The 120,608-nt window shown below is 44.4% G+C and overlaps 5 protein-coding genes and 2 long non-coding RNA genes across 18 annotated transcripts; 5 read left to right on the top strand and 2 right to left on the bottom strand.

Moving 5' to 3' along the window:
* The first annotated feature begins 10,407 nt into the window (after positions 1 to 10,407).
* On the top strand, positions 10,408 to 58,279 carry ABCC5 (ATP binding cassette subfamily C member 5). Of its 6 annotated transcripts, XM_065073660.1 has the most exons (31): positions 10,408 to 10,524; positions 11,890 to 12,064; positions 24,729 to 24,886; positions 25,983 to 26,138; positions 26,899 to 27,046; positions 31,530 to 31,763; positions 31,876 to 32,049; positions 33,289 to 33,436; positions 33,939 to 34,087; positions 34,731 to 34,838; positions 36,478 to 36,828; positions 38,292 to 38,363; positions 38,491 to 38,615; positions 39,190 to 39,262; positions 39,808 to 40,011; positions 40,678 to 40,821; positions 42,558 to 42,660; positions 43,367 to 43,551; positions 44,515 to 44,661; positions 45,008 to 45,137; positions 45,676 to 45,829; positions 45,975 to 46,103; positions 47,459 to 47,645; positions 48,828 to 48,917; positions 51,163 to 51,352; positions 51,976 to 52,135; positions 52,563 to 52,641; positions 53,516 to 53,629; positions 54,681 to 54,845; positions 55,554 to 55,637; positions 58,205 to 58,279. In XM_065073660.1, exons 2-31 carry the CDS (start codon positions 11,936 to 11,938, stop codon positions 58,262 to 58,264), a joined length of 4,350 nt encoding a protein of 1,449 aa, XP_064929732.1. In that variant the 5' UTR covers positions 10,408 to 10,524; positions 11,890 to 11,935; the 3' UTR covers positions 58,265 to 58,279. The 6 variants fall into 6 exon arrangements, with proteins under 6 accessions (XP_064929732.1, XP_064929729.1, XP_064929728.1 ...); XM_065073657.1 differs by lacking the exon at positions 58,205 to 58,279 and having other exon boundaries at positions 55,554 to 57,101; XM_065073656.1 differs by lacking the exon at positions 58,205 to 58,279 and having other exon boundaries at positions 54,630 to 54,845; positions 55,554 to 57,101.
* On the bottom strand, positions 57,535 to 62,096 carry LOC110361823 (uncharacterized). Its single transcript, XR_010474630.1, has 2 exons — positions 61,891 to 62,096; positions 57,535 to 59,481 (listed from the first exon to the last, which is right to left on the bottom strand). It is a non-coding gene; the product is annotated as an uncharacterized LOC110361823 (long non-coding RNA).
* Positions 61,079 to 79,292, top strand: RNPEPL1 (arginyl aminopeptidase like 1). Of its 3 annotated transcripts, none has more exons than XM_065073662.1 (11): positions 61,079 to 61,969; positions 68,490 to 68,630; positions 69,300 to 69,451; positions 69,892 to 70,008; positions 71,025 to 71,260; positions 73,574 to 73,687; positions 74,771 to 74,883; positions 75,828 to 75,936; positions 77,446 to 77,673; positions 77,976 to 78,118; positions 78,787 to 79,292. In XM_065073662.1, the coding sequence occupies exons 1-11, from the start codon at positions 61,247 to 61,249 to the stop codon at positions 79,057 to 79,059; spliced, it is 2,349 nt and encodes a 782-aa protein (XP_064929734.1). In that variant the 5' UTR covers positions 61,079 to 61,246; the 3' UTR covers positions 79,060 to 79,292. The 3 variants fall into 3 exon arrangements, 2 of the variants coding, with proteins under 2 accessions (XP_064929734.1, XP_064929733.1); XR_010474628.1 differs by having other exon boundaries at positions 61,116 to 61,969; positions 77,976 to 78,230; positions 78,787 to 79,022; XM_065073661.1 differs by having other exon boundaries at positions 61,116 to 61,969; positions 78,770 to 79,097.
* A 6,633-nt stretch (positions 79,293 to 85,925) lies between these two features.
* On the top strand, positions 85,926 to 99,602 carry CAPN10 (calpain 10). 4 transcript variants are annotated; one of them, XM_065073666.1, is made up of 14 exons: positions 85,926 to 86,061; positions 86,285 to 86,648; positions 87,626 to 87,757; positions 88,028 to 88,224; positions 89,459 to 89,676; positions 90,229 to 90,370; positions 91,936 to 92,102; positions 92,675 to 92,958; positions 93,451 to 93,653; positions 95,754 to 95,806; positions 95,924 to 96,009; positions 97,131 to 97,327; positions 97,931 to 97,976; positions 98,756 to 99,602. In XM_065073666.1, exons 2-14 carry the CDS (start codon positions 86,505 to 86,507, stop codon positions 98,783 to 98,785), a joined length of 1,899 nt encoding a protein of 632 aa, XP_064929738.1. In that variant the 5' UTR covers positions 85,926 to 86,061; positions 86,285 to 86,504; the 3' UTR covers positions 98,786 to 99,602. The 4 variants fall into 4 exon arrangements, with proteins under 4 accessions (XP_064929738.1, XP_064929737.1, XP_064929736.1 ...); XM_065073665.1 differs by having other exon boundaries at positions 86,285 to 86,660; XM_065073664.1 differs by having other exon boundaries at positions 95,754 to 96,009.
* Positions 99,603 to 100,926: 1,324 nt separating this feature from the next.
* Positions 100,927 to 111,441, top strand: LOC102091753 (cytochrome P450 2J4). 2 transcript variants are annotated; one of them, XM_005506615.3, is made up of 9 exons: positions 100,927 to 101,235; positions 102,272 to 102,434; positions 102,949 to 103,098; positions 104,572 to 104,732; positions 106,253 to 106,426; positions 106,657 to 106,798; positions 107,445 to 107,632; positions 108,723 to 108,864; positions 110,473 to 111,441. In XM_005506615.3, the coding sequence occupies exons 1-9, from the start codon at positions 101,065 to 101,067 to the stop codon at positions 110,682 to 110,684; spliced, it is 1,503 nt and encodes a 500-aa protein (XP_005506672.2). In that variant the 5' UTR covers positions 100,927 to 101,064; the 3' UTR covers positions 110,685 to 111,441. The 2 variants fall into 2 exon arrangements, with proteins under 2 accessions (XP_005506672.2, XP_064929739.1); XM_065073667.1 differs by having other exon boundaries at positions 104,533 to 104,732; positions 110,473 to 110,684.
* LOC110356760 (uncharacterized) lies at positions 109,740 to 113,708 on the bottom strand. The gene is made up of 3 exons (XR_010474629.1): positions 113,602 to 113,708; positions 113,015 to 113,378; positions 109,740 to 112,246 (listed from the first exon to the last, which is right to left on the bottom strand). It is a non-coding gene; the product is annotated as an uncharacterized LOC110356760 (long non-coding RNA).
* Positions 113,709 to 115,139: 1,431 nt separating this feature from the next.
* Positions 115,140 to 120,317, top strand: LOC102095575 (platelet glycoprotein Ib alpha chain). Its single transcript, XM_021293160.2, has 2 exons — positions 115,140 to 115,403; positions 116,942 to 120,317. Exons 1-2 carry the CDS (start codon positions 115,321 to 115,323, stop codon positions 119,670 to 119,672), a joined length of 2,814 nt encoding a protein of 937 aa, XP_021148835.2. The 5' UTR covers positions 115,140 to 115,320; the 3' UTR covers positions 119,673 to 120,317.
* The last annotated feature ends 291 nt before the right edge of the window (positions 120,318 to 120,608 follow it).

Here is a 120,608-nt window from a genome sequence, read left to right as displayed (position 1 = left end):
AGCTGTAGTAGATAACAAAGAAAAGGTAATACACTGGAAACCACAGGAAAAAAAATCAAAGTTTTTTGGGTCAGAGGCTCCTCTTCTGTTTCTTTGAAGCCAAAACAATTAATAATGCTATAATGTAATGTGCTAAGCCAGGGGATGAGGGTCCACACCTGAGACACGCTGAAGTGTTCATCACGGTGCTCCCACCACTGTTCTATCACATCAGTGGGGGTATTCGGCAAAGGCAGCTCAGACACCTTGGCTCTGGAGGCACCTTCCCCATCCCCACTTGGAGTGCTTGGGTGCCCTAAACAGATATATTATTTCTATTTCTTTTTATCCTTTTGCCATCAACCACAGTCTGAAGCACCGGTGAAACCACCAGTCACAAGGGTTGATGCCTGCCACCTTGTAGTTAGCAAACTTGTTTCTTGCTTGATGCAGTCACCTGCAATTAAATGAAATTATCAGCTCCATGGGGCAGGAATGCGCCCCCTCCTCGGCACTCGGGCAGCTCCTGACCCAGCCAGGCTGCTGGAGCTGGGCTGGAGCGCCTCTGGGGCTGTCTGTCCACATCACAGGGCCTCCGAAGAAGGACTCCAGGCATGGCTGCAGTGCCAATGCTATATATGGGAGTAAACACTCTTAGCAGGATGGTAATACTTCGCTTTGATCCTCGGCCCTTAGAGATAACCCAGCAGCTCTGATCCCTGCGCAGTGCAGATGCACAACCAACCTCTTGGGCAGAGGCACGTGTAAAGACCTGGCTTGGAATTTGAAGGGGTGTCTGCAACGACGTGAAGTGCAAAACAGGGTAAAAGTGAGCCCAGAGACACCATGGCTGTACTAACTCGGTGCTGATGCAAGAATAGAGTCCAGAGCGTGCAGCTGTAAACACGCAGCAGAGCTCAACGCTCCCCCCAGGGCTGGATGGTGGAGGAAACATCACAGAGACATCACCCAGAACTACTCTTACTTATAGGTGACCCAGGTGTTCAGCTAGAAACTTGATCTCAATTGTCTCTCTGCCTGCAATCACAGGACATCAGAGAGTGACCTGATAAACGCTGGCAGAAAAATGTGTTTTAAACCACCTCTGTGCATTCCACTGTGCAAACCACTGCAAACACACTGAGGAAATAGAAAAGTGATAAAACAACATCGAAAGTTGGGCTTAATTCACGTCAGACTGTAGCCACATTAAGTGCTCTGCAGAGAGCAGGCCCTGGCTTTTTTAAAGACAGAGGAGGCAGCAATAGGTCTCACAAAAGCTGTGCAATGCTGGAGCCCATTTTTCCCACCCACATGAAGAGCTGCTGTATTTTCAAAGCAGGAGCAGCTGGTGATTGATGCTACGTGCACCTCACTCTGACAAGGAGCTGGGTCCGAACAGGGTATTTTCCATTAGTTCAAACTGGTTCAATCCTCTGTCTCTAAGGGGAAGCCAGATGCTGCTCACTGATGGGGAGGATCTTTTGCACAGCAGTGGTTTGAGACCTTGCTCTGCTTTCCTCCAGCAACTCTCCTTTGCCTCTGTCACAGTTTCCAGCAGTCACGCATTTTTCAGGAGGAGGAACTGAGCCACGAGTTGGAGATGTGATATGGTCACAGAACAAGCTGGTGACCACCCCAGGAACTGAGCACCATCACACTGCTCCTATCACGTAACCTCATGCTGGAGGAGGTGGTCCTGGTGCTTTGAGTCTTTACATCCCCCAGATCCCACGTGCTGCACTCTCGGTCCTGGGGAGGGGGCACGGGTGGTCTGGAGGTCGGGCTGTTCTTTGGCTATCAGTATTAGGCTGGGTTTGTTATTCTAAGCATTGTGGGGCTGTGATGCCTGTTAACCAGGCTGCAGACCCTAGAGCTGCTTCCCGCTCCTCGAACATCATCCTCGTTGCTGCAGCCGCGGCTGGGGAGGTTCCTGTCCGCCCACGTTGCGATGGAGAACAGCAGCAGCAGCAGCAGCTGCAACGCTTTGTTTCCAGTTGACCTGACTAAGCCAAGATTACCACGGGGCTTTTCCTATTAGTGGCTCAGAAACAGCTGGGGGACTCCCCCCAATCTGCAGAGTGTGGGACAGGCACGTGACACGGCTCTGTTGGGCAAAGCAAATCTGCTCCAGCCATACACATTCCTGTTCGGGGATTTCTGTAGCCTTAACAAACAGCCTCAAAGATTCAGACTGATCAGTGTTTCCCTTTGGGGTACACCTTCACTGCAAGCTCTGCCTTGGCTAACCCAGGCTGTTGCCTAGCCTTTGTCCCAAACTTTTCAGTGTCCCACAACAGTGATCCCCATGGTCCCACTGGTTGATGCAATGAGAGGAGATATGAGCAAGTGCTGTGGCCACCCAGGCTGAGACCCATCCTCCTTGTACTGTGGCTCTAGTCCATCACTTGCGGGCCAACAGTCCCCCAGGACACCTGTGCTTGTTGGCTATTAACTGTGCCAGTCCCCCAGAGAGCCCGGGGGGCCTGGGGTCAGCGATGCAGAGGGGGAATGTGGGGCTCCTGAGGATATGGGCACCTGGGTGTTGCGGTGGCATTGCAGCATGGCTGCTGGTGCTCAGGCAGAACTTCCCCAAGTAGTAAAAACAATTAACTCACCAAAACAAGATGCGCACGGGGGTGGTTGTCTCAGGAGCCCCCAGGGAACCAGTCCTTCTCTTCCTTGGGGGAGAAACCAGGAGACAGCTGTATCTGCTGCTTTCTCCCCCAGCAACAGAGCAGACCAAGTCTCCCCAAGCCCTGAAAAATTACTCAGTGCTGCCTTGAGTTCCCATCCCCTCATTGTCTGGACACAGAGCTGCTTGCCTTCCCCTGCGACCCCAAGCAGGAGTCTCCAAAACCCAGTTGCTTGCCCCCATCACCCCGGCGTGCAGCACGGCTGTCCCCTGGGACCTGGCCACTCGGGGACCTGGCAGAGCCCCAGCACCAGCTGCAGCAGCAAGGACAGAGCCGTGTTTGACTTGCAGCTTCCCTTTTTTCCCAGTTTTCAGCTGCACAGCGACAGTCCCAGAGGCCCAGCACTCTCTGACCTTGCTGTCCTCGTTTGCTTCTAAAACTGGCTGATCACACTGGCAGACTCTAAAATTGGCATCCCAGCTGGCCTTTTCTCCACCACATGGGATTCCAGGAACCACCAGGGGCTCTCAGCATTTTTAATTATTTTTCTCCTTTTTTTGAAGCCCTTTTCGTTCATTCTGGTTGTGGTGTTTCCAATGGGACAGAAAGCTCCTCTCCCTACAGGCTGCTCGCTGTGTCCTCGCTGAGGCTGATGAATCCTTCCCACACACCTTGGGGGGACAAATGCAGGCTGGCAGTTCCCTGGTAGCATGTGCCAGGCTGGAGGGCAGAGGATGCACTGTGGAAAAGCTCAAGGGCTTGAGGACACGTGGGGAAATAGAGACCTTGACTCCAGCAGCAGTGGCAGTCCCTGCAGTGTTGCTTTCCTTACGGACCCGCTGCCAGGCACCAGGGAAACATCCCGTCTTCCCAGCAGTGCAGCTGGCGCAGATGTGAAGTACCTAATAACCAGCTGAGCTGTCAACAAGCATCTCCAAGGAGGATGAGAGCAGGTGGTGAGAGAGCTAATGGCACCCACAAACAGTGTCCTGGGGGAGGAGAGTGCAGCAGAGGAAGGTGATGGCCATCACTGCTACCCAGCACCACTGACACCTGGTGGGATGGATGCTGACAACCTCACAGTGGATTTAGGAAATGGGGAGGGTTTGGGGCAATGACAGGGAAGACAGGACTACTGGCAAGTTCACCATCTGCAGGATGGTCCAGGAGGTGATGCTGGTCCCTGCCTGATGTGCACCCAGAGCTGCTCGGAGGAGCTGCAGCGGCGTGGGTGCTGGCAGGGAGAGCAGCAGGAGGGAGCACTTTGCGCGCTCACCTGTGGCCCTCAGGGCTGCATGCACACACCGTTTTCCCACAGTACATCCTGATGGTGCCCATCAAGCAGGCCCTGCGCAGCCACATAAGCATCTGGGTAAGAAAAACACATCGTAACCCAGGTCAGCCGTGGGACCTTGTCACCGTGTCCAGCTCTGCTGTTTCCACACAGCTGGGAGCAGTGCCACCTTCACCTTGGTGAGCCTTCAGCTCTGTTTTTACAGCGGCAGAAGAGCAGTGGACTGAGCGTGTCCTGCCCTGGCGTGGGCTGTGACCGTGTCCCTTGGAGCGTGTGGGGGGGTTGTGCTGTGCCATGCCCCAGCCACCACCTCTGGGTTTTGTGTGGTTTAAACCAGTTCCCCCGCCACTGTGTCCAGCACAGTGCCACCTCTGACACACCGCTCTGACGTGGCCGTTGTCCTCTCCTCGTGCTCTGGCTTGGGGACAATCCTGAACTGCTCTCAGAAAGCGGGTAGAGGAGTTTCTCCCCACACGCTTAGTACAGCAGAGTAACCGGAGCCACCGCTGCACATCTGCAGACTGTGGCCAATAGTCAGCTGGGGGGATGTAACAGCCAAGGCCAGACTGGTATAGCTGGGCGCATCCCAGTCTGTTAACATTCATCCAAACACATCTCCTGCTTTTTTTATTTTACCATTTTTGAGCTTTCCATTAACTTCATCAAATAAACAGCCACACAACACAGCCAAGGCTCAAGCGTGCTGTGCCTGCTGTGCCTGTGAGAGCCGGCAGGCTCCAGTTTGACCCGTGCTGCAGATTTCTATCCATTACTCATTAACTATGGCTGTGGTGCAAGCCGTAGGAAGCACGTAACTTGCTACTGTGCCTAACTCTGCACCAGCTTCTGGTTTCTGGGCAGCGCTTTGCCCTTGAATCGATCTTGTCCTCTGAATAATCAGGTTTATAGAAGAAAGGTTGAACGATCAGTCTGGAGATGGACTGCCTTGAACTGATTTTGTGAGCTGGATTACACTTTAAAAGTTGCAACAGCTTTATGAGCTTCTGGCTTCTTCCTGTAAGAAAAAAAACAGTTTTGAATTAGTTGCTGCTAATTGTGTTGGAAGGGTTTTATTTGTATTCCACTCTCCCAGAGCCCAAAAAAGTAGCATATGAAATGAGATAGTGCACTTTTCCCATGCTCTGTCCTCCTGACCTGAATGGTGAATTACAAACCAAATTTAAACTGTGTGATGCAGTGCAGTATTGCACCTTTTACTTCTACACTCTGACAAGCATAAATGCTGCAGAAATAGGGCAGGATGATCAAAACCTACAAAAAATATAACGCTGAAAGGCATTTGGTGCAAAAGCATGGCTATTTGTAGAAGGTTTCGATAGCAAGAGTAAAACACCGTTAGCTTGGCTAGGAAGGTTCATCCTCGCACATGAACTGAAGGCGATGGGTGGTACTGTTCTGGAGCAGCATCTCTGCCTGGATCAGCCCAGGGGCCTTATCCTCTGAAACAGAATCACTGTGAACGCCCACACCGTTAACCGTTTTGCGCAAACATCAAGCAAGTGCAGTTCATTTCCAGGAAAGACAAATGTGCAGGTGTATTAATGTATTAATTAACTCCTCCCAGCTAAAACAGGTCAGGAGGAAAGGGAAAGATTCATCTTTTCTCTTGGTCCAAACGCATCACATCTCTCTTCTGTATTTTCCCAGGGGAGGGGTGGGAAAATCACTGCTTCCCACCGCGTGAGCTGGCTCTCTGCAATTTCTGATCGGCAACACAGATTGTTCAGCACTGAAGCAACATAAAGCACACAGATTTGAATGTCTGAATGAGTCATTTGCAGAGCTGCAAGCACCACGAGACTGCGGTGATGACAAGGTGTGAGCTTGGAGAGGGTCCGTGCTGCAAAGCGAGTGGTCCCTGTGGTGTTACTTGGGTCTTGAGCATCCCGCAAGGCCCTGTGCCCCACGTGCCATTAAAATCAGAGCTGCCACATGGAAAGCGCTGAGTTCCAGGACATGGTGACTCATGGCACTGGGTCTTCCGTGCTCTGACCCTGCTGACCCATTTCTGTGTGGCTATGGCTGGGATGGGGGAGAGGATTTTGGTACCAGCTCCATATGGGGAGATAATTAGCTCCATGCTGTGGGTGGGGATGGAGCCAGACGGGCATGAAACATGTATGGTGGCGTGTGCATAGTCTTGTAGACAAGCATCAGCATCCAGCAGGCAGAGAGATGCCTGGCATGGCATGGACAGGCCTGTCTATCCAGGTGTTGCTGCAGGCAGTTTGGAGGGGAGCAGTCACGAGCCTCCCCAGACCCCGCACGCAGCAGCAGGGTTATTGGGAAGACACAGGCGCTAGCAGCACTAAATGTGTGCAGGGAACATTTGTGACTCTTCTTGTTCTTCAATGCAAACCAGGTCCAAATCCATTAGATACCATAACTTTTCTTAAATTAAAGGCAGCCGTACCCATTTCTTGCTGTAACAAGTAACGACTTGTTATGCAATAACATTATGGCTGATTATTAACGTATTTGTTTGCAGGAAACTGGACTGTGGTTTTCATGTGACAAACCCAGCCCACTGGTGTCCCAAAATAGATTTTATGCTGGTGAGATGATGGTGAGAAGGGAATGGCCGAGCAAGTCGCAGCAGTCTGACAGTGCTGCTACACGTACCACATTGGCTCCTGCCCCCACCACCTCCTCAATGGGATGTTAACTCTGGAGCCTAAGGATGGTGGACTAAAAATTACTGTTCTCAGTGATCTTCTTGTTATTGTTTTTGCCACAAATATTTTCCTCTTCCTCTTAAGTTACGAAAGTGGATATAAGATACGAAAGAAAGTGAGTAGCAATGTCTTTCCACTCTCCAAGTGTAGGCAGTACACAGGTATTTCAGCAGCCCTAGATCTCTGAGGCTTGTTTCAATCTGCTAAGCTGCCCACATGGGTTGGCACCTCCTAGGAAAGAGAAATATGGCCCAGGGGAGGCTAAATTATTGCTTTCCAGAAGAGTGACTTGCAGTAGCAGTATCTTTCAGTCTGCTCTGAGAATCCAAAGTCCAAAACTAATAGGCTGTGTGTGGGAGAGAGGCCTGAAAATGATGGACAATAAAAGATCAGGCACTGCACAGGGATAGAGAATCAGGAACAAACTGATGAATGCAGTCTCTCCTGACCTCCCTATTTCTGGACTTGTTATGGTTTGCAGCGCTGCAGGCTAAATTTGAGGTCATGGGACTTTTCCTTCAGCCGTCCAATTAATTTCCGAGTTCTGCACTTCATGGCTGAGAGCTCTGATCAGCGAGAGAGTAAAAAAGCACCAGCAAGCGTAACAACTGTCAGCGTGTTCATCAGGAAGGGCTGAACCCAGGAAATCCATGCCAAAGAATGCACGCCTCAGCAGCTGGGACCTGGCATCCCAGCGGGGAAGGGTAAGGAGATGTCCTCTGTGCATGAGGCACATAGGAAAGGAGATTCAGGAGAGAGGGAAGGACAGCTCTCCACAGGGGTGTCCAGATTGGTGTCAGAGGAAGACGCCTCCTCAAGCACCATCTGGCCTCACCAAAGCATGTTGTGTTCCCTGGCCATCCTTGCACAGCCCACGGGTCTGGAAGGAGGCACTGGGCTGGTGGCAAGGCTGCCATGATAGCCCTCAGCTCCCGCCAGCCCAAAGCCTCTCCTGGCATTCCATATGTCTCCTATGGGGAAAGATGCGGCAGGAGAGTTGGATAAATAAAGACCATCACTCCCACAAACTGAGCCTTGGTTTTCGTGGTCCACCCAAACATGCTCCATTATCAGCTCCAACGGCTCAAATTGCTTTGTTTCAAGTATAACTTTCAATTGTTTGCTGATGTTTTTTTTTGGGGTGGAGGGGAGCAGATTCTGGACACCTCTAAGAAAGCTAATTGTCAGGTGTTGTTTCCTCCCCCATGGTCTGCAGGTGTTGGCTTTGAAGCTGCCGTGTGCTCTTTGGTCTGGCTGCGCTTTTCTTGCTGCAGCCAGGGCTGGTTATGATAAATCCCAGATCTTGAATCAGGGCAAGTTTTAATACTGTATAGACCTTGTTTATGTAACAGCTGCCATCCCGCAGGGATGAATCCAGGACTCACAGCAATAAAAGCATTAGCTGCTGCCACTGGAGCTAAAGACGTAGCTCCTCTGGCTGGTAGCACCAGCACATTTATATCCTTTAGAATAAATGCTGGAGGAAACTCGTGACACACTTATAAATGGGTTATGCCTACACAAGCATTTTCTTCCCACCATCAGACTAAGAGAGTATGTGCACTCGCAGGACCACAGGTTTGAAAACACAGCTGATGTTGCCGCTCACCCATCACCCAGAGCTGGCGTGAGCAGAGTCTGCGCATCATTATTTACCAGCACAGTTTTGTACTGGCACTCACACCTCCCTTTTACTCTCAGGTCTGCTCCAGCACTGGAGAAACCAAGGACAGAACAAGTGTAGGCAGAGCCTTGGCTCCTTGGCTTAAACAACACCCCCTGTTCATCTTTCCTAACACATTTTGCAAACACTTTGGCATAACTGAGGTTCATGTTCTTCTTTCCCTCTAGGCACACAATACAGAGCTTTTGGGTTTCAACATCTCATCAGCTCAAAAACTGCCAGCCACCTCTGAAAAGCAGCTCTGGCTGCTGCCACAGCCCAGGGGCCAAAGACACGCTCATGCTCAGAACAATTTCAGGTCAAGACTAAAATACAAGTAATTCACCTTGAAGCTTTAACACAGTTTAATTCTTGCCATCATTCACACCTTATCCTTTCTGTTTATGCTGTTTAACTACATTGCTCAGTAACTGCGCATCTATTTACCCCAACACACCAGCGTGTATGATGCAGACAAAGGTCTCTTCAGTGACTGTTCGAAGACTTACTCTAAATTGTCTCCTGCCTTAAAATCCACCTTTTGCTGGGAGTTGGCACTTATAAAGCATGAAGTGTACCTTGCAGCTTCCTTCCCAATAAAATCTCAGCCAAATCAATCTGGAATTGCATGATTGCGAGTCCTGGGGAACAGATTGCAGGAAAATGCAGTGGCCACGTGTGCTTTCAGCTGCCACACCATGGAAAGGGCCTTGCTTCTGTGTGTCTGTCTGTCAGTTCTGTCCCAAAGTGTTAGAGCACTTGCAATGCAGCTGGTTCTCATTTTTGCCAGAAATTGAGTTGAAGCGCTGCAGGATGTATAATCGTATGTGTCACAGAGCTCTGAGGGGATCCTCTTGTACCTTAAGGGTGTCCTTGAATCGTTGCTTGCATGGTGACACCTGTTACCTGTATTGTTGGCTTGTGGGCTTGGAAGGAATATTCTGGGGTGAGTTTTACTTCCAGATTCCATCTCCCATTTTTACTTATTTCAGCTTTTCTATCAAATTCATTCTCACAAACATTCCTAACAGGAGATCAAGGACTGCGGTGCAAACAGGCACTTGTTATATAAACCACTTAAATGAGACATTGGTCAAATTTGGCTGCTGGAAAGATGTTAGATGAGGACAAGGTATTTAAACACAGCAGGGGAGGAGCTGCAGCTCCAGATATTTACAGCCCCGAGAGGAAATACAGCTGTGTCCATCTCCTCCTCCAGTGACTTCCCTGAGGCAGGGGCTGGATACCCTGTCACACTGTGCTGGGGAGTGGGGCCATTGCGGCCCCTCAGCCACCGCCACACAGGGACGCAGGGCCCCGCTGCATCCCCTTCAGCTCACAGCCCGTTCAGCTGGTCTGAATCCCCACAGCAGTGGCTTCCCCTGCCTCCCGCGGGTGCTGCTCCAAGCCCGGCTGGCTGCAGGGCTGCAGGGCTGCGGCTGACGGGTGCACACAGAAGCCGGCGCTCCCCCAGCTGTGCTCCAGGTTAAGCCCTAGATAAGAACACGGTCCCACTTTCCCCGGCCCAAAGGCTGTAAATAACCGGCAGCAAGTGACGGGCTGGTGCAAACCACCGACCGGCAGAGCAGGCGGGTGCAACCGAGGCTGAAGCTGGAGACACCGCTGCTCCTGCTCCGGCCGCCCCCGCCCCCGCTCTGCCTCCGCAAACCAGGCAGCGCCCTGCGGCAGTGCCTGCGGCGGGACGGGCGGGGAACCGAGAGCACTCGCGCCCTCCCCGCAGCTCGGCAGCAGGTCCCTCGGCTCTGCGTGCGGCTGCCCGCGCAGAGCGGGTGCTCCGGCCCGTGCCGCATTCGCTGCGCGGGGTGCTCGGTGCCGCACCGCACCGCACTACGCTGCGTTTGCATTGCATTGCGCTGCGTGACGCTGCGTTGCACTGCGCTGCTGCCGTAACCTGCGGCTCGCGCCGGCCGGTGGCGAACGTTCCAGACCCCCCACGCTGCGGCAGGAGCGGCGGGAAGGGACCGGGCGGGGCACGGCCGGGAGGGGTGGCCAGACGGCTGTGGCCCCCGCGCGGGGCCTTCTGGGAAACGTAGTTCTCAGCCGCTAGAAGTGCGCGGCCGGCACGGCGGCCTGGACTACATTTCCCGTGGGGCGCCGCGCGGGAGCTGCCACCGCAGTCCCCGCCCTCCTCCCCGCGCAGGCGCACTGGGCACGCCGGAACCGCTATAAGGGATGTTGTTTGGCGTCCCAGCCGCTGAGTGGGGAAGCTGCAGCGGGGCCAGTCGCCGGGCGGAGGTGAGCGGGGCCGTCCGGTCCGCCCGTTACCGGGGGCCGGTGCTGAGGTGGGGGCGGGAGGCCACCCAGTGCGTGGGTGAGGGGGCCGCCGCGCGGCTGAGGAGGCGGCTTTGCCGCCCCCTTTCCTGTGAGGAGGCCGGTCGAGCAGCCCTGTTCCCCCCTCCCGCTCCGTCGGTGAAGAGCGCTGCGCTGTGCCCCCCTCCCGCCGAGAGCTCGGGGCATCGCTGTCACACAGAATCACAGAATGTCAGGGGACCTCGAAAGGGAAGGGACCTCAAAAGATCATCTAGTCCAATCCCCCTGCTGGAGCAGGCGGAGGATCTGTCGCTGAGCAGGCAGGGCCTCTCTTGTTTACGCCGGTGCGGCGGGGGAGGGAACCGGGAACACCAGCCCCGAGCTGCCCCCTGTGGCGGGAGGGGTGCGGAGTCAGGGGTGCTGCAGCCCCCGGGCCCGCCGCCCTGCGGCATCCTCGCCCGGAGTTGACACGGGGGCCGGGCGGGCGGGAGCAGCGCCGAGCTGTGCCGGGCGGGGGGCGGCGTGGGAGGCGGCCGGTGCCAGCGGGCGGGGAAGGAGCGGTCTGTGCAGCCCGGTGCACCGAGCCGAGCCTGCGGATGCAGATTCTGACTGATGCAACTTAATGAGGCTTCTTCCATCGTGCTAGTTTAAGGCAAGGGACAGAATGTAATAAAGCAGAGTTATAAAACAAAGGCTTATAGTGGGAGGTGATTTTTCTCCTTGGGACTCTGATTCTCCTTCTGACCTTCTAGGGCAGTTTTGTAGGTTAAGGGAAACCCTGCAGCGCTGAAGATGTGGTTCTGTCCAATGTGTGTTCATACTTCATGATAGCCCAAGCTTATAGAGTAAGTGAATAAGGCTATAGAGAAGGAATATATATTTCTTTATTGGCGTGGAATGATTAATTTTATGTGGTATCTCTAGAGGGATCAGTTTTGCAAAACTTCGTACTGGTAAGTTATTGCATATGTGCAACTAACAAAACAGTTAAAGGATTTGATCTTCCAAGTAGTGTTGCTCAAGGTTTCAATTAAGTACTGTAGGTATTACTTAAATCTGTGAGGTTGCATAATGGTATTTCGGAGTTCTAAAGGAGGAAGTGTAACAGCACTCTAGTGCATTGAGAATCGCTGTACTATTTGGTTACCTCAGGGTATGTTTAAACTAGTTCAGGAGAAGTTAGTCTTGTGTGTGTTTCCAAAGTCATGTTAATACAGTTTGTAATAAACCCCTTATATGCTTGCTTTTTGATTCTTTTTGCTTAAGAAAAGAACTCCAAAAATAGATGACTAAAAGTAACTGGTGTGTTGGGCATTGCATGTAATTAAGTGGAATTTAATTATTTTTCAGATACTTGAGGTGAAAATACACGTGTAAACCCTGGCGTTTACAGAAGATGAAAGACATCGACATAGGAAAAGAGTACATTATACCCAGTCCTGGGTATAGAAGTGTGAGGGAGAGAGCTAACTCAGTGCAGCATGAAGAGCAGGAAGGGTCAAAATTTCAGCATGCTAAATATAAGGTCAGTTTATATTTTTCATTGTTTGTTTTGCAGTCTATGCTTATTAAATTACATGCAGCAGCCGCCTTCTTGCTGTGCCAGCTCTACATAGATTCACTGCATTGAAGGTCAATAACGAATATTCCCTGTTGTGTGAAAAAGGTCATTCCAAGGGGTACTGTAGCTAGCTTAGTAACATGTATGAACACTTATTAAGACTTTTTAAACTTTTAAATGCCTTTTTAGTAACATTTAAACAAAATGCACCTTTTTCAAATGTTCAGATCTTGATGTGAATTCAGGAAATGTTTTTAGCTTTTGTATTTGAGAATCATTACAACAAAGTAACAACAGTGAAGAACTCGGCACAAATTATGAACTGTTCAGTGTTGGCAGCTGAAAAAACTCTTAATCATGCGGTGTCTTTATCAAGGATTAATTTTCTAAAGCAGATGTCTAGCTTGTTCTGGTAGCAAGACTTTTTCCCTCAGAAGTAATATGTATTGAATACTGTTTCTTCTGTTGTCTATGTATTTGACATGGTGAGGTTCTGTTGTAATTAATTCTAGTTTAATTTGAGAGCTGGGTTTTGAAATAATCTCTGGCTTAGACCTTGGATGTCGTTGTTCTGAGCTTCTAATTTTTAGAGCTTGTTCCCGGTGAAAAGAGTGGATATACCAAGTGCTATGGGGGGTTGGGGGAAAGCGCTCAGATAAATGGGAACTCCCACACTGGTGAAAGGTGTGGTCTGAAAGTAATAGCCTGTGCCAGTTGATGAAGGTTAAAATATTAGCTGCTCTGAATGCTAGTACTGAAATATTTTCTTGTGTGTCTTGTTCATAGCATTTCCTAAAATACTAATGTAGAACTTTCTGAAGTGAGACAAAGTCAATACTGCTTATGTTTGATTTTTTACAATGACAAGGGTCTTGCAACTTTTTGCTGGGCATTCCATGTTGATGGCCTGTGACAGACCTGGTGTGAGAGGGTTGGAAATGGGGGTTGTCACTGTAATTGTATGTAAGACTTGTGAAGATTTTTAAAAGGCTTGAGTTTTGCTGCATTATACTACACACTGGGATGCTATGTACTTCAGATAAGCCTTACCTTGTTTCAGTGGGGCTTAAAGGGTTTTGCCAGCTGTTTATGTGGGGTGACAATGCTGCACTGCTGTTTTTTGAGATGGGAGTGCTCTGCTCTGCAGCAGGCTGAGTGCAGTTGGTACCTGCAGCTCCGTGTCCCTACAGGCTCTATGACTCAGCAGAGCATTGCTGACGGTGTTTGGAGGAAGGTGGAGTGTCTGATTGCATTAGAGCAGGCTCTGATGCAGAACTAAGAGCTCTCTGGAGTCACAGTACAGCTTCTTGCCATCCACTGCACATCATCCAGTAGCAAATGTGCTCTGTCACATTAGTGGTGACAACAGGGATGCCATTGGCGGACAGCTTTGTTTCCTGACCACTGGCAGTGTAGTTAGCAGTAATCATAGCATGTTGTCTCTGCCCGTTGTTCTGCATCATCTAATCATGTTCATGCCTGTTTTTAATGTTTCAGGGCAAAATCCTTACTTCTAAACCTTTTAAATGAATTAAATAAAACCAGCATATTTGTTGTTTTTGAAAGCTGGAAGGAAGCTAAATCCTGCATATTTGTACAGTGTGGCATGGAAGTCTATAACTTTGAGGCAACTTCAGATCAGCTTAACTATTGCTGTAGTCTTGTTTACCCTTCTCACCCTACCTTACCCTTCTACCCCTATTACTTGATTTGCTTATGCCGTATGACTACAGGGTAGTAGGTGTAGATAACTGATTGCAAATCAAGGATTTTGTAAAACTTGCGATTATTGATGCAAGGAAGTGGCTCACCCTAGTTCTTACGTAGAACTTTATCTGTTTTGGTTTCTTTGAGTTGAAGAATCAACTCATCTTGCCAATGGAATCGGCTAGTTCTGACATGTTACACATTTTACTTGATAGTTGTCTTGTTCAGTATGCCAGGGTTCAGTTATTTCTAGCTCAAACACTAGTACCCTTTCTGTTTGCTAGCCTTATAGCTTGTATATATACAATGCATAAACACAAACAGCTCAGAATTTGTTGCTGCATATTGGTGAGATTAAATCCTACTTACTTGCAAAATATTGAGGTTAAGTGAAAAGAGCTGTATTTATAACACTTTATCTAAGTTACATGTTCATGTTTGTGTACCAGTTTTCTTCCTTTCTAGTTGCAACAAGCTCTGGTTTCAGCAGCATTCTTGGCTTTATCACTTGTTGGGATGTTATCCTGTTGGTAACGGGGATGTCCCAAGACTTCTTTCGTAAGGCTGAGCTGTAACTGTTTGGTCAAGCATTTCTTCTCTGCCTCTAACAAAAGAGGTAGAAGCTGTAGCTCAGCAGTTAAAAAATGGTATTTCACGGGCAGAAAAGGTACTGTGTCCTTTGCTACTTTGCCCTTTATGAAAGCTGGGACTGGGTCAGATGCCCAAGTTGGTGTATAGAGAAAATGTTGGCACAGCTGGTGACAGAACACAATGGAGGGCTGATGTGGTGAAGAAGGGTAGGACCACAGCACTTCAGGTAAGCTGTAGTGGAACTCTGTCATTTGGACAGAGTCCAGTGTGCCAGTAATAGAGATTTTGGGACTCAGATTTCTTGCAGAAGACCTAGTTTAGGATTTGAACTAGCTTGACCAGCAGATGACAAAGCTGTAAGCATCATCTGCGTTGCAAGTAACAAGGTGCAAGCAGATTAAGGCTGTTACTTCACCACTAACTTGGGATCTTTGTGGAATGCAGGTTTGAGACTGTTTTGCAGCAGAATTACACTGCATGAGGTAGATTTCTTGCTAATATGTTGCATAGGTACCTCATAAAGCATAGTGTGAGGCAGAACTGGGTAGTTCCCTCTGAGGAGGGTACAGGAATGTGCTGCCTCTGGGTAATGGCCAGTGGCTGCTTCTGGCAGGGCTACAGGTACATTTGACTGATCAATAACATGACTCATGGGTTTTCCTGTTGCCTGTATTGCTGCATTTTTATACATCCTTCTTAACCTGAAGCAGACTAGACTAGCTGATTGCCTGACCAAGATCTTTACAGGTGAAAGACTGATCTTACTACTGAGCCAAGATCCCAGAGCCTTCTTTTATGTCTCTCTTCCTTGCCTTGCATAGAGGTTGTATTTGACTTTGCTTTTTTTGTCCTGAAACTCCCATACTGGTGCTCAGGTTTCCTGCTGAAAGGATGCTGTAATGGGTGTTCATCACAATAATGAAAAAGAACTTGCAATTGTTTCCTTAGAAGATTAAACACTGTTTGGTCACAGCCTGAAAGGTCACTTGTTTGAAAGACAGGAGCTTTTCAAATAAGCTTCCTGGAATCATAATTGAAATCGTGCTGCAATATAAGTAGGTCTAATCCAGAATTTCCTGGTGCTTAATGGGGATGTTGCTATAGAAATTTGGACCTCTTAAATAGGCACTCTGGGACTGAAATTCAAGAAACAATTTTTATTCAACTTGTGAATGCACATAATTACGAATAAGCTTCTGCACTGTGTTCTTATAACAATTGATTTTAAAGTTTTTGTTGGAGGCCTTAATATAGCTTACAAAATAGGGAGTTAACTACCTATTCCTGATGTATAATACCATACTAATTGGATTGGGGGGTCATGGCTGTTTTGAATGAAGATGACTTGTAGGCATACTTGCTGCCTAGCACTATAGTTGGTAGTCTTCATCTGTAAGAAGCTGTTATATTACTAGTAAATAAAATTAAGTGATGTTTTGAAATATTGATTTATATTTACACCTTTAGAAATTTCTGTTCTTGGAATGGCTGTGTGCTTCAAGTTGTATCTGAAATAATTGTATTTAGTTATTCTCAGGAAAGCAGTGTGTCCTGAGGAGGACAGATCCCATTGTGCCCATGAAATATATGTAAAATGACAGATAAGGAAGAGAAATAACTTGTTCTAGAAATGGTTTTGGAATAGGCTCTTCTCAAATGCAGATTTCATGTTCATTTGATGGAACAGCAGGTGAGTGAGCATTTTGTTCCCCTACCCCATTATGTTTGCAACAACAGAAGAGGTGGAAGCAGCTTGTTCTCATGATACACAAAGCTTGTGAGAATTCGATTCCTGAAATTTGAGTCTAAGTTAACAATGCTAGGGCACTACTTGACAATTTATACTCCAAGCTGTACATGGTTCTAACTGGAATGTAGTATTCAGGATTAGGCTCTTGCTGCTGAAGCATAATGGCTGAATCTACAGCATCTGTGGCAAGCTGCATGTGCACATTGCTGCATTTGAAGACATGGGGCAGTGTGGTACTGGAGAGATTGCTTCAAACATGCAGGGAAAAATGTGTTGTGAACTTTAGCTATCAGAAGCCCTACTAATACTTCTGTCTTTACCTTGATCTCTTATTTTTCAGGTGTGTCTCTGACAGCTTTTGCCAAAGAGGACAGAGAATGTGATCAGAACTTGGAGTTGATACAAATCCTTCAAGTACTGATAGCTTTGAAGTGATTTATCACTGTCTGACTGTCCAACAGTCAGATAACTCTGCCTGTCAACCTCTCTGGAGCATCTCAAGTATCTGAACCGGCAGTGCTGAACTACATGTTCAAAAATAAGAATGTGAATGTAGCCTGGGTACTAAGTACCTTGGCACTGCATGCTCAGAGCAGCCCTTCTATACAGCTTGACTATAGGATTTTAGTTGTAGCTGAAGCTGCTGGATGTCTCTGCGTTTTTCCAGAAGACCTCATTTTCATAATCAAGTAAACACAGGAGTTTAAGGAATCGCAGCCTGAGTAGGCTCTTAAGAGGCTGTAGGTGTTGTGAGTCAGTCTCCACCCAGAAAGGTATTGCTGTATGGCTGGAGCAGATTACAATGAGAAGTTGCAGTAGTTTGATCTGGTGCCAGTGCTCACTGCATAAGGTAAAACTGCAGTTGACTGCTTTGTCAAGATAACTGCCGAAGTGCTAGATTCATTTCAGTTGCCCCCCAGCTGAGCATCTTGTTGGTGTTTGGCTGTGCTAGGAGAGATGTGCAAGAGTAGAGCAAATCTGGATATATATTCATGTTCTGAAACTTGTAACTGCTGCCATCATACTCTTTGTGGCTGTACTTAGCATATATGCAAGTGAAGTCTCAGAGACCTTATTTTCTCAGATTATAGCTTCATAGAAGGTGAGGTATGACTCAGTTTAGGTTGTGCTGTCATAAAAGATGTAAAATTGACACAGAGATGGGTATATAACAATAAATCTGATTGTAATTAAAACCTAGAATTAGAGTTTCAGCTCTTGCAGTGTAGTGCATTGATGTACTCTGCTGCAGCCTGACTGCGAGGAGATACTTCCCAGAACTGTTATGAAATTGCAAACTTATGCTATTAAACTTCATTGTTTATAATGTCAGTCGACTTTTCTACAAAGTAGGAAAGAAAACAGCGTTTGTCTGCTGATATTTGGAAACCTTACACAAAAGGCTATGGCCCTGCCTGTGAACAAACTGCTGCAGTGTAAGCCACTGGTGATACATTCTAAAATGAACCAATTCCTACCAACAGGGTCAGGTCTGTTACTTTATCTCTGACACCAGCTCTGAGGGCTAAAAGTGTAACATTGTAGTTGAATAGCTGCCGCACTGGGGAATTCAGGTGGATTGAGGACTAAACCAGTTCTGCAGATGGTGCCCTGAATGTTAATGCAGGACCTTACTCTCCTGATTGGTGAAGTTTTAACTAAACACTGGTGTATACCATCACAAGAACAAAATATGACAGTCTACAACTCCAGTACAACCTGTGTGGTGTCTATGGTGGATAGAAACATCTTGTGATAATAAATCTCTAAAATTGTGGGGATAGGGAATTTCTGTTTCAGAACAATGGTTTTCCTCTGCAGTTCATTATTCTAGAACAAGTGGCTGTAGGCTGGGCCTCTTAGACAAAGAGAAGCCACTGCAGGGGACTTTGGGGGGGAAAAGCAGCCACCATAATGTGTCATGCTGAGAGGATGGAGATGACAGGAAGGAGAGGGCAACTGGAACCAACACCTTAGATAAAAAGGGAGAGAGAAGTTAGGAGCACAGGCCCCAGTGCTGAAGGAGGCTAAGGTGAACAGTGTGTGAAACTGAAGCATAGCATCCCTCAAACCCAGTTTCAGTGACCTAACTACTGTGACAGGGCCTAGAATATCTATCAATGTACCCTTGTTAAAAGCTGTGGAGAATTTTCCTGTTGTCAACTTGATGATACTCAATGTTTCTAAGCAGTGCACAGGAGGGAAAGGAAGATGAAAACTTTTGCCTGCCTTAGCATTTCTACTTTGGTTTACTGTTATGCAATCTACAAGTATTTTAAGGGTTAAGTAGACAGTGCAGCTCTATCAGGAGCATGTAAAATGCTCTCAAGTTTACTCTCAAGCTGTTGTTCTGGTGGTTCTTTTAGAAACTTGTCTGAAGAATCTCAGTGTGATCAGCAGAGCTGAAACTCTGGGATAAGTTTGAATAATGAGCTCAAGAAGGCAAATCTAGGCAAGTGAAATGCCTACATACTGAAGGCATGTTTCTCTAAGTGTCAACTATTTCTAATTTTTCAAGTAAAATGAAAGTGGAACTTAAATCTGTCTCATCAGTATTTCTTTTCTCTTGGAAAACTTTGTATACAATTAGACTGTGTGGAAGCAAATAAGTGTTGCTTTCTGAAGATGCATTAATACCATGATATCATAGTACCATGACACCATTAATACCCAAAAACCTGAATGTATTATCTTGGTTATAATCATGTTCTGTCAAATTGTTCTACTATTGAACTTCTGCTACTAAAATACTTGCTGGCTTGACAAAAGATCCTTGACGTGCTTGTTGGTGAATGTTTTAAGATTATTCTCTAACCACTTTGAAGAAGTGATATCTCTACCTGTCATCCATATATATATATACACACATATTAACAACTGAGAAAGGAGTGTGTCTGTCAGATGGTCATGTATCAAAAGTTCACCTGAAAGCTGGAGGAGAGTTAACTGTATCTGAGGAGACTTACACTTAGTAATAGGAGGAGCAAGCCAAAATCCTTCACTGGGCAGAGATGTTCTCTAGAGGAATATGGTGATCTGGCTATTCGAGGCTTCCATTTAAAGTCAGCTGTCATCTTCAGTGCACTAACCCTCCTTTGTCTAAGTCTTAGCCACATGATAAAGCTTCAGATCAGACCACTTGCCAGTATTGTCTTTGGCTACTGTTGGTTGATGTTCCTTTGTCCAAAGCAGATTTGTAAATCAGCGTGCTCATGACTAAAAGTGTGTAAGGAACAGATGAACCATCAGTGAAGGGAAGTTTGCAGTCTCTCTTTCATTGTAGTGTTCCAAATTAGTGCTGGAGGCATTTTGCCCTATGACTCTCTCAGACTCAGTATACAGTTGCAAGAATTGCTGGAAGGATTTAGTGGATCTGTCTGAACTACTGGAGAACTTAACTTGAAATGAGTCAAAACTCGCATGCAGGGAATTTTGATACCTTGAGGCAGAGATGGTTGGTTTTAAATGTTCAGATCCTAGTTCTAAGGAACAATCAGTTGTGGTCTGAACTAAAAACTGTGAATGGGCTGTTCCACAAACAAAATCTTTATTTCAATCCTTTTGAGGACTAAGGTTAAAGTATTTCAGAGCCTACATGTTTGGAGCCCTGAGGTGTTTACTTTGAGTTTACTAGTTTGTTTTCCACTTGAGTGGGGTGCCCCTTGCTTTTGGAAACATGTGTTGGTACAGAAGGGTGGGCTGGATCAAAGGCTGTTGTATTAGGCTTGGTAAATGCTGTGATGTCAGGGTTTCTGCTGTTGTTCACTGCTGGTTCCCCTCCACAGAATTTTGCTTTTGAAGACTCCCTGGATACTCCTGGTGTTGTACTAAGTTGACCTATGTAGCTTCTGTTGTGTTACAGCTTAGGCATGGCCTGAGTAAAGGATATTACTGGAAGAACACCTCCAGCATACAGCAGGCTGATGGCATGTGGTTCAGGATCGCGCTGCCTACCTGAGCACGTCAGGAGCCAAATCTTCAGCCTGTGCTGTGCTAGTTTCATCTGCTTAGTGAGGAGTTAGTTTCCCAGCTTTGCGATCAGAACACATGTAGTGTGCTAATTCTATAGGGCAATTTATAGTTAAGGCTGATCCTTATTTCCAGTTCCACAGGGATCTGCTGTGGATCAGCGTACAACCTCAGCTCTGAATGAATCCTGTATCCTTCGATTACAAGATCATGAATACTAGATTTAGTGCAAAACAGAAGACAAGGATTCATGTATACCAAAATGCTAAGCAGGTGCACAGCTGTATTCAGATGCATACAAAGCAGCTACTGTTGCAAAATGAACACTACATGTCAAACTCTGCTTTTCTTGGATTGCAGAAATAAGTGGATTTGCTAGGGAAGAGTTTAGAACATCTCACCTCAACGCTAATGCTTACCAGAATTCAAGGGCAAGGTCAACTAAGCAATGTTCCTGAAGAAACTAATGTATCTGTCCTCAGCAAGGACTCCAGGTGCATCAAGTAAAATTGCTCTCTATATATACATTACTATAAAATATTCAGGCTCATCACAAAAATGCATAGCCTGACCTTGTTTAGCTACAGATCCCTGATATCTGTGCCAAGTGCTACTGGGAGACTTCTGCACTAGTCTGAGGATGCATAAACTCAGGCTAGCTTTGAAACCCTGACTCAAATGCTATTGATTTCTGCTAATCACAGCCTGGAAGAGCAATTGCCAAAGTCACATGTAACAGCGTGTTAGAATGATTGGACTTTGAGCTGTTGAATCTCTGAACTCTTGTGGAAGTCAGAGCACACCTCTGAACAGGCAGTTCTCTTTTCACTTAAGGGAAATAGGGCACAGCTGCACCTAGTCCTGTGTTTGGATATATAGCTGGTGCTGTAAAGAGCTGTTCTTCTCTGGGAAGGCAGCAGAGACATGAGCTTTCACTTTTTCCACTTATCAGGAGGTAGAAGCAAACGGAGGCCCTAGTTTCTTGACTTGGTTCATTGCAGCAATCCTGGAAGCTGTAATCATAATTTGTAGGTATCTAAAGCTGTCTGGTGGTCTCCTCTTGGTGCTGCGTGAATTCAGGTCTGCTGATAGTACTTCGCAGTCAATGCATTCAGGTGTTTAAAGGATCAGGGTGTCCTTCCTCATACCTGTTGTCTGCAATCTAGCCCTGTGCCTGCTCTTTGCTGCTCCTACTTCAGGGAGACAGCTGTTATGGATGGATGACACACCAAAACAGTTCTAATTATAGCTAAAATTCATTATAATACCCTGCCCAGAATAGTCTAGGAGTCAAATGCTGCAGATCCCCCTAGTAATACTTTTGTAGATCATATGCTGCATCAAATCCAGTGAAAGGAGAAAAGGAAGATTTCCTTAGTGGAATATAAAGTTCATAGAGTGCTCGCTGCTTCACCAAGCAATGACAGATTTGACAATGTTTGGACCCACAAACCTAATACCTCATTTTTAGATGCTCCTGTGTTTGGTGACTTCCAGAAGTCTGGACAACAGTGTCTTAGGGGTTGCTTATGCTACCTGCGAAAGCAGTGTATAAAACCTTAATTACTTTTAAATGGGGTTATGCTTGGAGAGACTGTAATTTTGGGGAGAAAACATGCAAGTAAAACTTCAGAGTATATTTTCCTAGAGTCTTGTTTTATTTTGGCTTAGCTATCCTTAAGCTAACTGGGATAGTTGTTCCTATCTTCCCCAGCCCATACAAACTAATAACTAATCTTGTTTTGAAACACCAGTCCTTTAATGAAGTCTCAAATATTTTAAAACTACTATTCAGCCTGGAGTTCTAATATGGAGAATGCTTTAAGCACTAAGCAGGACTGATGATCGTGTAATTCTACTTTTCCCCAAATTCCTCTGCTCCTGAGATGTACTGTGCTGTTAGTTTCCCATTTGCCTCTTGTGACAGATTGCAATTCCCCCTCCTTTGCAGCACGGCACTTCTCTCTCTTCCTCTGCTACTTGAGGCTAACAGCTTCTTTTGTCTGGCCCAGAGCACCCTGGCTCCTGGGACATTAGAAGAAGGGAGTGCCAAGGCACACTGGGCCGCGCCCAGTGTGGGGGATGTTTGAGGGCTTCAGGGGCACCCACACTCAGTGTGGGGGGTGCAGAGAAGCTTATACAATGCCTACAGTCAGGTCTGATCAGATAACAAAACGGGACTCTCGTCGAGACTCCGCCCATTGCCGCGGGTCTCTTGGAGCACGAGCTTAGCCACTGCCGCCACGAGAGCCCCCCTCCCCGGGATGGAGACTCCGCTTGCCTCGCCCCCACAGGTGTAAGTAAAACTTCTCGCAGGATTGCGAGTATATTTTCTTTCCGTGCACATTTGCACAAGTACTTTATTTCCTCGCACAATCGCGAGTGGCCGCCGAGAGCCCCTCGCACAATCGCGAGTATATTTTCCTCCCGTGCCTCCACATAAGCACGTGTAGGATTCCGTGCACATTTGCACGTGTAAAATAACTCTCGCAGGACTGCGAGCGTATTATAAATTTACTCTCGCGGAATCGCGAGTGCACACTTTCCGTACTCACTGCGAGTACGTGTATCTCTATAAAATAATCCCACACCGTGCTTAGGCAAGTGTGTACTCCTCCGGGACTCAGAGACGGCTCCGGCATTGTTTTGGTGAAGCCACGTGCATGCACTCTGTGGACCTCCTGTTGTATTAGTGGCTGCCCCTCTCAATAATTTCCTCCACTGATATCCGAACCTGTATTTAAGTCACATTTGGAGAGCTAAAACCCTGCGCCTTGCTGGTCTAATAAAAGTTGTTTTTGGACCTTGTGGTCCCTAAAATTGACCTGTGGGTTGCTTCTGTGACACCTCTCCTTACTGGGAACCTGAAAGGAGTGAGGAGTCCTGCTGAGCTCTGCCTTCCATGTGCAAGGGGTGGGAGGGCCTGTTCTGCAGCATTGCTGGCTCAGAGTTCTTTACTGCTTAAATAAAACAATTTTAACTTTCTGTAATAACAAATCAACCACAGTAGCTTTTCAGTCTGTATCAGCTCCAGGGATTAAGAACAAAATCCTTCATATGTCTGCTCAGGTTTCCTGTCAGGCAACAGCAGGACTAGGAGCGATTCAGCTTCTTTCCTGCAGTTTTATGAGCGCTGGAAGATGTTCTGCCTTGTGGAAGAGGAGAGAGTAGTTGTTTGGTGGGTGGGGTTTAGTTTGTATGTTGACTGCATACACATCAAACTGTTTGTCTGCAAGATGAGTAAGGGATGGAAATTGTTTTGCTTGGACTCCAGGCCTGTCTAATTTTGCTATTATCCTCTGATGTTACACTTATCAAACAAATAAATTGCTACGTCCTGTGTTAAATGTGAGATTGCCCCTGTGAAAGGCTGGGACCTCATTGTGTGTGGTGGTGTTTTGTTGTTTTTTGGTCCTCCTTTCTTTCATATACAACACAGCTGCGTCCTTTATCTTCACCTGCTCCCCATCTTCAGAGATAAATGCCCATGCTGGCTGCTTAGCATTTTTCTTCTGTTTCACATATTTGAGTTTGCCTGCCTTTCTGCATAATGTTCCTGATGCCCCTTTTCCTTCCTACAGAACTTCTGTCTTGCTTACCTCTGACATCCTCTGTATTTGACAGCTAATAAAGGTAAATGTGATATCTCTGAGACAGCCAGGAAGATTTTTTTACCTTGGAACTGAGTTGTTTTTTTTCTGCAAAGTAGCTCCATTAAAAAAAAAAAAATAAGTAACATGGCACTGCAATAAATGGTCTATTAAGTTAGGAAAACCAATAGCGAGACTTGTGTGGGTATAGGTGGCAGGCTCGTCCCCTCAGGTAGCTTTGCCGCATCCAACTTGTGATCAGAAGTTTTGTTTGAACTCTACATCATTTTGACTACTCCATATCATTGCTGTTTCCATTCTCCTCTTAATTAGCATTTAGGCCTGCCTTTCACTGGGGCTGTGGGAAAACTTTCTGAAGATAAGGCTTGCCCTCTAAATGGTTGGTAATAAAATTGTTGAGCAATTGAGCAGTGTGGCTGGGAGCAGAGAAAAACTGTTATCTTTGTTACCTTTAGTTTAATGATGAAGAGAAAAAGCAGGAAACATGGTAAAAGTACAATTCTGCTTAATGGATATTTGATTTGTGATCTAATCCAAGGTGCTTATGAAGAAGGGAGTTTAGTAGTATTCTGAAAATAATTTTATTTTTTTGTGTATAAGAATATCTAAATTATACTGAGAGGGTATAAATTAATCAAGAATGTTTGTCTTCATTTCACTGCGTAAGCCAGTCGTTTTCCTGAACCGATGTCATAGGTACTTAATTTTGTAATTTCCTTCTATTGTATTTCTTGTGGCAGGATGCAAGATGATTCCCATCTGTCCATTTATTCTTTGAATGCACAGGCACAATACTGGTATCAATTTATATTTTACAAATGCAACAATCTGATGCAGATCTAGGATGTGTGCTGAAGCCTGTCCTCTAAGACATTTAAATTATGGTGGTTGCTGTTGGTCAATAATTTTCAAAAGAAAGAGGTGCAAAGTTGCTGGAGTCAGGACTTGTAGATTTTAAACCTAGTTTTGAAGTCTGGCTCTATCTTTCTTGGGAAAGCAGATTGAATGCCAGGATGCCTTGGAAGCAGCTGCTCGGGCGGAGGGGCTGCCACTGGACACCTCTGTGCATTCCCAGCTGAGGATGCTGAACGAGGAGCATCACAAGGGCAAATACCACCATGGCCTGAATGCGCTGAAACCCATACGGACTACTTCCAAGTAAGTATATAGGCTATAAAAGAACGGATAAAGTATTTGCTTTTCAAACCAGTTGCAAAGCAAATGTTATGATTTAACCCCAGCTGGCAAAGGGCAGCCGCTCGCTGCCTTCCTCCCCTGTGGGGTGGGAGGGAGAATGGAAAAAAAAGAGTAAAACTCCTGGGTTGAGATAAAGACAGTTTAATAGGACAACAAAGGAAAAGAAAACTACAACAATAGTAATAATAATGGTGAAATCACAGAATGAAAGAATGGTTGGGGTTGGGAGGGACCTCTGGAGATCATCTAGTCTGACCCACCTGCTGAAGCAGGTTCACCCAGAGCAGATCACACAGGAAAGTGTCCAGATGGGTTTGAATGTCTCCAGAGGAGGAGACTCCACAGCCTCTCTGGGCAGCCTGTTCCAGGGCTCTGGCACCTCAAAGGAAAGAAGTTTCTCCTCATATTCAGATGGAACCTCCTGTGCTTCAGTCTGTGCCTGTTGCCCCTCATCCTGTTGTTGGGCACCACTGAAAGGAGTCTGGTCCATCTTCTTGACACCCGCCCTTGAGATTTTTGTAAACATTGATGAAATCTTCACTCAGCTTCTCTAGGCTGAACAGAAGAGAGAAAATGAGTGATGCACAATGTAGTTGCAGGGATCAATGTTCAGCATGTCCCAGAGCAGCGTTTTCCCTGACCAGCTTCCCACAAAAGATGTACTGAGCATGATGTTATATGGTATGGAATGTCCCTTTGGCCAATTTGGGTCAGCTGTCCTGTCTGTCTCTCCCAGCTTCTTGTGTACCTGGCACAGTGTGGGAAGCTGAGAAGTCCTGGACTACTTAATGAAAACTAAAACATCAGTATGTTGTCAACATTATTCTGATACTAAATCCAAATCACAACAGTATACCAGCTACTAGGAAGCAAATTAACTCTATCCCAGACAAAACCAGAACAGCAGGGCTGCAGCTGTAGGTCTGCTGACTGATACTGAGAACATTTGAATTTGTTTAGCAAGTATGACTGTCATGTGGTACTGAGTACTTTGAATGAGAGAAGGCTTTGTTTTTCTGTTTCCTTTTTCATTTGTTTGTGACTGTTTTTCTTTTAGACACCAGCACCCTATTGATAATGCTGGGCTCTTCTCCTGCATGACCTTCTCCTGGCTCACTCCTTTGGCCCACAGAGCGTACAAGAAAGGGGAGTTGTTTATGGGTGATGTGTGGTCTTTATCAAGGCATGAGTCTTCAGATGTCAATTGCAGAAGGTAGACCTATCTTGTTCCTTATTATTTTCTTGTTTGTATTTTTTTTGTACATTGATTGACAGGCAATTATATAGTATTGCCCTAGAATAACAGCACCCATATTTTATTCTGCCTGTCTCAGAATTGCAGAATTTAGTTTTATAGTTTTATCCTTCATATACTAATTCGTCCTGCTACGCTGTTTCTGTACGCTCACCGATTTCGGTGAACTTAGAGGATTCTATCTCCAGGAGTGTTTTGCAATTGTTTTTCTGATTTTATATGCATTTGTCTTTAAACTGTTTGTGTTAAATCAAAGTTATTTCTCAAGGCTACACTGAAAAGAATCTTGCACTAAAATAATAAAAAGTAATACTGACAGTAGCCAGGGGATTTGAATATTGGTCATATCTTGAAATCAAGCTTATGTTTTATGGCTAATGAGAATTTTTCTCAGGTTTTGACTCTGCAACTCTTCTGTCAGATCAGCAAGGCAAGATGGACAAGTCAGTATGTTGAGATTGACAGAGACTGCAGACAAAGCAAAAGGCATTATGTTTTTCATCCCTCCTTTCTAGAATTAGCACAACATAGGTATTTCAAGATGCAGATATTTCTCTTTACCTCATAGAACGTACCATGTATTTATTTCTCCTGGTGTCTAGTAATTTTTGTTGCTCTAAGCTAGGAAGTGCTTGGGATTTTCACAAAGAAGTGCCTGTGAGATTGTACATTCTCTTGTGGTGAAAAATGTATAACCTGAGGCTTCTCTTTTGGTCAGGCTGGAGAGACTGTGGCAGGAAGAACTGAAAGAAGTTGGGCCTGATGATGCTTCTCTCCGGAGGGTTGTGTGGATTTTCTGCCGCACCAGGCTCATCATTTCCATAGTGTGTCTGATGATCACGCAGCTCGCGGGTTTTAGTGGACCAGTAAGTAATATCCATCCTTTTTTTAACGACCCCAGGGGGCTCCATCTCATGGCCAACTGTAAAAATCTTAAGGTTTCATTACAGAATCACTTAAATGTTTTGACTAGCTAGATATTTTGGGGCAAAATTCCAGAGTGATACAATAATCAAAGATAGGTTTCCTACAGCTGATGGATCAGTTGCTGAATACCGAGGCCAAGGTCTTGGAGGAGGGTGGGGGAGTTTGGGTGTCTTGGAGGAAATGCACGCTTGGTTTTTCTCTCTGGTTCTGAGTATAGTTTAAAGTTATTCCTTAACTATTATGTGGTCTTTCTGCATAACATTCTGATGTGCAGCTCTTACAATGGTTTTCTTTTTCTTTTTGAAATTCTGTAAATTTACCTTGGAATAAAATTCAGTCTGATAAAACACTAATCTTAGATTATTGGCATTAATAGCACAGTCTTCAAGAAGTGGAACGAAACGATTTTATTAAACTAATGTGAGCAGGTCTCAAGAAGTCTGTGGGTATAGTCTTTATTGATCCTACAGGGAGTGGTCAGACAGGTTTCATGTAGAAGTGTTAGAGCATGTTATTGGCTCTAGGAACTGCTGCTGTTTGTTGCTATGGGTTGTAATGAAGATAACAACATATGGGACTTGACATTCACACCATTTTTGTCACCTGTTTGTTGCACATGCTGTGCAGATTTACAGTTGAAATTTTGACTAAATTTATTCTCTACACATTTCCCTTGAGGAGTAGGAGCAGTATTACTGCTAGTAGTACACGTTTCAGTGTGCTGGTAAGCTGAAGGTTCATTTCTTGGGTAAGTACACATGGGTGCACTGTTAGGTGAAATGTCTTTTTAAAATGTTTTCCTGCTTTTAAATGTGTTATCAAAATGATGTTCTGCTTTTTAAGCCTGTTTAAAGTTTGCCTTGTTTTGTGTAATATGAATAACGATAAATGTTTCTGTGGTACTGTTTTCTTGGTAAGAATTTGTAGTAGCTTGTATTATAAAACATACAAACATCCTTTGGTAATTAACAATAAATAATGACTAAGGTTTTAACAGCACTAGCTTTCCCCAAGAAGAGCTTCTGTCATTGTTTCACTACAGGGCTTTAGTAGCTGCTTTTATCTTTGGCAAAGAACTTGCACCAAGGTTGCCCCTAATTTCTGTGGTGTAGTTTCCTCAGTTGGTCTCAGCTGAACTGCTGAATGAGAGTGAGTGGGAGGGGAAGAAGAAAAACAAACCAACTTGATGAGGCCAGGGGCTACCACTGCAATTGATGCTTGATTTGGGTGATTTAAAATTATCTATCGACATTTGCGCATTTATAGGCAACCTTATTCATTTCTCTGAATAAGGGATGATTCCCTGTTGGTTCCATCATTTGGCATGTGAAATACATCTCTACCATCCCTCCTCCCTGTTTTTAAGACTGGCGTGCCCCATAGATATGCATATGCTGTCTCCTCAGAAGTATCAGTGCTTTCTTGTATTGTTACTCCCTTTCAGTCACCTGAGGGTGAAAAGGGATAGCAGGAAAAGCACTTGACCTCACGTATTGGTGAAAATTATAAAAAAGGAGTTAAACACTACAAGGGTCTTCCTTTGATAAATTCTGTGTCTGGCACTGTACCCAAACTCATAACCTGGTGAGACTGCTGCGTGTGTCGGACTGCCTTGTAATAACCATCAGAACGTACGAGTATAGACGAGATACTATTTATCAGCAGTGAATATTTGCTGCCATTTGATCAGCTACCAAAACTTTCACGTTCAGGTTGAGGAACAAAGTTGTTTTTGATTACTAAACACAACCAGTTTAACTCCAGGTCTGAACAATGTACCTGTTTGTAACTGTTCAGAGCTACTCCTCCTGTTTGGGAGATGGGGAAATTTGCTATGTTAGTGGAGTACAGCTTGACAGTTTGGTCAGTTATTGGAGGGGGGAGTGGTAAGCTCTTGGAGGTAAGTTTCCCAGTTTCCCAGTTGGCTCCAGTTGCAGCCTGTCCCGTGCTGTCGCACGCTGGCTGCAGCAGGGACGCCAGCGCTGCAGTGGGACCAGTGACAGAAGCTGTTCTTTAGAATTTTCAGGATGTGGCTGTTTTCTGCGTCAGAATGAGACAGTCCTGCTGGGCAGAGCCAACGCCAAGAGCAAAGGTAAGGTAATGTTTATTCCATGGGAATGCATAAGACAGCCAAGCAGCTAGTACCAACTACTATGGTAATAGTCACAGGAGTTCTTTTTTCCCCATTAGCTTGAGTTTGTTTTTGCACCATAACGTTCTTGTTTTGTAAATAACTTTATGCTGGGTTCCTTTTGTTAAGCTAGTTTGAATTCAAATAGTATGTGTTCGGATGTAAATGTTACTTGTGTGTGGCTTTTTTCCCCCTCCCTTTTCAAAATTCTTTAATCTGCTGTTTCCTCTTTTCTTTCTCCTGGAGAAAAAAAAAAAATGGGGTTATTATATATAAGCTGATCTCTATTTCATCACGGGAGATGCTGAATTTATAAAATAGTGCTGAAAATTGCACTAAAAAGTTTTGGGAGGAATGAGACCCCAGGAAACATCTGCTATCTTTATACATCCTCTGTTGGAGACTTTCAGCAATGCCGTGGTGTGCGAGGAAATGCTTGCAGTCTGCGACCATGCTGAGTTACAGCTCGTGAGGAAAAAGGGGAATTTTCACCCCGGTTGCTCAGTGACTCGGTTGCATATGTTGGATTGAATACGGGAAAAAGAAGTCAGTAATCTTCTTAGTAACTGCAAACCAACTGTATGCAGTTATGATCCAAACTGTTGATGTAAAACTCAATCGAAGTAAGGAGAAAGTTGGAATGCAATAGGTCTGTGAGTATGAGCTCCTCACATTTGTTCAGGGATCCGTATGTAAATTTTCTCAGTGGCCATTCTAGAACCTGATGGACATCTGGCTTTAATTCGCACCTGTGAAAAAGAGCAAAATTATTTACAGCATGTTTCCTTGGTTCTGATGTTCAGAATTATTTTCCTCAAAACAGATGAATTTGATCTCCATTTTTTTCTGTTATTTGGTGCTGTGCTATCGCTATTAATGCCTTTGCTGAAGTAGTGGGGTTTTGGTTTTTTCCTCTCTTCAAACTATACAGAACTCTTATTTGCAAAACCTGCTTTGGCCAAGAGGACTTCAAAGGACTGATGGGAAAGGCTTCTCAAATATTTTCTTTGCTTTCAGATTTTTTTTTTGTTGTTGCTTTTTCCTGTGGGCAAAGGTAATTCTCTGCTCTGTACTAGCGTATTGAAAGCACCAATATCTTAAAGCATCATTTGTTGAAAAGCTCGCTATGAAATCTTTTGTTGTCTGTGCAGCCTCACTGTAGGATACTTTTTAAACCAGATTTCAGAATCTGTGCAGCCTCAGAAGCCTCATCTGCTGGCACCTGCAAGTTTGACTTCTTTTGGACTTCATGAACAAATACCGCTCTGTTTTTGTATCTTTATGATTTTGTGTGCAGTTTCAAATCTAGTTTGTTAGAGGCCAAGACTGACTGTTCGATATTAGCCCTTCATAATTATTCTGTATTTGCAGATTGTATGTTTAAACAATGACCTACCTGTTGTACGGTGTTTTTGATATGTTACCGCTTAAAATGGCACTTTATTTCAAATAAAAGTCTGTTTCGCAGTCAATAATATTTAATACTGCTGGTGATTGTGAATTGTATGATGTTACCTTGTGCCGTTGGACCACAAAGAGCTGGAGGTGGGAGCTGGTGATTCTGGGGGCTGTTTTATTTCTGCAGGTGGTGTTTGAAATGTGATTCCCGAGGTAAAGTGTTGATGTTTTTTGGGGGGAGAGGGTATGGGGAGGGATCAAATGGTTAATTTCTTGTCTTTTTTTTTTTTCTCCCTCATCCCCAATGATTTGTGATATTGCGTACCTTGTGCTTTCTGCTTGTTTTTTTCTTTACTATTAAACTGCTGATGTTTATTTCCAGGAATGTTTTGCAAATGTCCTTCTCACTCTTCCCCTCTACAACTGTAGGTACACTGTTCCTTTTTATCAAATAAGCACGTTTGAAGCAAACCAAAGATAAAATAAAAAAGGTCTTAATGTCACATAAAGGAATGTTTCTTAATGTGCGCAGATGTATAAGTAGTGACTATATTTTAAAACTCTTCTATATGATAATGCATTGCTTTCAGCTAACTGACAGATTTATGTTAAGTTAGAAGACACGGAGGATTAGAAGCGTGCTGCGAGGAATATGGCTCCAAATTAAACTCTCTTTACCTGCTAAATTTGACTCAGTGCTTGGCTCTCAGCAGGGCTTTGTGTTACAGTACTCCTTCTATTGACACCTTTTACTTCTAGAAAGAAGATGCTTTCTATTTCAAATGGCTCTTTTAAAAGCAAAGTAGCCTACTTATTTCTAACTTAACATAAAGTTGTTGCGTGGTCTTCTGGAATGGTGGGGTGTTCATGCAAGCTTGCATTTCTTCCTGTAGGCGTTCGTTGTGAAACATCTTTTGGAGTATACCCAACAGAGTGAGTCCAACCTGCAGTACAGCTTGTTTTTAGTTTTTGGCATCTTTATGACGGAAGTAGTGCGATCTTGGTCCCTTGCGCTGACCTGGGCTTTGAATTACCGCACGGGGGTTAGACTGCGTGGAGCTATCTTGACAATGGCCTTTAAGAAAATTCTTAAGCTGAAGAACATCAAGGAGAAGTCTCTTGGAGAGGTAAGCTGCAGCATCATTTTAGAAATCGCAGCGTGAAAAGGGAACTGCAATCTATTCTTTCGAGAATGAGCTGTGCCGTCAATCTAAATAATCTATTATGTGTATTTTTCAGCTCATAAATGTGTGTTCCAATGATGGTCAAAGGATGTTTGAAGCTGCAGCGGTTGGCAGTTTGTTGGCTGGGGGCCCTATTGTGGCCATTTTAGGAATGGTTTATAATGTGATTATTCTGGGTCCAACAGGCTTCTTAGGCTCTGCTGTCTTCATCCTTTTCTACCCAGCAATGGTGAGTTGGAAAGAGTTAAGACTTACTTCATTTTATTAGGTCAGACATATATAGTTCTGAATAGGTGCTGAAATGTGCCAAGTTTAGCCCATTTATGGCATTGCATGTTATCAAAGGTGTTTCTAAAGACGGTGGGTGTATGAAGCAGAAATTTGGAATGGGAGTCTCAAAACGATGAAATTAGCAAGTGGAAATGGGAAAGCTGATAGATTTGACTGAGATAAATGTGCATAGCTAAATTAAACTGCAAAATGTTCAAGTGCTTGTGGTTGAGGTTGGAAAGACACAAGATCTCTAGTTTGTGTACAGGTGTTGCATGAGCATGTTGGTCTTGACTTCAACAACAGATGTTGAGAAGTACCACATCTGGGAGAGGGTGTTCTTGATTAGTTACTCCTGGCTCTACTTCTGCGTAGATGTGAAATAGGCTAATTCAAGCCAAAAATCTTCTTGCCTCTAAAACGTCCTGTAAGGCTGCTGAAGATTTGTCACTGTGTTCATAATATACATTAAAAAAAAAATGGAGGCTGAATACTGTGAGGTCCACTTTGGTGCAATTTATCTGGCCAACAGTAAGGATTAAAATAATGTGAATTATACTTTAGAATAATAGGGGATGAAGAGTGGAGTTTGATCATCTTTTCCAGTTCTTCTCAGCAATCCTTCTCTATTGATGGGGACATCAAAGGAGATCATGGGAGTATAAAGGAGGGAAAAGAGCTGAAAATTTCCTAAAGTAGTGTGTTGGTTTTGAATTTCAGACCAGGAATGGGATGAATATAAGAGCAGCAGATACTTAGAAACACATGAACAATTATGTATTTTTAGATTGGTTTAGTAAAAGTTTTAAAGCTCTTTGCCACCTTCATAGCACTGGCTTATGGTAGGAATTAATCTGGCTGTGCAAGGGCCAGCTTGCTCTTTTGCCTTATGGCACCAGGTTAAAAGTTCAGCTAACGTGGGTTCTTGTGTTCATTTGCCATGAGGGTCAACTTGATGTGTCTTTGGGTTAATGCGTTTGAAGTCTTTGTGCTTGACGGGTCCGGTACTATTCAATGTTGGTAAAAGCCCAAACTTATTTTCACAAATTTTACTTTTATTGAAACTTGTTATCATGAGCTAGTGCTCAGTGCAGACGGGGTGGGAGGAATTCAAAATTGGCTTCCTCTGCTAGTGAGGAGTGGAAAGTTCTTATTCTGAGTTGCCACTAATGTTGCACGGTGTTGCCTTTTGTTTCAGATGTTTGTATCGCGCCTCACAGCTTATTTCAGAAGAAAATGCGTAGCCACAACAGATGAGCGTGTGCAGAAGATGAACGAAGTTCTTAATTACATTAAGTTCATTAAAATGTATGCCTGGGTCAAACCATTTTCTCAGAATGTTCAAAGTGAGTTCACACGATCTATAAATGTTTCCTTTTGTGCCGATGCCCCATTGCTTAGTACCCTAGTGCGTCCTCCTAGCTGAGTGCCACAGATGTTGATGTGCGTGCCGTGTAATAACAATTTCATCCTTTGGGCTTCCCGTTTGTTATGCATTATGGGTTGGACAAACAGACCTGCTTCTAAAATTTTGCATTCTAGCATAATGATGTTTGTGGCTTGGCACTAATCATAATTTTTAAAATTTTATTCAATTTTTAAACATTTATTAAATGTGCTGGCTGCTCTGTTTTAAATTAAGTAAAAAGACCTCTTCTTGTGGAGATTTACAGACTATTGTAGCTTGTTCCTCTGTAGCTGCAATTTTTATAAGAAGGTATATAATGGGATAAATGCTAAAGCCATAAATAGTCCTTTTTTACTCAGTGTTTGTAGTGCTATGGTAGTGTCTGTCTATGTACCCACTGAATCATACTTCAAACATGGTGCCCCTATTTATATTTCTAGAAATTCGTGAGGAAGAACGTAAAATCTTAGAGCGCGCAGGCTACTTCCAGAGCATCACTGTGGGGGTGGCTCCCATAGTCGTGGTCATTGCCAGCGTGGTGACCTTTTCTGTCCATATGATCCTTGGCTATGATCTTACAGCAGCTCAGGTAACTTACTGCAATGTTGAAAATATTCTTTGAAATATTGCCACAGTCGTTTTTTTCTGCTAAGCCGTTTCTCTTCAGCGTATTCTGTGCTTTGTGGCGGTGCCTGTGTGGCCAGGCTGAGTCCTTGCTCACAGAAGGGACACCTGATGGCTGTGACAGCAGCACCTGTCGTCTTTTATTTTGCATAAAGAGCTCTCAGTGCTGTTTCAGCCCTGACCTTCCCCAGAACAGGTTTTGAGCTGAATGTAAACCAGCACTCCTGTTTGCTGTTCAGGTAGGAAATTTGGATTACTGGATGTTTTTAGTTTACGATGTGCTTGGATGCAAACAACACAAATCTGTCTTAAAACAGGATTTGAACATGTGTCTTCACAAATCGTAGGCTAAAGCAGAATATACTAATTGCTGCTTTCAGTAGACCTACAGGTGCTGAAGATGTCTGTCTTGGTCTGTTACAAAGCACTGGAGAAAGAGTTGGGTAGATCTGCTGTTTGAGAATATATTGAATATTTAAATGGTTATTCTTGGACTGTGGGCCTTTTCTATGGCTTTAAACTGCTGCTGTGACAATTCAGCTTTTAGGAGGCTGGAGCTGTTAGTGTGTTGCATCCAAGTGTGATCCTCTTTTGTGTTTCATTCTTAGGCATTCACAGTGGTCACTGTCTTTAATTCAATGACTTTTGCTCTAAAAGTGACACCTTTCTCAGTGAAGTCTCTATCTGAGGCGTCTGTTTCTGTTGACAGATTTAAGGTAAGCAGTCATTTGACCTTTCAGTTTTACGTGTGGAATTCTGCAAAAGAGATAAAAATCTAATGAAGGAATAGTAGAAGTTAAAGATAATACCGCTGTGAGAAGGAAAATATTCTTGTTTAACGATTGTAGGATTTTTGTGTTGGCCACTGAAAGAGATAGAAGACAGGACTGGTTGGCTCACAGTGTAATAATTCTTAAACTCCCTTTAAAGACCATCTGCATGAAAAGACAGTACAACGTGTCTGCAATGAAACTTCATGTTTTGCTAATGAAACTCTTTTTAGAAATGTCATGTATTAGGTAGGCAGCTTTGCAGAAACCGGTAGAGTTTTATTTGTAGTAATGAAAAACAGGTTTTGTATTTCCAGATCAGATTAAGTGGCTGAAACTCTACTACATGAATAAAATATGGTTGTGATCTGATGAAACAGAACCTATGTCAGGAAATTAAAACCCTTATAACAAACAATCCTATCTCATCCTTCAGTCCATGTGAAGTGAATGCTTTAGTATGAACTCGGAGGACAGGCCTTTATTTTGTCTCCTCTCCTGAAGACAATAGTTCACTGCACATTGTAGAAGTTTCCAGACAGGATTCCACAAACACAGACCAATGTACAGAATCTCTGTAATATATTCATGAAACAAACCTGGGTGTGGGAAGAATGGAATCTGCAGAATGGTTTTGAGATCCCATTGCTTTTGAGCATTTTTGTTTCTTCTGCTGGGTCACCCTAAGTCAGGCTTAAATCCAAATACGCTGAAGGGAGTTTTGGGAGGGAAGAGAAGGAGAAAGGGAGATTGTAATATCTCCCAGTTCCACTTTAAACAGTGTAACCTGCACAGGGACTGTAACACAGGTGGGGATACTCTAACAGCACAGTAAAAATGTAACTGACTTTGGCTCTCTAAAGGAGTGTGAGCTTCCTTATGAATGTATGATTCAGGCACAGCAATTGCAAGAGTAAATAAGGCTGAGAACTGGGAAGTCTTTAATTGCGTAAGGCTTCTTAGTTCAAACATAAATTATGTAAGTGGATAACATTTTGTCTTGTAATTAAACTGTGAAAAATCTCTTCCTAATCTGTTGTTTGTAAGTACTGATGGATGTGGTGGAAAACATGATACAGTGGACTTAATGGCTTCCTTCTTCCAGCCCCAGACAGGTCAGCTAAATTTGTGAGAGATTATTTTTCCCAACAGAGAAGTTGAGGGGTAAAGGCTGAAGTTAAAAGTCATTCCATCTCCTTTCCTAATGGTGTGCAGGACAAGTCGGTCACTTTCCTTCATGGTGACCTCTCTTTTCCAGCCCAGGTGTTCTACTCCTGTGTGCTGTGTCTGGAAATCAGAGAGCTGAGTTTGCAAACTGTTAAATGAACAAGCCTCTCTCATATTGCATGCAGAGTATTGCAGTTCTGTAAAAGTCTTGGTGTATCGAAGTGCTTCCACCACATCCAGGAATGCCCTGGCCACTTAGCAGGCCTGGAGTTAGTTTACACTAATGAGCTACCTTTTGCTCTTCAGCTTCCTCCTACTATATAGCCTGATGTGTTTTGCTGCGTGAGTGTGCCGTAGGCTTGTCTCCCAGTCTTGATCAGGTGTCTCATCTTTACACCTCTCTCACAACTCCTATCAGAGTTTATTTCTAATGGAAGAGGTTCATATGATAAAGAAAAAACCAGCCAATCCTCACACCGCGATAGAGGTGAAAAATGCTACCTTGGCTTGGGACTTCTCCCACGCCAGCGTCCAGAGCTCACCAAAGTTGACCCCCAAAGTGAAAAAAGACAAGAAAGTCAGCAAAGGCAAGAAAGAGAAAATGAAGCTACAGAATGAGGGACAGCAAGCTGTGCTGGCAGAGCAGAAGGGCCATCTTCTAGTGGACAGTGATGACCATCCTAGCCCTGAAGAGGAGAACAAAATCATCCACCTGGTTAACCTTCGGCTTCAGAGGACTCTCTACAACATTGACTTGGAGATAGAAAAGGTAAGAGAAGAAAGGAGGAAATCTGAGCTTTCAAAAGGCCTCATTTTTAGCTGTCCCTTGGACTAAGCGAGCTGTGTGTTTTTGCAGGAAATGGAGCAATATTGCTTTTGTGCACTCCTGTAATATCCATGGCAACTGCTGTACCCCGGATGCAGTGTCTGATCTTGGTGTAAACAGCTGTGCCATTTTAGCAAACTAGATCTTTGCAAACAGCCTATGAAACAGCTGCAGGTTGTAGAGCTTTCATATCTAATGGACAGTTTTGCTGTTTGTAGCTTTCAATACGGTATATGAGTCATTGAACTTAAAAAATCAGCAGGGCAACAGGGATATCAGTGGGGTATTGGTGGATGGTGCTTTCCTGCAGCCGTTGGACAGTTTTGCTGTGTTTCAGCTATATTCTGGGTAGACGTTCTAGGTGATTAGGTGTTCTAATGGAGTATAACAGTGCTTTTCATTGAAGAATGTGCAATTTTCTTCCCTGATAATTTTTGTACAGTACAAGGACACAGATTTTCAAGAATTTAGAAGCAGTTGGAGTCCTCATTCCAAGATGGGTAAAAGCATGTAAAATCTCAAAGAAAAAGCATTGGACTTCATACATGACATCTACAAATACAACAGTTTTGCAGTTTGGCACTTGGATGCTGTAGTAATGGGGATACATGGATTTATCAAGATATTTATGCTTAAATTGTCTCTTATAGTCATATGAGTAGAAGGATAGTTTAAGCTATTTTAAACTATAAATCCTATACGTGAATCTTTTGAAAAAGTTGCATGTACTTTAAGAAATAACCTTGAAGAAGGAGCACAGTCACTTGAAAATGTAAAGGCCAGTTTACTATCAGAAGTTTGTAAGTAAGAGAAGGACAACAGTGTGTTTCACAAGTGGCTATACCTTTTTTGTCTACTTTAGCTCTTTTTACAAAAAGGAACAAAAATAGTTTTGAATTCATTGTTTAATGCGGGTATCAACCTACCTGTTCCACTGCAGAGAAATGCTTCGAAGTGACTGGATTCTAGCTGCTTCTTGGTACGTGTTCCTTAGAAAGCTACATCTCATAGGCAAGCAGTTTTACTGGACATGCATATCCTAAACTGGTTTTTCTTTCCTTTGTATATTTCCTTATCACCCTGAGAAGCATCTTGGTGGATTCTGTTCAGGCAGACCCTGGTGCATTTTGCTGAGTGTAAAAGGCCCAATCAAAGGGCAACTTATCTTAAAGTACATTCTTTTTTCACCTGTGCAGCTGGTTCAGTTTTAGTCCACTGTGGAATAGCGTTCCCTCTTTATTATTTGACAGTTAAAGTATTGACTGTCTTGCTTTTTTGTCTGTTACGTCTCTCTTTCAGCTGTCATTAATGTCCAGCTATCCCCTCTGAGGTACTCAAGGTAGCCCCGATTCTGAAAGAGATAGAAACTATGATAAATGAGTACCATAATTTCTTTTTCTCTTTAGGGAAAACTTGTTGGAATTTGTGGCAGTGTGGGGAGTGGAAAAACTTCACTTATCTCAGCAATTTTAGGACAGGTGAGAAATACTGTTTTGACTACTACTGCTCTTCTCTTTCCTATCTTCTATTTCACTTGTTCGTACTCTTTAGAAAAAAGTCTGTGCTATGGGATAGCATAATTTCACAGTTTATCTTTAATTTCAGATGACCCTGTTGGAAGGTAGCATTGCAGTAAGTGGAACATTTGCATATGTGGCTCAGCAGGCCTGGATTCTCAATGCTACCCTTCGGGACAACATTCTTTTTGGCAAGGAATATGATGAAGAGAGGTTTGTCAGAACTGTTTGCTGCTTTTCGCAAAAGCTTAGTAATTCTTGGCTCAAATGCGGGAAAATTTAATGCAGAGTACGCTGCAGTTAAAGCCTACGTATCCCTTTAGAGCCTGTCTTTAAGACTCCTTTAAGTCTCGTTTAAGAGCCCGCACGTGGTTGCTGTGCTGACACTGTCAGTGCTGCCATCCTCGCTCTGCACAGCGAGGGCTGTTCCTCCTGCAGCCCTGGCTGAGCTCTGCGTTGAGCAGCACCCAAGGGGCATTTGTTCTTGCTGACCTGGCCCCGCCACCTTAAAACACAACAACTGCTGTTTGCAATGCACTGGCACCTCCTGTGGCCCTTCCCTCTGCCAGCCGTCCCGGGAAAGAAATTGCCTCCTTACCCTCATGGGACTTCAGAAGTAGGTGATTATTATCCTTGGTTTCCTCCTGGGAATCCAAGGCAGATCGTCTGTTTTAGGCTGCTGGAATGTCTGTCTGCTGTTAATGTAGAAAGTGAGATCATGCTGTGGTAGTTAGATACTTGGTGGGGAAAAAACCCTGTTCTTACTGCTTATCTAATTGTTCTTCAGATACAATACGGTGTTGAATGATTGCTGTCTAAGGCCTGACCTAGCCATCCTTCCAAATGGGGACCTGACAGAGGTATACATTTTACTTATAGTAAACTAACTAGTAGATGAAGAAAAGTATAGCTTTGGTTTGGCGGACTAGCCTGGAGTGAGGAGAACATTAGTGTGGTATGTGTGAGAGCCAGGCTGTGCAATGCACCTTCTTGTTTATCAGTGCAGGCCCTGGGCTGTTGAGAGCTGTGCAATGGTTTTCACTCAGATGTTGGCAGTTTGGGGCTTTTTCATTGTGTTTTAAATTAATAGAACCTATTTGAACTTGATTTAAAGCGGCTAAGAAAAGAGCATGTCTGTGTTACTACCAAAAAAAAGTAAAATAAGCAAAAAAAGTAGTGCCACATTTCAAGCATATTAAGCCTGAGTTTGTAAAATATATGTCACAAGGAAGTAGACACCTAAACTATAGAATTTATACATGTATTAAAATAATATACAACATTATCGGGTGTGTATATACATGTAAATAAAATATTATCTGCTTCATTCCGGTCAACTCTCGAGCTCTGAATATCTGTGTTGCATGGTGCTGTAGAATAAAAGAATGGGGGTGTGTCTGTGCAGATTGGTGAACGAGGGGCCAACCTGAGCGGAGGACAGCGTCAGAGAATCAGCCTGGCTCGAGCCCTGTACAGTGACAGGAGCATTTACATCCTCGACGATCCCCTTAGTGCCTTAGATGCTCATGTTGGAAATCACATTTTTAACAGTGCAATAAGGAAGCACCTGAAGTCAAAGACTGTCCTTTTCATCACTCATCAGCTTCAGGTACTTCATCTCTCATATTTTCTTAGACTTTCTTGAAATGCTGTTTAGTCAGTTGCCTTCATACTGGAAATTTTTATACCCTGACCTGTTACAGCACATCTGTCTGTCTATAAGATGAGTGGTTTACGTTTACAAACTAGTTTGCAAATATGCATTGAATACAATCTAGTTCTTTATTTGATACCAGTGCTGCTTGGTGTCTGATCAGGTCTATTAACACTTGGCTAAAGAAAATTTACCAGAGAAATAAATATCTTGTTCAAAACCACTTTTGCTAACTTGCTGTAAAGCTAGTTCATCACATCAGAAAATGCTTAGAATTGATGTCAGTAAATCAGAATGCATGTATTCTGAGATTATTTTTTTTCCATCTGTATATAGAAATATTGATAGTTAGTATATCAGTATTGGCAGTGCTTCAGTATCCTGAATTGTCTTCCATAAGGGATTGCTCTTTGATAGAACATAAAAACTGTTGATTTGTGTAAAGTAAGAGTAATCATGGTGCTCTAGTCAATGCAGAACCTTTAAAAATCAGATGTCTTTTATCTAGGAAGAGGTATATTTTGTGAAAATATCTATAAATTACTGAAAAGGATTGTGTGGGAGCGTGTGAGATTATCAGACATAATGATGGAGACTTGTTCTTACTGCCATTTTCTCCAGTATCTTGTTGACTGTGATGAAGTGATCTTCATGAAAGAAGGCTGCATCACTGAGCGAGGAAGTCATGAGGAACTGATGAATTTAAATGGGGACTATGCAACTATTTTCAACAACCTACAGCTGGGAGAGACACCACATATTGAGGTGCTTGTTTTGTTTTATTTTAAGGTGCTATGAATGTTGATTTTTCTGATGAGATGAACCAAATGACGAGGTTGGAAGGCTGGAAAATGGTTTCATGTGTTTGTATGGTGATCTGATCAATAGATTTCTTGGCTGTGCTTCATTAACACTTTGTATTTGCAGTCACAGTTCACATTCAGGGAATGTGTAGGGGAGAGGACTGCTGATAAGCTCATGAGTTGAATATGAAAGTAATGAACCATCTCCTCTGATGCTCAGAGCAGGAATCTCGTTGTGTATTGTACACCTCACTTCTTAATTTACCTCCAAATCAGCACAGGACCAACCTTTGAAAAAATTCTTGCTGATTTGTTACTTCTTTTACCTATAGGGTGTGAGTGAGGCACAGCAAAAGTGGCACAACTTGTTAAAAGTTAGATATGACAGTATTTTACAATTCTAACTGAAAATGTTTGGGGGGGTTTTGAGGAACTAATTGTTTCTTGACACTGCTTCTGTTATGAAACAATAGCTGTAAATGCAGATTTGGATTTGTGCTCTAGTATTTTAGTCAGTGGAAAAACTCTGAATCTTGAAAATAATAACAACAGTTCACTAGGACATGCATTTGAACTTTCAGCAGATGAATTTTTCCCACCTTTCTCCTCTTTGTTTCCTGAACTTATTCTTTGGAGTAGGCTGCTTTGCTCCTTTTTATTTCATGATGTTTTACTTCTCTAAGTTTTGTGTGCATTTTCTCTTAGAGAGATGAGATTTAAAAGCACATGAGCATTTATTGTTTTAGACATGAGAAGTTCCTTATTCACATGTTGCAGGCATTTGAAAAAATAAGTTTCTGAAAAGACAGCTTTGTGGTGAAATTTTCTCCTGTGAGATGTTAGTGAAAGGAGCAACAGACTATAACGCATTTCTCTGCATATCCTTTCTGAGGCATGAGGATTATAGTTCTGCCGTTTTAAGATTAATGTAATGACTGTTAACGTGAGATTCTCCAGTCCACGTGTGTGGCCAACCTTCACTGTCTCTCTGTAAACCCTTGTCATGGAAGGAGCATTCATTTGCATTCCCTATGGGACAAGAATAAATGAATGGTAAAGTTAGATCCGCTGTGGTTTGACACGTGTGAGATGTTTCTTCTCGTGTAAAGTGTGGGAAGATGAGCCTGAAGAAGGTGTGTAGGGGGTTTCAGTTAATGTAGGTTGTTTCTGAAGAGGTGGTGACTTCGTTTAGGGGAAGATGGCTGGGTTTAGAACAGTAATTCTGTGTGCAGTTTAGTTTTTGGACATTTGATTTCTGGGAGATCAAGTTAACCTGACTTCATCCTTAGATACATTTAATCAGAGCTTTCCTGAGTGAAGTACTAAGGTCGTTGGGGAAAAAGAGCCTCTTAATAAAACTGAGAGTTATTTTTACAAGGGACAGAGGGATTGAATCTTTATCTCAGTAGCAGGGGTGAAATTCCTCTGCCATGTACGCTCATAGTGTCACTGATTGTAGAAATTAACCTTGCACACTACCAGTACACACTGGTAGCAGTTCAGATTAATAAAGGAGGAGAATTTAATCCGCCAGAGCTGGCATCATCTGTAATAACAGCAAAGTTAAAATCCTCGGTGTGAATGCTAAGCATTGAAAGCCTTTGTCCTTAGGAGGCAGCTTATAAAAAGTTTGTGTTCAGATATGAAAATGTCAAAGCAAATTACTCTGGTATGTTTAGTGTTATTGTTTTTCTGCAGATTAATATAAAGAAGAACACAAACAGTTCGCTGAAAAGACCCCAGGATAAAAGTACCAAAACAGGGTCTGTGAAGAAGGAGAAAGTTGTAAAGAAGGAAGAGGGTAACTATTTAATCATATTTCTGGCTGTAATTATTTTATATACCAATAAGCTCAAAACATTTTCTTTTGGGGTGTATTGTGAATGTACCTCTCAGGTTTTAAAAGCTGTTTCAAGTTCTGGTCTCTCAGCATGGTTGGTAAGACACATGCAGTGGGCAAAGGACATCCATTAATTCATTAAATATTGGTGCCTGCACAGAGTTTCTAAGTTCCATGGGGCTGTTTCCATTCAGATGCCATCAGCTCGAAGGAGCTTGTAGAACCGTGTCTCATCCCCTCTCTGTCCTGTGCTGAGAGGGCAATGTAGATACCTTGATACTTGTAGAGTCCTAGGCAGGACATAGCATTTCTATAGGAAGAACTGAAATATCTGGCCTCTGTTTTGTGGTTCTCTCTGTTTAATGTTAACTTTGAACTTCAGCAGGGTTTAAAAAGCAACAATGAGGCTGATGCCAGCCTAGTGTTTAAGTCTGTGCTGATTACCCTGTTTCAGACATACCATGATGTGAATGATTCTGCAGGGGAAATGTGACTTTTTGAAAAATGTTTTGAACTGTTGAGTTCTACCTATTAAGTGATGTCCGTGTTTCTGAAAGTACTCTGTACTGTTTGAAAATGACCACAGTTTTGTGGATATTGACAATTTACACAAGTTTCATGGAACAGCTTTATTTTCCTCACTCCTTCCTGTTCTTTTGTTTCACAGGCCAGTTGGTGCAGTTGGAAGAGAAAGGGAAAGGTTCTGTGCCCTGGTCTGTTTATGGCATCTACATTCAGGCAGCTGGAGGCCCCTTTGCATTCCTCGTCATCATGGCACTCTTTGTGCTGAACGTGGGCAGTACGGCCTTTAGCAACTGGTGGCTGAGTTTCTGGATCAAGCAAGGCAGTGGAGTAAGATCAATAGCTTCTCTACTCTCCTATGTCTAACGGGCAGGGGAATTTCTCTCCTGGACTAATCCCAAGCAGTCCTATGAGACCAAACGGTGCTTCAGAATTTAAGTTGGGAGGCGATCTCACTAGAGAGTTCATTCCCAGGAATAAGAGAGCTCCACTAATAAGATATAATAGCTCATGTGGTTTTATACTGCCCTCTTGTTCCTTGTCTTGGTTAGTCTAAGAAAAGGTAGTGAAAATCTGAAAGAGGCCAAGAAGCTGAAGGAGGAATTACTCATTTTAGTGCTGCTTTTTTTGAATGTGACCTTACATCTAACAGGATAATCTTGTTAAAGTACATGACTTAAGTCAAATTACTTTTAGGAGTTGTTTTGAAGACTATGTTGAGCTGGAATAGTTGGGACTTCTACCACTAGGGGCTTTGATTGCAAGTTTTGTTGCATTTAAAGATTCAAATATAACTCCAAGAGTATTTTTTGGGTGGGGGGAGCAAACTACTGGCCTCAGAGAAGAAATAATGAAGTGCAGATGGCCAACTATATTAAACTAAGCAATGAGGTCAGTAAAGAATTTACTCCATACGGGCAGAAAATAACCATCATGTTTGGTAAGAAGACAATGTACAACCTATCCAAAGTGAATAACAGGAGTGGTGGTATGCAAGTATCTGGCATTGTTCAGAAGAAAAGAAATAATAAACATGTAATGAGAGATTAGGAATCAAAGTAGGTATTGTGGTAGTATTTTCAAAGATATTGTAGAGGAAAGGCCGAAGGCTACAAACCTGAATGTCAAGTATCTGCTAGGGAAAACTTTCCAAAGTATCCAAAGATCGTTGAAGTACTTCATTTAAAGAAGAAATATCAAATATGGTGGGAGGGGACAGAGGATGGTTAAATTCTACCATGTGTAATGTGTCCATGCTTAATCCTTTTTACTGAAACCTTGGTTTTTCTGCAGAACACCACTGTGACTTTGGGAAATCACACTGTCATAAGCAGCAGTATGAAAGACAACCCTCACATGCATTATTATGCTGGCATCTATGCGCTGTCAATGGCAGTTATGTTGATCCTGAAAGCTGTTCGTGGCGTTGTTTTTGTAAAGGTATGTGTCAACGCTGCTGTTTTTTCTTATATACTCATGCTGTCATCGTGGTTCTTTTGGTTGCCTCCCAAGAGAGACTTTTGAACCAGCAGAAGTCAGATTGTGGATTGTGAGGTTTTGATAAGTAATTTCCTGGGGCTGCATCATGCTTTCTGTTAAGCTTCCTCCTAAATTAATAGCTTCCTTCCACTGGTTGGAAGGGCAGAACACAAGAAAAACCAACTTATCGTTGGAGGGGGAAAATGAGCAGGGGAAAATGAGCAGAATGTTTTGGTGCCCAGGGGAGGAGCAGTGGCAGAAAGGCAAACGTCCTTTCATAACGCTGCCATGTTTTCTGTCTTGTCAGGGAACTCTCCGAGCATCCTCAAGGCTCCATGACGACCTCTTCCGACGGATTCTGCGTAGCCCCATGAAGTTCTTTGACACTACACCCACTGGGCGGATTCTCAACAGGTTTTCCAAAGACATGGATGAAGGTATCTCTCACTGTATGTGCTGTAGATCCCGCATTCAGACCTTGCAGTTCAGACTCTCCAGTCTCTTGCTGTTGGGGTGATCCTATCCTATACCATTGCCAAATGTGTACTTGTAGTAGACAAAGCAGGAATTGAGATGTGCCTGAGTTATGACTCTGGAAGGCAGCTGATATTTCACGTCTGTCCATTCACTTATAAAGAAGTGCAGCTGCTTTTGTATGTACAGACTGCATGTGGACTCGTAGCAGTTAATGCAGGGGGAACCTTGAGCATCAGGGTGAAGCTGATGTGCAGCAAAGGGTGATTAGATCAGAATTCCATCAGTGCTATTTCTGCAAATGGAAATAACTGGAAAAACTACTAGCAGCTCAGAAGATAAAAGCACCCCTAATGAAAATGTGCATTTTTAATTTGAATAAACTATGAGAAATCACTGTCCTTGTCAATGGTGATGTACAGCTGGACTGAATTGTTTTATATAGGTGGTTATAGCTTTCTGTACTCAAGATCTTCCTCTTTTCCCCTCCATTTTTTCCAGTTGATGTTCGTTTGCCATTTCAAGCAGAAATGTTCATCCAGAATGTCATCCTTGTGTTCTTCTGTGTGGGAGTGATTTCTGGGGTTTTCCCCTGGTTCCTGGTGGCAGTGGGGCCCCTCATTGTCCTGTTCACAGTTCTGCATGTTGTGTCTCGGTAAGTGCATCAGCTGCTTTCATAAAAGGAGAGATACTTTGACCTGTTATTAAGGACATACGGTTTTTCAGGTATATATGCATCAATGTAGTGGTTGGCATATAGTGCTTGTACATGTCACTTAAAAGTGCTTCTTTCCTCCCAGAGTCTTTATTCGAGAGCTCAAGCGTCTGGACAACATCACACAGTCTCCATTCCTGTCTCATATTACATCCAGCATACAGGGTCTCTCCACAATCCATGCCTACCACAAAGGACAGGAATTTCTGCACAGGTCAGTCTAGATATCTATCACGGAGTGGTGGAACACAAAGCAGGGGGCAACAGGCTTACAATCAAGAAGATTTATTAATGTGGTCTGTAGCTCATGGCATACATTGGCTCTAAGAGTGAATGTTACTTTTTGGGGAAAAAAAAAAGAGGAGAACAAGAAGAAGGGGAAGGGAAAACTCCCCAGTGGCCAGTGGAAGAACAGTGATGGGTTCCCAGGTGAATGCTTCCTGGAGCTCTCTGCAGTGCAGTAGGGGCAATGATAATGGTGAGGGCAACATTTTGGCCCTATTTTTTCCCCTAGTAGTATATGCTTTTTCATCAGGTGCTGCTCATACTTTATTAGTTGTTTCTCCTTGTGATGGCATTAGCGTTGGTTAAAACATACTGACAAAACCTCAGTGTGCATATTGATGAGCTACTAGTCTATATGCATGTGTGTAATTGGGTAGCATTTATCAAGTATTTAAGTGATTGTTAGCCACCTTGGGCACTATGTTTGGTTTTCTCTAGTATAAACTAAAATCTGCAGAATGGATATTATTGAGGGAAAGTGAAACACTTCTCATGTGGGGGGTAGTTGCTTCCCATGAGAACCTGCCATAACAATATCAGAGTTTTGCAGGTGCAAGGTCATGAGACCAACAGCACCGGGAGCACAGGGAAAACCACCACATCAGCCTAGATGAAAAGTTGTGGAGGTGCGAGTTGCAATCCCTTAGCATTGCTGCTGCTAGAGCACTAAGGCACTGCACAGTGTGTGACAGTGATTGGCGTAAAACTGAGTTGCACGATTGGAAAATCTAGTTACTGGCTTTATGAATCTCTCCAGTTTCTCCCTTTGAATATATTTTCTCAGGTCCGCAGTGTCAGGATTGTAAACTGAATGATTATGGATGTGTTTAAATTAGTGTCACCAGTCCTGTCAAAACTCAGTCTAACTTTACTTTGACACTTGTATAAAAATGTTGCCTATTTTGTCCATATTCTGAAATGTTGCTGCTGTTACCCATGGAGAAATTTGTAGCCATTGAGCGTCCTCTGGAAGATCTTGTGTAGGTGAAGTTGTGGTGAAAGTTTATGTAGTGTCCCTGAATTGTGATTCACCCCCACTATAATTCATTGTGGTACACAGAAACATGGCAATTTGACTTGTGAGAGTTCAAGCTAAATAGATATCTGATATTAATCAAGAACATTTGCAAACCCTGGTTTCATGGCCTAGTTTGAAACTTTGTCAGTGACATATGAGGTTTATGACCCTGAGTTCTGATACTGGAACAAGGTTTGAAGTAGCTCTGCTATTTGTAGAACATCAGGCCTGTGGAGGTCTACTAATGTTTCTTGTATTTGTTTCAGGTATCAGGAGCTCCTAGATGACAATCAGGCACCGTTTTACCTGTTCAGCTGTGCAATGCGCTGGCTAGCTGTACGGCTGGACATTATCAGCATTGCTCTTATCACAACCACTGGCCTTATGATTGTCTTAATGCATGGCCAGATTCCTCCTGCCTATGCTGGGCTGGCTATCTCATATGCTGTGCAGGTGAGTATGTCCACGTACTGTAATATTTCTTATTTAATGTGGTTATTGCCAGTAAGTAAAAGTAACACACCACTGAAAACTTTCCTCCATGCACCAGAATGGAATAAAATGCTGTTACCCCTTTTAGTAATGGAGGGGAAACCAATTCAGAGTCAGGACCTTGTGTGAGCAGGCAAATTACGAATTATGAGGAGCTCGGTGCTTTAAGGCTACTGTTTTGGGGAGCTGCTGCTTTTTAAATGGTAAAGAAGAATTGGTTTGAGGCTCTTCATATGTTGCGTATTGCAATTTTCCTGAATATTTCCAGAAATTTGATTGATGTTACATCAGACATCTGCCAAATTGGGGGCTTGGAATGCTTGTTATTAGAGCTGTTGTTTGGCCTTTTCTGCCCCCTGGTGGTACGAAGATGAAATTACAAAACTTGGCTAATACTTAAAGCTGTTGCTTGTGGGAAACCTTTCTAAACTGCTGGATTTCCAAGTGATTTCAAGAAAAGCTACTTTTAGATAATGAATAAATTATGGTTGCCTTGGGCACCTTAGCTGTGTGGTGCTCAATGGCAGGAGTACTTGTGTCGAGTCTAACTGTTAACCTAATGCTGCGAGATCAACCACTAAACCATGTCACTGAGTGCCACATCTACACATCTTTTAAAGATCTCCAGGGATGGTGACTCTACCACTTCCCTGGGCAGCCTGTTCCACTGCTTCTTCACAACCCTTTCTGGGAAGAATTTTTTCCTAATATCTGATCTAAACCGCCCCTGGCACAACTTGAGGCCACTTCTTGTCCTGTCACTTCTTACTTGGGAGAAGAGACCAACCCCCTCCATGCTCCAACCTCCCTTCAGGTAGTTGTAGACAGCCATAAGGTCTCCCCTCATCCTCCTCTTCTCCACGCTCAACAGCCCCAGCTCCCCCAACTGCTCCTCATCACACTTGTGCTCCAGACCCTTCACCAGCCTTGTTGCCCCCTCTGAACTCTCTCCAGTACCTCATTGTCCTTGTAGCGAGGGGCCCAAAACTGAACCCAGGATTCAGGGCGCAGCCTCACCAGTGCTGAGTACAGTGCGATGATCGCTGCCCTGGTCTTGCTGGCCGCACTATCCATTGGGTTCATCTCTTAATTCAATAATAAATTGTAGCTCTCTAAATGTGTCTTTTTCTCCCATCACTCCAGTTAACAGGGTTGTTCCAGTTTACAGTCAGGCTTGCTTCAGAGACGGAAGCTCGCTTCACCTCAGTGGAGAGGATCGATCACTATATCAAGGTAGGGCAATAATACATTCAGCTGCCTGGTGTAACGTTCCTTGTTGCTTGTAATGTTGCTGGCATATGAGAAGAGAAAGTCTGCCTTAGTACAGAATGTATGTTTCTGATCTTGTAAACACATTAATGCATGTACTGTGGTACAGCAGAGTAAATTTGGTTTATGAAGTGTGTATATAAGCACTGGCAGAATGAATGGCACAAGAGCTGGGAGGTAACTCAGCTTACAGACATCACTGAAGTTACCTAACGGTATTGAAAGTTCAGTGACATTCACAGTAAAGAGTGGACAGTGTGAAAGGGGCAACTGGGAATTCAATACAATATTTTACAGTAAAAGGGTGGTGTTCTGGCACCCTTCATTCCAAACCTAATGGAACTCCTTTATTTTAACACAGATAACTCTCTGTTACTTTATCTACATGTAATTCTGCATAATCTTAAGTCTACTTCTTTCTCCACAGCTATTTTATATAACATAGAAATATGCTTTAAAAGCCAAGGGATTGCTCTTATTGGAAACATGAGAAATGTGCCAGGCTACATTTTAGCAAGCTGCTCTGATTATTTGTAGCCCTTTCTTCACAATGAGAATTGTGTATGCAGAACTGGGTGTAGGTTGATGGGAAATCATAGCCAGCTGAAAGCCTTCTACTGGCTCTGGTCTTTGAGGTGGAAGGCTTTTTTACTTAATGCACATTCCCTCTGAACTTCGGAGGGAGGTGTGTATCTGTTTGGTAAATCTGGACTATGTAGTAGTTGATATTTACAGAACTTTTTTTAGCCTATGGATTTAATACTGAAAAGGAAAAAGAAAAACTACCTGCTCCCCTAATCCTTGTGGCATCTAATTAGAAAATTTCTGTATATGGAAGACTTGGTGACCACACAAGCTGAGAACTGTGCGACAAAAACTGCCTGGTATATCTCTCACTGTGCTGATGTGGCTCTATCACTGTCAGCCCTTCAGTGGCAAAACTGTTCTCTGTGTGTTTTGTGGGGTTTTTTTGTCGTTACTGCCTATCCTTTTATATAATTATTAAGCAACACTTTCTGTGATTTTATTTTTTTTAATTTGGATCTCTAGACAGCAGTTTTATTATGAAACTGTAGAACTAGTTTGAGTGAAGGGGTGGGTGAGCAGCAAAATACCATACAGGTTCTTGTCTTACCAAGTCCCAGGCTTGGCTTCCTTTAGTGCAGGCTCCAAGGTCACTGTTACCAGCACTAAGCTCAAAGAGCTGGAGCACTGTAGGAAATTGCTGTTTTTCTCAAACCCTTGGGACACAATTTGCTTCTAACTAGATATTGCAGATATCCAGAACTGACATAATCCCTGTGGGATCTCTCTATAGTCAGTGTAGGAAATGGCAGTCTCCAGAGGGCAATTTATTACCCATTCGAAGTGTTTATATTGGAATGAGATCAATCACGCTCCAGAAATGCTGGCTTCTTTGTAGTGACTATAAAGGAGTTGATGGGGCCTGGTTCAGTTGGAGGTTCTTACTTTGTATGTGTTTAAAGTTACATGAGAGGTATCCCGTGACAGGATTTCTGCCGTTCTCTGAGGCTGCTTGTGCCGAATACGGGACAGTGATCTTGGCTTCTTTCTAAACATGCCATAAAGGCGCATGTTTGGTTTGCAGAGGTTCTGCTTTTCTGTTCAATCTGTGAACTGCTTAATGAGGGACCTATTTGGGGGCAGAGTGAAATAGCAAAAGTGAGCAAGCTGGAAGGGGCCTGACTGATTCTGTGATCTAATAGAGCAGGGGAGGATGAGGAAGAGGAGGAGGAGGGGGCAGCATGTGTACAGTGTGTCCTGTGGGCATTCCCTTCTGTATCAGAATCAGCAGAAGCGACCTTGCTGTGGCATAGCCAAGGAAGCTTAGAAATACAGCAGATTTTGCATCCAGAAGCATCAAGTCTTTGAAGTGCCACAAAACTCAATATTATTGTGTTCATAAATAATAGGTCTAAAATATATTTTGATTTCTGTTGATGAGAAACTTTGTGTAGAGGACCGATGTCATTACTGAGGCAACAGGAGGCGAATAGCAGTGTGGTCAGTGTAACACGGCAAACTTCTGAATCACTGGGCCCACGTCCAGCCACACAGTTCATAAAACTGCCATAAACTGATATGGTCTGAGTACGCAGGGAAGAACTCCTGCTGAAAGCTGCAAGTGATGGTTTTTCTTTCTGGTGTTGTGTTTACTGGATACTGAACTTCTGCTTTTGTTTTAAAGACACTTTCCTTGGAAGCTCCTGCTCGAATTAAGAATAAAGCTCCTCCTCTGGACTGGCCACAGGAAGGTGAAGTTGTTTTTGAAAATGCAGAGATGCGGTACCGAGAGAACCTCCCTCTAGTACTTAAAAAAGTGTCCTTTACTATCAAACCGAAGGAAAAGATTGGCATTGTGGGAAGGACAGGCTCAGGTAAGGAAAATCACTAAGTAGAGTTAAATTACTACTTTTACAGAATGGAAATGGAATAGAGTGGGGTGGTCATATTGGTTCTCTCTCTCTTCTGCTTGAAAAAATTGTTAATTGCACAGGAGTGGTCCAGCAATCTGTCAGTGGTGGATTCATAAGTGCATACATAAGTAAGGATCCCTACAACATGCTCGTGGCGGCTAATTTGACTCTCTTGAAAGCTTTCTGTACCGATGCTGCAGTTGCATTTGGCTCTGAGCTATCTCAGAAGTCTGTAATTTGAAGAATCAAAACCCCTGTTTGTGAGGTGAATTAAACCAGTTCCAAAAATGTAGCTTTTAAGTAAGCAATTAATAATGTTTTATTTGGTTTATTTGGTTTGTGTGGCAAGGTTTTGGTAGCAGGGGTGAGAAGCCACTGTAGGGGTGGCATCTGTAAGAAAATTTTAGGACCTGCCTCTGTAAATGGTTAGAAGCTTAAACACTGAACCCCAGCATTGTTTGCCAGGACTTTATGGTATTTTAAACCGCTTTTCTTACACATGGGCAGCTTTTAAAATGCTTTCTCATCTCAAAGCTGCTGTGACTGTAGAAACACTAGTAGTGTTTTTCCTTTCTCATTTTTAGGGAAGTCTTCCCTTGGAATGGCACTCTTTCGTCTGGTTGAACTGTCTGGAGGCTGCATTAAAATCGATGGCTTGAAAATAAATGACATTGGTTTGGCAGATCTTCGCAGCAAACTCTCAATAATTCCTCAGGAACCTGTGCTGTTCAGTGGCACCGTGAGGTTAGTGACACCATATGAAGGCAAGAAGGAAAAAGAGGGCTACCAGCTTATACTTGAAGTCAAATAGGTGCCTGGTGAGATATTAGTTTTCAGGCATCCTAGCTTATGTTCTCTGGTTTTGAAACAAAAAAAAGCACAACTGAATTATTATACCTGGCCTGATGCATAACTGGATGCAATCATCCTCTACGAAAGTCTTGCTTTCTGTTTATATTTCCTTGAAGTTTTTGTATCTTTGTCTTTCATCTCTTTTGTTCTTTGGCTACTCTAACCCCAGTGTGCTGGGAGTATCTCATTTCCTTGGCAAGGAGATTCTGTCAGTGCAAGGCTAGATGGGAATCATCCATCCGGATGAATTAGCACACTGTGGCTTTGCTATTCATTGCTGAATAAAAATGCTAGCTGTGTTTTCTGCTTCCCCCTCCAGATCAAACCTGGATCCTTTCAATCAGTACAGTGAAGAACAAATCTGGGATGCTTTGGAACGGACTCACATGAAGGAGTGTGTAAGTATTATGTGCCCTATGAGATACGTTTGTGTTTCAGGTTTCAAACCTACATGTTCTGTTGATAGCTGCCTCAGAGATGTTTAAAGAAAGCTTTTCCTTTGCAAGTTTTTTCTCTTATTGGCTAAGCTTGATTTCTACTAATGAGACTGAATTTTTGTAGAACATGCCGTACTTTGGATGTTTACTTTTTTTGCTATATAGCATAGCACAGTGTTGCTTTATCACAGGGTCTCCTAGGGCTTTACAATATTCCATGTGATATTTTTCTATATGCGCCTTAGGTGTGCATTCTGCATTTACATTTGTGAGTGTGAATGCCATACAGGAACATTTATACTGCACTTAGAATCTGCTCTTACTGCCATGATGTTTCCAGTTCTTTTCTTGTCAGTCAGATGGCCTGGGGCTGCGTGTGTGGCTGTAGCTCATACACTGGAGTAGTTCCTGCAGGGACTAGATTCGCTCTTGGTGAAATCTTGGGGAGAAAGGCTGTCAGGAGATCTGTATTCATGGTGATATGATTTTGGATGGGGCACACTTTTTTCTAGAGATCTTATATTTTGTATTTAAGTAATTCTAAAGTTGTCTGCTGAGAGAATGTAGCTCTTCTAGCTTATCAACTAGTAATGTTCTCAGTAGCTGTCACTGAGTCACAGGCACTTCAACTGGACTGAGCAGATCTGATGTCATATTGTTGTTTTAGCATTAGTTGCTTGTTACTAGTTTCCCTAATGGAGAGATGGTCAGCAAAGTGTGATGGATGTTTTGGAACACAGGCAAAATGAGATTTGCAGGAGGAGCAACTGTCTTGTGCCCTGAAGATACAAAAGGGCTGCAATGCTAAGATTTTTGCCTCTCCTTTCCCACACAGGTTGCCCAGCTGCCTATGAAACTTGACTCAGAAGTGATGGAAAATGGGGAAAACTTCTCAGTTGGAGAGAGACAGTTACTGTGCATAGCTAGAGCTCTGCTGCGTCGTTGCAAGGTGAGCATAGTGATGAGAGAAATAGCTGAGGATAGTAAACCGATAGCATTGAGCAAGCTGGTTTTGTGCCAGATTCATTCTGTCTGTCAGGAATCACACCAGCAGTTATTGAAACCCACAGATGGTGTAGGGTTAGGGCAGTAGAAAGGCATCTGTAACCAGCTGCAGAAAGGTATTGCATGTTAGTGTTAATAATAGTGTGTCAGATTGGTTTAATCTTTTATTCAGAGTGTCCTGTTACTGGTGACATCAGATTCTTTCCTTCTTCCACCTTTTTGTAAATGTCAGCCAAGTACTTTTGTTCTACATTGTCTTCCACTAAAATGTAGTTTCCAAATGGAATTTAGGACCATGCTGTGCCAGTGAAGTTAAGGGTTTTGCAGGAATGGAAGATGAATAATAATTACAGTGAGAAAGGACATTTGGATTGAGATTGACCAGGATTCTGATTTAAAATCCTTTTTTCTTAAACGTTGTACACCACATTTGAAGGTTCTCCCTGTATCTGTTTTAAAGCCAAGACTGCTCAGCAGAAGTTACTGCTGTACCTGCACAAACCAAGTCTAGTTTAGTGTTGACAAGACACCACTCCAGATTGGTTTACATCTGAGTCTGAAAGGAAGGGTAATTCTTTCCAGCATAGGAAAGCTTAATAAGCCTAGTCAGTATTGACTCATTCCAGAAAGAATTGTCACAACTAAGGATGTGTCAGAGTAGTTTACCAGTAAAATTTGTATTTGAGACTCAGCTGCTGAATGTAAAACTTACAGAGTAGTGGAAACACGAGGCCCCGGTCAGAACCCAGTCAGCTTGTGGCTCTAAGATGTGGCCATGAAATGCAGGTGTGATCCATGAGGTAGCTTTGAAGGCATTACATAAGGAAAACTGAAAGGCTGCTTGTAACAAACCACATTTGTGACCACAGCTCCATAATAATTGCCAGTTGTGACAACTCTTGGTCGTGGTAATTCCGCCCACTCTACATATTTTTTATGTCCAGGGAGGGAAAGCGTTACTATGGGTGACAGCCAGGATTGTGTGCTGTTTTCAGATTTTGATACTGGATGAAGCAACAGCTGCTATGGACACAGAGACAGACTTACTGATTCAGGAGACTATCAGAGAGGCGTTTGCAGACTGCACTATGTTAACAATTGCTCATCGCCTGCATACGGTTCTAGGCTCTGATCGGATCATGGTGCTGACACAAGGACAGGTGAGCACAAAGACTTTTGTGGCTGCAGTTCCTGTTGCAGTCCGGTGGTGCCATGTGTGCAGACTGAAGTGAAGGAACAGCTAGGATTGCAGGGTGGAGAACCCTCTGTGATCATTCACATCCTTGGTAATAATGCCCCAATAGAATTAGTTATTGCCCAAGTGTGACAGGATCAAAGAGAGCAAAATTCCCTTTACAATCCAAGAAAGTACCATAGGGTAATATTCTCTCTTTTAATAGTGTTTTAAAAACTCCCTTTGTAGGTTAATTCTGAGATGGGCAATAAGGGAAGTGTCTCTGGGGGTCAGTGGCAGTTTCCCATTACTTTCATGAAGCCCTGTGTTGTCAAACAGGCATTTGGGAGACCCTTGAACCACTTTTCAGGCTTCTGTATGGGAGCCATAAACAGTAAATCTGAGAACATCTGGCAAGGCTCTTAAATGTAGAGAAGGTAAACCCCCATAACATCTGCCTCTTTACCAGAGCCACCAGAGGTTGCTTCCTGATGGGTGTTTGTCTGAGCTACTTTAAAGCATCCCACTTTACAGTATTTATGCATAAATGCACATACTTTCACTGCCTGTTGTCTCGTCTAAAGATCGCTGCCATATTCTGGATTCTTTACTGCTGTGTCACAAGTCCAAGGGGTGGGAATCCATTTTCTGCTGGATTTTACTGACATGTTTTACCTGCCTTGTTTGCTTTTAGGTAGTGGAATTCGACACACCATCTGCCCTTCTGGCCAACGAGAACTCGCGCTTCTATGCTATGTTTGCTGCTGCGGAGAACAAGGTTGCTGTCAAGGGCTAAAATTCAGGGCAAAGTCACTTATATTTTAGAGAGCTGCACTCCCTGCCTGTGGCAGGCCAGCTCTTCTTCCTCCTCCTCCTTAAAGCAGATTATTGCCTTCTCATCTTTTAATTTTTAGCACAATGTGTCCAGTCAGAGTTTTTAAAACTGTGTCAGAAAAATTATTCGGTTTTATTATTGTATTTATTCCATAATCATATTACTAATTTTTTGTTATTAAATGCACTCTACAAATGGCTCAGGGAGCCATAGTTATAAATGTATCAGAGGCCTATAATGAAGCTTTATACATGTAGCTATATCTATACATAATTCTGTATATAGCCTATATTTACAGTGGAAATGTAAGCTGTTTATTTTATATTAAAATGAGCACTGTATTAATAACAGTGCATATTCTTTTCTATCATTTTTGTACAGTTTACAGTACCAGAGATCTGGCTTTGTTATCGAACTGTATTGGACACAGTTTTGTCTTTTACAGTTGGTCTTTTCCTAGTGCTGGATTGTCTGCGTGGAAGTGAAGCTTTGCAATAGTGTCCTTTATTGTCACATCTTTGTTGTCTAGCGCAGGGGAGAAGAGCTCTGTGGTGTAACTCTATTGCATTGTAATTTATCAAAGCTATTTGGAGCATCGCTAATGTTCACCACGGCAGCGACTGCTGCTTCCTATGATGCTTTCCCAAAGCAAGGTTTTTAGTGATCTCCTCAAGCGGAGAACCACTTCTGGGTCACATTAAGGCCTCGTATTTTCTCAGTGTCCTGATATGGTATTTCTTACTGTGTCAGCAGGGTTTGTTTTAATGCAAGCACGCCCAAGCTCTTCCTGCTTCGCTGATCTAACACAACCAAAATCTAACTGTTCGTGAAATGATCTGTAACAAATTAATCATAGGGTTCAAATCACAGCCTGTATGCTAGCAGGAAAGCCTTTCAGAGCTGCATCAGCTGACCGACTCCTTTATCTTGAAGCTGCTAACACTCCTCAGAGGTTTAGGTTGGCTTTCACTGGCATGGGGAACACTAATTTTATTCTGCTCACTTATACTAAGGTTAAACAACATTTATATTTCGTGTTTCTTTATTGCACACTTGTTAAGGGAACAGTCCCCCCCGCCCCACGTCTTCTGGAACTTTAAACAGGTTCCTGTTGATCAGGACGTAACACTGGTGTAGGACATAGTTTTCTTACTGTAAAGAGACCTACCTCAGGTTACTAGGTCCTGCGTAGTACGTTGCCATGATCACTGTACACCAACCATCCGTGTGTGACGGGACCTGTGGCCCGGGTGGGCACGGTCGCTCCTATAATAGCTGTGACTTATTGAATGGTCAGCGTTGCATGTCTTTGTCAACTTGGACATTTTGTAGCCTTAGCATGTTTGCAAAATGTCTCATTGAGGCAGAAATCTGAAAAGTAAATAAAACTATTTTGGGTTTTGTAAATTTTATTGGCTTAAGTGGTTTGTTTTGGGTACGTAAATTATTTCTCACCTTTTTGAGCCCTGGGGACAGTTGTTGCAGGCTGCTATTTTTTTTCCTTGTCTAAGCACCATGGCCTGATCTTTCTTCTTTCAGAGCAGAAGTGTTTCTTTAAAAGGATAGTGGATAATTTTTGTGCCCTCCAGCATGGGGGCAGCTTGCAATATATGTATGTTTGAGTAGTAATTTACAGTGCAAGTATTGAAGCGAGGAAGCAAGGGGAGGTCAGACAGAATGCAGAAGATCCTTCTCAGGCTCAGATTTTTTCCACTGGCTATACCTGCAGGTGTTACTGTTTATATTTTGACATGGCTGTGAAGCCACAGCAACAGGCATTTCTACCTACCAATACCTCAGGCAAATGATGGCATTTATAGAGCCTAGACTGCAGCTTGAATTTAGCACAAAAAGCATCATTTATTATAGTTGTTCTTTAGTGAGGCTTATCCCAAGCAAGAATTAACTAACATATCTTACCCTGCTCATAGCCCTGGACCCAAGGTTACTCTCTGTCAGGGCCTGGCCACCATTTTACTCAGTGTTACTCGGTTCAGGGAACAGAGTGTGACTGTACATTGTGGTTACAAAAGGGAGAGGTAATAGGCCTGTCTCCAAAAAACACCCAGCTAGGTGGGGGGTTCTTTTATAATCAGAAACTTGAGGACAAAAAGGAACTGTGGAGAGGCATGAGGAAGCAGGGTGATAGGCCAAAGGGGTAATGCCCTGCTTCTTTCCTAAAAGTAGAGCTGGGTAGAATGTGAAGATGAAGGCTGAACATATTAAGGGGAGAGGGAAAGAAAGTGAAAGGCATCTGCCTAAAGCTGTGGTTAAAAGAGTTCACTCAGTTTTCATGTGCTACTCTGTTGAGGATGGGATTGTCTTGGGCCCTGCAGAACTGAGTTTACCCCACAAACTTCAGTATTTCCCCTGAAGAAAAAGGACTAATGTACCTATTTCTCAAATGTCACTGGGGCCAGAGCCTGGCTTCATTTTGCAGCTAAGGCTAAGGTAATGGCAGTCTGGGCAAAAGGGGAGCCGTCCTGACCTTGTCCTCCTTCTTCTTCCAGGCTGGGAGTTGCTTCCACTTTCCTGATGCCAGCAGTGGCTCTTGCTTGGTCCAGCAGTGACCCTGTTCAGAAAGATAACTTGCAGAAAGTTCACCCTCCAAAAGCAGGAATGCTGTACAAAGAAGGAGACAGGAAGGCACAGCTGGAAGGGAGGTGAAGTGAGGCTGCTCTTTTCAGTAGGCGCCAACTGTAACACTAGCGTAGGTATGAGAGGAAACTGCACCCAGGATTCGTTGCACCAAACTGCTGCTTCCCAGTTACTCCCCTAAAAAGGTGAATACTTTCCTGCTGCTTCAGCAAGCTGGAATAGCCCAACAAGGTGTCAAACAAGGGTCTGCGGTGGAGCAGGTGAACAGTCACCTGTGGACAGCAGGGATTAGCTCAACTGTTTTGTTAAAGTTTAGCTCCAGCATTGTTACTTTGGAACTAAGGAGACAGACTATTACAGGGAAATGTTATTTCTTCTGTAGTTACTTATCTGCTTCATTTAGCACTTGTCTCACTGACAGTACAGAAGTGTTGCTTCTCACTTGAGCAACAGTAATTCTTTTTATTGGCTTTTGTCCTGAACCACAGGAGCAAGCTGAAGCCTGGCCCAGGGCCCTGTCACTCAAGTGGAAGGAAAAAAAACATCAATAATTGCAAATAAGACTGAAATATCTTTATCTTTGAAGCATTCTGCAAGAGGTTTTCAGGAATTGGGTCCTGCTTTTGAATTTAGTGTGTGATATCCCAGAGAAGACTTCATCTTGTGAGGAGTAGAATAAGACTGGGATTGGGACAGAGGCTTTCCTTAAAGGGATCTTACCCAAAATAGCATGGACATAACACATTCTTCTTAGTATATAGCAAAGGCTGTGGCCCAAGACCAACAGGTGTGCAACTAGAGATTGGCCTGAGGTAACTGGTTTGCTGTATTACCCCTGGGAATTTCAGATGCGTCAGTTTTGCACATTCTGTCCAAATGCAGTGAGTGCGGCCGATCCCGATTCATTATCATAAGCTTAGAGACTCTTAGAATGTGTTTCTGCTCCACTCATCTAGCTGATGAGTGGAACTGTTGCACTGGCTTGGGACTTCAATCAAAACACAGGATTCTTCTAAAATGACCCAAAGGGGTTGCTCGCAGTTAAAAAGGTGTAAGTCCAAAGCCAGGTCCTGAAGCTGTGCAAGCTTGGACACCTGAGGAGACTTCGCCGTTAGCTGTGGTGAAGATCATCCAGGGTCAGATCTGGAGCGGCTGGGGCTGTGGTCTGTGGGTTATCCCTGGATGAAAGCTGGAGGGAGATGAAGCAGTCTTAGTACATCACTGGGAACAGAGTCTGAGAAAGCACAATTGTTTCAAAAGGCAAATGATGGGAGAGAAGGTGTTGGAACGAAAAGGGTAACTGCAGAAAACTTGATTTCTAAAAGGAGGATGTGGAGAGAAAAGGTGGCAGGACAGAAAGTTTCTCTTAGCTAGAAGGGGATTGGGCAGAAGCAGAACTTTTTCTTGAAGGTGGTTCAAAAGAACACACTGAGAAGATACAGGGTGGCTGTAATGCCCTCAGCAAGCAAAGACCTTTTCTGAATGCTGCCTTGTTGTTTTTTACTGCAACGGCAGCCTGTGTTTTACTATATATAAGCAATCTCACAAAGGTTTTCTTTATAGTCCCAGCTTCAGGTTGGTCTAGGGTAGTGCTGTGATTTGGTTTACCCTTGGTTCACATGAGACAGCAGCCACGTTGTGCTGGGGCCACAGCTTCTGCCTCCACTATGATGATACAATGGAAACTCAACTGGGAAATGGTGCAGATGCTGCTGTACCACTGCGGGTTCCTTAAACCCACAACCATGTAGTAAATGCTCGTGTGTCATCCAAAAGTCATGCCTTGGAAAGTCATCAGGTGGCTGAGGCAAAGTCTAACAGTGAAAGTAACTTACAGAAGCGTCACTACATGGGGCGGAGGGAGTTCCTGTGCACTGCTCTTCAAATCACAGTAACTTCCAGCACACTTCCTCCCAGATCACTGTCTCCTACCACTGCCGCACTGCAACGAGCGGTTGGATAAAGATTATAATTGTGGTTTCTGTCCTTTCTGCTTTAGGAAGGCGGCAGTGGACAGCGTGTGATTGATTGCCCCAAGAAGGGGGGCTGAAGAAGAGTAAAAGCATGTTATTTCAGAGCTGGGGGTGGTTTGGAGGGAGGCAGGCAGCCAGGGTGGGAGGGGAGAGATTAAAGAAAGTGGGTGTATGGGGTGCTGGTAGAGGGAGGTTATTTCGGGTTGGACTGTGGGCTGGATGAGAGGAGTGTGACCGGGAGCAGGATAGAAGAAATAGGTACGGGTGGGATAAGAGCTGCGGTTTGTCTTGGAGCTGGGGAAGGGAGGTGACAGTGGAGCGTTCAGGCTGTGCGGAGGAGGCAGAGCTGGCTGCGGGGGGGCGGGAAGGAGCCCCGTGGGGCACTGTAGCTGCGCCCAAGGGCAGGGGCCGGGCGGACCAGGCGGTGTGGGAGCAGGGTGCCCGCTTTAACCTGCCTTGTAAACGGGGCTCCGAGAGGAGCGCGGGCGGGGGGGCCGCTGGCGGGCGGGGATGCGCTGCCCGTGTCCGCCGGGGCGGGGCGGGGTGCGCAGGGCCACGGCCGGGCTGCCGCTCCGTGCGCGCGAGCGCGGTGGGGCTCGCGCGGGGTGCGCGTCTGCACGCGCGGCGCGCTCCGGGGAGGGGCGGGCGCGCGCGCGCAAGGACCGCACCTGCCGCGCGCGCCCCGCAGATGGCAGCGGCGGGCGCCCCCACGGTGCGCGCGCAGCGGGCGGGGCGGGGCTGCCCTCGCGCCCCCCCCCCCCCCGCCGCTCCGCGCGGCGCCCCCTGGCGGCCGTGCGCGCTGCTGGCCGTTCCGGGCTCGCGCCCCGCGCTCCCTCGGCCGGTGCCGCGCGGGGCCTGCGCGGCCCTCGCTCCCCCTCCCCGCCCCGGCCGCTCCGGCCGCCGCGGCCTCCCCTCCTCTCCGCCCGCCCATGGATTTCACATAGCAGCCGCCGCCTCCGCCGCCTCCTCCTCCGCCGCTCCATGGCGGCTCCGGCTCCGCGGCCGCCCGGCCTGTGCTGCTGCCGCAAGGGCTCCGCGGCCGGGCCGGAGGCGCCGCCGGCCCCGCCGCCGCCTCCCGAGCCGCCGCCGGACGTGGCGTCCGCCTCCAGCTCGCAGCTCTTCAGCCTCCGCCACCTGCACCTGGGGCTGGAGCTGCGGCCCGAGGCGCGGGCGCTGGCGGGCTGCCTGGTGCTGGAGCTCTGCGCCCTGCGGCCGCAGCCCCGCGCCCTGGTGCTGGACGTGCACCCGGCCCTGCACGTCCTCTCGGCCTCCTACCGCCGTGCCGCGGCGGGGGAAGCGCCCTGCTCCTTCGCCTTCTCGCCCGCCGAGGCCGCCGCCCCGGCCCCGCTGCCCCCGCCGCCCTGCCCGCCGCCGCCGTCGCCGCCGCCGCCCTGCGCGCCTCCCTGCGCCGCCAGCCCGCCCTGCACCGCCACCTTCCTCTCGGCGCCCTGCATCGCCGCCGGGCCGCTGCCCTCCGCCGCCGCGCCCCCGGGGGAGCCGCCCGCCAGCCCCCCGCCCGCCGCCGAGCCGCCGCCGCCGCTGCCCCTCTTCGCCCAGCCGCCCTGCGCCGCCTGCCCGCTCGGCTTCAGGGTGGACCCCTTCACCGACTACGGCTCGTCCCTCACCGTGTCCCTGCCCGCCGCCCTCCAGCCGCACCAGCCCTTCCAGATCATCGTCCGCTACACCACGGCCGACGGCCCCGCCGTGAGTATCGGGGACCCGGGAGGTGCGGGGCGGCGGGGCAGAGGTGGGGAGGTAAAACGAGAGACTTGGCGGTGCCTTTCGCACATCTTTCTGCTTGGCGTTCCTGGCCGTCGGGGAGGCGCCCCGGCCCCGCAGTGAAGGCAGCGGGAGGTATTTCCGTGTCAGCCCCTCCTGTTGTGTTCCCGTCTTGTCCATCCTCGCCTGACAGCTGCCTGCCCGCCCGTCTGCAGCATCCGTCCGCTGCCCGCCGGAGCGCTCGGCGGTGCCGGTGCCGGTCCCGGTCCCTGCCCGCGGTCCCCAGCGACCCTGCTACCGACCCGGCTGCCCTCCGTTCTCACCCCATTGCCGCAGCCCCAAGGCCACCCATCCCCGGTCACGATAGGAACGTTGGAGGCTTTTGCCCTTCAAGGGCGCTGCAGTTGCTGTCGAGGAGCATAGACATTCGAAAACTCTCTGCTTTGACTGAATTACTTGGGACAAGTTACGTAATCTGCAAATCCTGGGTTTCCCTGTGGGTTTTGCCCGGTGTTTACAAAAGCAGGCCTTGCGCACCTAGGCTGGTGTTCCAACGAGCCGTGGTCAGGAGCTTTGAGAAGAGCAGAGGGAGATTCCACGTATTCCTACAAGTTAGCTGCTGGAAAAAAAAAAACAAAGGATGAGAAATGGCCCCAAACACCCATTTTGCTGTGACCATGGGAGGTTTCCCTGTCCCCATGAGTTTGCCTTCTTCAGTAGTGACATGCTTTGTGAATTCTGTCACTTCTTTTAAACCTTGTTATTTAAAAGCACTTTGTTCCTGGCCTTTTAGGTGCTGTCTGGCAGATCTTCTGGTTTCAAGAAGTTGTGATAGTGAAAATGGAAAGTTAGCAGGGGTTTCTGTTACGGTATAGTCTACTCAGCCTAGGAGTTAAACTAACATGGTTTTCATTGTGTGGTTCATGAATCTATTTGCAAAAGGAATAGTTTTTTGAGAGTCTTGCAACTTTGATATTTCTGTCCTGACTAATGGGATTGACTCTCAGCCTGCAGGCTGCATTGCTCAAAACCAGTGAATGTGTGGATCTGTTTGACTGCTACGATGTATTTCACAAGAACAGGAATTGAACCTATTGGTTTCCTGCCAAATAACCTAATAGCAAGTATATGCTAGGGCTTTCCTTGTGAGAGGAAAGTGTTGCTAAATAGAATGAGTTGTTTGGACCTTTTTTCTGTCTCAGTTGAATACTACAATTGAAGCTCACAAAAGTAACTTCATCCTCAGAATGATCTGGCTACGCTCAATGGATTGGCTCACTCAGAATAGTGAGTTCCACATTAAGATTTTTGTTGTCAGAAGTTTCCTTTTAGCATGCTGGTCCTTCCCTAAAAGTGCAAAAATGAGTTGGAATTCTGGTACTTTCAAAATTCAGATCCACTATTGTTCATTTTCACCTCTGGAGCTCCTGCTTTTAATATTTCCTTGTACGATACTCTGCTGTAGTTTTCCTGCACTGAAGAGGTACGTGGGTGATGTATTTCAGGGCCAGTGGTGCTCTCAGGATTTATTTTTTTTCCAGATTTTATGAAGAAACCTGTTTGTTTCATCCGCACTATGCCTTGTTTGTGGTGGGAAGGCTTTAAAGCTCATTTGATGTTGCTGCATTCCCTATAACCAGCCTGGCTGAGCTGTACCTTCCAAAGTACAGGATAACATCCTTTCCTCCTCTTGAACAAGTTGTTTTATTTCGGGCTGGTCTGTGCTTTCTCCTGGGTTTTGCCTGCCCTGTTGCCAAAGGGAATGTGGTAGTGATCTGAGTCTCCGCTTTAGAAATTACCTGAAGCCCACTGGAAGGTGCACTGATTGATGCAATGTTCATTTATTCTCACCTTGCATTAACAAGTTGCCTACTTGGTCCTGCACACAATCCAGCGTGAACGTTACGTATTTGAGGATGCTGAGAGTGGGACATTTTTTGCATTCCCTCTGTTCGTCGCGCTTCCCCTGGATCAGATGTGAACTTGATGTTCTTCATCCTGTTTTTTGAAGTCTTTATTGCACCGTTAATGACCTGTACTGCTTCAGCTGCAATGCAGCTACAAGGACTGGTGCCAGAGGTGATTGATGGCTGCGGTGTCAGGGGCATGCGCTGCCCTTTTCGGGCGATACTGGAAAGCAGAAGCAGGCGTGCTCACCGACATAAATTGTACCACGTTTCCTTTCTCACTATTGTAGATTTTGGCTGGCAAAATATTCGTCCTCGAGTAGCACCTGTTCCAGCCCTTCACCGTTCAGCATGCTGAACTATTTTATTTTGGATCTGGAGTCATTTCGTGCTATTGTAGCGCTATCCGGCATTGCTGTTTTTCAGCCTGGTGTTGCTTTTTAATAGGGACGAGTAACCCCTGTGTGTATAAGTGTGAAATGGTTTATGCTCATGTCTAGTACATTTCCTCGCAGTTCCTTTTCTCTGCACAAGTGAAGCAACTTTACAGCATTAGACCCCTCTTTGAAAAAGTTCTATTTTTTTTTTTTGGCCTTTCTCTGAATATAATCTTTTTAGGTCAGGGTTTATTTATTTATGTATGGGACCTTTACCATACTTGTGGGACCTATGAAACAGTAAATTCGTGTTGCAGTGCAGCATGAATGCGTTGGCAGTAAAATCAGCAGTGGAGACAGTAGTCTATTTAAAATTGGAAACCTGTTGCCTCGATATACTTGGTTTGAGCCATCTGGGTGTGTTATTTGACTGTCCCATTATTTCTCATGTGGAGGAATGAGCCAAGATCTTTTGTTGTTTGATGGACACTGAGAGACAGCTGAGAGATTAAATCTGCCTTTCACAGAGCATTCCAGCTCCCTGTGCTGTTAGGAAGCCATGTGCTCGGTACATCAGTTCACTTCAGAAGCAAGACTGTCACGAATGTTGTGTGTCTCGTGGCGTGGGCTGAAGGCACACGCTGATCAGGTGTGGCAGCGGCAGGACTCCTGCTATTCCTCCCCTTTTTTCACTCAGCCTGCCCTTCTTGGTCCTGCAAATACTCTTTCATAAGACTTCCCCAGGGAGAAAAATCTGCATCTGTCTCTTACCCGCTGCGTCACAGCTCTGATTTGGCAGCACACGTGTTAACATCAGTGCTGTTTTCTTCCCGTGTCAACCTTAAATGCAAACCCTGCTCTGTGTTCTGGCATAAAAAACCAACAGCATTTCCTCATCTTCAGGATTCAGCAAAAAGAACGGCCCCTTGTTGCAGTGCTGGGAACTTCCCCGTGGATTTGTCCTGGTTCCTCGGTCCTTTGCTCCTGTCACATCCTCCGCCTCTCAGGTGTGCGGTTTACTTTGTCCTCAGATGGAGCAGCCCGTTGTTTGTCTAGAGCAGAAGCTGTGGCGTTGCGGCTCTTCTTGGGAGCTCCATCAGTCATGCAGGTAGAAACACAGAGAGATTTAAAATTGAAAGAGGCTTAGCTATAATTTCCTTTGTCGTTTGCTGGATTTGGACAAAAGGTTATAATCTAAATCAATAAAAATTATGTTATTGGCAGGTGTCTTATAAACTGTGAACTGCTTCGCAGCGTGTGGGCAGGGGGAGACCTGGGCTGCCCGAACTAAGCAGCAGTTGTTACTTAAAATGCGTCATAGAACAGCTTTAATGTGTGAAGCAGCTCTCCTGTATGCATGAAAAACTAGATGAAAATGCTGAGCGTTATGATGATGTTTCTGGCGGGGAGCTCAGGAGGGGTTTGGATGCAGAGCAGATGATATGGCCCCAAACCCTGCTCTGTCTGTGGGTGCTGGTCCGCCCCCGCCCCAGCAGTGCCCTGTGCTCGCGCTCCTTTCTGCTTATACTCATTTTCCCCGCTCTGCCCAGCAGCACAGCCTGGTCTATTTATATTACAGATCTATTTATATTGTTTCAGGATAACTTTCATCATTGTTCCAAGTGCATCTGGAAAGAGAGACCAGCTTGCCATGTAGCTGCAGACATTAGGAAACAGGGGAAAAAAATACTTCATTCTCTGCAAATGTTTTTTCCCTCTTGGCCTGTGGGGCTGCTGCTTCATTTAACTTCAACCAAATGCCAGATAAAGGGGGAGTGGTTGAAAATAAATGATCCTTAATTTGTGGAGTTTCTTGTAAACAAGAATCAACTTCTCAGTTTCCTTTTGCTTCCTGCTTATGTTTTCTTCCTGCGCTGGTCAGGGAGAGCTTCCCTTTATCTCTGCTCTGAAGACATTGTCTGTCAAGCCTTTTTCCTTCTTACTCTGCTGTTGCAACTTAGGCCTGGTGGTGTCTTGTCTCTGCATTTTCTTTATTAGCCTTTTCTGCCTCTCAAAGGCAAAGGAAACAGTGTTTTGAAGGTGAGTCTCTGCAGCAGGGACAACGATGCAGGTTGTGAGTCTGACTCGTGATACGAGCTCAAAGCCACTCATCAGAGGAGTGTTTTTAAAAGCTGGTATTGGGGCTGATCTTTAAAAACTTGATTTCTGAGTGGCCTTCCTGGATCGTTAGAAAATTACTACCCTGGATTAAGATGCAGAACTTACTTTTTTTTTTTTGGTGAATGTGTGTTCCGATGTGAATCTTTCAGTTTCAAACTGTGGGTTTTAATGAGACCTGGGTCCCCAGATGCCTTCTGGAGTAGCTGTCTCCATTTCCACAATGTCGTATTGCAGAGAAGATTTTCATTGCCGTGAAATGCAGGTGTGCGTGGAGTGGAAATCTGTAGCCATGAACTGCACCTTAGCAGCGAGCCGGGGATTTGGCAGTGATTTGCTGAAATGCAGCACGTGGATTTGAATAGTTACACAGCCTTACCCCTCGTGGTGTGAGGGAGGGACAAGTCACGCTGTAAGCATGTTGCTGGCCCAACAGGGTAATCTTAAAACAAATGCCAATATAAGAATGCTGCTCTGAGATTAACTTCACTTTTAGATAAAGATTTTTAATATTGTAATGCTTCCCACCTAAAAAACCCACAAACCAACCAACCAAACCAAAACAAACAAAAAAACCCCAACCAACCAACCAAAGAACCCAACAACAACAACACACCCCAGACATTTGCCAGTGGAAGTGTGAACGTCTGTATGAAGCTGCTGACAGTCTGTTTGCTTTCCTTGCCGTTCACTGATCCCCAGGGGCTGCTGAAGGGGATGGTTTGGGAGAGGAGCGCACTGGTGTCTGAGAAGAAGGGTCTAACGCATAAATGTAGGAGTAGCTACATTTATACAGTCCTAGAATTACATTAACTCCTTTGAATGCAAACGCCAGGCTGATGTGGCCCCCGGTGAAAATGAGTTTGACAGCCCTGTTCTAAAGGCAAGAAAAGAAGATAATGAAGAGTAACCTTATAGGACAGACGGACAGAGAGAAAACTTTGACTTGCAGAACACAGAGAGGTTAACTAGGAGACAGAATTGTAATATGTCCTTAAAACAAGAGCAGACATAGCGCCCAGGCTTCTCTTCTGTAAGTGTTTCATTGCTTGAGGAGCAGAACTGGTATCTGCACTAACTGCTGTTCCCTGAATTCAGATTTATTGGTTGCTTTGATCTAAGAATTCAGCAGACTCAGAAGTTTTATTCCTTCTACTTGACTGTTGCCAAGACTTCAGTGGTTCCAACTTTATTGCAAGTTTCACAATATTTTATATTTTCCATAAAAGTTCAGCTCCTGAATTCTAGGATTACAAGAAAATCCTTATTTAAAATTGCTCCTACACTTAAAAGTTGGAGGCAGAGAGCATGGGAAAGCATAAACTTTACATTTGAAGCAGAAAAAACGAGAGACAAATAACCACGCTTTTTTGAATTATTCTTAATCTGTTCTAGTTATTTGCTGGGGGTCTGACGCATGATTTATTTGCTGTTTGATACTGAAAACTGACATGTTCAGCAGTGGTTTTCATGGTGGGCTTTTTTTTTTGGGGGGGGGGGACCACCCAGAATTTCCTTTTGCACTCTGTAGAAGTGACCTTCGGTGTTATTGACCAGATGTTTCTTACATACACTGACTTTTTTGCCTGGTGTCAAAGTGTTTGATGCTCCAGCCAGCAGGGCGATGTCAGGGTCACAGATAATGTTGTGTACACTGTTCAGCCTCAGGGTTGGTTTGCTTTTATTTTGTTTTCCAGCCTGTGCTACCTGCCCCCTACTACTCCTGTTGATGTTCAATTAAAACCGTGAAGATATTGAGAGTACTCCCTCTGAGAAGGTGGTTCTGTGGGTGTTCTTTAGGGGCTCGTTATTAACGAGCAAATTGACACAACAGAAATAGCGAGTGGCTGGAAGATGCTGTGTCGTGTGGCACCACTCGCTGTTCAGGCAGTGAGAAATTACTCTGAGCAGTCATGGCAAATAAACAGGAGTAGAAAGATGTGCTGTTAGAAATGGAAACATGCCCTGTGGCCGGTGCTCGTCTGGGGAGCCAAACAGCCCCTCCTTCGCACTCCTCTTGGTTTCGGCTTTTGTTTTTTGGCAGTTCACCCTTGTGATTTTTATCCCTTTCGCTCACCTCTTCTTCGCATCGTGTCTCGACAGATCTGGTGGCTGGATCCAGAGCTGACGTATGGCAATGCCAAGCCGTTTGTCTTCACGCAGGGCCACTCGGTGTGTAACCGGTCTTTCTTCCCCTGCTTTGACACGCCAGCGGTGAAATGCACTTATTCAGCTACTGTCAAGGTAAGCAATATAAATGGTTCGTGGAGCGCTTTGGCTGCTGTTAACTTGTGGAAGCGTAGTAACATTGTGTATGTACGGATGATAGAAAATATTAATTGTGACATTTAGTATGATACAAAAATACTGGATATTTTTAGATCCCATTCTGGTGTTTAGGCCAGAATCAGGGTACTGCCACAAAGGCCACTCTGTCACTTGTCATACTTGGGTCTTGCCTTCCCTGTACTCAACACTGGAAGAGTAACCATGAAATGGCTAATACGAAAGAGAGAATTTTGCTGGTCACTTCCAGTAGCAGTTATTGGTGATAATATTCAACTGTATTCTATCAGTTCTTGATAGGAAAAAAACCCCAAGGTTTTATGAAAGCAGCATCAAATGATGTTGCATTTTGTGTAGATGAAATAATTTGATATGTGGGCACTTCTGGGGGAGCTGGCATAAGAACCCATGCAATATAGGAGGAGTAACGTTTTTTTTGGCATATATTCATGGGCTGGGTGGATTGTGGTCTAAAAACCCCGCAGAAATCTTACATTTTATGTTATCTAAATAATTATTTTTAATGTACATCCTCTTAAGCATAGATAAGAAAACCCAGAGAGTTCTGTGGTGTTGCCATTTATCTGTGATCGTCTCAGGAGTTGATGCGTGATGTTGGTTTTCCAGGCCCCAGCAGGCATACAGGTGTTGATGAGTGCCACCCAAAGTACCTACTTGGAAGAGGAAGGCGTATATCAGTTTTACATGGAATATCCCGTTCCTGCCTACCTTGTGGCCCTGGTGGCAGGAGACCTTATCCATGCAGACATAGGTCCCAGGTGAGATTTGCAGTCAGTTGATCTGCTTTTCGTGGCTCTGTGCAGTGCTTCAGGTTTACAAGTGGTAAATACTTTGAGTTGTGGATAAAGAAGCAGTTGGGACCGTGAGCTGTGAGTGTTCGGAGTTTGCAGTAAGTTGGGGTGTAAAGAGCTGCGTGGCACTGCACTGGCAGAGATATTTTCCTCTTTCATAAATGTTGCTTCTTGTCTCCTGCACTCATTACAGCTACTTGCCTCAGTGCCTTAGGGTGGTTTAAGACATCTTTGATTCTCCCTTCTCATGTATCCATTGAGTAATTGCTTAAGAAAGGCTTGAGTCTGGTGTGAGACCTCTTAGCGCTATTACCATACATGGAAGTGTGGCGAGAAGTTAGGCTATTTTTTCTAAGAGATAATTCAGTTTGCTGAAGCATCACCTGATGTTTTCTGTTTTCTGACAGGAGCAGAGTGTGGGCAGAGCCTTGCCTGCTGCCAACAGCCATCAGCAAGCTTTCTGGCATGGTTGAGCGCTGGCTGACTGCTGCCGAGAGCCTGTATGGCCCATATATATGGGGAAGGTGAGTTTAATAAGTCTCCAAGGAATGGGAACAAAATAAAAGCATCTTGAGAAATTATGGTGGTTTCTCCCTGCACTAGCAGTAGCAGGACAATGAGCCTGGTTTGCCTGGTATGGTGGGCAGGACTGGGGGTTTCTAAACAGTGCCTCTTCCCTGAGGAGTGAAGGTTTTTCATACTAGAGTGTTTTGTGAGGCAAGTCCAACATTGGGCTGCACACCATTTAAAGTATATGGCAGTTCTATTGTCTTATTTATTTTCACATATGGTACTTGACATGTGATGCATTTATTGTGGTATCCTGAGGATGCTGAAAACCTAACTCAGTACAGACACTTTGAGAGTCCTAGTCCCTAAACTCAACATGAATAGTTTTGGAAGTTAAGCTTGATTATGTATTAAAAGACGTTTTTGAGAGAATGCTTTTATTCTTTGGATAGGAGAAAATGTTTAACAAATTTCTTTGCTAAAGGTAACCAGGAAGAATGTGGTGGTGGTGTTAACTTAGAAAATGTTGCTTGAAATAATCTGAGAACATGGCCTGGTGTGCCAGTGTTGATCATTGGTGGAGAAATTTAGAAAGTTAAGTTCTGAAGCAGACAGAATAGAGTAATTTTGCTGACACTGCAGGTACCCAGGATCAATTAATTCACTCAGTACCTTTCCAGCCTCCCTCTTTCCTGGGAACCTCTGGGGATTCGACACTGTATATGTGGTAGTGTATGTGGAGTAAACTTAGTGGTTCTGGCTCTCAGATGCTTCTGGGAAGTGCTGGATCTGCTGCAGATGAAAAGACTGTCTAGTCTTACATCCAAATGTGAGCAAGTCCTTGGCCAACAGAATAAACCCTGTGATCCCCTGATCGGAAGATTCAGGCACCCCTGGTCTAGAAAGTGCATTTTTGAACTCAGAAAAAACTCTTGTAAGACCCTTCCCTAAGGAAACAAAAAAAGGTTTCTGTGTATGTCTTTTGAAATAGCTGTAATTTACATATCTTCTCTCTTCTCCCTAATTTTAGATATGACATTGTTTTTCTTCCTCCATCCTTCCCTATTGTTGCCATGGAAAACCCGTGCCTGACCTTCATCATCTCCTCCATTCTGGAGAGCGATGAGTTTTTGATCATCGATGTCATTCACGAGGTCGCCCACAGCTGGTTTGGAAACGCCGTCACCAACGCTACCTGGGAGGAGATGTGGCTGAGCGAGGGGCTGGCCACGTACGCCCAGCGCCGCATCACCACCGAGACCTATGGTACAGCTGCAGAAGTGTTTTTCTTCATATGTCTAACCAAGAGTTGAGAGTTGGCTGCATAGAGTATTTGCCTTGCAAGCTCAAAGTCTGCGGGGAGCGGGTTTTCTTATCTATTTGTGGAATACGCACGGCCCCATGCTGTGCAGTGAACATCTTGGATGCTTAGAGTCTGGTGTTGGCTTTGGGTGGAATCAATTCCTGATGCAGCAATAGGGGCGTTGAACGAGGTGTGTTAGCGCAGCCTCGTAAGGGTGTTTGTAGCAACTTTGGAGCTGCTCTTGGCTCCCAGTTCATCTGTCAAAGCAAGGTGAGCAGAGAATGACTCGGAGAAAGGTGCAAGAAATCTTACCGTGATTACGTTGTGAAAGAACTATCCGCTGAACAAGTGTCTTTCTAATCCTCATCACGTAGTAGCTACCTACTGTTGGAAAGGATGATGGCAATAGCACTTAGGAAACAAGCACACGTATTGTGTAGCTTCTCTATTTGCTTGAGGTTTCCTGGAGAATTGTACAGAATTGTACAGCCCAGCCTTTGCTTATATGAGTGAATTCACAGGTCAGTTGTGTAGTACTATCTTTAGAATATGTAAGTAATAAATAATTTTTATCACTTTTCAGTTTAATTGGATTTTTATTGAAGTGAACAATGGAAACATACACTTCTCTAGTTTGTCCTCTTAAGAGCCTGTACCATGTGTATTCTCACACGTCTGCTGTAAACAGTCTTGGAAAAATTCCTGGAGATCTTGGCAGCAAGACTGTTTAGGAGGATGCCTTTGGTTTTATTCATGTGTATTGGTTTTGGAGATGAGCTGATGATAATGAAGTTTAGGGAAAGAAGCTCTTTGAGCATATATGGAGATGTTACAATCTATAGATCTTTGAAAGCTCTTTTATGTTGATTAATTCTTAGTGGTTAGAATTGTTCTTAAGAGTGACGTTCTACATGGCAATGATATGAATAGGTCTGAAGATATTGACCTGTTCTCTACCACATCTAGGTCTGTCCCTCTGACACAGGACAAGATCTTTGCTGATTTTGCTCTACTCTCTTGAAATTTAGAACTGGTTGTTTCAAAAATCAATTGTTTAGGAAACTAATAAATGCCTTTCCCTGGACCGTTCTTTAGTAAGCTCTCTTTGCATTCTGTTTTGTTTCTAGGACAAAATTCTGATCTAAAACTTGCCATTTCTGATGTAATTTCTGGAGTATTTTCTGCTATTAATAAAAAGGCGTCTTTGTAATGACATTGTTTACAGAAATTGGAGTCCACTGGCTACCACACCTCTTGGGTCTTGCTTAATCCTCCTCCCAGCAGCTTGAAGTAATTGCTGTTAATGCTGGCTGTCCTGGTTCTTGCTTTCCCCTGTGAAGCACATCTGCCCCTTTCTCTGCCGGGACAGGTTCTTCTGTCTTCCAAATACATCCTGGTTCTTAATTCTCATTTTGCTTATATCACATTCCCATGTATGAACGTCAAGACTCTGAGATTGTAACAAGCCCTGTCGTTGAAGACTTAGCAAAGAAAGCTGAAGTGTTAATAGTGCTGGATGTTAACTGTCTTCTGAATCTGAAAATCCATTTTCCGCAGCTTTGTACCTCTGCAAGGCATAGGAAAGACCTGTTGACCTGCCAGTGTAATACAGGTAGATTGGCTTGAGAGCGCAGAACCCTCTACACTGCACTTAGAAGAGAAAGAGTAGCCTACTCAGTTCCAGCTGTAAAAAGTCCTAATGAGTGGAAGGTGAAAACTTGATGATACAATGTGGGTAGGGAGCTGGATAAAGCTTCAAAAAGATCCACAGGATCTGTATTATATCAGCTAAATCTAATGCTTTTCTATTTTCACCCAAGAGGTGACATTCTCTTAATAATATCCTTGGCAGTGAGTGTGGAATCGTGTGTCTGTTCTTTCTGCCAGTGGCATTACTTTCTTGTAGCACTTGACTGCTCCTTGAAACTTACTTGTACAGTACATATTCCAGTGCTGCTTTGCTTATCTTGCAAGAACTGATCAGATGATGTCAGGGATGTAAACTTTAGCATAGTTTTCATGCTGCTTTGTTTTTCAGATCAGCCTGCCGCGTAATCAGAATGAGTGAATGCAGTGGTTTAGGTTCTGACTTTCATTACAAATCGCGAAGGTGTTTGCACTTGAGCTTCTCCGCCGTTACATCACTGAGATTGTCTCTTGCTGTTGTTGTGTCTTTTACACCTTCAGTAGCTTTTATTTTGTACCTGTGCCAGTTCTGCACAGCTCAGGTTTTGCAAGTCATTTTCCCACAATTAATATACCTGTTTCTGGGGTAGGAGCTGCCTTCACGTGTTTGGAGACTGCATTTCGCCTTGATGCTCTCCACAGACAGATGAAGCTCCTTGGAGAAGACAACCCGGTCAGCAAGCTTCAGGTTAAACTGGAGCCAGGTATTGCTTTTGGCTGAAGCTGCTGTACATAGAATTTCTTTATATCGATGCTGGAATATAGGCCAAAAGAGACTGGTTTTGAAAATAACCTTTGTAAAAGAAAGAAAAAATAAATATTGGCTTGTAAATAAGTCTTAAGTTAAAAAAGAAACTTGCCTTGAAGTTTTCTTCAAAGTTGGCTAATTCATCTTTATCAATATTGTTCTGTTTAAGAACAGAACAGACTTACTGGGCAGAAGCGGAGTGTGAAAAAACGCCTTGCAAGCTGTGTGGTTTTGAGCTTCTGAATATGTAAAATAAAGTAGTTTGTAATTAAAATATTTGGAAACATCAAATAAAATCCCGTGCTGTTAAATGTTCCTCTTTTATGTGTTGATGTAAGAACGATGTGTGCATAAGCATGCGGATAAACATACAGATAAACGTAGGTACCTGCCCTCCTGCTGGGCGAGCTGTGCGGGGGCGGTTTGGGTGTCCCCTGAGCCAGGGGCACATCTGCATTCAGCTCTGTGTATCTTCATTGAGTTCTCGAGTTCTGTCATTGCCATTGGAGCTGTGAAGCAGTCTTCAATCTCAATGATATTTAAAACAACCTAGAATATGATATTGGAACCAAATGGAATGGAAAAGCACGTGTTGGAAGTCTTGGAAGAGGACTAAGGACTGTCTTTTAAAGGTCCCTTCCAACCCAAACTATTCTATGATTTGATTATTATCTTATCTTGATATCTTTAAAAAACTGTGGTATGGTGATTTCTCAAGTTTGGCACTACAAATTAAAAAAAGGATTTGTCTGCAAATTCAGGTGTGTTTTCAGTGACCTCTAATTTGAAGTGAATTGTTCAACTGGGAATTAATACTTAGCTTACAATGATTTATTTTTTTTCCGCCTGTATGTTTGGACTGTTTCCATTTAATTTACTGTTGTAAATTAAATGTACTGACAACAGGCTTGGGTTTTCTTTTTGTTTTAAGTCACTGCATCTCGACTCAGTGATCTCTAAGGGGTTTGTATACTTGGAATGGTTGGGAATGAATGTTCTCAATAGAGTGTCTTGTAACGCTGTTGTCTTCTCCTTTCAGGTGTAAACCCTAGTAATTTAATGAACCTCTTCACCTATGAGAAAGGCTACTGCTTTGTTTACTACCTGTCTCAGCTCTGCGGTGACCCGAGACACTTTGACTCCTTCCTAAGAGTGAGTGTGAATAAACACGCATTTTTCTTCAGATTTAGAGTTGCTTTTTTTTTCCACTGTGGCTAATTGATAGGGCTAAAGTTGAATAAAGTGTCTGAGCTGAAAGAACGGTGTGAGCCCATATGTATGGTTCTTTCTATGTGTGACAGGTTTTTCTTGAGATTTCTTGAAGTAAATGTGCTCATGCTCTTCTTTCACCTCAGATGCTGAGCTTATGATGTGCCAAATACAGAGTAGTAGTGTTTTTTGTTACCTCTCGTCTGTGCTCCAAATAATTGGAAAGCTGTTCCAGCATAGGTTATCTATGACTGGAATAATGTGACCTCATTCACTACTAAACAGTAACACCTTGTGGTTTTTTTAGCCAGGGTGACAAAGTATGGCTTCCTGCGTTGTGGGAGGTTTGGTGTCTTGCAGCATATTTGCAAAACTTAAAGAAAATTGTCATCTCTTGACTTGTTTCTGAAATGTGACACGGCTCATTGCTCTTTCTTTTTGATGCATGCATGTTGTTTTCATCTCTTCTTCCCATCCGTCCTCCATTCCATCTTTCCCTCATCTATAGTTATGTAAGCGTGACTTTAGCTGGTAATCTGTCAGTGGATCTGTCAGGGCCAGCTGCGTTCTGACTTTTCACCAGTGTCAAGTGTGAGGAAACCTTCCTGCCCTTGGTGTGTTAACCTATCTGTGATCTGTACCTGAAAAGAAACTACCCAGCTGTCGATGTATTTGCAGCTACCCATTCTTTTTTATTATGGTGTGTTCCTCATCTGGAGGAGGAGGGAGAATATTTTTCTTGATTTTTTTTTTCTTTTGTTTTTAAAAAACCTTCCAAACACTTGTTCTCACTCTTCCATTTCTGTTCTTTTATTGCATGCAGTAGGTGTTCATCAAAAGGAAGCTGTCTTTCTCTTAAATATAATTTATCCCTTTTACTGTTTCAGGCCTACATTGAGAAGTACAAATTCACCAGTGTTGTGGCTCAAGATCTTCTGGATTCCTTCCTGAATTTTTTTCCAGAGCTGAAAGAGCAATGTGTTGAGAACAAAGCAGGTAGGAAGTTTACTTGATTAACTGTAAATAGACACTGTAGAAAATCTGCATGATAAATTTTGTGCTTGGCTTGGAGGACGCATAAGAACATGCTGAGGCAAACAAACCCCTTCGGCAACAGCCAGATGTTTGTGATAGAAATGGTTGTGGTGATTTATTGTTACAGCCTCTATGTGAGGGAATGAGAATGTCTTAAATTGCTGACAATGCTGGCATCAATCAGCTGGGTGGCTGTTGGTTACCTTTCTCATTAGCTTATATTTCACACTGCAGACAGAATGATCAGTGCATGAGAGATTTACATTGTGCTGAAATGCAAGGAAAAGGTGAACATACTTTGAAATTTCATGTATTTTAATTACAGGAAACATGCTTTGAGAACTGTTAACTTTTGCCAAGATCCTATCCATGCATATAAAATCTCTTCCATAATGTTTCACCTTCTCTTATGTCCCCTATTTATAGCTTTTGGTGGATTTATGAAAGGTCTGTAATTTACTGGGTGCTTATTAGCTCACTTGCTTAAAGAAATTAGACTAATGTTATTCTGCCACGTGTCCATCCTTGCAAATAATTGGTGAAGCCGATGGTCAGTTTGAAGCAGACTGGGAGTGGAGTGCAGCTCGTGGGACAGCAGCTCCCCACAGGCTCTGTGGAACCTGCCTGTGGAGAGATGTGGACGAGTGGTCCTACTGTGGGAAGAGCTGCAGCGTGAGCTCAGCTGTTGCATGTTTTATTTGGCCCGCTGGTTGGCTTATGAGGTAACCACAGCACGGGGGAACCTGTGCCTGGCTGCAGTTCAAGGGGTACAAGAGAGGAGCTTTAGGGTAGATGGTGTAGAATAGGAGGTATTGCCAAGGGTTAGGAAAGTGCTGGGGTGATAAAGGGTCAAAGGGGCTCGGTTGGAAACCAGGCTCTGTTCTCTCTGTCACTTGTGGAGAAACTTTTGTTTTAGTGTGTATATATATATATATATATATATAGTATATAGTACATAGTGTGTATATATATATATATATATAGTATAAAAAAGGTAAAATTGCTTGGTTTTGATTGTGGGCAGGAGGAGTTTAGTCAGCCCTCTCAGATTGCTTTTTTTTTCTTTTCTTTACAAAGTAGGTTTTCCCCATATTGTTCAGTCTTCCTCAAATTCTGAGAAACAGAAATACATGCACGGAAAAAACTGTTTCTATTAGAACACAGTTCGATCACAGATACTTGTTAACCTGTCTGCCTTACAAGCGTGTGTGTTTCTTGTACTTACTATAATGTTGAGCTCTAGAAAATGCGTGGTTAAATTTGGCAGAGGTGTTGCTGGCACTCTTCCAGATGTAGCGTAGGCTGGCCCGATGTGACTGCTGAGACTGTTATGTTCCTGTAACTATGGGTCGGTCTGACTTGCTATGGTTAGAACCTCTCTTAACTGTGCTAGAAGCAGTCCTGAAACTGGAGCCAGCCAAGCCACCTGCAGGGACTCCATCTCGACACTTTCGGTGCTCCTCATTCCAGGACTGGAGTTTGAACGTTGGCTCAATGCTACAGGACCTCCGCTAGCTGAGCCAGACTTATCTCAGGGATCCAGTCTGACCAAACCGGTGGAGACGCTCTTCAAACTCTGGACCACAGAGCCTCTGGACTCTGCTGCTGCTGCCAGCAGTGCTGACCTCACTAAATGGAGAACCTTCCAAACAGTGCTTTTCTTGGACAGATTGCTTGATGGGTCACCGCTGCCACATGGTGAGTACTCTGTCATGATGGTAGGAAAGTACCGCTGGAGTAGTTAATTGAATTCTAGAGAGCCCAACCCTCATTGACCTTATCGTTCACATAAAGTCAGGTTGGACAGGGTTCTGAGCAACCTGACCTAGGGAAAGATGCCCCTGCCCGTGACAGGTGGGATGAACTAGATGATCTTCAAAAGCCCTTTCCAACCCAAACCATTCTATGATTCTGGGATTTTATGATTCGTTATTCTCTGATGACCCTCAAATTTGACAAAGTAGGTCATAGTTCTTTCTCGGTGTATGTGCTCTCTTTAGAGGTGATAAAAAAGCTTTCGGAATGTTACTCCTCTCAGCTGGACTCCATGAATGCAGAAATCCGTATCCGCTGGTTGCAGATTGTAGTCCGAAATGACTATTATCCAGACCTTTACAAAGTCCGTCGCTTCTTGGAAAACCAGGTACTAACTGCTGGATTAAAATCACTGCACCTCTCAGTGCATGAGACATGTGCATGAGACATGCGACGTGAAAGACCTTGGAACTTCTGCTTCCTGGCCAAGTGTAGACCAGGTGTGTTGCGAAGGGGCCGAGCATGGCTCACCTGCTAGCGGGTGGGGAGGAATGGGCAGATGTCATTTGAAATGCCTACAGATCATCTCTGCTTTCCTAGTCAAACTCGATACCCTTGTCCCAGCTCTGCCCGGTGCACTTTTTGTGTTGCTTTGTAGCAGCCCCGGCTTTTCTAGACCAGAAACTTTCACATTACTAAATCCTGTGGTTGCTTGAATATTTACACTCCAAGCAAGGCTAGGGCTCGCCGGATTCCTTTCAGTAGCTTTCATTGTGCAGGAGCAAAAGGTTAATTCGTGTGTTCACTGTGGCCTCTTCTCCTTGGCCTTTTAAAGAGTTCTGTTATATGTGGAAATAGCTCAGTCTTAGAGAGCAAATGCTTTTTAATTATCATTCATAAAAATCTTTGCATTAAACTGTTTTAGAAGAGACTCTCCAGACTTTTGAAGAAATGTGTTGCTTGTCTCCAGTCTGAAGTCATTCAGGGCTGTTGGATTGTAGCTGAACCTCTTGACTTTCATTGGAGTGATATTATCCAGTTTTCCTTTCTTTGCAGATGTCTCGGATGTACACAATTCCACTTTATGAGGACCTTTGCACTGGCACCCTCAGGTCTTTTGCCTTAGAAATTTTTTACCAGACCCAAAACCAGCTGCACCCCAATTTGCGGAAAACCATCCAACAGATCTTATCCCAGGGCTTGACCCCCCTTCCTGCCATAGACACTACAGCAGTCGCTACAGACACACCGGCAATGCTGCTTGAGGACAAAGTCTCAGAGGCCACAAACGGTGCCATTTCACTCAGGGATGTTAATGTGTCTGCCTAGATCACCAGCTCATGCCAGCCGTGAAGCTTGAAAATGGGGACAGGAGCAGAGGGAAGATACCGAGCGTCGCCTCCTCCCCTCAGCCCTGCAGCTGCGGTGTGCTGTTGTAACTGGATTTCTCGCCCAAAACACAAAGCAAATGTGCCTTCAAGTATCCAGCGTGTGACACTGCCAGGTTTCAGAGATCTCCTTCAGCTGTGGGATGGATATTTTGATTTAGTTTATGTTGGACAGGGATGCCTGGGCAATTGCTTCTCCAGGGAAAGCGGATAGTTCCCTTTCCTGAGGCTCCTCTGGATGGTTTCTCCAAGTTTGTTGGTTGGTGGCTTGTTTTTTTTGCCTTTTTTTCCTTGTCTGAGGCCACTGAGGCATGTCCTACTTGCTGTGTATGTTGCTGGGGAGCATCTATGTGTCAAGCTGCCATTAACCTGATATTTGGGCTGAAGTTCTTCAAAGGAGAGACTCAGGAATTGTCAGTGGCAGCAAACGTGTTTTCATGTTATGCTCCTTACTGTCACAGAGGTATCGTGATTCGGGAGGAAGGGGACTAATGCTTAAATAATTAAGAAACTAATTTTAAATAGCTCCTATTCCCCTCTGCCCTCAGGTGGCTAAATAATAATTATGCTTTATATATATATATATATATATATATATATAAATGAGCAGGGAAACCTTATGATGGATTTGAAATCCTGTAGTTAACCCTATCCTCAGTTTTCCCTTTGCACTCAGTGGGACAAGCAATAAAAAACGTGTGGGCTTGAATTTTCAAAAAACTTAAATTTAGGTGCCTAAATGCCATCAATTCTGGTACTAGCTGGATGCCTAAATCTTTTTAACTGTTTTGACAAGTCTAGCTGCAGCCTTTGCTAGTGTGTTAGGATGTGTAGCACGTGTGTTTGTCAGATGCACCATGTGTCTTCTGTCCTTTTGGAAGAATTAACAGGACCTTTAATTTAATTGTTTTTTAAAGATCCCGAGCAAATAGTGGGCCTGTAAGCCAGTCACGGAGATATCCATGCTAAAATTTTGCTGCCTTTAATAACATCTGCCTGAATAACAGTTTCCCTATCGTATGATAGTCTGAGGGAATCGCCCTCTTTCTTGCTGTGAAACTTTGAAGCCCCGCTTTACCCACCTCTGTCTTTTGAGTGGTGGTGGTGGTGTAAGATGCCGTTTCATTCACACAGCATGCTGTTTCTCTTGGTCACTGGCCGGGCACACAGGATGGGGACATGCCCTCTTCTGTCTGCGCCGTTCGGTCTCAGGAGCCCCAGGGCGAAGCCTCGCTGGGTGCCGCAGAGCACGGGCGGTGGACGGTTCACAGACTCTGTCCCAGGAAGCATCTCGGAGCTGATTTATCACCAGGATACAGGACTAGTTTGGATAAAAGGTGAAACATTTGGAAGAGGCTCAGCTAAAGGAACTGTGAGAAAGAACCTATTGCATAATTTGGGGCAGATTTTAGCCCTGCCATGGGATCTACGTAGAACAGAAAAAGGGGGAATTTGGGAGAATATTTTTTCACCAAAAGAATCTGTTTACACCCATGTGTGGATGGGGACTTAGGTGCTGTTACTGGATCTGCGCTTTCTGGCTTTAGATTCATTTGGACGTCACCATCGCCTTAGCCTGGGCTGAACTGGGATAAAGCAATAATAATCTCAGGCCTCCGTAGTGCTTCATTGATTTTCAAAACGGGCCATCAGCATTGTTGGTCTTCAGAACTCCAGGCTCTGCTCTTTGAATGGGGTTACTTTTCTCGTTCTATTTTGTTTTCCCAGGAAAGATGGAGAATGATGTTTTCTGCACAAATCTCTTTCCTTTTTATCGGTTGTTCTCCTGAAGGAGGTTTGTGCAAGCTGACTTTCCGCTTCCCGGGTGGCCGCTGTTGGTGCTGCGTCCCCTGGACCCGCTGGCAGCGGCAGCCTGGCCACAACCGGGAACCACGAGCATCCTCTGGACTCACAGGCCTCTGTTTTAACACGTTTTATTTTGTAGGAGAATGTATGTGACCCTGGTGGGAATTTCTAATTTACATGGATGCCTTATTGATGACTGTCAAATTAAACTAAGCTTTGTGACAAGTTTAGCCTTTTGGGCCGTTTTTCAGTGTCCTTGCTGTTATAGGTGTGTGGAGGAGCTGACTTGGTATGTTGTCTTTGTTTTGTCCTTTTCTGGAGTGCAGCATAGAGGGAGTTAGGAAGTGATTTAAAAGCTGCACAGTGAGAAGTTGGAAAAGTGGCAAAAGCAAATAATCAAAAGTAAATATTATCTGTTGTTACTAAAACTGAAATTCATCGGATCAGCTGTGTGTTTGCATATCCATGCATCAGAGCAGGGAAACGCTGGCTGAACCTAACAGACTTATTCTGATTAAAGAACACAAGGTTTAAGTGCGCATTTCTCCTCTCATCCCTGTGAGATCCCATAGATGACTATTTTCATAAGACTTGTTCTCTGAAACACAGAAACAAAGCAAGATTTATTGAGAGTATTTCAAGCATCCTTCTTCAGGTACTTTTGCTCCTCCTGTGAACAACAAGTGTGGAAGAGGCAAAAATTGGCAGCAAGTTTGTGGAGATAAGCCTTTCTTTGTTGGTGCAAATGAAATTAATGCTGCGGGCTACTTTCTGCCTCGATTTGTAGTAGACTTCACATTGACGGGAAAATTAGACTGAGATTAAATAGAAACTATCTATTTGCCTTATCTTTGGTACATTCATTTCTGATGTGTTAAAGTAAGATTGGTACAGCGAATCAGTTTTATTTAAGCAGATACCAAGAAACAGGGTTGTCTTCCTTATTTTGCAAATGAAAGTTACTGCGTTATTTCATCGCAGCTGTGAGCAGGGTGACATGGGATCCAGGAATATAATTTGTGGAAAAGTTCTGAAGAGCCAAATCCTTTAATAAAATAGAATATTACTAACTTAATGTGGCCATGAAATGCTAAAAAATTGGTTAGTACATTCAGTATATATATATTTTTTGCTACACATATTACTCTGTTAAACTTGTATCAGTGATTTACATTACAGCATCCTAACCACGCACTCCATCAACCGAGAACAATTCTAGCAAACACCCCAGACATTCTCATTTAACCAAAATTGTCTCGTGTTCTCGCACTGCAGTGACCTTGGCTGTTGCCTTTTTTGGATAATACAGGACCTTCTGTACATCTGTACTGATTGCACAATTCACTTAGGCCAAGTACACTTCTTCAGTCTGTTCTGCCTGTTTGTCCAATGATAAAACAACGCAGTACAGTCAACACTTAGGACGCTTGTTTTCACACTTTTTACTATAGATTGATAGAAGCTTAAAGTCATTATGACCACAACATGAGACTTTGTTTATAAACTAAATCACAGTAGAAATCACAGTGTGGGATTTATCAAGCCACTATCCTCTAAGACACAGAATTACCTTTCTTTGGTGAGGACTCAATTTAAATGGCACTAACTTTGTTGAAGCCCCAGGTAATTTGTTGTAGCTTTTGATTAGATACACTTCTAAAACTGCATACCTAACTTGTAGTTTGGATTTGTCTCATTTCAGCTTCCAGCTCTGGAAGCTTCTGGTTTGTTTGTGAAACATAAACTGCTTACTGTGATTAACCTCCTTACCATGTAAGTACCCCATTGATTCTTGGAAAAAACAGCTTGAGTTGTTTGGTCCTTGCAAGGTATGTTTGCCACAGTTCATGTGTTGCTTTAGTTCACGGTGGAGCATGATGTTTCAGCATCCTTTTAAAGTGGAGATTGTCAGAACTGCACATTATTTCTCAAAAAGTACCTCAAATGCTGCTGTGTATTCTGCACCAACTTAAAAAGACTTTTTAAATTAATATTGTGGATTTATCTTGTTTTTTCACTAATTACTGTAGTAATTTGGGCACCAGTTAGATCATGCCTTCCATGGACATGGCAGCCCTTTCTTCTCCAGATACAGGGGTGTAGAGAAAAGTCTTTCATACTCTGGAGGTGACTTTCTTTTCATTCTGCACTGCCTGGTTGCATTAAACGATTGAGCCTCTGTGAACACCTCCCCTCATCTGTGTGTGTGCACCTTCTGCACTGGAAAACTCAAGTCTTACACCTCTGATTTCTTGTCAAGAGAATTAGGATTATGTTGAACATAGTGCACTCTGTGCCTCACAAGGAAGAGGTATAAGAAATGGCATTAATGGGTATTGCACAGCCTTTGATCCTTTTCCAAAAGGAACTTACCGAGATGCAGGGTTTTGAGGAAGGGTGGGAGATGATGGGAAAGGGGAGGACATGGGTTGATCTTCATGTTCCCGTGATTTGGTGGAAAGTGTCACTGGGATTAAGCCAAGTAATAATAATTGGTTGACATTCTGTGTATGAGCTAGGGAAGCATCATCTTTGTGCTCAGTTTTAATCTTGGCGTCTTGTACCACCTGTTGTGCTGTGGTAGCCAGCATGGAGGTTGGGAGCTGTGCCTGAGCTAAGGAGGGAGGTCTTCATCCAGCAGGGAGATCTTTATCCAGCAGCAGGAGTCTTCCTCAGGCCGAGCCTCTCTTTTTCTGCAAGAAGATTGACTCTGTCTTCCCAGTAGCTGAAGAGAGCACTGTGATACCAGGCTGCTTCTGGCTGGCTGATGAAAACCATCAGAGACTTCTTTCATACCACGCTTTTCTGAGCATAAGCCCTCCAAAATCTTCCTTCAGCAAAATGATGTTCTGTGCTGTTCCTCTGATGCAGCTCTGACCACTGTCAGCCTAGTGGGGTTGCAGGGATTAAGCCTGTGCCTTCCTAAGCCTGTGCCTTCCTAAGCCTGTGCCTTCCTAAGCCTGTGCCTTCCTAAGCCTGTGCCTTCCTAAGCCTGTGCCTTCCTAAGCCTGTGCCTTCCTAAGCCTGATGTCAGGATCCAATGACTTGCAAGAACTTCTCTGTGCAACTTGCACAACTTTTGTGTGTCAGAGTTTGCAGAAACAAACACACACGTTACACCCAACCACTATTACTTGGATCACTTTTACCCGTCTCCCTGTCCTTGCGCCATCTGGAGCTGGAGACAAAAGCAAACATGAGGCTGATGAGATGCCAAAACCGGAAAAGGATCATGAAATTATCAAATACTACTCTGTCAAAAGATAGTCTTCATTCACATGGAAATGAGCTGGCTGTTTAACTAGATGCTAAAGTATTTTTAACTGTTTAAATTTCTACAGCAACCAGCACCTTGGTGTCTGCTTTCCTTTTTTTGAACAAAATACAAAGCACCTCTGTAAGTGCACTGAGATTGACTAAAAGGCAAGTGTCATTTTGTCTTAGAATCTTCTCTTCAAGACTTGCTGTCTAAATAGGCCTGTGGTTCTGTCTTTAGGAATAGTTTGATCCAGCAGGATTTCCGAGAGGCAATGGAGAGAATTCTCTGTTGCTTTTGTTCCAGAGCTTGAAGTTAATAGAAAAAAACATTGCCAGCTGCATAATACACGAGTTTGCCTGTTGCTGACTTTGCAGTGGGGGCAAGGGAAGCATGTCTGGTGTCTGGGAGACCCAGATAATGCCCATCCTTCTCTTTCTTCTAATGGCACCATAAATAAATACGGCTACATGTTTAAGTAGCTCACTGTTTCAGATTGGATCTCCTATATTTACAGTCTTAGAGCTCAACATTCATACTCCTGTCTGTAATCTGTCCTTTAAGGAATTTATGCAGCTGTGATCTGTGATGGCTGTTTCCTAAAGCAAGCAGCAGGGGTGAAATCACAGGGATGAGAGCCTCACTGTTCTGGGACAGAGCTCTTTTCTTCCCTTTCCCTCCCCAACAGCCCCCGCAGCTGCAGCTCTTGCATGAGTGTCCACAAGAGGGGTCCTTATTCAATGGCAACGTTTCCTTTGCTCCCAAAAGGCTCAAAACGCGAAAAGTCTTGTTTGTTGATGACATTTGCTGTATGCAATGGAGAAGCCTCCTGCCTGTACAACGGGAATAAGCCGGGGCAGAGGAGGTTTTTCTGATCAGACGGGTACGGCAGTTACCGCGGATATTTCCATTCCGCTAAGGTGGAGCTTTGGGAGGAGGATTTCTGCGTTTATTTCTGACACAAACGGATCAGTGTTTTCTGTGGATCTCTCTTGCTCAGAGCTCTCTACCCAAGGGCCAGGTCGTGCAGCCATTAGACTCAAACCCACCTTTACAGGTGAGTGTGAAAACAGCTTTCTTGGTGAACATCGCGTCCTCCGCGCTGGCTCAGCAGCCTGCTCGCCTGGCCCACGGGGGCTTCTCCAGAAACACTAATGGAAAAGGCCAAAATGCAAACAAGAAAGCTGGGAATAACAGTGTTTTAGTGAGGGGTGGCTGCCAGCGGCCTGGGCTGCATCTGTCATTGTTCTTTTTTTATAGCAAATCAGTATTTTTTTAATGTCTTTTTTCTGTTCTATGTCACCAGTCAGTGGCAGCTGTCAAAGGATGAGAATCGATGTGTTTGTCAGTTCAGCCCTTGGACAAATATTTACTGATAAACGATTTGAAAATGTGATCTTTGCCATCATCTCAGGAAACCGCTTTGTGAAGATCAACAATTTCTGTGTCACACTCTGCATGACAATAGAGTTTGGGTTTGTTTCCCTCAGCCTCTCAGAGCTGCTCGGGTGACCATCGCGCCTCCCTCCTCCTGCAGCTCCGCGCAGGAGAGTTTCCCGTCTCTCCAGCTGTTCCTGGTGCGGGATCCCGCCCGTGCTCGGGAACCCGCAGTGCCCGGGGATCCCCGACCCGGCTCCCGTCACTCCGGACACTGGGAGCGGCCGCCACCGCCGCGCAGCCACAGCCGCGGGGCACGCTGGGACCTGGCCCCGCCCCGCTCTGCGGGCCCTGGCGGCCGATTGGTGGTGCGAGCAGCACGTGCCTGTCTGCCGCCATCTCATTGGCCAGCAACCCAGTCCGTTTCCTGAAGGGGCGGGGAGAGCGCGGCGGCGTTGCCGCGGGAACGGCCGCGCCGGGCATGGCTGCGGGGCGGCACCCGCGGTGAGGAGGCGGCCGGGGCCGGGAGGGAGCGGGTGTGGGGGCGCGTCTGTGGGGTGGCTGGTTGGGGCACGAAGGGTGTCAGGGTGGGGGGTGTGCGCAGAGGGCGCCCGGTTGGAGGTGGGTGTGAGGAAAGGGTGGCGGTGGCGGGGCCTGTGTGGCGCGGAAGGGGCTCCGTGCGCTGCCGGGGGTCGGTGTCTCTGAGCCCCTCGCTCTCTCCCAGCAGAGCCGGGAACCTCCAGGGCGGTCGCAGGTGCTGCCAGCAGCCGGCGATGCCGTGGGTCAGGCTGCTCCGTGGGCAGAGGGAGGAGCTTTTGTGCTCCCGGGTCGATCTCCCGGCTGCTGGTGCCTCAGCTGCAGCTCCCGAGTGACGCTCCTGCGGTTCCGCTGCTGCGCGGACAGAGTCGTGGGAAAGGCCGGTGCAGCTGCCGCGGCTTGTGCTGAAAATGCTGGGAGAGACAAAGCCCGTCGTGGTGAAGAGAGACCTTTACACAGACCCCGCGTTTCCCGCCAGCGACACCTCTCTGTTCTTTGACTGTTGCACCCCACTTGCCCAGTTCAGAGGCCAGATATCTTGGCTGAGACCGAAGGTGAGTGTTAAGGTACGAAAGACTGTGATTTTGGCAGAACGGGACTTTAAGGCGGCAAATGGCAGTTAGCACTGCAGGACTGCTTCTGAGTGGTTTTGTTGTTTAGAAACGCAGAAGTGATAAAATCAATGTATGTTGGTGGTAACGGTATCTGTGTGACAGTTTTTAAGTAGGGTTGATTTAAATCCCGATGTAGAACTTTTCCATTTCAAGGTGCTGTTTGAAATTCAGATATTGTGTTATAAATATTTTTCATTATGCAAATAATGATGTTTTTCTGCCCCTTATCTGGGGCTGCCTGTAGAGCAGGGATGGAGCTGTTGGTTATCAGACAGAATTGTCAAACAAATGACTTGACCGAACCCTGTGTGCAACTTTCTGCTTTTGTACCTTACACCTTGATTACCACTGAGGGCTGATCCATTACTTTCCATCTCTTGCAGTGTTTATAGGTGAGAGAGGAATCATTTTAAAACTGACTTGCAGGTTTGTTTAAATGTATAAGACCTTGCATTTGAAATCACCTCTTTTACTACCAAGTGATTTATTTTTATTTGCCCTAGAAAAGGCTTTTCTCCTGTGCTAGTTTTGGAGGTTTTTGTAACTCGGGACGTGCAGTGCCATGTGAGTGGCATCAGTTCTGTCTGTCACAGCTGATCAAATGTCTGGCAAGGAGCTGGTGAATTATGTTTCTTGCACTTATTGGTGCCTCTGCTAAGGTCACATCTGGTGGTGACATTTATGTACTAAAATCCACGTGGGAACTGGATTTACCTCCCATAAAGTACCTGCAAAAATAGCCATAAGGCAGTAATTGGTTACTGCTTGCTTAGGCTGGGTCTGAAAAGGAAATGCTCAAGGGGGAAAAATTCCGTGATTTTGGGAGAGGTCTCTGGAGCTCTCCCATTCCCTGGCACACAGACCCCCTTCAACGATCGTGCAGGATTTGGCTTTAACTCCCCTTCTTTTAATTTTAGGACATTTGTTCTACTCCTCGGTTGTTTTCCAACAATCCGCAGGATGTGCAAGTGAAACAAGGAATTTTGGGAGATTGTTGGTTCCTGTGTGCCTGTGTAGCTTTGCAGAAGAGCAAATACCTACTGAATAAGGTACAGGGCAGTTTCTTGCTCCCTCTTGCAGATGTTTTGTTCACCTGCTTTACGTTTGTGTATTGCTCTTGAATCCCGGGCCTCAAAACTGAACATCTGTTTTGTTTTGCTTAGTTTTCCTCCAGTTTTTATTGTGATTTTTTTTTTTTTCTGTTGCTATTAGAGTTAATATTGAGCTCTTTTTTCACTGTGTTGTGTTTTTGTGTGTGTGTTTTGTGTTGTGTTTTTTTTTAATCATTATTTGTCTTGACGTTTGCTTTTGCCGTCTAGGTGATCCCCCCAGGTCAGCCCAGCTGGGCAGATGATTCGTACCGAGGCTGTTTCACTTGTCGGGTCTGGCAGTTTGGGCGCTGGGTGGACGTGACCATCGACGATCGCTTGCCTTGCCTCGGTGGGAAACTCTGCTTTTCCCAATGTCAGACGGAGGATTTGTTTTGGCTTCCACTGTTGGAAAAAGCTTATGCAAAGTATGTGAACACTGATACTGAGGGGCAGTAAAGGGAGGTACCGTACTTGTCTACCTTCTGCTGGCTTCTCACATGTGACTCTTTTGGGCATAGATCTGTGTATTATTCAGTACAAAGTACAATCCCTGCCAGCTTTCCCTTACTGGTCGTTGCTCTTTAAACTGTAGATCCAAAAGGTGTGTTTCTAGTTGTGTGTGAGGTAGGATAATATTAGGAAGAGAACAATGATAAAAACTAAGAGCTGAAATGAATTGTCAGGATTTAAATGATGTTCATTAAGTCATTAGCTATTGGTCATCTGCTTTATTAAAGGGAAATATTTTACTAATGCAGTATTTTAGGGAGGCAGAGGGCACAAATAAAAGTAGAAAGCGTGTGAACATTTTCATGGAAAGCAAAGACATAAAGTTTCTGCTAGGTGAGGCTCTGGTTGCATGAGTTCCACTGCTGCTTTTGCTTAATTGGATAGTTCATATTTTGAGATGAAACAACCGTATTGTTCATGTGTTTGAAAATGCAGCTATTGTATGTTTTATGCTGCATCCTTCCAAATGCTGCCCATATAGACAAAGCAATCCAGAGACCAAGTGTAAGATGGACATTAATGGTCCAAAAGAACTCAGACCACAGGTTGTGGTTGCCAGCAGAGGGCAGAAAGAGACTTTAAATATGAAGAGATTTATTCAGCTGTAGATCTGTGGAGCAGAAATAGTGAAGCAGCAATGGCACGTTAAAGCTTCTCTGTAGGTTTGAAAGGTGCTTTTCTTGTTTGTTTCTGTAGAGTCTTATTGTTCTGTCTTGTCCGGTCATTCTAGTATAGTCTTGATTTCTTCTGCTCTGCTGCATCAGGTAGGGCAGGCTCTTGATTTGCTGAAGTTGTTGAAGGACGTGCTGCTCTGTTTGTGCAGAGTGGACGAAGAATAATTGATGGAGAGGAAACAATGTTATTTATTCATACAGAATGAAGTTAGTATATCATGAAAGACGATGTAGTCCACAAATACTAAGGTATAAATGACTGGTACTAGACTAGAGTGGTTTCTATAGAGGATGACGTGAAGTGTGATAACCTTCCCATCAAACAATGGAATGGGAATGAGAATGACATTCTTTAGCTGTTGTGTTCTGTAAATAAGACAGTATGTGCTTTCTTTTGCCTACTTGGGGATATGGGGTAGGGTGGGGTTTCTTTAATTCTGCTGTTTGTAGACACTTTTTTTTGTCTCTGTTACAGAGTGCACGGGTCCTACGAACAGCTGTGGGCAGGACAGGTGGCAGATGCTCTGGTTGATCTGACTGGAGGAATTGCTGAAAGATGGACCCTGAAAGGCCCTGGAAGAAACGTGGAGAAAGAGAAGACTGGCACAGTTTTGGAGAAAGCCGTGTTTAGGAGATTAATGAATCTGAAGGAACAGTGTGTAATAAGCTGCTCAGTCCTCGATTCCAGACAAGGTGATAGCAAAGTTCTAGACATTTTAAAAGTCATTATCTGGATTTAACAGGGTTCAGAGCACAAGGCAGCCGGCAAATGCATAGTGCTGATTCTAGGACCACACCAGTGTCATGGTGCAATTTTACATAACCTTGGATAAATAAAGATTTAAGGGTGTTGTTGAGTTGAGGATGGAGGGTGCTTTGGAGAAGTGCGTTTTATATTAATGCCAATTTGATCAGTTCTCTAAAAGAGACATAACCCCACATCCCTTGATAAAACACCTGAAAAAACCCTTGAAAACCCCAACGAATTCTGGTATGGAGAATTTATAGATGTTTGAGATCAAGTAGTCAGTTAATATGCCTTAAGATTGTAATTTATTTTATTTTTATATAGTCACAACTAAAATGAACTGTTTGGGTTTGTTAATGCTGTTTGTAACACTGATTTTAAAAGCATTTCCTCTTAGCTCCAAGTTGTCTTCTTTCGTGGTATAGTTCAGTGTCATTCCGTGTAAGACATGGAACAGGTTCTTTTGTTCACTTTCAAATGCTTTTCTGTCTATTCAGGTACAAGTGAACGAGGAGAATTTCATGCCTTTATTGTGATAGACGTGTTGAATCTGTCTGAAGCGTCAGGCAGGGAAATCTTCCTACTACGAATCCGAAACCCTTGGGGGAGGCGGTGCTGGAGTGGTCCCTGGTGTGAGGGGTGAGCAGGTTTATTTTCATTTGGAAAATCAATTGCAAAAGTTCTTAAGCACGAAGCCAAACACTGTTATTGCAAAGGTGAATGTTGCTAATAGGCTGTAGTGGAGCAGAGAGACTCCAGTTGGGGTGCAGTTCTGTGCAGAGTTCCGTAGTTCTCACAGGCTGTTGGTTCCAGGTGAGTCATTTTTATTTCTTCTGGTAATCTACTTTTTTTTTTAATACCAAATACATTTTTCTTTATCAAAGAATCATATCTTCTTGTAGAGATAAACATAAGATGTTGGTTTATTTTGTGTCTGATTTTTGCAGTATGTTTTGTTTTGTTCTGCGGTTGATCTAAGTATCTTTGTTCGTAAGATGTTTGTGACTCATAAGTAGTCAGTTGGCTTCATTCAACTCTCTTTATTAGATCTTGTCTCAGTTGCAGAAGACAAGCAAAGGCGTATGTATAAAACAAAATATAGCAGAAGGAAGGAGTCTTATGTTTTTTGCTTGTGTGCTGTAGTTTGTGGAGATTATTATGAGCAGAAGAAGCTGGAATCGAGTAGATATAAAGAAGAGTAGACATTAAATTAGATATGAAGAAGAGTAGATATTAACTTAGATATAAAGAAACCTATTTTAAAGGAATTGCAGAAATATGTCGAGCAGTTCATATAGCAAAGTAACAAGAATGAAAAGCGCAGATGCTACTCAGACACTACTAGACATTACTTTTGTCAAGTGTTGCCATATTTAGACTAGACGAAAGAACACACCATTCTTGACCCAAGGAGCAAGCTTTCAGCATTGAAATATGGTAACAATGTGATCATGTTAATAAACATTTTAGAGAAATGTTTTTTTTTTCCCTGAGTTAAAAAGGTGGGTTGGTAGTTTTTGCTTTTGGCAGAGTTGGTTATATAGTTGGTCTTTTGTAGTTTCTTTGCCAAACACGAAGTTGCCATGTGGTTGCATGAGGATGGCATTCCACTGAGTGACCTTAGAGCCCGGCTTTATTCAAGTGCAGAGCTGTTCTTTGCTGTTAGTGAAACAATCAAAAATGGTGAAAGTACCAGCTTTTAATGGGCCCTAAATAATGAGGTGTTTAAGTTCTTGGCTGATCATGACTTTGCTGGCAGACTCATGGGAGTAACTGGCTACTTCATACAAACGGTGGGGTTTGATGTTCACTACAGAGCATTAAGATTCTTTCAGAACAGTCACTGTGCAGCTTGTTTTACTTTTTTGTCAGTATTTTTAACAGCTGTTAAAATCTTTATTCTGCCATCACACTTTGGACCGTACTGACTGTATTGTAAGCAAAGTAACGATTTCACCTACAGGAGCTGCTGTGTCCTGTCGGGTGTTGGGCTGGTTCTAAGTTTTCTTTGATATGTCACAATTCATACTTTATCTCTCTCATTGACTAGCAACGTGGATACAGGAAATATTCAATGCAAGTGTTTGACAATAAAATGAAAGAAACCCCTTCTTATTGTCCTGCTCCATAGGATATTTGATAGAACATTGTTAAGGAACTTGATTGGGCCCAGAACTAGATGTTAACCTTTGTCTTATGTGCAGCGGTCAAGGCTGGAGCCGGCTGGATCCAGCAGTTGCCTCGGAACTGCTCTCCCAGATCCAAGAGGGGGAATTCTGGGTTGATGAAGAGGAGTTTTTCAGGGAATTTGATGAGATCACCATGGGCTTTCCAGTCAATGAGGAAGGACAGCTGCAGAGCCTCTATTCAGGTGTGCTATGAGAAAACATCTTGCTTGTGCAAATCACGTTATGTCAAATGGGCAAGACTGGTTTGAGTTGCGAATGGCTGCAACTAGACCATAGTTTTTCTTAGTCTTTCCCTCTCCTTTAGACCCACAGGCCTTTTCTGTTTCTACTGGGACGAACAGAGGGATGAGAGGAAACTGAACATCTCTAGAGAGGAGTCTGATATTTCTATGAAATCTAGTTACTTGCTTAGAGAGATTAGTTACTTGAGAGATTAGTGTTTTCTGTCTAGAAAGCTGCTGTTCTGGACAGCCTTGTGGTGTTTTGTGGTTGTTTTTTTCAATGGGAGATAAACTTCACATTTCTAGAAACAGTTTATTGTTGTAAAAATCATGTCATCAATCTGCCATTACCTGTTGTGACATTCATTCTCATACCTCTCAAAACCTTGGTCATGACTCTCTGCTTGGAGAAAGTGTCAAGGCTATGACAGCATGTTTTCTTGGGCTGGGGAGTCTCTGCCATATGTCTGTTGTATAAAATTAAGTAGCCACTGGTGTCTGAAATCTGCACCATGTTTTTCTTATTTTATTAGAGAAAGTGCTGTATCACTCGCAGAATCTCTTTGGCTCCTGGGTGAGAGGCCAGTCTGCAGGTGGCTGCCGTAACAACAGCAGCTTCCCCACCAACCCAAAGTTCTGGCTGAGGGTCTGTGAAAAGAGCGAGGTGTGCATTGCTCTGCTGCAGAAACACCGGGAATACAGAGCTGACTGGGCTGGAAGAAGGAGAAATCTGGCTCATTTAGCAGAGGAAAAGCTGTGTTTGACTGAAGGCATCCAGGGGAAGAATTACCAGGCTGTGGGATTGCATGTCTGGAAGGTAATAAGGGAATGACATTACTCTTTTTGCAAATAGAAGTTTTAAAGCATTACTGAAACATCTGGGTAAAATCATTCATTCCCTACGGCAGTGATGTGATTCAACTGTGCACATACTTTACATCTCTGATTTACATCGGAATGATCCTGTTTATCTCACGGTGCGGTTACTGTCTGCACAAGCTGTTAGTTGACTCGTACTTTCTTCTTATCATTGAGTGCCAAGTAGCAGAACTGTTGGGACTGTTCCAAACTAGTGTATGACTTCCCAGGCTGATTATTTGATGACTATTTCTAAATTTACTGCCCCTGAATATTAACTCTTCGTACTCCTTTTTGATGTTCAGCTTTTCTGCTGACATTCTCCTTACTTCTTTCCTTTTGTAAATGTACGCATGTTTAGCAATGTTTTAAACAATATTTTATTATTGTTAGTTTTATTGAAAACTCCACGTTTCCTAAAGCACCACACATCGTTATGCATCTATTCTAGGTGGAGAAGAAACGATTTAACCTTCCCAAGACCCTCTCTGCTCCTCCGGTTGTAGGTACCGTCTGCCATTCCTATGACAGGGAGGTGCATGTGTGCTCCGACCTGTCGCCTGGCTTTTATCTTGTTGTTCCCAGCACCTTTCTGAAAGATGCAGTGGGCAATTTCTTGCTTCGTGTGTTTTCAACAGGAAGGATCTCTCTCAGGTAGGTTTAAAACAAAATTTCTGTCACTGACATAAAGATATATGAAGTATAGCACTAAGTATAAATGTTCAAAAGGTTTTGAAGGGTTGTGCCCAGTTCCAAGTAACAGCGTTGGTTTGTCTTTGAATTCAGGTAAGTAGCGTTCTATCTCCATGTTTGGTGTTTGTTTCTTTTTTTCATGAAGCTGCAGAAGTAGTCACGTAAGTAGCATCTTGACTGTAAACTGCAGCTTAGTGTTTTGAGAATGTGTGTATTTTGTAAAAGAACTGAATAGGTTTCTGCAGAGCATGTTTCTCAACATGTGGAAGTTCTTTCTTAATATACGGAAAAAATGAAGATGTACCACAGAAGTTAAAAGCAGCTGTTACTGTAATCAGCAACAGAAGAGGAGAGCAGTATATTATGTATGCTGGAAAATACATACTAACAGGTTTCCTGACATAAAACATTGCGGTTAGTGAGCAACACAGATTTGAATGCCAATGGAGTGTCAGCAGTGGGCTCGGGTGACACAAGGCCCACAGCTCATCTTTTCAGGGCAGGTACAGGAAATAGCACTGGCGTTTATTCTGTCTTCTTTAGCTGAATGAAGAACTGGTTTTTGACTTAAAACATTCAATACTGACAGTACAGCTGAACTTCTTAACTGTGGAGGCTTCAAGAAGCTCACCAGCATTATGACAGAATTCTTGGAAGGATCACTGCATATTGTGTTCTAGCTGACCTTTCCTCATAACTTGTGACACAAAATAGACTTTTGTAACAGACTTAAAACAATATTTTCTTTCTGTTTTAAAACAGAATGCTTGCTTATCCAGCAGAAAATATCAGCAATGTCCATCCAGTAGCTTCTGATAACTTTTAATTTTTTTAACTGTAGCAGACTACATAGGTACCTCAGCACTTTAAAGTCAATTATTTATGATCAATTCTGTGTTGGTGACCATAGCCTCTAAGTAAATATTCAAAAGGCGTGGTTATGAGTAGTTGTGTGGAGTCAGCAAAGTTACACCTTCTTCCAATAAACCTGAACAAATCTGAGGCTGTCTAATAGCTTGTGCCAGGTAAGCTACATGCAGGGGCAAAACCTACTGTTGGCAACATGTTTGAAAGCTGTTCGAATCCTTCTTTATATTCTGTTAGTACACTGTCAACTTGTATCTCCTTGGAGAGAAGCTGGCAAGTCACACTACAAAGCCAGAACGCTCATTAATCATTTACTCTGCGGAATTTGGAAGCAAGGTGGCATCAAGTCTTAGGCTGAATAAAGGTCTGCAAAACCATGAGGCTAATTTTGCTGCATGGATGAAAGTTTTGTTCTTCTTACCAGCAATATATTTGGTTTCTGGACATATTTTGTCTGTAGAACATGTTGCACTTTCAGTGATGGGATAAAATTTCTAGTATTGCTGTTACGTATATCGCTTCCGCAGGCTGAACCAGAGGGGCCAGCCTGGATGTGTGTCACGAATGGACAACGGCAGAACGTCGTAACAGCTGTTGTGTGTTCTCAACTAGAAAACTGGAAATTACAATAGATGATAATGTTTCAAGTTATGCTGAAATATGGTTTCAAATGTTGCACAACCTATACCAAGTTGTTCATGTGGCTGTGAGAAGCAGCGCTGGGCCAGGATCAAAATAGGGTCGACATTACAGTGATCAAGTCAGCAGGTAAAATGATGGTTTCTTCTGATTAAAGACATAATAGATATACAGAATGCAGTGTATGCTTTGGACTTACTGAGATGCTCGTGTGTACTCCAAAGACACTGTCAGTTGTATTGCTTTCAAATAGGACAAATAGCACAAGGGGTATTGAGGAAAAAATATGTGAGCTGTATTACTTCTGGAATGTACGAAAATCTTATCTGGTTTTGGCACGTGCTTTGTACGTGGTGTCTTGTTCTTGTGGAGTTCTGTGAATTATCGAGGAACTTAGAGCTGTACAGTTCTCTTTGTGCTGAAAACTTGGAGGAATTGTATTCATGTAAGTTTACGTGGTGCTAGTAGTTCATTTTTGTGAGGTGGTTTGTTAGATTTTGTGAAATCTTAGAGGTGTCATACATGTTAGCTTCTTTTCTCTCTTATGTTTGATAGCGAGCTGAAGCCACCGCCCAGAGATGCCGCCCTCTGTGAAGAGCTCCCGCCAGGTGAATGGGAGACAGTGCAGCTGCACGGCTGCTGGAAAAAGGGACAAAGTGCTGGAGGCAGCAGGAACTTCCCCTCATTCCACATCAATCCCAGCTTTCCCCTCTCCATTCCTGCAGGACCAGGAAAAAGCAGTGTGAAAGTTACCCTGCGTCAGCACTGCCAGGATAGCAAGTGCCGTCCTATAGGTTTCCATATTTTCCAGGTAAGACACCTGCTCGGTTCGGCTGCTCACGTGCCAAGGGGGAAGGTCAGCCAGGCAGTTCAGTGCTCCTTCCACCTGCCCAGGGACTTGCTGCTTTGGGGAGAAAGGCTGATCCTGTGCCGTAATGCCTGCGGAAGATACGGGGTAACTACAGAGTTACACAGCAGAGTAACCAGATCATTGGTTCCACTGAATCCTTCTGGTGTTCTAAATTAGTTTTAGAAATTATGGACTTGTAAAGAATTCTCAGTGTCTTGGTGATTGAGGACCAGACACTTTTGGTAACTCATCATGAAAACCTATTTTCTTCATCTTTAATAATTATTTGTCCATTGGCAAGTGATGTTTGATCTGCAGACAAGATTAGTATTCAAAAGGCCGTGATACATTGAACAGATGATCTGAAACAAGACAAGGTATGATTTGGTGTGGACAAATACAGGTTCTACATGTATGTGCCAGTGATCAGCTGCATAAATGTAGGATGGGAAGCCTCTGATTAGGTGGCTGTTTTGCAGGGAAAGCTGGCTTTATTTTTGAAAAACACGCTTCAAAAAGGGTGTTGTTTAAGTGGAAAGTCTGGAGTTGAGCATCAGGAGTGATCATGTAGCTTCAAAGATCACAGAATCAACTGGGTTGGAAAAGACCTCAGAGATCATCGAGTCCAACCCTTGGTCCAACTCTAGTCCGTGATGCAATATGTGAAGAAAGACTGGCATTTTTTGTGCCTATAGAAGACTGAGGAGAAGCCTAATGCAAATTTTTAGTGCAGGAAAGACCACCAGACAGAGGAAGGACCCAGTCTGCTGTGAAAAACAAGTGCATTAGGCTGCAGCGAGGAAGAGTGAGGTTAGAAAATAGAAAAAGCTTTTGAGCTATGTGGGGGGTGGGTTGTAGAAATTGTCTACAAACATGCTAGGAAGTATTTATCTGTACTTAATACTGCCATCTGGGTTTTTCTGGATGCCTTTCCATCTCTCTCTTCTGTAGCTCTGTATAGAAGAGTAGGTATTTGGAAGGGAATAGATACAGAACATACCACACTCTGGTATACCAGGAATTTAACGTCGCAAAGTCTGAAACGTCAGAGAAGATGGGCATGTGTTCATTGTGTTTTGCAGGTGCCGGACAGCAGCTGGGAGCCACATAGTTCTTATGTGCAGCTGGAGCCGCTGGTGAGCTGTGTCCCTCACTGCCACGCGCAGGAGGTGACGCGGCTGTGCCAGCTCCCCCCGGGCAGCTACGTCATCGTGCCTTCTACGTACCTGCCCAACACGGAAGGCAGTTTTACAGTGGTCATAGCAACCAAAATAGACAGGTACAAATACGCCGCCTTCTGTTTGCATTTCTAGTATTTCTAGTGCGTGTATTACAGGATGTTTGGAAACAATAAGTCTTGTAATATGTCCTCACTTCTGATAGAAAATACTGGGTTTGAGTCATTGTTGCTGTTGTGTTTGCAAGCAGTGCTTACCACTTCGAATATGTTGGAAGAATGGCTAAAAAAAGAAGTATTTGTTAATCATCTTGTATCAATTGCTGAATAGCAGCTATTTAGTGCTAGAGAAGATGGCACTAAAACAACTAATTCTGAGCTATGTCTGAATATTAGGATTTATGCTGGAATTCTACTAAGCTTGTTAATAAACAGGGTTGTTTTTGACAAGAATGCAATGAGTAACTGACCTTATTCCAGGTCATTGCTCCTGACCTGAATAATAACAGGTCTGAATCAGAGTTTGTAGATTCCATAAGATTGTGGTAAGATTATGTAAAATTGCATCAAGATTCCTTAAGGGAAAGGATGTGGAACAAAGCCTGGTGTAACAGTCGCCTCTTTTTGAGGTGGGATAAGTGATTGATGTTTACAAAACCCCCCAGTGATTTGTGCAGAAATAAGTGTGGTTTGGCTTTTCAACAGGAAGCACATTCACAGCCGGGAGACGCTTGGACAAGTATTGCAAGAAGTAAGTGATACATTTTTAATTGGTTTCCAAAGTGTTGCAGAAGCATCACTGAGGCTTATGTATTAATTACTATTGAGAGTCACGTACCACTGGACTGGACTTGCAATGGTCTCATTTACTTGCTGCAAACTCACAATCTTTGGTTTTTGTTTCTCAGCCAGAAAAGTGGCATTTCTTAGCTAACAAAATTTGGTTTTTAACACCACTCAGATACACAGAAGCTTTTGCATGACTATTTACTCCCTCAGGTCATTCCCCGGTACCTACCTCTGCTGTAATGTCTGTGAGAAACTGCACTATTGGTGATGAGTAGATTGTACTTTTACATGTGCTTTCAAGAGTGTAAACACTCTTTACATATCTGGATCTATTTTGATGTTTTCACTCTTGGTGTCACCATAGATCTACTAGCTTTAATTTTATATTGTAGCCTTTGTCCATCTGATTGGCCTTTATTAATTTGGGATCCTACGTATTGCTATTTAGAAATTCTAATGATATTACAATATTGTGAAGACGTGATTTCTAAGGGGCGCATCACGGCAGAGCGGTTTTTTCCAAAGGTTTGTGTAAGTGATTTCTCATCACTGAAGGGATGGGATTTGTGAATTTTAGCTGTTTAAGGTGTTTCACAGGAAAAGCTTTTATTTTGGCCTTAATTTTTAAATCTTTCCTTGATCCGTTTTACTCTTAGTTCCTTATGGATATTTTCTCTTTCTCAACAAAAGAAGTTAACTCATGAAATAGCCTTTTTTTCTGCATTTTTCATTTTCTTGTAGATGTCGTTTACAACCATCATGAAAAGGTGACCTGGAATTCTCACACTGTCATTTCAAGAGCCATTGGAATGCTGTTGTCAGTTTTAAATGGAACAACACGAAGACACTCTTGGCCTGGCTGTTCTTCACTGGTACCAGCTGTCAGGTCTACAACAACTCTTTGTAAAAATACCTCCTTAATCACGTATACCCTGAATATTTGTTCTTCCTGTGTATTTTAGAACTGGCATTGTACAGCAAATCTTCATAATGTACCTCAGTTCTTCAGAAGTGCAAGTGAAGAACAGGTGCATGTGTTAAGCCAAGCTACGGTTTGGGAAGAAAACCAGAAATGTGCATTATGACATATGAAACATTTAAAATTTTTTTTAAAAAATCAGTCTTACAGAATAACTTCAGGAGACCAAAGGGGTAACCCTCGAGGAAAGAAAGAAACTGGAGTATTTTTTTTCAGGATGGTTCAAGAACCATCCAAATACACTGGAATAGAAGAAGTTGCAGCTTGTGTCCTACACTGCCAGTCATGCTGCTGAGCACTTTACCATGGGCCCTTTGCTGAACCATGCAAACGGTGGGTTGAAAAGAAAGGAAAAAATAATTAAGACTTGAAATCTTTTGTTTATGAACTATCAGGTGAAACTGCTTTTGTAAATCTGCAAGAACGTGTTTTATGGAAGATCTGTCCTCAGTGTAAAAAAGACGATGTTTAAGAGCTTTTTCTTAATTTCTGTTCAAAAGTATTTCTTATTCAAGGAGGATTTTTTAGATGTTATATTTTCCTCAATAAAAATGGAGTGATGTTAAAAAATTTCAACATGTCTTCTATTAAAAAGGTGAAAACTGTCAATGATGTCAAGTCTGCATTTGTTCTGCAGTAACAAACCTGATGGTGTCTTAGAGCTTTCTGGAGATGCTGTTCTTTCCCTGTCCTCTGCAGCTGCTGCACTTGCTTCCCACTCCTGTGGCCTGAAACCTTCATCCCAGAAGCAGCTTTCAGATGTCCAAACTTACCCTCTGGTACCTGCACTGGTGAGCTCTTGCAATAGTACACACTGCTCACAGTGCCCACAAGGCCAGGCTCAGACTGAGCCTCTTGTTGAGTAAGGCTGAGTCCAACAGGACCCAGATTCACCCTGCAGAAAGGTTTGGGAGGGCAGACAAGTGGTCACTGCAAAAGCAGCAAGACCATAGAGAGAGGACCCTGCTGGTGATAGAGTAGCCCCATGTCTTCAAAAAGGCTTTATGTCAAATTAACTCATCATGGCTACAAGAACACGCATTTAAACCTGAATAATTTAATCCAAGCAGATTACAAAGCCAGAGCCATCCAGGGAAGATGTAGGATTAGATCCACCACCGTGCTCCCCTGTGGCTGGAGTGAGACAGCCACACTCAGTACAACCCCGGGCCAAAAACCACACAGAAAAGAGGTTTTGGCACAGCCTTGCGCAGCTGGGCAGACACCGCAACACCGCAGCGGCAAACCGCAGCGGCTGCTTCAAGCAGCATCCGCTTGGGAACCTCAGAGAAACTGCTGCTTGCTGGGGACAGGGGACACCAAGCAACTGCTATAGGGAAATGTCTTCATGGGTGTAGTTCTCTTCTATAATAATGCTTTCGGTTTCTGATGGCTCCTGGGCACAGCAACCTATGGGTTCCTTAAAACACTGAGCTAGAAAACAACAGGGTTACAGAGCATAAATTAATAATCAGTGGCACTCAGATTTTTAAAAAGGATTTAATAAAATAATTTTTTGTTTTAAAAGTTATATTCTAACACTTAAATTACACCTTTAAAGACATTAATTTAGCTTTATACTTCAAGAATTAAATTATTTTTCATCAACAAGACCATCTCCAACAGAAAGGATATTTCTTTTTCTATAAAAAGAAACACCACAATAATTTAGTATTTCAGAAAGGTAAGAAGTGATGCACCCTGAGTATTTTCACATTTAACCACAGGAAACTGCATGAGGTGTCACCATTATGCGAGACACTTGATATCCTTGGATAACTGATCAATAATTGGCATTTAGACTCAGTATCGATACTAAGAAGGAAACAAAATTCTAAATGGAAAAAGAGACAGACCACAATTAGAGATCAGAAAGGAGAGGAGGTGTGGCTTGGCCAACCCCCCCGAGCACGTATTTGAGTTTTCTGAGCACTCCAGCTTGGGAAACTGGAGATGATCACGGGGAGATGGGTGAATCAGACACACATTGTTCAGGAAGAGTTTGACTGCTGTGGAAGCAAACTCACCTGCCCAACTCCAAACCAACACGAGCAGCTGCAGTTTGGGTGAGATGGTGGGGACTGCGGGGTGTCTCCTGGCTCTGCTGGCGGCTCTGCTGGCCTGGCAGCTCCTCAGGCTGCAGCGGCTGCGCTGCCGCCTGCCCCCCGGGCCAGCTCCTCTCCCCGTCGTCGGGAATCTGTGGCTGCTGCGCTTCAAACTTCGTCGAGAAACTCTCACTAAGGTATTACTTTATCTCTGTAGTTGAAAATCGCTCTGAATCTAGTTTAAACTGTACATTGCATAGGAACAGTCTAAATTTGGAATTTTTTAATTTCTTTTTAAAACCTCAAGCTTGATTATCAGTCAATTTCAAAGAATCCAGGGACTCTGCATTATGAAAATTATTGCATAGTAATAAACACCATAATCGCTTTACTCCTTGCTGTTTTCTTTCTCTTTTGGATACAACTAACATGGTGCATAACTTTACCACAAATACTGCGCGATATTCCACTCACAGTTTCATTCTCTATTTCTGTGCTGGTATCCAGCCCTGTGAACCACCCCAGGAGAAGTTTCTTTACCTGACACCAGTGTCACTGGAACATCTCCAGGGCACCAGTGGTCTGATCTCCATTAGAAGACCAAACATCTGCTCTAAACTGTCTCTTCTTTGTACAGCAAAAAGATTTCATCTGCAGTAAACAGATCATTACCAAAACAAAGCAGGAGAATCTGGCTGCTATTATTCTGACAGCATGATGCCCTCATAAACCTATAAAAACTAATTTTAAAAGGAGCTTTTTTCAAGCTATTTTAAGGAAAAATACGAGCATGATCGGAGGAAGGGCAATAGAGAAAAATAAGAAAAATTGCATGGAAGCTATAGGAGAGAATGCAAACACATTTCTTTGCCTTCTTCAGAAGTCAGAGGCAAGAAAATACAACAACTTTGGTTCATTAATAAAGCAAACAGAATAGCTCAGGAATTTTGCCTGCGTTCATTCGCTCTTTGATTCTGAGCTGATAGAGAAGGCCTCGGTTCCTGTGACATTTTCAGAGGTGGTTTTCTGAGACGTGTCCTTAGTGTCTATTCCACACAGTGTCTATTCCTCTGTCCCCAAAGCACGTTACAGCAGAAGGCTACAGTTTTCCGAAATTCAACTGGATATCAGCAAACGAGTTTAGTTACACCTACAGAAAACTCTTAAAATTAGTATTGAAGTGTATGCATTCCCTGGTTTACATTTCTCAATTTGCTGTTATTAACTCTTCAGTTAACCAGCATCTACGGAAACATCTACACGTTGTGGATGGGACAGACGCCCCTGGTTGTACTGAACGGATACCGGGCAGTAAGAGACGGCATCGTCACCCACGCGGAGGAAGTTTCTGGAAGACCCCTTACCCCGTTCTACAGGGATATGATGGGCGAGAAAGGTACAGGATTTTACATAATACTGAAATATTAACAAGATTTAAAGAAGAAAGACACTTTCCTATATATACACACATGAATTACTGGTATACGAGTGCACCACTGGGCTTACATTGCACAAAGGTTCCATGTTCAGGCAAAAAAAAAATAAGAAATTAGGTTCTTATAAAGCATACTACTGACTTTTTTTCTTCCCAATAGATTCAAAGGAATATTTGCCCAGAAGAGCTGCTCTTTAGTTCTATCACTAAACCTGATCACTGCTCGTGTAGAAGAGATGTACAGCTAAAGCTGCTCTGTCCTTACCAAACCCACCACTCAGTTTCCAGGGTCACATTTACAAGCAGCGATAGAGCTGGAGCCATAAAAACCTCCCGCACAGACCAGGAGTCAGTACCTGAAATCACGGGATCTTCTTTGCTAGTGCAATGTAACCCAATGTAAATTGAATTTTGCCCCCTGCAGGGCAAGGATTTCCCTTCCCAGCAAGGAAATGAACGTTTCTGTGTCCTGCAGGTATTTTTCTGACAAGCGGGCACACCTGGAGGCAGCAGAGACGCTTTGCTATGAGGGTTTTAAGAAGCCTGGCGCTCGGGCAGAACAATTTGGAGCATCGAATTCAAACAGAGGCCGGTCACCTTGTGGACGCCTTTGCAAACACTAAAGGTAAATTCACTGCAAGAATAACACCTAGAGCTTGTCCTGAAATGGAGTAGATTATGGGAGTCAAAGTTTCACAATACATTTTTACAAGTAACATAGATATTTTCCATATTAGTAGGACTTCTACTGGCTTCTTAATTGCATTCTTCACAAAAGATGTTTTGTCTGCACAGCTGGCAATATAAAATTGTTTTTTTTTTTAATAAAGATTGTAAAAATTGTTTTTATTATCAACACGGTCTTGGGGACAGCTGGTAATAATTATGATATTCAAAGAGTATAGAAAAACCCCATGTTGTTCTCCATAAAATACACAATTTGTGACCTGCTGCGAGTCGTTCTGGCACAGCAGGTCTTTAGGATTTGGCAGAGGAAGAGCCCCGGCACAAGGAATGTATCATTCCATTGCCCAGCAGAACTTCTTATGCTTTGGATGAAATAGAGACCAACAGAATTTTAGCAAGATGCCAAAATAAAGCAATTAAATATAGATATTCCAAACAGCCAAATCACTCACCAGCATGGCGTTCCGTACCGATGTGAAAACACGGAGGAGGTGCCCAAGGTCTCCGTCTGGTTCTCCTACACCAGACACAGCAAAGGCGCCCGTCCCTCTTCTGAGAGCAGCCCATTCGGATCTTTAACTGTGAGAGATGAACAAACTACCGACCCCAAGCCCCTGTACAGCCCCAATCCTCACCTTCCGTGCAATCCTGCCTCAGCTTTTACCTCAGTAACAGTCTTTACTCTTTCCAAGAATGACTGCAAACATCGGACTGAAGTCAGAGATGCGCAATCCACCATTTTCCATAGCAGTGTAACTCAATGGTTGCCATTGCCATGGAAATGTCTACTTAATGTTTTCTGGATGGAACCCTTTTTAATGGCAGCTGCTTTCCATTCCATTATGTGAATTTTGTCTTTTCAGCCTGTGGGGGAAATATATATATACATATATATATATATATACCCCCCCACACACATATATAAATACATATTTGAATTGTTAAGTTGTACTTGAAAACAAAAAGGAGATAAACATTTAGAAGCTGTAATTTCTTAGTCACGTTGAAATCACTTTTTATTAAAGGATTGTTTGTTTTGTTTTTTTAATTGCCAAGCTGCAATATCTGCCTTAGGATTCGAAGGCGTATGTTCTAATTAATTGCTTGTGTGTTCATGCAATCCAAACCACACATCAAAGACAGCAAAGAGGCCTAATGTTTATCTTCTCACAACTGATAATCGTTGTATTTTACAAGAGTAAAAAGCAGATGGAAAATAAAGATACCCTGCACTTAAAATCCATAGTCAATATGTATTGAACTACAGTTTACTTGTGTGAAATTTATCTAGAAGTAGTCTGGTCTTCTATTATTTTTACCATTAAAAAACAAATAAAAGAAGTCTTCCTTTTCCCCATTTTTCTCACTGCAGCCTATTCAGAAACACTCACAGCACCTCCTGTACCCACAGGTAAACCTTTCGACCCCCACGCCTGCATTGTCCACGCTATCGCAAATATAATTTGTGCTGTTGTTTTCGGTCATCGCTTCTCCAGCGAGGACGAATCTTTCGTCAGGCTTATCAAAGCTGTTCACGTCGTGATCTACTTTCAAGCGACTATCTGGGGCAGGGTAAGAATCTGATTTTCTTATTCATTAAAACGCATTTGCACTTGACAAGTCAAAACAAACCAACTAAAAGTCAATGATGATTATTCCCAGACATTGCCACACCATTATTCTGTGAGCCACTGGGCAGTAATAAGTTAATACATACCTTGTTTATGTTATTACTGCCTTATATTCCTTACTTATGTCAGTATAAGTTGTGTGTCCTAAAATTTAAATTCTAGATTATCACAGTTTTTCAGATTTCCAAAGTACATAATGTATTTCAAATGAGTCACCATTTGCAGAGTAACGTGTATGAAAGATTCTTAAATCTTAAAATGAAATCAACTTTTAAAATTTTTCATTTAGTCTTGAGAATGCAGAAGAGTAGTTAATGAGAACAAAACCTTCAAAGTCCTACTCTCTTGAGAAGAGATCTTGCTTCTCATGTAACTCATATCAACACCAAGGTCTGAGAACTTCCCATAAGATACAGGTGACCATGTCATCACGTCAAGAAGGATATTTTTACGTTCTTGAAAACCTAGCGATTGCTTATGGTGTGCAGATTCTGGCACACTGGTGTTCGGTAACACCATCAGGTTCTCCAGCACTTGCATACAGAGATGCCTTAAAAAAAACCATATCAGAGTAAAAAAAATCAAGGTTGAGAAAACGTGCTTGTGAGCCAGATTCAGCCCTCAGTTCCTCCAATTCACCCATTTTCGGAAGCCCCTGTTGCGTTATTAGGTATGCATCCAAAAAGTAAAATACAATCAGTCTCCTGCTCTCCTGTGACCTGATAACCACTATGAGCCCATGTTGACACTTTGGGCAGCTGATGGGGATGGAGAAGTCTGCACTGGCCCACAGATTCCTAATCACAAGCCATAAATAAAACAAGGGCTCTGCCAGCAGATCTAGAGACTGAGGTCCATCCGCAAAGCATACTCAGCACAAAGAAATGAAGATAATTCTTTTTCCCCTCAACAAACACACACGGAGGAAAGCCTTCAGAGACTGAGAGGCCAAATCAGCTTCTACACCTGGTCAGCCGTCAGCCTGTCCATTGAGGAGCGAAACTGTGGTTATTGAACACTGACAATTCGATCAGAGCAATTTAGACTGCTGCATGTTACTAACAGCTCATTAAGAAACAGCAAACAAGTTTGCCTCAATGCCAGTTCACTTAGAGGGCAATGCAAGGGTTTCATAATCCCTCTTAGAAAAGCAGAACAATTTACACTGGAAGGGATCTCTGCATGTCAGCTAGTCCAGCTCCGTGCTCAAAGCAGGCCTAATTAGATCAGGTTGTTTAGGGACTTGACTGGTCAAGTATTGAAGCTCCGAGGATGGAGGTTTCACACAGGCCCCTGGGAAACCTGTTAGCAGTATTTAATCTGTCTCTGACTTGTGCCTATTGCCCCTCATTCTAATTAGGAGCCCATAATTGCAGTGACTTCGCAGACTTAGTAGGAAATCAGAATTGGGTTCTCAATTTAAAGGAGCTCATGTTTCTACTCTTTTGTTTAAAATCACAGATGTACGATGCTTTCCCGTGGCTCATGCGCCGGCTCCCAGGACCTCATCAGGAGGTGTTTGCACACAACGACTTCATGCACAATTTAGTTAGGAAGGAGGTCCAGACTCATGAGAGACGTAAGGCAGATGATCCACAGGATCTCATTGACTTCTACCTAGCTCAAATAACAGAAGTAAGTATCTGTTTGTCACAGTTTCCCTTCCCTGGCCTCAATGCCTACTACAAATACTTGCTGTTCAAGTAACCACTATGGGCATTTTAGATGCATACTTTGTTTAGCGCCAAAGATTTTTGTTTTGGTGAGCGGCTCACTGTTTTCACCAAATAATGACAATTACTACATGACCCATGAAATGTCTGGCATTATCCACTTCATAGTCTTCTTGTGAATATACCCTACAGACCAAAGATGACCCTACTTCTACATTTAATAAAGACAATATGGTCCAGACTGTGGTTGATCTTTTGCTGGGAGGGACAGAAACAACAAGCACCACGCTCCTCTGGGCACTGCTCTATATGGTACAATACCCAGAAATACAAGGTGAGCAAAAGCATTATCAGAGAGAACTGCATTCAACATCACAGCACAATGAACATCGTTGAAGTGTAAGGATTAGCTCAATCACTTGCAATACATCAAAATAACCCTTAATGGTAAATATGAATGGTGGTACATCAACAACTGAGATCTAGAAAGTTTAATTGATAAAACGAACATGCTTTCCCTGCCAGTTCACCAAGAAGCAGCACCAGCACTGGTTTCTCTCACTAGAAGGGGCTGGCAAAGACAGATTAACAAGCTAAAGATATTCCATACGCAACCTAGTCTCTTATCAACCTTCAAAGTGCAAAAGCTTTAAAAACGTACCTGGTCTGATGTGTACTCATAAATGTAACAGAAATTACACCTGTAATTTCAAATTTTAATCCTTTTTTTGAAGCATAGAACTGCACTATCCCCATCACTGAGTGGGATGTGCCTGAAGTGAGAGACCATCTGGTGCTTTGGGGATATGCACCTTCTTGATGAACTGAAACCAACACAGCAGTCACACCACATGCCAAGGCATTTCATAGCAACGTAGTTTCTTTTTTTTTGCCTGGTCTTGGACCATACTCATATAGAAATTTGTTGGGGAAAAAAAAGGGAGGAGTAAAAACGTTAGAATATTTTCATTTCTCTGCAGAAAAGGTCCACAGAGAGATAGAGGCTGTTCTGGAACCCTCCCATCCCATCAGCTACGCAGACCGTAAAAAGCTGCCCTATACAAACGCTGTGATTCATGAGGCTTTGCGCTACAGCAACGTCACTTCTGTTGGGGTCCCTCGACAATGCGTGAGGAATGCAACTTTGCTGGGTTTTCACATTAAAAAGGTACAGAGAACACCTCCATGATTCTTTAAGCTCTGAGTTATTAATATTTAGTATTTCTATGGCATTAGTGTCTAGAGTTCCTGACTTTGCACAGAGATCTCGTGGTAGCCTGTCACAGACATGAAGCAAAGCACCGAGTGTTAGCTGGTGCAAAAGGAAGCTTGGGAGAACACAAACAGCACAAATAGCAAAAAAACACATAGGGAAAACCAAAGTCTTTCTTCCCACAAGGCAAACATGGCTCATGTCTGGGAATCAAAGCAGAACATGTTCAGAGGAGTGAAGAAGAAATGAGGTTTAAGGGTTGTCAAGCCAGCAAACTTGCACACATGGGGAACAGCCTGGAGCAACCTCTGGTGATCCCTGACAAAAACACAAACCCCACAGGCTTAAGGTCATGGCGGCTCAGTACAGTCACAGACCTGACAGTCACATTGGCCCTGTTTCCCCCCAAAATAAGACAGGGTCTTATATTAAGTTTTGCTCCAAAACTTATTACTTTTTTACATGTATAGGTGCCTGGACACTATTTAAATTGACTTTTTTACTCAAGTATAACTCAGGCTTATTTTTGGAGTAGGACTTATATTTTGGGCATCCTCAGAAATCCTGAAAAATCATGCTAGGGCCTATTTTTAGGGTAGGTCTTATTATCGGGAAAACAGGGTAGAAATGCCCCAAATATACTAAGCATAAAATTGATTTGATGGAAAAAAAGATTCAGTGAAGAGTACCAAAAAAATCCCCAAAAAACCACACACACACACAAAATAACCCCAACAACCAAAAATAACAAGAAGGACTGTGTTATGATTAGCCTGGCTAGTATGTGAAACAATCCAAACTCCACTCCAGCTTAGAGATGAAGACCCTTCAGTAGTCCTGACAGAAGAGAGCTAAGCCAAAGGCAAACGTGCAATGTGCTGTGACAAAGAGAAGATACAAAGGCTTGTCACGCCTGGGTGTGCACAGGAGAAGACCGAGTTGAATCCAAACACAGGCATAGGATGGTATATTATCTAGTATGGAGAAGGAATGTCCAAAAAAAGAATCGATCATGCATGTAAAATATAATCTCCGTTTCTTGCAGGGCACGCTTGTTCTGCCCAACCTGCACTCTGTGGTGTGTGACTCTGAGCACTGGGCCACCCCCGGGAAGTTCAACCCGAATCATTTCCTGGATCTAGACGGCAACTTTGTGAACAAAGAGGCGTTCTTACCTTTCTCTGCAGGTGATGCCCCGATGTTTGAATATTCCTGTTCACTGTGTCTGGCGGCGAGACTAGACACACCTTTTCTAAATCCTAAAGTTTTTTAAAAAGTGTTTTTATAAAAATGTACTTGTCACAAAGATTTAAAGTGAGGTGTTCTACTCTAAGAGCCACAAATATTGTCTTGCATTTTATATTTCTTAGACATGCAAACAGAGGATGAGTATGGCTAAGAGGCATGTTGCTCTCTCCTTGCTACACGTACAGTTCCTGCTATAAGGGCATCCGAGCTCACTAGTCCCTAATGTATTAAATCCTGATAACACCCTTAAATCAGAAAATCTGTTTATTCTCAACTTACAAACTGGGAACACAGAGACAAAAGTTTTGTCAAAATACACAAAGAAAATCTGTGATAAAAGCAGGAAACCAAACCTCAGTCTCCCAAATCCTATAGGTAATAGTCCAGCAACAGGTTCTCTTGTATCTCCAGAAAACTAAGTAAATTCCAGTCTTTTCAGCACAATATTATTAGATATATTAATTTTTATTATATATATAGAATAATACATAATATATAATAGTATATATTATATTATAAAATTATATATTATTAATATATATTATTAATACATATATATTAAAACAAAATTCTAAGTTCAAAAGCATAGTACACTGTACAACTTACCTGATTTACAATGCAAAATGCAGTGATACAAAGACACAGCAGGAAAAAAAACAAGTGAAAAGCAGTAGAAAACGTAACTTGGAGATTCTCTAGGTACCAGTTTCCCCAATGATCAGATTATGAAGGAAAGCAGCACAAACCAGGAAGCTGGCACTATTTACTGAGAATTAAAACGTATAGTTAATTAATAAAAACACTGGAAAATGGATGAGTGTGGGGTTTTTTTATGACCGATAGTGTACATTTGTTGTAGATAAAAAGAAAATAGTATACTAAGTAACATACAAAGCAGTCAGGTCAAAACCAGTAAATGCAGATTTTAAAACCGTTTGCCCAAATTGTCTGGAAATTCCCAAATCATATTTGCAAAACAGGTACTTAGCGTCTTCTTTCTTCACCAAGCGTCCACTAATTTACATGAATCAACAACTAATTTAGGCTACTGCTTCAACCCAGGCATTGAACATTTTTTAACTTGCTCTGGTTGTTTTCTGTTTATATGATCTGAGCATTTACATTTACGCGCCTGGACGTGTTCCTGTGTGACCTCACCCAGGCGTTCCTGCTCCAGCAGGGGATTGGACTAGATGATCTTTTGAGGTCCCTTCCAATCCCAAACATACTGTGATACTGTGACATCTCCAGAACGTGACACACAGAACAAGAACAAAAATGAAAAGAAAGAATCTCATATGCGCTCCAGGGAAAGTGGGGGAAAAAACCCCACAACCAACCAACCCCAACAGTAGACATAATTAGAAGTATACGGATTCTCAGTTAAAGAAATGCTTCCCCTACCTCCAAAGGCACCTTCTGTCCTTGCAGGAGGAAATGAGAAATAATTACCTTACAGTAACAGAATTGATGGAACTCAGTAGAATTTTGTTTGAAGTTACTTTTCAGAACTTGGCTTTATACAACGTCTCCCTTTTCTTCTGCAGGCCACCGCGTGTGTCTGGGGGAGCAGATGGCGCGGGTCGAACTGTTCATCTTCTTTACCAACCTGCTTCGGGCATTCACGTTCCAGCTCCCCGAAGGAGCGAAGGAAATCGGTCTGGATTATGTTTTGGGTGCAATACTGCAGCCACATCCATATCAACTCTGTGCTGTGCCACGCCAGTCTGCAACTCACTGCAGGGCAGGGGGGCTTTGACTAGTCAGTAATTGCAGATATTTGAAAAACACGTATCACTGTCTTAATTGCATTCAAATATAGGTAGCTCAGTGTAGCAAATTAACGTAGCGTGCTTTGATTTAGGAGGTCTGACCTCATACAGTTGAGCTTTTTAAAATTAAAATAGGTGTCCTTGCAAAAGCTCATATCATCACATCTTAGGCACATACATAATAATATGTTCCATATTTTCACACTCAGAGGATTTAGGATTTTAGAGAAGTAATCTGTATCAAGCAAAAGTTTCCTGCATATTCGCTCGGTCAGGTATCACACTCTTCAAATGGCACAACTGTTCCAAAGTCCAAATTAAAGTCCAAATTAAAAAAATTCCTCTGTGTTCACAGAAGGTCTTTTCTTACATCCTTTGGAGAAGGTACCAAGGTATATGCAGTTTTAACTCCTATTCCTTTCACAGTCCCTTGAAGAATTATATATTGCAGTACAGACTTTTACACATGCATTAATTATTACATAATGAGGCCTCTTATAGTCCATTTAGAAATCCTGACACCTTTTTTCTTTACTCCCTCCCTATCTGTTCCTGTTTTATCACAACTCTTGGACCCAGGTGCTTTCACAAACCTTTCCTTTTTCTGCTTTGAAGCATCATTATAATAATCAAATAATTTCCTATTTGAAGGGAAAGGAACAGCCTTTCAAGAAAAGTAGAAAATAAATGAATATGCCAACATTTGTTAAAACAGGCACAATACAGATTTATCACTCAGTGTTTCCTCTTGTTGTGTCATCATTCCACACTGCGCAAACAGAGCAGCACGTCCTTCAACAACTTCAGCAAATCAAGAGCCTGCCCTACCTGATGCAGCAGAGCAGAAGAAATCAAGACTATACTAGAATGATCAGGCAAAATAGAACAGTAAGACTCTACAGAAACAAACAAGAAAAGCACCTTTCAAACTTACAGAGAAGCTTTAACGTGCCATTGCTGCTTCACTATTTCTGCTCCACAGATCTACAGCTGAATAAATCTCTTCATATTTAAAGTCTCATTCTGCCCTCTGCTGGCAACCACAACCAACTCCAAGGAGAGCTACAGCCAAATCCTGCACGATCGTTGAAGGTCTGTGTGCCAGGGAATAGGAGAGCTCCAGAGACCTCTCCCAAAATCAGGGAATTTTTACCTTCTGGACATTTCAGAACCAGCCTAAGCAAGCAGTAACCAATTACTGCCTTATGGCTATTTTTGCAGGTACTTTATGTGAGGTAAATCCAGTTCCCACATGGATTTTAGTACATAAATGTCACCACCAGATGCGACCTTAGCAGAGGCACCAATAAGTGCAAGAAACATAATTCACCAGCTCCTTGCCAGACATTTGATCAGCTGTGACAGAGAGAACTGATGCCACTCACATGGCACTGCACGTCCCGAGTTACAAAAAACCTCCAAAATTAGCACAGGCAAATAAAAATAAATCACTTGGTAGCAAAAGAGGTGATTTTAAACGCAAGGTCCTAAACAATTAAACAGATCTGAAAGTCAGTCTTTAAAATGGTTCTTCTCTCATCTGTAACCACTGCAAGAGATGAAAAGTAATGGATCAGCCCTCAGTAATAATCAAGGTGTAAGGTACAAAAGCAGAAAGTTCCACACTGGGCTACCTCAGGTCATTTGTTTGACAATTCTGTCTGAAAACCAACAGCTCTACCACTGCTTTACAGCCAGCCCCAGATTTACCTCTAAAGACATCATATTATTTTCTCCATTACATTTTATAGCCTTTTTCTCCCCTCCATGCAAAGGCAGTATCATAAATACTTCACTTTAAATGAATGTACTGAAAAAATGTATTCTAAACCTTTTCATTTGCTCTGAAACCCAGCTGTAAGTTGAAAAGCAATACAAGTCATATGACAAGTTATAACCTTGAAATTTTTTTTTAATCAAAGAAATGAACTGAAAAAAAAGCAGTATCCTCTGAAAAACTCTAAAATAGGGTTATTTGTTTTCAATAAAGTTAGGGAATATAGCTAAAAATTTCAGAATAACATAATGCTGTTCTTTTTTTTTTTTAATTTGGTTTGCATAACGAAACATATTTATAACAAAATATCTGAATTTCAAGCAGTACCTTGAAATGGAAAAGTTCTACATCGGGATTTAAATCAAACCTACTTAAAAACTGTCACACAGATACCGTTAACACCAACATACATTGATTTTATCACTTCTGCGTTTCTAAACAACAAAACCACTCAGAAGCAGTCCTGCAGTGCTAACTGCCATTTGCCGCCTTAAAGTCCCGTTCTGCCAAAATCACAGTCTTTCGTACCTTAACACTCACCTTCGGTCTCAGCCAAGATATCTGGCCTCTGAACTGGGCAAGTGGGGTGCAACAGTCAAAGAACAGAGAGGTGTCGCTGGCGGGAAACGCGGGGTCTGTGTAAAGGTCTCTCTTCACCACGACGGGCTTTGTCTCTCCCAGCATTTTCAGCACAAGCCGCGGCAGCTGCACCGGCCTTTCCCACGACTCTGTCCGCGCAGCAGCGGAACCGCAGGAGCGTCACTCGGGAGCTGCAGCTGAGGCACCAGCAGCCGGGAGATCGACCCGGGAGCACAAAAGCTCCTCCCTCTGCCCACGGAGCAGCCTGACCCACGGCATCGCCGGCTGCTGGCAGCACCTGCGACCGCCCTGGGGGTTCCCGGCTCTGCTGGGAGAGAGCGAGGGGCTCAGAGACACCGACCCCCGGCAGCGCACGGAGCCCCTTCCCCGCCACACAGGCCCCGCCACCGCCACCCTTTCCTCACACCCACCTCCAACCGGGCGCCCTCGGTGCACACCCCCCACCCTGACACCCTTCGTGCCCCAACCAGCCACCCCACAGACGCGCCCCCACACCCGCTCCCTCCCGGCCCCGGCCGCCTCCTCACCGCGGGTGCCGCCCCGCAGCCATGCCCGGCGCGGCCGTTGCCCCGGTAACGCGACCATGCTCTCCCCGCCCCTTCAGGAAACGGACTGGGTTGCTGGCCAATGAGATGGCGGCAGACAGGCACGTGCTTCTCGCACCACCAATCGGCCGCCGGGGTCCGCAGAGCGGGGCGGGGCCAGGTCCCAGTGTCCCCCGCGGCTGTGGCCGCGCGGGGGGGGCGGGCGTTCCTTGTGTCCGGAGTGACGGGAGCCGGGTCGGGGATCCCCGGGCACTGCGGGTTCCCGAGCACGGGCGGGATCCCGCACCAGGAACAGCTGGAGAGACGGGAAACTCTCCTGCGCGGAGCTGCAGGAGGAGGGAGGCGCGATGGTCACCCGAGCAGCTCTGAGAGGCTGAGGGAAACAAACCCAAACTCTATTGTCATGCAGAGTGTGACACAGAAATTGTTGATCTTCACAAAGCGGTTTCCTGAGATGATGGCAAAGATCACATTTTCAAATCGTTTATCAGTAAATATTTGTCCAAGGGCTGAACTGACAAATACATCAGTTGTCATCATCTGACAGCTGCCACTGCCTGGCCAAACAGAAATGATAAAGACATGGCGTTGTGTTGTGTTCGCTGCGTGTTGTGTCACCCCCGTGGCCACCCTGCCACCTGTCCCGCACCAGCGACCACCACCCATCTGTGGCCATGGTGTAGAGGACGCTGACGGGGCCACCTCCAAGCCCGGCAGCAGCTCCCCAGCCCTGGCACGGCTGCCACCCCGCGGGGTGTGCATTGTCCGAGACCCAGGGAGGCTGGTGTCACTGCTGCTGCAAGCCCTGTCCCCTCGTACACCCCGGCCCTGCCTCCGGGTGGCCTGGTACTGAGCGAGGATGCACACAGGGCAGCGTCTGGAAAGGGGTAATGCTGTTGAACAAGGTGCGGTAGTTTGGATTGTTTGGATTGTTTGCCGGGAAAGCCCAGGAGCACAAACTGAACCATAGTAAGAGCAGGTGAAAACTGAACAAGAAATGCTGAAATGCAACTAGGGCAATTATTCAGTGGGAAGCAGTGGATGCCTTGTCGTTTTAAGTCTTTGCATCAGAGTTTCTTCCCAAAAAATGCCCCGCACCGGCCAGGAGCCCTGGGAGTCACCATGGGAGTGTCTTTGGCTCGTGTTAGCCTGGAGGGGAGCGCGACTCTCAGCCCCAGCCCTGTGGCCAGTGAGGTGTGGGGCTACACACCGAGCCCACAGCCTGGGTGTCAGCCTATCTGTCCAGCCACAGACTCCACTGTTATTAAACCAATACCTTCAGAGCAGCACCTTTAGTGACATGAGCCAGTTCCTGAGGAAGGAAACAGCTGGATATTTTTAACAGGAAAAACTTCAAATCGGAAAACCTTTCTGTTGTGTTGGTGGGGGTGATGCATGTGAAGTTGGTGGGTCACACTGGTGGAGATATGGGACTGCAGAGGCCATCAGCTACAGAACAGGCTGGCCTGGAGATCTTCAGGTTTCCCTGGATGCGAGTAGTCAAGTGGTGCCAGCAGATAACGCCTGGGGAGTACGTGCCTGTGTCCTTCAGAGGGGTTTCTGTGACAGTCTCCCATGCTGGGGACACGGCTCCGCTGCCCGATCCCCAGCTGTCCCTTATCTCCCCATGCAGACCTGCGCCCCGACAGCATGCGTAACCAAGCCGCGCACGTGGGCCATGGATAAAGAGCTGGCCAGGTGATGGGACTCCAGTCTGGTGGCCTCCCTCCCTGTGCAGCGTGGCTTGCTCTGGCAGCTGGACTCGTTCACAAGTGCTTGGCCACGTGAGTGTTGCAAAATGCTTTTTTTTTGCTCTTTGAAATGAGTCGGGAGGGGCAGCTGTGGGAGTTATTCATGGTTTCCTTGCAGCAAAGGGCACGAGAGACTGCAGCAGCTGAGCTGGGGCTGTCCCTCTGTGTCCCTGCACTCCTGGGTGTGGGACAAGCAGGGTACCGTGCTGAGGTTCGTGGCAGTAAGATGGACTGAGAGAGGGTTTTAAAAGAGCTTTGCAGTTTGGAACTGTTTATTTTCATCCCCATTCACTCAATCCAGCTGCTCCCACCTGTGCATTTAACCCTTTGTATTGCACCTGCAGGTGAAGTGAAATGGGTGCTTTTGCACCCACAGCCCAGCTCCTGCACCCAGTTGTCCCTGGGGAGGGGATGGGCAGGGACCAGCAGTGGCTTCTGCCCTGGGGATCTGTGTGGGACAGCTGCCGCATACCTCACCTCCCACTGGTTTATCTTCAAACCCAGTGGCTTTCAGCCTCCTGCATTTGCTGACCTCTGAACATTTTAAGAAAATAACTTTCCATAGCAAATTTACCCTCCCAGCTAAGTTTTTTGCATGGTCAGCTTTGATGAACACCCAAAAAGCAACCTACAGCCCTTTCCCCTGCTCCCACCCAGGGCTGTGAATCACAAGCTGGAAACCACTGTCCTGTTATGGTGCTCACAGCCGTTAAACACCAGCTAATATGTTAGTTGGGTGTTTCCGAATGACATGATGGAAGTGGTGGGCTGCTGGTGGGTGTGTGTCAGTGACTTCACCTCCTAAGTGCAGGTCACAGCTCTAAACATTACCTATTAAACAGTTAAACTGTCGGCATCTCATAGTCTTTTAATGAGCCTCACCCTAAAGCTTGGCTGCTGCTCAGAGTCAACCATTTCTGTCTGACAAAGCTGCATAACTAAGGCCAAAATCAGCAAGAATCTCAAAAATGAGATACTTAGAAGCCGTGTTTTAAATAGCCCTCTTGAACTGAGAGAAACACCAAGGAAATAGCAAGTCCATGCAGCACAACGTGGAAATTCTGAATAAACAGGGTCATCTGGTCTTGGCTGGCTCCTGGGACCCTTGCTGAGCTGTCATTAGCAAGCACAGAGCTGTTTACTTCTGTTGTTGCATAAACGGGCTGTTGTCCTGCTGAGGAACTGGACCCACTGGGGCAGCGCTAATGGGCAGCAGCACTTTGCCTTCTTCACCCAGTCAGATGCCAAACCTGCAGCCCAAACATGGGAGAAGCGGGGCCAGAGAACAGACCATCCAGCCCTTGCTCATCCTGGGGCATCTTCCAGTGCTAAGCCATGAGCTCACTTGCTCTCCCTTCCTCTCCACCCCTTGATACCAATGGCAGTGAACTCTTGTAAATGCAGAGTATGTTGGCTTGTACCATCTCTCTCTATCTCATAAAATGAATTATGATACGTGAATAGAAGAGTCCTGAGAGCTAAATGAAGTGTGGTACCACAGTTCATGAGCTGTGGACAGAGATATTTTTGTTCTTCATAACTGATTTTTGAAACTTTTTTTTTTTTTTTAGGACAATGTACCAACATTTCCTTTTCCTTTTCTTCCTCTCCTTCCATCCCCATAAATGCCTGGGTGAAGATCCATATGAAATGCCCAAAGACCACCAGGAAGTCTACAGAGGCACAAAAAATGACATAAAAGAGATCCCAAAGATTGCAAAGCCCTTCATTTCTGAGATGATCTTTGTACAAACCAGCATCACTACTATAAGGAAAGGTGCCTTCAGGTACATGCCCAACCTGGTCAAGATTTTGTTTATTGGCAACAAGATCAAGACAGTTGAACCTGGAGCCTTTGATAGTTTAGAGAAGCTGAGGGATTTGGAAATCTCTGGTGCGTCATTAGAAGAACTAGCTGTGGGCACTTTCCAAAACCTCCCAAGCTTGCAGAGGCTGGAGCTGAGAGACAGCCACCTCAGACACATCCCCAAAGGTCTGTTTGATGGGCTGGAGAATTTGGGAGAGCTCTCCCTGCACATCAATGCAATTTCTTCTCTTCCAGAAGGTGTTTTTGATTCTCTCGTCAATCTAACATTTTTGGACCTTTCTAGAAACAGGATCACAGCTCTTCCTGGGGGTGCCTTTAGCAAACTACCCCATCTGCAAGTCCTCCGGCTGTATGAGAATGAGCTGCAGGACCTACCAGCGACACTGCTAGATGGTCAGTCAGGACTGCTGGAGCTCAGCCTCCAGAGGAACAGGCTCAGGGCACTGCCACCCATGCTTCTGAGGAGCCTGCCTCACCTGGAGAAACTCCTCTTGGACAACAACCTCATCGGGACTCTCCCACTCCAGGGTTTTTTTGGTTTAAACAAATTGAAACTGCTGACTCTGGATTCAAACCACATTACAGAACTCCCGTGCTGCCTTTTTGATGCCATGCCACACCTGCGAGAGCTGGACCTGAGCAGGAACAGTTTGGCCACTCTTCCAGATGGCATCTTTGTCAACCTCACATCCCTTGGCAAACTCATCTTGTCCCACAACCAGCTAGCAGCCCTGCCAAGAGGAGCCTTCACTGGGCTCAGCAAGCTCTCTGTCCTCCAGCTAGACACAAATCAGCTGTCTGCTCTGGATGATGATGTCTTTTCTTCTCTCCCAAATCTGAAAACCCTCAGCCTTCGGAAGAACCAGCTGGAGCGTGTCCCCCAAGGGGTCCTGGACCCCCTGAAGAAACTCAACTCAGTGTATCTGAGTGAGAACCCATGGAGATGTGACTGCAACCTCTGCTACCTGCACAGCTGGATTCTGGGCAACAGTGAAAAAGTTAAATTGTCCACCCAAGTGTCATGCAAGAGTCCACCCCACCTGGCAGGACAAGCAGTGATATTGCTGAGGAATGACCACTTAATTTGCCCAGATACAATTCCTCTTTCTTCTTTTACCCCATCTCTGGCATTAACGTCCGCGTCACCACACGAGGTGTCAGCCTTGCTGCCAGCTGGAGCCTTGCCCACTGCAGCACCGACCACGCTGTCGTTGGCAGCCTTTCCTACCACGGCACTGCCAACCATGCTGTCACCTGTGCCTACCTTTGCCATGCTGCCAACTGTGCCAGTGGAGGCCTTTGTCACTGCTCCATTACCAACCGTGCCATCAAAGGCCTCCATCGCCACCCCATCACCAGCTGTGCTGCCCCAGACTTCCATCACCACACCATCATCAACTGTGCTGCTCAAGGCTTCCGTCAACACACCATCGTCAACTATACTGCCTGAGACCTCCATCACCACCATATCACCAACTGTTCTGCCCAAAACCTCCATTAGCACTGTGCTGCCTAAGTTCTCCATCACCACTCCCTCACAAATTTTTCCACCTGAAGCCTCCATCATCACCCCATCATCAGCTGTGCTGCCCAAGACCTCTGTCACCGCCCCGTCATTATCTGTGCTGCCAAAGGCCTCCATCACCACACCATCACCAACTGTGCTGCCTGAGTCCTCCATCACCACCCCATCACCACCTCTGCTGCCAAAGGCCTCCATCGTCACACCATCACCCACTGTGCCACAGGAGGCCTCCATACCAAGTGCAACTCCAGCCATGATAAACATACAGCCTCCTGGGGCCACCAGCCCAGAGCCTGCACTGTCAAGTCTAGCTTCTGTCACCACACTGGTGCCAACCAGCACGCTGGCAGCCACCACCGGGCAAGCATCTCCTGCTCTTCTGGTGCCCATGGAGAGGCCAGATGCTGTCCCACAGGGGACACCCAGCATCTCCCTTGTCTCAGGCAACCCCATGGCACTCTGGCCACCCTACAGGGCTTCTGCACCAGGGATGGTCTCACTGGCCTCACACTCGCCATCCCACCATGCTCCTGTGCCAGGTGGGGAGTTGGACCATGCCACTACATGGGGCTTGTCCACAGTTGGCACCCAGCCTGCTCCCACTGCCCCCCAACACATTCCCACCCCTGCAGGCACCATTCTGCTCCTGACAACCCCTGTCCCCCTGACACCAGACCATATGAGTCCCTGGCCGGTCCCCCCACCCCGTGGCCATCACGCCTGGGGCTTTGCACTGCAGCCCAGCCCACGGCACTGCCAGGTCCCCATGGCGCTGGGCCTGGCCGCGCTGGTGCTGCAGGTGGGCTGCACGCTGCTGTGGGGGCTGCTCACCCTTCTCCTTCACCAGGCCACCCGCCACCCAGCCCACGCCGTGCCACCGGTGAGGCTGCTGAGCCTCCAAGCCCTGGCTGCCCCGGAGCCCCTCCAGCAAGCCCAGGCGCTGCTTTGACTTTGCTGCCCCTGCACGACCCGGCAATGCCCATCATCCTCCTCTGGGCTCTGCAGCCGTGCCGGCCACGGGGTGCGTATGTCATGGGGTGCCGACTGTCCCCCAGGGTGGGTGTCCCAGCACCCAGGATGTTTTGGGGTGCCTCCCAGCGGCCCCTGGAGAAATCGTGAGCTTAGGGAGCCTATGCACCATGTCTGACGGGCCCTTCTGCCAAGCGACACTAGATGGCATCTCGAGACAGGCAGTGGCTGCCACCGCCTGCCCGGGGCCACCGGGAGCAGCGAGGGCGACCAGTAGCCCTGGAGGCATTGCACCTAGCCAGCTGGGGACCTCGTTGGACCTCGGGCATGGCCCGCACTCCTTGCTTGCAGGGTCTGGTCGGGGCTCCTGCCTGCATCTTCTCCCCGCCCCAGACAGGTACCTGCAGGTGCAAGCAGTCTTTGGGAAGGACATCCCAAGACATCCTGCCCCTCGCCCCGGCTTCTTCCCTGCGTCAGGAGACAGAATGTGTCAGTGTCCGTGTGTCCATCATAACACTCTGACCTCTTCCCCTCTCCTTCTCCCATTCCTCCTCACTGATATTAAAGCCTCCTCTGCATCTCTGCCGTGCACTGAAGGGCTGGTGAGAGGAGTATTTTTAACCCAGAGCTTCTCTCGTCGTGATGTCCTTTTGTTTGCTGGAGCGTTGGGGTCCCCAGTCAGTGCCAGGGCTGCACACTCTGCTAGCAGTGGGACAGGGAGACAACAGACATGCTTTCCTTCCCCCCTTAAATCTCACGTCCCCAAAACCTCCTTGCGACGCTGCCTGCCATGGCCTCTCCGCAATAGTGATGTCTGAGCATGGATGGCCTCTCATACCATAACTTCACCTGATGCTTAGCCCCGACTGCAGGCTGGGCACTGGCTCTTCGGAAGCTCTGGAGGAAAGGGGTAATA

The sequence above is a fragment of the Columba livia genome, chromosome 9, assembly GCF_036013475.1.
Source record: "Columba livia isolate bColLiv1 breed racing homer chromosome 9, bColLiv1.pat.W.v2, whole genome shotgun sequence".
In the NCBI taxonomy this organism is placed as follows: domain Eukaryota; kingdom Metazoa; phylum Chordata; class Aves; order Columbiformes; family Columbidae; genus Columba; species Columba livia.
Note: the sequence above shows the minus strand (reverse complement) of the source record. Positions and strands in the feature narration are given on the sequence as shown.

Coding starts and splice junctions, on each gene's coding strand:
- ABCC5 (XM_065073656.1), top strand. CDS start 11,936: ATGAAAGACATCGACATAGGAAAAGAGTACATTATACCCAGTCCTGGG. Junction 26,139..26,898: donor TCAGATGTCAATTGCAGAAG/GTAGACCTATCT, acceptor TCTTTTGGTCAG/GCTGGAGAGACTGTGGCAGG. Junction 51,353..51,975: donor TGTGGGAAGGACAGGCTCAG/GTAAGGAAAATC, acceptor TCTCATTTTTAG/GGAAGTCTTCCCTTGGAATG.
- RNPEPL1 (XM_065073662.1), top strand. CDS start 61,247: ATGGCGGCTCCGGCTCCGCGGCCGCCCGGCCTGTGCTGCTGCCGCAAG. Junction 69,452..69,891: donor CATGCAGACATAGGTCCCAG/GTGAGATTTGCA, acceptor GTTTTCTGACAG/GAGCAGAGTGTGGGCAGAGC. Junction 75,937..77,445: donor ATGTGTTGAGAACAAAGCAG/GTAGGAAGTTTA, acceptor TCCTCATTCCAG/GACTGGAGTTTGAACGTTGG.
- CAPN10 (XM_065073663.1), top strand. CDS start 86,505: ATGCTGGGAGAGACAAAGCCCGTCGTGGTGAAGAGAGACCTTTACACA. Junction 89,677..90,228: donor AGTCCTCGATTCCAGACAAG/GTGATAGCAAAG, acceptor CTGTCTATTCAG/GTACAAGTGAACGAGGAGAA. Junction 96,010..97,130: donor TAGGTTTCCATATTTTCCAG/GTAAGACACCTG, acceptor TGTGTTTTGCAG/GTGCCGGACAGCAGCTGGGA.
- LOC102091753 (XM_065073667.1), top strand. CDS start 101,065: ATGGTGGGGACTGCGGGGTGTCTCCTGGCTCTGCTGGCGGCTCTGCTG. Junction 106,427..106,656: donor ACCTAGCTCAAATAACAGAA/GTAAGTATCTGT, acceptor TATACCCTACAG/ACCAAAGATGACCCTACTTC. Junction 108,865..110,472: donor GTTCTTACCTTTCTCTGCAG/GTGATGCCCCGA, acceptor TTTCTTCTGCAG/GCCACCGCGTGTGTCTGGGG.
- LOC102095575 (XM_021293160.2), top strand. CDS start 115,321: ATGGGACTCCAGTCTGGTGGCCTCCCTCCCTGTGCAGCGTGGCTTGCT. Junction 115,404..116,941: donor GTTCACAAGTGCTTGGCCAC/GTGAGTGTTGCA, acceptor TTTTTTTTTTAG/GACAATGTACCAACATTTCC.